The following is a 144,179-nucleotide window of genomic DNA, read 5'->3' on the forward strand; positions in this document are numbered from 1 at the left end:
CAGTTTCTAACTCCCAAGTAAGATATATATCAGGAACATATCTAACCTCAAATGGTGGAATATTCAACTTAAGTTTAGGAAAAAGGTAATGATCTCGTACCTCGGGTGGTGGTGCAGCCCTACCGTTGCGATGATATACCTGAGGACGACATGGTGGTGGTGGTGCTGGTGGTTGCACGTAGTTCTAATTTTGATCAACCTCATCCTCGTAATGGTCCTCCACCTCTGCAGTAGAAACAGGAGCTACAGAAGCATCAACAGCGGCACCAGAATTTTGCCCAGGGTCAATGGGAACGCGTTGTGCTCATCCCACTTGATTTGGAAGGCGACGTTGTTGTTGTTGTAGTAGAGGTGCGATAGGTGCAGCCGGCGGTGGTGGTGGAAGACGTGCTAGCAATTCATTAAACTTGTTATCGAGCTTTGTTTCGAACGTCTTCTCAATGCCATCTATCTTCTCCATGGCCTCTTCAAATCTGTTTAGCACATCTTCTACCCGTCCACTCATCGTTTGCTGAAACTTATCATGTAACTCTTTGTTCATCATATTCTCCCAATTAGTCTCATCGGCTTGTGATCCTGCCATGGTTAGCAATAATAGAAACACACAAGAATATGGTCCTATAGACTACTAGGAAGTGGTGGTGTGGTGGACAGTCACAAATCCGTCAAGCGAATCTCAAATTCTTACCAGTTCTTACCAAGCAGCAGGTGGTGATCGGCAACCATTGTAGTCAAAACTCTCAAAGCTTGGATAGAGCGATTACCAGGGAGAGTCAAACATACGACGTAGATGTATGTGGAGCTGGGAAAGCTTATAAGATGGTAGCAAAAAGATTAGCAATAATCAATTCAGAGATGCAAAGTTGAATAAACGCTCAATGATGGTACGGTGCTGGTCCTAGGCCAGACCGTGCTAGAGACATGAGCCTAGAACACTAACAAAATCACGGCGCTGCACGTAAACAAGGGAAAAACACACTCTGGAACTTTTTTCGCTTTGTTTTTTTGCGCTCCTCTTTTTTTTGCGCTCATTTTTTTGCGAAAAATCACTATAATGGCGAGTGTCTCAAAACTCCTCCCTCGTCAAACTGACAGGATGGGCATGAAAAAAAAATTGACTTGTTTTTTTGGAAATCAGGGCAGCGACAACGAAAAAGTGCAACAAAAAATCACTATGATGGCACGTGGCTCAAAAGACTCAGAAAAGCCTAAAAGTAGGATAGGGAAAAAATATTTTTGCCTGCGAAAATTTTGGCCTAAAACCTGCCTGGGGGTCTCCAGACTCTTTTTTTTCGAAACCTACTCAAGCAAGGAAACACGAATCTGAAATTAGAGGGATCTCAAAAACAAACCTAATATGAAAGGAACTCGGATTGGTGGTGGATATATGGTGGTAGGATATGGCAGCGGTGGTGGTATATGGATACAGATTGGTGGTGGTATATGGATACGGATTGGTGGTGGTAGATGGCAGGGGCGACGATGATGGTACGGCGGCGGCGTGACAACTTATGACCAGAACTCGAAACTCTAAAAGACTAGACTCTAAGACCAGCAACTAGACATGACGATGCAACCGCAAATTCAATAAAGCAAAATACAGAAAAGACTATGCAAAGGCTCAGACTGGTTCGGATATGATGAACTAACCCTTTTTTGGCTTTTTCGTGGAGTGTAGGTATAAAGAACATACTCAATCTAAACTACGAAAAACAGTAAAATCTCATCGAGCAACCCGGAAATCTGATACCACTTGATAGAGGCGAAGGTGTCCCGATGTTTCGATGAGATAGATATCGTTTTCTATGGGAGTCGACTTTGACGATCCGACTACGAACGTGCGAAGACATCGTGCCTTAGCAATCGCTAAACCAACTTTCAAGGGTTATTGACCACGCCGGAGCACGATCAACCTGACCACGAGGGTCTATTTCCTGCGAGCAAACGAAGAACAAGCAAGAAACTAAGATTGCAATATGGATATTGCGAATAAAAGAGGAAAGCTTTATTAATGAAGGTGGGGTTCTGTGACGTCTTGGTCTGGTTGTTGGACACAAACGAAGTACGCGAAGTTACAGCTATGGTGAACTTTTAATCTAAACAAAACCCAAAGTCTAAACGATGCCCTAAGGGCTGTATATATGGAGGAGAGAGGGGGGAATTTCGTGGCCCTTGGAGGAGGGGTCCGAAACCAACCCTAACTCTTGTTTCCCCACACATACGGACTCTAAAAACAGCCTATAATCAAGTATTTCGAAATTACATGGGCCTGGCCCAAAAATAAGGTGAAGCGGCACCTAGGATAGCCTATGGACGAAATTTATGAAGTGGCATCTTGTATATTTCGTCCAAGGCTTCATGCACTCATTATGGTGGCTTCAAAGTCCTGGAATCATCACTTGTAACTCCGTTCTTGTTCCCCTTGCGCACGCCATCATCTCTATGCTTGAACTTGCTCTAAGTTTCATCTTTCTTGTCCAAGCTAGGTCCTTCATTTGTAGGCAAAACAAATGTATCCAATTTAGGCAGCATCATATTCTCATGAACATTAGAATTGTTACCAAGAAACGAAAGTACCTGGTAATTCAATTGGCATGCGCGAGCTCTAGTAATTGGTCCAGTATGTATAGCAGCAGGGCTGTGGGTGTAACAATGGTATTGATGTCCTCATCAGAGTTGTGAGGATTCTTTCGACTACGTTGGTTCGTCTACTTCATGGATTCGTTCTTCTTCTTTGCAGGATCTCAGGCAAGATGACCATTACCCTCTATATCACTTCTATCTTTGCTTGCTAGTTGTTCGTTCTATCGCTATGTCGCGCTACCTACCACTTGTTTATCATGCCTCCCATATTGCCATGTCAAGCCTCTAACCCACCTTCCTAGCAAACCATTGTTTGGCTATGTTACCGCTTTGCTCAGCCCCTCTTATAGCATTGTTAGTTGTAGGTGAAGTTGAAGATTGATCCATGTTGGAACATGTTTATGTTGGGATATCACAATATCCCTTATTTTAACTAATGCATCTATATACTTGGTAAAGGGTGGAAGGCTCGGCCTTATGCCTAGTGTTTTGTTCCACTCTTGCCGCCTGTCATACCGATGTTATGTTCCTTGATTTTGCGTTCCTTACGCGGTTGGGGTTATGGGACCCCCTTGACAGTTCGCCTTGAATAAAACTCCTCCAGCAAGGCCCAACCTTGGTTTTAACATTTGCTTACCTACCACCTATACCTTTCCCTTGGGTTCTGCAGACTCAAGGGTCATCTTTATTTAACCCCCCCCACCCCCACCCCCACCCCCACCCCCCGCCCGGGCCAGTGCTCCTCTGAGTGTTGGTTCGAACCGAGTAGACTGCGGGGCCACCTCGGGGAAACTTGAGGGTTGGTTTTACTCGTAGGATGTCTCACCCGGTGTGCCCTGAGAATGAGATATGTGCAGCTCCTATCGGGATTTGTCCGCACAGTCGGGCGGTCTTACTAGTCTTGTTTTACCATTGTTGAAATGTCTTGTAACCGGGATTCCGAGACTGGTCGGGTCTTCCCGGGAGAAGGAATATCTCCTTCGTTGATCATGAGAGCTTGTGATGGGCTAAGTTGGGACACCCCTGCAGGATATAAACTTTCGAGAGTCGTGCCCGTGGTTATGTGGCAGATGGGAATTTGTTAATATCCGGTTGTAGAGAACTTGACACTTGACTTAATTAAAATGCATCAACCGTGTGTGTAGCCGTGATGGTCTCTTTTCGGTGGAGTCCGGGAAGTGAACACGGTTTGGGTTATGATTGAACGTAAGTAGTCCAGGATCACTTCTAGTGTAACACCCTGGATTTTGCCCTTTTCTTTTTCCTTTGATTTTTTTGGATTTCTTGATTTGATTTGCTTTTCTGTGGCTATATGGTTCCAAAACTTGGGAAGATCATGTCTTCCTTGGTTTTATAGTGGCTTGTCATTCTCATTATCATCCCTAGATCATGTCATTTCCATCCTTGACCTAACCCAATATTCTTTTTATTGGGAATATTCCTTTTTCTAATTAAAGGAATAACCTTTAAACCCTAGATTGTGAAGCAACCTATATTTTTGTCACTCCAAAAATTCCCAAATAATTCTCATAAATTTTTTGCATCCTATCTTGCTCAAATATGGAAGAACTTTTCATTGCCTTGTTCAAAAATAATCCTCCAATAATTATTTTCCCTTTATGCCCTAAATGGCACTTTGTGAAGCAAGTGATATTTATATTTTCCCAATTGACCCCAAACCTTTTGGACATCTTTTCCTGTCCATATCGTTACCCCGTGCCAAAATTCAACTCAACTTGCCTAGTAAATATTCCTGAGCAATTTTTTCAAAGTTCCTGTCTGAGGAAAGATAGTGTGAAGGAAGTACAAGCTAGGCATATCCAAATGAGTTGAAATTTTGCAAGGTCCTTAATATGGTCAAATAATGGCTCTAACCCAAATTTGATCTCATTTAACTCAACTATGTGAGCCCAACTCCAAATCTTAGTTTCTGGTTAGATTTTCAGTTTGTGAAGCAACTATATTTTATATTGCTTCAATTAAGTTGAAATTTTACCAGGACATTCTAATATTCCTATAAACTATCTCCACCAAGTTTTGGCTGAACCCATTTAGCCATTTTCCCTGTGGAATTTTTTCAAGTTTCTGGTCAGAATAAAGCTCTATGAAGCAAGTGCTTTTTTGGTTCATGAAAATGGCATGAGACTCCTTGGGCATCTTAATATCTTAAAATCATTGGGCCATAACCATTTTCAGCTCAATCTAATCAACTATGTGAGTGAATCATTCAAATCTTCATTTCTGGCCATTATGGCACTTCCTACAGCAAGTACCATGTATCTTCCTCCTATTGAGCTACAAATTGTCAGAGGTAATCATCTTAGTGTGTGATCACACCATGCCAAAGCCCAGCCTCTGCCTCCTTTGTTGCTTGTCTCCCCATAGCACAAACACCTTGTTGTTCATGTCTCTTGGCCCCTCCTGATAATCACTTCTTTGCCCTTGGACCGACCTGTTACCGCCTTTGGACTCGGGACACGTAGGTCATTCTACTAGACATGGTCGGCCCGGCCAAAACGCGACGCTTGATCTAGCTCACGCGGTGACCACGGGTCATGACCAGCCAAACGCGCGCTCTGGGATGTTCCTGCCCCTGTTCTCGTCCATTCCCTCATCGTCTCGACCTCAATTCGTGTCTAGTAGCTCACCTGTGCTCTGTATGCATCTTCCTGCATCAATGTCTCATCCGGGCTCACTGTGGTTTAGTCGCCATCGATGCGCCCATGCCATAAGCAGCCCATGTCCCTCCTTGGGCATGTCGGCCGGAGCTTCTCGAGCGCTCCCGAGCCCTCCCCTCGGCCTATATAAGGACCCCCGAGGTGTTCCGCACCTCCCAAACCTCTCCTCGTTCCTCCTAGTCCACCGGAGTGCCTTGTTTCGCCTCTGTTCGTCGCCGTCCACCATGGCCGCCTCGGTCTCTTCTTGATTCTGGCGAGCATAGTCCACCTCTTCTCCTCTAGCCACCTCCAACGTGTTCCCCTCATCTCCGCGAGTAGCCCCAACCCCTCGTTCGTCCATGCATAAGATCTTGCAACCAACTCATGGCTCTGGCACATGGATAGTAAGCTTCCACGCACCCCTGTCCATAGCTAGCTATTTGGTGATACTCCAATCCTTCAGGTCTCTCTTAACGGACTCCTCCCATGTCAAATTCGGTCTACCCCGCCCTCTCTTGACATTCTCCGCACGCTTTAGCCGTCCTCTATGCACTGGAGCTTCTGGAGGCCTACGCTGAATATGCCCAAACCATCTCAGACGATGTTGGACAAGCTTCTCCTCAATTGGTGCTACCCCAACTCTATCTCGCATATCATCATTCTAGACTCGATCCTTCCTCGTGTGGCCACACATCCATCTCAACATACGCATCTCCGCCACACCTAACTGTTGAACATGTCACCTTTTAGTCGGCCAACACTCCACGCCATACAACATTGCGGGTCGAACCGCCGTCCTGTAGAACTTGCCTTTTAGCTTTTGTGGCGCTCTCTTGTCACGGAGAATGCCAGAAGCTTGGTGCCACTTCATCCATCCAACTTTGATTCGATGGTTCACATCTTCATCAATACCCCCATCCTCCTGCAACATTGACCCCAGATACCGAAAGGTGTCCTTCCGAGGTACCACCTGGCCATCAAGGCTAACCTCCTCCTCCTCACACCTAGTAGTACTGAAACCGCACATCATGTACTCGGTTTTAGTTCTACTAAGTCTAAACCCTTTCGATTCCAAGGTTTGTCTCCATAACTCTAACTTCCTATTTACCCCCGTCCGACTATCGTCAACTAGCACCACATCATCCGCAAAGAGCATACACCATGGGATATCTCCTTGTATATCCCTTGTGACCTCATCCATCACCAATGCAAAAAAGATAAGGGCTCAAAGCTGACCCCTGATGCAGTCCTATCTTAATCGGGAAGCCATCGGTGTCGACATCACTTGTTCGAACACTTATCACAACATTATCGTACATGTCCTTGATGAGGGTAATGTACTTTGCTGGGACTTTGTGTTTCTCCAAGGCCCACCACATGACATTCTGCGGTATCTTATCATAGGCCTTCTTCAAGTCAATGAACACCATATGCAAGTCTTTCTTTTGCTCCCTATATCTCTCCATAAGTTGTCGTACTAAGAAAATGGCTTCCATGGTCGACCTCCCAGACATGAAACCAAACTGATTTTTGGTCACGCTTGTCATTCTTCTTAACCGGTGCTCAATGACTCTCTCCCATAGCTTCATTGTATGGCTCATTAGCTTAATTCCACAGTAATTAGTACAACTCTGAACATCCCCCTTGTTCTTGAAGATTGGTATTAATATACTCCGTCTCCATTCTTCTGGCATCTTGTTTGCCCGGAAAATGAGGTTGAAAAGTTTGGTTAGCCATACTATCGCTATGTCCCCGAGACCTTTCCACACCTCAATGGGGATACAATCAGGGCACATCGCCTTGCCTCCTTTCATCCTTTTTAAAGCCTCCTTCACCTCAGACTCTTGGATTCGCCGCACAAAACGCATGCTGGTCTCATCAAAGGAGTCGTCCAGTTCAATGGTAGAACTCTCATTCTCCCCATTGAACAGCTTGTCGAAGTACTCCCGCCATCTATGCTTAATCTCCTCGTCCTTTACCAAGAGTTGGACTGCTCCGTCCTTGATGCATTTGACTTGGCCAATATCCCTCGTCTTCCTCTCTCGGATCTTGGCCATCTTATAGATGTCCCTTTCACCTTCCTTCGTGCCTAACCGTTGGTAGAGGTCCTCATATGCCCGACCCCTTACTTCACCAACAGCTCGCTTTGCGGCCTTCTTCGCCATCTTGTAATTCTCTATATTGTCTGCACTCCTATCCAGGTATAGGCGTCTGAAACAATCTTTCTTCTCTTTAATCGCCTTCTGGACATCATCATTCCACCACCAGGCATCCTTATCTTCGCGTCTCCTTCCCCTGGACACTCCAAACTCCTCCGAGGCCACCTTACGAATGCAAGTCGCCATCTTCATCCACACATTGTCCGCATACCCTCCTTCCTCCTAAGGGCCCTCCTTAATGACCCTCTCCTTGAACACGTGAGCTACCTCCCCCTTGAGATTCCACCACTTCGTTCTAGCGACTTTGGCACGCTTATCCCGCTGGACATGAATCCGAAAGCGGAAGTCAGCAACCACCAGCTTATGTTGGGGTACAACACTCTCCAGGTATCACCTTACAGTCTAGGCACGCACGCCTATCTTCTCTTCTCGAGGGGATAAAATCAATCTGGCTAGAGTGTTGGCCACTACTAAAAATCACCAGATATGATCGTTAGAATTAAACACACATGTTTAATTGAAAGGGAATCTCCCCTAGTTAACTGCCATGCCGTTGCCAACAGGCAACCGCCGCGCCTCTCCTTCGCGTCTCTCTGTATCGTCGCGTCCCTATGAGATGTATATATTGTAACAAACCCAATCAACGAGAACAGCGATTCCACTACTTGTCAATTGTCTCTTGCATATACTTTACACATATACTTTACAACACGTTATCAGCAAGCTCCCGGCGGAGCGATTCTATCGGCGCCTGCTACGACCTCGCTCGCTCGTGAGTTCAACGACCGCAGCCCTCGATTCGGCGTGGTGGCGCCCGCTACCGCGGCGGCCATCAGCCCGGCGCAAGCGCTTCCAAGCGGCAGCCTCAAAACTTCGCGCCTCGCACCCTCGTCGCCAGCCGTGGCCGCGCCCGCCCACGCCGTGGCCGTTCCTGGCCGCGTCGGCGCTGCTCCCCGGCCTCCACAGCCGCGCCCCGCGCCAGGTCGTGGCCATACTTGCATGCTTGCTGTGCTGTCATGGAATAGTCAATCTAGCACTTTCTGTGTGGATTGCCGACCGGCGACGGATAGAGCGAGATGCATTAGATCTTGGTCTGACGGGGGGCCTGCGGTGCTGAGATGTGGACCTGCATGCCTGGCGCCATCGCCATCTGGCCGCGCGGGCCGCCCCGCGCCTCGGCCGCCCCCGCGCCCGCGCGCAAACGCGCCCGTCCGCTCGGCCGCCACACTGCCGCGCTGCCGGACTCGCACCCTCCACGCCATGCCCCAGACCACGGCCTCCGCGCTGCGACGCGCCCCCGTGCCCGACCGCCCGTCTGCGCGCCCTCCTGCCCGTGGCCGCTGCTCGGCCGCGCCGCGCTCCCGCGCTCAGCCGCGCCCTCGCGCGCGCCTGTCCTGCACCCGTGCCGCGGCCCCCTGGCTTCGTGCCCGTGGCGCTCGCAGAACACGCCGACGCCAACGCGGGCCGGAGCAGCCTCGCGGAGAGGTTTTACGGCCGCACCATGGCCGTCATCGACCGCCGCGCCAGGACTTGAGCACCGGCCAGCAGGACGAGGTCGTCATAATCAAGGACGACGATGAAGCCGCGGCGCTGCCGTCTCCAACCCCTGCGGTTGTTGAAGCCGAAGCCAGCGATGTGGTTGTCGACGCGGACACTGTCGGGCCGTCGCGCCTGCCGTCCCCGACGCCCGCCGCCTCGTGGTCCTCGCCGTCCCGCTGGAGAGTCCGCAGTCGAGCAGCCGCGAAGCAGCGAAGCAGCGGTGCTCACGCTCGCGGATGGCGCCTACAACGGCGTCGCACCCGGCACCCACCTCCGCGGTGGCTCCTCCTCCAGGACGAGCGCGACAGGAGATCTTCTCTCCATCGGTGATACGGCCGGTCAGCCAGCGCTGGGGGGTCTCCGCCGATCTCCGCTGTGGATTTGGGATTGAAGTGACTCGGGATTGCTAGACCTGTTTATTTCATCCAGTCGCTCTCCCTTATCTACTCAGTTTGACCAGGTCGGGGCTGCCTTACGTGGCCATATGCATGCGCTGGGAATTTTGGCATCCAGCATAGCATGCCGCGTTTTGCTTATTTGCACATTTGTTTTTGCAGATTAGCATCTAGTCTACTAACAGCACTTCTAGTCACTGTTTTAGACCTGTTTGTTTCAGTTTCAGTACTGTTTTTCTGTCTAGTACCTCATATTCCAGAACATATGTGTGATGTGATATATTTTCATGTCCTACATGTTGAAATTATACATCCATAATTTGCAATTGAGTTTTTTTTAATCTCTTGCAAGAATAAATTCAGTACTTCCACAGTATTGTTTCTCCGTTGAGTACAATGTATTCCGGAATATTTCTATAATGTATCTATTTCCATGTTAAGCACATGTCAAGATTAATACGCCAATTTGCAATTGAGATTTTCAATTTCTTGCAAATATAGTCCGTTTATCCGTTGAGTACAAGGTATTCCGGAATATTTCTATGATGTATCTATTTCCATGTTAAACACATGTCGAGATTAATACGTCTATTTGCAATTGAGATTTTTAATTTCTTGTAAAATACAGGTGCAAAATTTAAAGTGATTTCTTCAAGTTGATGCTTGGGATCACAAGATAGTCATATGGATCTACTGCCGACGCAGATTATCGATGACTACTGATAAAGTCTACATTTTGTCGTTTCGACATTATGATTGCTTTACAAAGTGCTCTCCCACACATTTTTCTAAGTCATGGCATAAGGCATTATGAGTGAGTATTTACTGATTTCATCAGATTATACTCCCTAGTGCTGCGAGATTTACTTCATTCTGGAGATTATCTTCAAGGTGTCATGCTTAGCAATTTGAGATTCGTATTAATGGTTTCAAGATAACTTCTTAAAATATCCATTAATTTTGCAACATTACCATGATGGTCTTTAATTTACTAATCGTAAATTAATTATCTCTGGTAACCGATGGCTAGAGAATTGAGGCATTCGCCCTCGATGGCCACCACTGCCCTACCTGGGCCATGGACATTATGATCGCTCTTGTGTATCGTGGGATAATGTGTGCCATCAAAGACCTGTCGGATTCTCCTACGGTTGGAGTCACACCACTAACAGAATAAACATGTTGCTTTACGCATCATAAGACATTATATCGATCCAGATTTCAGCATCTAGTTATTCTGTATTAGCAATCCCTGGGATACAAAGAACCTCAAGGGCAAAAGGTTTGAAGGTCACTCCTTCAATCTGACACCATCATGGCAGTCAGTTGTTTGCATGACGTTCTTCTAGAACCGAGCAATAAAATGACTATCCAACTGTCACAGGACCCTATGAGCACGGAGAACATGAAGGTTAAATATGCATCAACTGACATGTTTGGAGACTACATTTAGTCCCTCAATCTCCTTAGTGATCTATTTATTTATGTCCATTTCTGATGTTCTAATATGAACATGATTATTGTTGTCATCATATATTGTATCAGCACTTTGGTACAAATACATTTGTATGTATTCTATATATCTGACAGTGATTTTCATATTGAGAATCTTCATGTCTATATATAGATTTCTACGGGAGTCAATCCGATGAAAAATGATATGTGCCTTGTGGACATATGCACCACAAGCTTTATACTCAGGGAAGTCTAATGTTTCCACTCTCATTGAGAGAAAGGAGATATTTAAATCGCTAAACGCGATGAGGTATTTGTTGGCTCAACTCGAGTCATATTTACTATCCCTGTGGGTACTCGAATAACGTCGGGATGCTTTATTGCTTCCCGGGTTTAACTCGTACCCTACTAAACTATGGAGGTATCCGTCAAAATAGTTTCCATAGCGAAACTTATGATGACAGCAAAGAGAAGTAACTTCTCTTTACCATATGCAACGGATATGGCAAGCACATTCTATGTGTATCATCTGGATTGTACTACACATATGACACAACCCGTAGCACATGTTGTGTACGAGATAGTTTTCCAAAGTGTCTTGTACATGACAAACTTGGCATACTCGCCTTGGTCATCAAGACATTGGCTTGAAACAGAAACTATCAGCAATAGCAATAGTTTATGATTATTATGATGCTAAATTCTAATAACATTTGGATTGCACTACAAGTGACACAGGGAAGCTAATTTTAAGGCTTGCACACCTTAAATTCTACGATGAACCACTCATACTCCTTGAATGCATCTAGTCGAGGTAAGTGGACTCTTCCCAGCCATTGAGTAGACTATTCAGGTATTCCATGTGGTTCTAAAAGACATATCTACATGATGGTCTTAAGTGTGTGCTTTATTCACACGAAACCATTGGCTCATCATCCTGACATCGATTTCAAGCAAATCAAATGGATAACATTGCAGAATTCTCCTTGAGTGCCTTCTCTCTGGCCCTTGGATTGAAGTTTGGCAATTTGTCCTAATGTCTAGACTCAAGATGGTTTGGTAGAATCCTATCCAAAGAGTTAAGCTCATTGCATTATCTTTACTTTGGAATTGCAACTTACCAACTTTACGTTGGAGTCATGTAGTTTTACACGCTCATGACCAAACTGCATAATATTATTCCCCTCTGTCTTTAATACGTGGAAATCTATCAAGTATTTCCTATCTGCGGTAATTCGGTTTCATACCGATATCACCACCCGGCATACATCATTGGCCCCTCAACATATAGTTGGGATCTATGTGAGGAATAACTGTATTTCCGTCAATACCTCACGCCCCTCGCATGGGGAGTTATTCAAGGCCAGTATGCTGATTTAATGAGGAACACTTCCAGGCATTAGGGGGAGATTTCAAGTACCATAAAAATGCCAGGAAATTAGTGGAATGTTCAACGCATTTCTGCCTTAAATCCACGTACTCAAAGATCTGAACCATGCATTCAGAAGATTTGCAACACATTGCAAATAATCTGCCAGATTCATTTACTGACTATAAAGGTGTCACACAATCCTACAATCCTGCAAAAGTACGCCTGAAAGAATGGGGGTACCAGCAAAATCCACTTCACTCCTCATTCAAAGCAACAGGGGGAGATGTATGGCAGAAGTACATCAGGATTCAGCTTCTCGCAAGCAAGGATATCAAGGCCTGTGAATCAGTAAATGCAAGTCAACTTCACGTTGGCAGACACCTAATGGGTAGTATACACCCAGTGGACGGGAAACCTCCACCAACCCATGTCATAGTGCACACAATGACCGGGACATCGGAATACCCGACTCAATCGCATTGGGAAATCGCGAGAAGTCACTACGGGTAACGATATTTTCATCAACTATATATTGATATATAGATTCTGGAGAATCATATAACCGGAAGTCTACAATTGTCGACATACATTTCTCAACTAGATTGCAAAACCTTACAAATGATTCAGATCCAAAGACCATGGCCATGGCAAAGTGTGATCAACACCCGGACTGAACTCAAGCAAAGGGTATAATCTAGGTAGAAATGATCTTGCTCAATAATGGGAAGGTATTCATAGGCAATACCTACACCAGTTTTCTTCTGGAAACAGAATTGAGAACAATGAGGTGATGAAACAAAGAGCAAGTATTGTAGCACAAGGGTTCACGCAGATACCCAACTATTCTCCGGAGATGGAATCTCATTCCGATAAGTTATATCATTGGCAGTTCAAAATCATCTATCTCTGCAGTTGATAGATGTAGTGATCACATGTCCATGTGGATCACTAGATTCAGACATATATGATTGATTTCCGATGGAATCTCAATTCTGAATCGAAGTACAAAATGCAACATACATTGTGTAAAATCAATAAGTCACCATATGACTTATTATTATCGTCGGTACATTTGGTACAACCGACATAGTGAGTTCCTTATTCACAAGGATTACTCCTACAATGATGATTATCCATGTTTGCGTGTCTGCAATGACGACACATGTAATCATCTAAATGACGGAGTTTAAAATGAAGGATTTGGGTAAACCAAAATACTGCTCGTTACTACAACTTGAGCACCTTCATTCATACATTATGGTATACTATGTTGTCTATATCCAAAATATATTGGAGAAATTCATTATGGACAAATCTTATCCATCCATAACTCTCATGGTAGTTCATTCTCTAGACGTAGAGAAAGATCTATTTAGACCAAGAGATGATGAAAATGAAATATTGGGACTCAACGTTCCATAATGCCATTGGATCCACCAAATACAATTGGTTGGGACTCAAGAATATCTATCTATATCTCCAAAGGCATCAAACATCTTGTCCTGGTTTTTTAGTTTCACGGAAATGTGAACACCGATATCATTGGATACATCGATTAGATCCCCACTATGTCAGATCGTAGACAAGCTTAGTGTTCATACTAGGTGTGGTAGCCCTCTCATGAAGAGTCTTCCAAACATACCTCATGGCTACATCCACCAACCATTATCTCAAAGATAATGTTGCTTGTGTTGCCCGGATGCAAACAGGTTACGTAATTAGCAATATCGTTATATTGCATATCTTGCAAGTCAAATCATGTGAATGATTTGTTCACCAAGTCTCTACCAGTTTCTACATTCCAGAAATACGTTCATGGAGTTGGTATGTGATGGCTTCGGAATTTGCAAGAATCAGGGGGAGTACCTTCCTGAATTGTTCCTGTTCAAAGCATCATATTATACTCTTTTTTCTTAATGAGTTTACTTTAAAGGTTCTCATGAAGGTTTTTAATGAGGTAATATCAACATGAGATCATATGTCATACTTTTTGTTTTTCCCACCGGGGGTTTTAAGAAAGTGTATATGACATATTTATTGTCCTCTAAACTCTATGAGTTTTCTCGTATTGAGTTAAAAGAGACAATAATCATTATATGTTGCATCATTTCTCCTTATTTTTCCCACTGGGTTTGAAGGAGTTTTAGCAACATATTCTACACTACTCCTCATATTTTTCCCACAGGGTTTTTGGAGGAGACTCTTTCGAGTTGATGATACTACATGGACAAGCGAAGATTAGGGGGAGTGTTAGAATTAAACACACATGTTTAATTGGAAGGGAATCTCCCCTTGTTAACTGCCATGCCGTTGCCAACAGGCAACCGACACGCCTCTCCCTTCGCGTCCCTCTGTATCGTCGCGTCCCTACGGGATGTATATATTGTAACAAACCCAATCAATGAGAACAGCGATTCCACTACTTGTCAATTGTCTCTCGCATATACTTTACAACAGTGATTCTCTCTTTCTAAAGAGGGTGTTAGCTACAATCATGTTGTAGGCTAGAGAAAAGCTTAAGACATCTTCTCCTTCTTGATTCCTGATGCCATAGCCAAAGCCCCCATGTGCGCCCCGTCAAAACCTGTGTTAGATGTACCCACGTGGCCATTGAGGTCTCCTCCTATGAAGAGCTTCTCACCAATCGGTACACTCCTAACCATGTCTTCCAGGCCTTCCCAGAACTACCTCTTGGTGTTCTCATTGTGGCCTACTTGCGGGGCATACGCGCTGATAATATTGAGAACCAAGTCCTCAACTACCAGCTTGACCAGGATAATCCGGTCTCCACGTCTCTTGACGTCTACCACTCCATACTTGAGGCTCTTGTTGATCAAGATGCCTACGCCATTTCTGTTTACAGCCGTCCCCGTGTACCACAGCTTGAAGCCGGTATCCTCCACCTCCTTCGCCTTCTGTCCTCTCCATTTGGTTTCTTGGACGCAAAGGATATCAACACCTCTCCTCACCGCTGCATCAACTAGCTCCCGAAGCTTCCTTGTCAGAGACCCTACGTTCCAGCTACCTAAGCGAATCCTCCTAGGCTCGGCTAGCTTCCTTACCCTTCGCACTCGTCGAGTCAAATGCGAAGACCCTTGCTCATTTTCCACTACATCCGGGCGCCGATGTAGCGCGCCACTAAGGATGCGACGACCCGATCCTCGCTCACTTGCCACCGTATCCGAATCAAGATACGGCGCGCCACTTGGGGGGTAACGGCCCGGCCCTTGCCCATTTTCCACCACACCCGGGTTCCGATGTGGCGCGTCGCTGAGAGGGTTACGCCCCAACGAAAATCTTTTGGGTTTCATCTCCATAAGAGTGGTTGAGTTTTTACGTTGGCTCGCCAAGCCTATCACAACCCTCCTCCTTTACCCGGGCTTGGGACCGGCTATGTTGAGACAACATAGGCGGAGTTAAAAACAGAGGATGTTGCAATAAAAAGAAATGACATATGTTTTTTCTCGGAAGCCATCTCAACGAGACAAAGTGGTTTAATCCTTATATTTTAGTTTTTCTGTCCATTATAAATCCATAATGCAGTGTAGCGATAATAACATACAAATGTCATTTCTGTGAGCCCACGACGGCGAGACAGACACGACCTCTGCTCGTCCTTGGCCGCCTCTCTGAACTGAATGTTATACCTCTACTACTTGAGGAGGTAATAGCTGTGAGATGTACCTGACCGTGACGTCACCTCGGCCATATCCTCCTCTCTGAAATGAATATTATGTCTGAATTATCCAAAAAAAGCTTATTGATACTATTGATATTGCTTTTTTACTGCTCGAGTAAGGTAATAAATGGTGAGACGAGCGCGACCCACATCATTGCCTCAGCTATGTCCGCCTCTCTGAATTGAATATCATGTCTGAAATATCCAAAAAGCTTATTGAGATATTGATAGTGCTTCTCTTCTCTACTAATCGAAGAAGGTAATAGTTTTTTTATGTGATTCTTTTTTCCATTGCAATGCACTTGAGTTTCTTCTGGATTAGTTATTATCAAACCTGCAGTTCTGTACTCGTGTCTTATTTTTTCAGTTGAACACAATGAACTTTCTATAGGATTTCATGGTTTTTGCAAAGTACTTAACTAGCTGGGTTGTTTTATTCCTGCATATTCAGAAATTTTGTTGTGAAGCTAAGGCTGGTGTTACCAAAGTCCACTCTGTCTAGATTGGAAACAATTGGAGACATGCTTCACGTAATATTCAGGGGTGGTCAAAACCATGTGAAGTATTACAGTGCAAGTTTCTCTGCCTTACATGAGTGTTAAAACCGTCAATCGATATATCGATCTACTTGGAAATTTTCTGGGGTTGCGTTGGGTTGGGTTGGTCTGGTAGTGGGTAGTAAAATGATCTGTTTGTTGGGATCCATCTTTTTTTCAGGGATTTTTGTTAGGATCCATAGTCGAAGGGGTGAAGAGATGAGATTGATTGTCTGATCCCCACGTCCGTAATTCGAGCCCGTGGGCGCCGCTGCACTGGCCTGGCCTGAGTCACTGGTAACCAGTCATGCATGCTGCTTCAGTGACTCGCACGTACCTCCTCGGCCTACTCGCCGGCGTCGAGCGGCCAAAGTCCTCACTGCTAGCTCAAATAGCCATGGTGCCCATGTACGATGACTGGATCGATTGGCCTAACCGATCACCTACATGCATATAGGAGGAGCGTATCATTGATATCAATATATTTGGCTTAAAAGTTTGTAGATGGACAAGCTCACACGAACGATGCCATCTCTATCGCTTAGTAATTTAACAAGATAGTGTGCATTTATCAATGCAAATTAACCACTAGATTTGATTTCTGGATTATCACTCAAGGATTATTGCTTGAATGTTCATACATGGATGCCATCTTTGTCGCTTACCAACTTATAAAGAAAATGTGCATATATCAAGGGCAAACCACTAGATTAAATTTCAGGATTATCACTCTCGGATGAGCTTGGTCACCTTGAGGTTACAATCAGGGACTCCATTGTAGATACAAGAGTGACTTTTGTAGGAGAAACAAAATTCTTAGCCATATTAGCTTTGGGAATAGTCATCCTGCAAAGCCTTCTTTAATTCCTCTTGTGGTCATGAATCAGTTGGTTATAAAGTTTGCAATAATAAATCAACATTGTGTTTCTTGTATACTGGAACATTTTTTTCCATTTAAGGTAGCTCTTTATTCAATGAGATTGTCTAACTTTGTGTCCTACTATATTATTTGGTGTCTTGGGGCTTATCTCTCTAGATTATGGTGAAGCAAGGGGGAGTTGCTTATATCCTAGTTGTTGCCACAGCCCACAAGTGACTTTCATCGTCTATTGTAGCTTTAGCGAATATAGTTGATGCATGATTGCAGATGCCAATAGGTGTAAATGTGTGAGAAGTGTATGTGCGTACATTGGTGTATAGTTGATGCATAATTACTTTATTTCCAAATTGCTCATGTGTGTCTGTGTGTGTCTGTGTGTCATGTCTGCATATTGAGCTTATAGATTTTTCTGACGAATGTTTCCTATTTTGATTCTTGTCAAATGACAATTGCACTTTTATCTTTCTCGTGATTTGATTGTTCTCTCTCTGTGGTATGTATCTCTATGGGTGTTATGTTTCTTAAATTTTGACAGTGGAACCCCCCAGTTTCCATTTCTCTTGAAGGCTACATTTGCATGTAACTTTTTTTGACAACCAAATTGCTACATTGACTACTTTGTTTTAGTAGTGCAGTATTTTATGTTCTTCCATCAGAGGTACTTCATTCCTTTTTTTACACCTTTGGATATGTAACCTCATCTTTCTTTTATTTTTAAAATAAATGCGTGCATAACTACTTCCATGATGAGCCGGTATCTGTCGAGCAGGGCATGGCACGTCTTCCCACCATTTGCCACCATTAGGTATGTTAGTACAACTACATGGCGTTGTTGATGGTGCAGACAAACGAAGATAGGAGGCTCATGCTGCTTTTTAATCTCTATATCTGGACCAGATTACTGCTTCGTTTCCTCAGTCTCTGTCAGATGAGTAGACCATCTACTTTTCTCCTCTGGCTGCATTGCCATTTTGGTCATGTTGTTCATCAGTGGGGATTCCTGCTCCCTTGCTGTCTTCAAGGACTTCTATTCAGCTCTAGCTCCTCACATTCTGCTGCTCTTTCTTTCCTATTTCTTGGCAAATCTTGTAACTCTTCATGTAGTATGACTTTGAGCTGAATGAATTGGCACCTGTTGGTGCCTTCCTTTGTTCAAAAAAAAAAGTGTACCTGTGATGTAGCATTTTGGACTGCTCTGAAATATAATTTTAGGCTGCTTCAAAATATGGGTAATGTAAATGGAAAGTTCAATATCGAGTCAGATGTAATGAGCTGCAGTAGCTAATTGGCAGACTGCAATGGGCTATAAATTGGGTCGAATTTAATACAATGCAAGTGACACGGGGGGAGTGGCGATAGCGATATTGGATAAGGAGGCGCTTCAATAGGAGAAAATAAACCGAGAGAGCATGAACGCAGGAGAGGACGAAACCACACATCTCTACTCCTAATGGACGAGTTGGTTGAATAGTCCCACCACTTTCGTCTGGGTTTTTTTCGTCCGGTTTATTTTCGTCTCAACTCCCACCACCCCTCTCACGTTAATTTTTTGTTCTTCGGACTTAAAACCGAATCGCGTCTGATACTCCTTCCATTTATTCGTGCTTGCTTTGGCAGGTGCCGATTCAACTCAATCATGTAAATATTTGGTTTTTAAAAATTCAGAAATAATACCATATACATGATGAAGGAGCCCACAACATATTTTTTTTCATGGAATTCTTCCTGCCATACCACACATCGTCTGATTTGTTTCCTTCCCAATCGATCTCCTTCACGATTTCCCCCAAAAAGCAAATCCTCCCCTTCCTTTCAATTTTTTCCAAACCCGATCGCCAACCCATCATGTCCGTAGCCATGGAAGAGAGAGGAGGGAGAGGGGAGAGGGAAGCTCGGCGGCCTCTGGTCCATCATACGGGAAAAGGACATGCCTATGCACTACCGCCCGCCACGCCGCTGCCGCCGCTCGCGTGGTCATTCTCCTCCGTCCATCCCCAACTCCAACTCGATCTCCAGCTACCGCGACACCGCAGATGGCCAGTCTGGGACTCTGGGTACACGCACGCCGCTCATCAGATAAGATACCGCTGCGCCTGTCCTCCGGCCAAGATCGACGAGACCACTCGATCGCGTGGAGCTGGACATAGGGCACTGCATCCGCAATGACGAGAAGCAGGTCGTACGCCACTGAAGTATAGGAGCACCGCCGCCAGGTAAGCCTGCAAGCAGGATGTCGTGCTCCAGGCCCTCCCTTCCACCTTCGGTCCAGAAGATCCTGCACGGCTGCACCAAGCCTGCTTCTCATGTTGATGATGCGCTCTTCAAGGATGTAGTGCTGCATGGGTTCCGGCGCATGGGGATGGCAAGATCTGCATCGTCCACATCATCGACGCGCAGGTACACACATTGATGCTTGCAATTACAGTTTCATGTCCTGATCCAAAATGCCACAGGGATCTGATTTTTATATTCTTTTCGTGATTGTTTTTGAACAGTTGTGCTTTAGTTTGTTAGCTTGGATGGGTTTGTGGCCTCGCCTCATTAGGTCCGAGGACAAAAGTGCATGGCGAATAGATACATGCAGCACGGGACCAAAAAAAAATTAGGTACATTTTGCTGATCCAAAAATTATGTTATACACTAGATCAATTATCTCGTCGAGCCGCCGGCACTGTCCCTGGACTCCAATTCCATGCGTGATGGATTTCGCTATTGTACCAAGTATTTGCTGAATTTATTGGCATTCATTCATATTATTGGCCGGCGGTTATGGTTTTCTGTTTTATAGACTGAACCTTCAAGGGTCGCCAAGTTCAGTTTTAGAACAAAAGTTGCGGGATAAGCTGGACAGCTGAATGCGCAAGATAGATGATGTTCGGAATTTGGATCATGAGCTTCCAACAATGACCGTGCGAGATGCTGGACATGGCGTGCAAGGCCGATGTTGATGGCGACACATATACTCATCAGCTGCACTACTACACGTCAGGGAGGAGGAAGCTAGGGAACCCATATTTGAAACAGGAGAGCAAGGAAAGGTTTAATGGTTACTGATGAAACCATTAATCAATAATAATGGTGATTAGTTGTTCTTGAATCACAATTAATCCTTGCATAACTCCATGTGTTGCTCTCTTGAGTGGGTGACCTGTGACCTGTTCTATACAAAAGAATAATGGTGTGCAGTTTCAGTGGTGAGTGGACGCGATATGGCCGCAGACTATATTTATCCTATCAAACCATCGGTAACTGAAAACTAATCATGTTGGTTGCAACGGGGGCAGCCTTATATTCCCCAATGATGTTTGTGTAAATGCTATATCTATTTATTGTTCAAAAAACTTGCCTGTGTGCAGTTTTTCATGCATGACACTACAGAACCAAGTATTGGTAGATTTGGTAATGCTTTATTTAAAGTTCTTGTGTACATCAGACTGACTATTACCACAAACATGCCATTTATAGCATTTGATGGGAGCCAATGCCAAGGACTTTTTGTGTCCCCATTTCTTTAGCATCATCATGTTTAGTCATTCCAATTTTAGAATCTCATAATGTGATGCCTAATTACTTTGACCGAATATGAATACAGTGATTTGTTGTAATTTACAGAACATTTTTTTGATATGATGAGTTGTTTGCAATGTCTGCTTACTGTGTTTACAGGACACCAGATTTCAATACCCCTTTGTAATAATTTCTTAGGTGATTTGTTGGACAAGCACACACCCAGATTTTGGGGATTAATAACATCAGTATGCAACTACATCAGGGTTGTCATTCGTCGCGCTCCGTTCCTGCCCCACTGCCACTGCCGCCGACATGGTCTCTGCCCAAGTGCTGCCTCTGGGTTGCTATTCTCCATGCTCACGCACTGCCTCTAGATCGCCATTCATTACGCCTCCACTCGTTGTTGCCGGCATGCTGAGAAGCTTCAATGGAGCCTACTGGTTAAGGACGCAAGGCAACTCAGTTTCCCAGGTGTGCATTCTTAAGGTCTGGCACACCCAATTCTTTTCCTCGCCAGCACATCGACATGGCTTGTAATAGTATGATTTATCATTTTAGCTGCACGGAATTGGTTGTTCCACTGGTTTGCTCAGCGCATTTAGTCGAGTGCACTATATTATTCATGTGTGCAGTTCTCATATACTATATTGTGCAACCAATCATCAGTACATCATTTTTTTAGAAACTAAAGGCACAAAAATGATGCTTCTAATTATGTTTTCTTCTTGTAATTTGTCAACTCAGCTCACAAAAATGTCGTCAACTTCATGGGTGAAACTTGATGCCTGACAGTCAATTCCATTGATTATTTTGCAGTGAGATCAATCAACACATGCTTCAGTCACTTGGCGTCGCCAGCTTTCATACAATTGCCCAATGACCCTTTGATTTAATTTTGCCTCTGATTCTCAGCTACTCAAGTGGTTACCAAAATAAAGGTTAGACATTTTTACTGTTCTTGATGTGAGGTTACTAATGGAGCACCAATTATAGCCATTGTGGACTTGGTATCCAAATTTTTAGCCGGTTTGAACAGAATGAGAATTTATTATATTTGTTCATAAGTTATTCGGATAACCAGAGTGACCTTTTCTGTTCATGATATCATCATAAAAGTTGTGGCACTTGCCTTAAGTAATTCCCCTGAAGCAAATGGAATGCAACAAGTTTTTTTGCCAATTAAGTTTCTCTGTTTTATAAGACAACTAGCTTTTGCTGTAAATCCGATGTATTAGATGCAAGCCTTCTTGGTTTACATATTTATTGGCTAAAAAATATTTTGTGTTTCAATGTACACGAGGGACTGATGAGAGGTATTATATGGAGAATATCACCAAGCTGATAGTAGTGTAACCTTGAACATACACATGATGATTAGTCAATAGATATTGCATTGGAGTTTCTCTTTTTCAAAGTCTGCTCCGACCAAGCACTTACATGTTCAGGTACATATGTTGGGTTATGCCAAGTACTTTTTTAGTCTCTGCTTTTGTAAATCTCTTGTGAATTTTCAATTGCCAAATGTCTGGGACAAATCTGAAGGAAGAAGTTCAGAAGTGTGATTCAGTGATATATTGATCTTGCTGCAGAAGAAGGTATGCATAATTGTACACAAAAGTTTATATCAACATGTTTTGATGTATGCAATGACAGTCCTTGCTATTCTAGGGCCTGAGAGGTCTCTATGATAGGAACTGTAGATTGTTAAACCATAACAACAATATCTTTCATAGGTATGACAAAGGGTCAGAAGTTTAAGCAGAATTTCTTCAGCGGCATGCTTGTATTGCATCGTCAAAGTTGTTTGCATGCAAATCTTAGTTTGAACCAGAATCAAGGTTGAATTCGGAAGCACCAAAAAATACACATCCCAAAGGTCTGGTTTTGCTACAGTTGTACTATCTATGCTCCAATAATTTTTTCTGCATTTTTCCTTGGTACCAAACTTTCAGGGTGTCTATTTGATTCATATTTTAGTAAAGTAATCAGCATGTTGGTCTGACCACTTGACATACCTTTGTTTTGTAGGAGGGTTAGAAGATTGTGAGCTAGATGTACCATCAACACGGTGGTGAGCATATTGGGGAGACCGCGAAGTGATTGGTGTGTATGAAGATCCTAGCTGCATTTTTTAACTAAAATGTTTGTATTTTTTGGTCCTTGCCTGTATGTATGGAAAAAGCACTTGTGGGTCCATCTGATTACAACTATGAATTTCTTGTTTGAAATGTTGAGTTTTAAAACCCAAGTCTTATGGTCTATACTTTGTTATGGAGAGAAACCAAACCAGATGATGGTTGCAACTAATTGTACATTCCTACTATGTTTGCGACAAGAGCATGTTGGTGCTATGTACTCTCTGTTTCTCTTGTTGCATCAATGTTTTGAGCACCGGTCCCTTCTGTCTGGTTTGCGTAAGTGTTTTGAGCACTGGTCCTTTTTTCTGGTTAGAGGCAGAGGGATGGGAGGGAGAGATGTTAGATGTGATTATCATTGTGCGACTAAAATATGTTGTTGCTGCTGTTGCGTAGATGAGAGAGAGAGAGAGAGAGAGAGATCGATCTTGTGTTGTATTGTTTGCTCATGTATTTATTTGATACAATGTGAATAGCCGCATGGATTTGTGGAGTGAGGGGAACACCGATTCATTTGGGACTATCTGTGTATTTTGGTTCACCTGAAGAAGCACCGATGATGTAATGTGGTACTCTCACATATTGATATTCGTGAAGATAAGGCATGCACCAACGCTGTTTTTAGTTCACATGTTGATGTTCGTAAAGATAAGGTATGCACCAATGCTATTTTTAATTCAGATCAGTCTTTTGATTTCTAATTGTCATGTGAAGTATTGTCAGGTTGTCAAAATGATGCATAATGCTAAGGAGGTTACTAGAAAGGGTGAAGGTTGAGTCATCAGTTGTCTTGAAGCCTTAACTTTTGATGCTACCGGCGACAAAGTTATAGTCATTGTGTTTTGCAAAAAAGTTGAAGCTAATAATGGATGTTCATATATTATATTTTATGCTGATGGCTTAACTGATTCATGTGCAGTTGATGTTAACCAAGTTGGAATAGAAATATGATATTTCTCTTATTTAGTTAATTGGCTTCTATACATTCCATCTTGCATGCATCTAGAGAAAGAAAGTATTTTTTCGTATTTCCAGTTTCTCAAGTTCACTGTTCTAGATGTTTGTGTGTATTTTTTCCGTGAAGCAATCAAAAACTGCAAGCATCCTTTACTGACACAAATATAATTGTGTGGTTACATGTTTTAAATGCAAGTGTGTGTGGGTGAGGGTGGAAGGAGGAATTGCGATTTGGATGCACCATTGATAAAGGTGATGAGCTTGGACTTGGGAAGTGGATTAGAGAAATAATAAAAAAAATTGACAATACAACGTGAAGTGCATATAAGGTTCATAAAGATGTATGTCATGTGTCCAGACGGATCATACTTTTTCTTTTTCAATGCATTCACCATCTCCAAATTGACAAAGTCACTGACGTAATTATGACAAAATGAACTGAAAACTCATCGAGTTTTACACAATCAGAAGAGATGCATACAAATAACTGTCCTTCTTTATACACAATAATAATTGTCCGCTGGTTGCAACTGGATATAAATATTTTAATATGATTTTGTAAATAAATGTTTACCAAATTCTGCCCATGATATACCTATTTGAATATATTTTAGGATTTTATTTTGCAATCATTTATTGACTTCCAAAGAAAAAAGATAAGTTTATTTGGTAAGTCAATTAAATGTGGGACAACTACGACCATTTTCATGGAATGATGCTCAGTCCAAGGATGGAATTTTCGACGAACCACTCCGCCTGGCAGGAAAAGGAACATTATTCTTTTTTAAGTAGTATATATAGATAATACAAAACATGCATTTCTCTACCTACTAATAAACCACGCATCGCTTCTGGTCGTACGTCGCTGGTGTTTTTGCGAAAAAAACCCGCTGTTTCTTTGAAATCAAACCGCGGTCCTTGTTTAAGTGGTACTCAGGAAAAACGATTCATTTTTTCGTAAAACCCCCTGTCGTTTGGACTATTCAACGCGCGGTCCAAGCAGTTCTGTAAAGAAAAAAGGAAACACAACCACACACAGAGCACACGGGCTCGCCTCCTCTCCCTCTCGCCTATGAAGTCATCGCCGCCGCCGCCGCCCATGCCGGCTGCTTCCGGCGCCTCCGGCGCAGCGCGGCACGCCCCAAGCTGCCGACGGTCCGCGCCTCCCTCCCCTCCACCCAGACTCTCTGCTCCCGGCCTCTACAGCCCGCTCGCAACCACACACCCATGGCTAGGGTTTCGGGCATGGCTTCGCCGGCGTGTCTCCGGTGGTCCCAGGTTCGTCCTTCCTTCCTTCTTGGCCGAGATTCGCTGCCCATACACCTCACCTTCTCTTCATATTCTCTGCTGGAGATGCAGTTGGGGCACGCCATGGGAGTTCCCCATCCATCACGGTCGCCGTTGTCAAGGGATTCTTCAAGGAGATGTCAAGGACGCCATGGACATGCAGCTCCTCAAGGTTTTATCCCTCCTTTCCTCTGACATCAAGTTGTAACAGTACATTAATCCAAGCAACTGTTTTCAGATCAATTAAGGAATCAATCTCATGATGGTTGATGCTTGATGCAGCGGAGGATTGGGCCTCGCATTATTTTTTCCAGAATTGGGTGTGGGTACTCTCTAAACTGGATTGAGTGAGCTAAATCTGTGCATCAAAATTGTAGTCTGTAGCTTTATGTGTTACGTCTTAAGATTGAACTTGAAGATTGCTTTTGGGAGTAGTTTTAGTTGGTAGATGTTTCAGGCTCCAAATACGCACACATTATGTGCTTAATGTGTGGCATAAACATGATCAGTTTTATGCTTAGAAACCAAACCACTGTCCACCCATTTTATTTCTTCATGAGTATTTTGTGTTGAAATCAGATCACCGTTCACCTGTTCTCGTACTGTTGTCTTTAACTTATTTTGCCGATTCTCAATAAAATGCTCAGTTCAGGATGTGATTTTCAGTTTTAGGCATTTGATACTTTTGGCACTGAGCAAAAAAAATTCCTCTGAGCGTGTACCTTCAAATGCAAAGTTCTGACTATGATTTCGCATGCGATCACACCGCCGTCGGTCGCTCTGCCTACCGAGTGCCACCCCACCGCCTCCCCCACTCCCCCCACCTGGGACCTCACCGCCCGCTCTATCTAATATATTTTCCAGTTTTCTTATAGTCGCCAATACAAATGTCCGCTTGAGTGTCAAAAGGCAGCAGGGATAATGAAAAAAGTGTATGGGTTCGTTGCTACATTGTAGTAGTTATGTACATCTCAAATTTTCAGCCCAGGATTTTTATTTTGACTGATGTGAGTATTTCTTAGTCAGTCTTCATCTTCCAGCTTTGACTGAAACTAACTCTCCTGAAAACTGTTGGCAATACTCACAATGTGATCTACAAAGAAACATTTGATGATCTTGCTTGATAACTTACCGGCGGGCAGAAAATATATCATGTTAGTACCATTCGTAAGCAAACATGTACCTTATTTCTGCTTAGATGTTCTCTGTTTCTTATTTCATAAGTGTTTTGCATTCCCTATAGAAGCTGACCGGCCAAATTTATGTTTACTACACTAGCATAGTCTCTCAAGTACTGCACTCCAGCAGGCCACCCAACCCATATTTAAAATCGGGTACTTTTAGTTCTGACTGCAGTCATATAGATATTCATGTATAAAATTGTTTGCCTTTTGTTCTGGTTAAATCCAGTGATGGCGCTCTAGGTGATCATGCTTCTTAGCCGCTATTAGCGGGCGAAGGCGCAGCGTGTACAAGTATATCTTTCCACATAGAAAATAATTCATCTACACAAGCCTTCAGAACAGGGTAGATTTCCTAGAAGGCGACACCAAATAGATCATTTTTGTACCCAGGTTTCCTTTCAAGCTTAGAATTATCAAATTCTACTACAGTTTATATTTGATGCATGAAATTGACCTCTTAGCAATCACCGGTTCAACAATCTTTGTATTATATGCAACCATCAGGCTTATGCATATAATCGTTCAGGTCCTGATTTTTTAAATTAAATATTCTTAATGTTGAGCGTAAATCGTCGCCTGCAAATCCAACCCCATAGTAAGTCACCGCCTCGCTGTTATTTTCATCTGGTACAAGACTAGGTAAGGCAAGCAGATTCTTATAGGTTGATCTAGCCTAGTGTCTATTTTGAGCGTAAAATTTTCATTTTTGTCATAGATGAAACTGTTTGGGTAAGCTAAGGATTTTATGGCTCAATTTGGGGAAAGATCAAATGTTGTGTGCGCTGTTCGTATGTACCCGTGTTATGAAAATTTTGCTATAATATCAGTTTAGCAACTCAAATATTACACAGTAAGCATACATTGGATTTGAGGAGGCCCCATATGTCTTCCAAGCTAAAGTTGGCACTTGGCAGGTGGCTGCCTTGCTTAGTCGGTATGGGGTCTGAGACGATCCTTGGCAACACAACAGAGGGGAAGCCAAGACTATCCTTTGGATTATGTGTTCCCCTGTCTTATTTTGTTTGTTTGAGCACCCTCAACGATATACTTGGGTGGTATTGCAATCTTCTATAAGTATCTACCTGTAATCATGTATTATGTATTGCAGATGGACCAGCTGATTCAACGGTTGACAGAAAGGACTCTACCTGCAAACAAGACCATTGTTCCCAAGGTGGTGAAACACAATACCTTGGGCCACATCTTCCAGAGGTACGCCATGAAACGCTGATGATGGGCTATGAATGCTCCAACTATACTAATTGGTTGAGCTGTGCTTGGTAAATAGGAGTATTTAGTACGAACTTATCCTTAGTGCTGCAACCTGCTACAATCCTACTGCAGTGTGCCTTTCAGCAGTTAGCACAATTGCACGGTGAACCAACTACTATTCTTTTAGAACCAAGACAGTGAGGAAAAGTAACCTCCCTTTACTCAGCAGTCAGCACAATTGCACGGTGTGCCTTTGTATTGCGTTGCAATCATGTGCAAGCACTTGGGTTAAAATGTTACTCAACATGGTTTTCTTTATTTCTTTTGTCCATTTGAAATAATTTCTCACATGCTTGTGTATACAGGATATCTGGTGTCATATATATTCCCTACTGCCAATGTGAGATGCTGCTCGAGCTGCTTGCGTGTCTCATGCATTTAAACGTTCTTGGAGATGCTATCCGAACCTTGCTTTCAATATGACAACATTGGGCATAGATATAGAATCATGTGGAGAGGACGAAATAGCAAGAAATTTTACTAGCAAAGTTGACCACATTTTGAAAAACCGTCCATGCACTGCCACCAAGACACTTGAGATTGTTTTCCGTTTCTACAATGCCAAAAGTTTGTAATATTGTCAGTTGGTTTCAGAATGCCGTTACACCGGGAATTGAAGAACTCACCGTGGAACTATCTTCAAAGTCAGGAATATATTACAACTTTCCGTGGTCACTTTTAGCTAATGAGAGCGGAAACACGATTCGGTATCTAAATATTTCTCGTTGTGCTTTCTCTCCCACCAGCGGGTTATGCTTTAAAAGCCTGTCAAGACTCGACCTGAGTGATGTTGATATCACAGGGGACCAATTGGGGTCCCTTCTTCACAATTCTTTTGCTTTGCAACGGATGCAACTCAAGTTTTGCAATAAGATAATTTGCTTGAAAATACCATTTCATCTACAACAACTCAGATATCTGGATGTGTTTGACGGCGGCAGGATGCTGCGGGTTATAGAGGTAGAAGCTCCAAACCTCTCTAATTTCCAGTTTAGGGGACATCGTCAAGTACAACTATCATTTGGAGTAGGATTACAATTCAAGAATTTCGACTTGTCCTTTCCTGGTGTTCTCAGCTATGTTTGTGCTGATTTTCCGTCTAGCTTGCGCTATGTTGAAGCTCTTTCTCTAGGTTCATGTCATGAGGTATATGCTAAATCCTTGATATGCATGGTATGATTGTCTTTCGACTGCTGATATTATGATTGATCTGAAATGTCTTTGTGCAGATGATTGATACACCAGTTTTACCTAGCAAATTCTTACATCTCAAGCACTTGAATGTTGATCTTAGTACACTGACATTTCCCTCGACCTATGACTACTGTTCTTTGATATCCCTTTTTGATGCTTCTCCTTCTTTGGAGACCCTTGTCATGAATGTAAGTTACTGTACATATTGCAATGATATTAGTTACAATGATGGCATTATTATTAATCTAACCATATGGCCTGTCGTCTCTAGGTTTTGCAGAAAAAGATGTTGCATGAATCAATCGTGGGAGATACATCACATTTGAGGCAGATGCCAGGGCACCGCCATGATAGCCTCAAGACAGTGAAGATTATTGGTTTCTCCTCTGCAAAGAGCTTAGTAGAGCTAACATGCCATATCATTGAGAATACAACGTCACTTGAGGGCCTTACATTGGACACCACAACAGGACATCCTTCGTATAGTTGTTTAACCAACAATATTGGAAAGTGCATGCTGTTGCACGGGGATTTTATGGTGGAAGTTCGTAAAGGGCTCTTGGCTATCAGGACATATGTTGAGCCAAAAGTTCCTTCCAGAGTCAAGCTAAATGTTGTGGAGCCTTGCCGCCGATGCCATGATCAACCACTGATCATATGTTGAACTTCATATGCAAGTTATCATAAGTACCCCATGATTCCTGTGTAAGTTAAACTAGAACGTTGAACCTTGCTGCTGCTGCTACCCGGGTTATACACCCCAAACCCAATGTTTAACATGAGGCTCGTGTGTTGCCATGTAAGTAGACCTCCTGCCGCTGCAATGTTTCTAGGTGTAGGTGCAAGCAAAGTATAACTGGAATGGACCGAAAATTGTTGATCCATAAAAGATGTACTCCCAGCATACAGTAGAGCCACTGCTCTTTTTCCATTGAGATAGATGACCACAGTGGGTGTGGAAGGGGAGAGCACCACTGATGGCTTGGGCAGAAATGAACATCACATTTTCTGTGTTGTTCCCTGTATTTCAGGTTCTTCAGTGTCAGTTTGCTGTCGGCCAGTATGATCTTCCTGCATGATATGAATATTTGGTACTAATTTGCTCTTGTGTCTTTGAACCCATTTATCACAACATCTCCAACATTCTCCCACTTTTCTAGTTTTATGAAACTTAACATTTGGCAGCTCTAATTGTTTCAAAGGTTGTTGTTGTTGGACAGGCATATGAACATGAACATATCTCTGAGGCACAACATTGTTTGGTTTCTTATAGAAGTTTGTGCAAGGGACACGGGTCTTTTTGTGTGTGTGTGGGGGGGGGGGGGGGGGGGGGGGGGCTCAGTATATAAGCACCAGTCAGGTCTAATTTGGGTGCTTTATGCCCTCTCTGAGTCCATTGACATAGCACCTAACAAACGAAGCTTCAGATAGTTCAGGATTTTCATCCTGGACATCAGCCATCAGTCCTTCAATTTTTAGGTCAATAGCCATGGGAGGAAAACCTTTTTGTCAGCTCAGAACAGAATTCAGTCCATGACAACAGTTTCTCTAACAGTCCTGACCTTCTTAAACACACGTCAGCCTCTCCTGCAATATAAAGTTGAGCTAGAGACAGCTTATATTCTTCAGGTGCAGCAGCCATCTGCAAATATTTGTCACATTGTCGAATCCATCCCACTGGATCCGTCCCCTCAAACCTGGGAAAATCCACCTTAGGCCCTTTTGTGATGGGTTTCATGAACCGGGCTTTCAATTCCTGTTCATATGTTTTCAAATATCTCTGTGTTGATTGAACTGGCTACATGCTGGAGTATAAGCTTGTGCTGGGACTGGTTCTGGGGAGTGTGTTCATTTCCACTTTCTGGTGCCTGCTGTGTACGCATGCCAGGAGGTACATATGGTCTGGTGATCCTGATAGGTGGTAAATTATCACACTGCCTGTTGTATGCCTTCTCCATTTCCAGTTGTTTTCAAAGAAGATCAGTTCTAGCATTTTGATGTTCTACTTGAGCCTGCTGTAGTATAGGTGACTTGATGTGCTCTGTTTCACCTACTACTGGTTGTTCTTCAGGTGCATCACGAGAACATTGGGGTTGCATAGATTTAAGCACTGTACTCATAGCGGCGGGGCGCCATCGATTTTGTAGGGGATTTGTATGTGTATTGTTCTAACATAATGGCAGAAATGGGGAATCAAATCATCAACACAACCTGGCTTACATAGGGAGGGTTTAACCTTCAGATAAGTGGTGGTAAACATGATTTTCTTTTTGACGGGTGCGGTAAACAGGATTAACAACAACTGGATGGTAAACGGTAAAAAGGAGGATATCGGCCGCCGAGCGACTGTAACTCGGGCAAGGAGCGATGGCAGTCGTCTGAAGATATGTGACACTTGGTCAGTTACACACGGTCGAGGTCGTAGGCAGGTGTGTCATGTGACTGGTCAGGAACGCCGCCTCATGTGTCATGCTGATCTGCACCAGGCTCTCCTGGATGGCGCGCATGGTCGCCTCCGTCGTCGTCACAGCCGCCCCATCACCTCCTACCAAATCAAGCAGGGGAAATAAAAATGGTGGGTGTAACAACCCGTTGCCACAACAATCGCCAGACGTGATTAGAGAAGGATAGAGGGTCGTGATTAGAGAAATAGGGGATCAAGAGGGGGAATAAAAATGGCGGGTGTAACAACCCGTTGCCACAACGATGGCCAGACGTGTGAAGGATAAGAGAAATAGGGGATCGAGACGAAAGGTAGAGGGCAGGAGCAGGACAGAGGAAGAAGATGGCTTCAGTTTTCGTTTCTGTGCGAGGCACTAGCAAAACGGGCCCGTGATGAGCGAGGACGAGTTTCGGGAATCCTGGCCCATATCAAAGTACCTTCCGTTTCCGTGAGAGGTCAGTAATCCTACTTTACCCTTCCGCCGGCGCCGACGCAATTTGCTCCCGCGCCGTGTTCGATTCGAATCGGGAATCCATACTCGCTCTCGCGAGATCCAAACCCATATTTCTCGACCCTAGGTCTCGTCGAACCATTGCTCAATCGGGTGATGTCGATGCAGCGGGAAAGTCGTCGCCTGCAAATCCAACCCCATGGTAAGTCACCGCCTCGCTGTTGTTTTCATCTGTACCCCAGTTTTTTCTGAACAAGATCATGTAAGGTAATCAGATTCTTTTAGGTTGGTTTAATCTAGTGTCTTTTTTTCAATAAATAGAAGAAACTGTTTGGGTAAGCTAGGTTTCTATGGTAGTGTAAAAGGATTTTGTTTTGCTATAACACCAGTGTAGCCACTCAAATACACAGTAAACATACACTGGATTTGAGGGGCCCCATGTGTTTTCCTCCATGCTAAAGTTAGCAGGTGGATGCCGATCCTTGGCAACACAACAGAGGGGAAACCGAGTCAGACTCTCTATGCACCCTCTGAATTATGTGTTCCCCTGTCTTGTTTTGTTTGTTTGAGCACCGTCGACGATGTACGGGGTACTTGGGTGGTATCACAATGTTTTACACCAATGTATGTATATGGTCATTCAAAAGTCTTTTTCTTCAATTGAAACTTGGGTGTCTAGCTCGAAAAGCGTTATTTCTGTTGACTAAAGTTGGACGAGAAGAACTATTTCTCTGTCAGCATGTGCATATACATGCTTCACTTTTTCTTTTCTTGTAACTTTCCACCTGATCATGCATTATGTATTGCAGATGGACCAGCTGATTCAACGCTTCACAGAAAGGACTCAACCTGCACACAAGACCATTGTTCCCAAGGTGGTGAACCGCAATGCCCTGGGCCACATCTTCCAGAGGTACGCCATGAAACGGTGATGATGGGCTATGAATGCTCTAATCCTACTGCATTAGTAGCTTTGTTTGTTTTCTTTGAACTGCCTGCAGAAAAATGCCTGTCATGAGTGTTAGAACTTAATCTTCACGAGAGGCCCCGTCCTTTCCTTGATACATTTTTTTAATTCAGATGACTAGCCATTTTTGTGCCCATGTTTGCTACAGTATATAAATATCCAGAGTGTACATACCTACTAATAATCTGACTTATGATGTTATTTTATACAACTCCTTCCCGTTAAAAGCTCAATATTTTGACCGCATTATTTTTACTAGTCTGATTGACATTGGGCTCTTAAACCAGTAAATAATCTTGATCCACATTAGTTCGAGCAACCCTTCTGATATAAGGGCAGCTGCTCATTTCCTGCAGTGAAATGATATTTTTTTTGTACAGAAAATTTCTTCTGCGGTGACACAGTTATCTCCATCCTTATTTGTTTTGCACTTCTATATAACAGAGATTGATGGTAAGACTGTTCCAGTTAACATGACCGCATCTGGATTATGAGCGAGTTTAGGACCATGTAAAGTGTACGCCTTCATAGTACCAGAACTGGGAAGTGGTCAATTTGGACGGATTTTTTTGGATACGTCGCTATTGTTGGAAGTGCTAGACTGCTAAGGCTACTGCACGCAACCTTTTATCGCGGTGTTAGTGGATGGTGCTCTGTATAAGTAGTCATTTAATTTGCCATCATGACGAAATTAGGTTGTGTCAATGAAGTTGCCTCGCCATACGACATAAATGTGCGTACATGTGAGTTCGACGAAATGCAATGGTTTCACTCGTAGTAACTAGCCGATACTAAGACTATCTTTCAGAACCAGTAATAAGACATTTAGGAAAGTAACCACCCTTTACTCAGCGGTCAGCACAATTGCATAGTGTGCCTCTGTATCGCGTTGCAATTATGTGCAAGCACTTGGGCTAAAATGTTACTCTGTGGTTTTTTTCATTCTTTTGTCCATTTGAAATAATTATTCGTGGCCATGTTCAGCTTTTCTCACATGTTTGTGCATGCAGGATATCTGGTGTCATATATTCTCCCTACTGCCAATGCAAGATGCTGCTCGAGCTGCCTGCGTGTCTCATGCATTTAAACGTTCTTGGAGATGCTATCCAAACCTTGCTTTCAACGCGAAAGCACTGGGCATGGATGAAAGATCATGTGGAGAGGATGGAAATAGTAAGCAATTTCACCAGCAGAGTTGACAACATTTTGAAAAATCACTCATGCATTGCCATCAAACACTCGAGATTGTTTTCCGTTATTATGATGACAAGGTATGTAACCTTGATGGCTGGCTTCAGACTGCTATTACACCAGGGATTGAAGAACTCACTGTTCAGCTATCTACAAAGTCACGAAAGCATTATAACTTTCCGTGGTCACTTTTGGCTAATGAGAATGGAAAATTGATTCAGTATCTAAAGCTTTCTTGTTGTGCTTTCTCTCCCACTGTCGGGCTGTGCTTGAAAAGTTTGTCAAGACTTGAGCTATTTGATGTTAATATTACGAGGGATCAGATGGGGTCCCTTCTTCACAATTTTTTTGCTTTGCAACGGATGCAACTCAAGAATTGCAATAACATAACTTGCTTAAAGATACCATTTAATCTGCAACAGCTCAAATACCTGGAAGTGTTTCACTGCAGCAGCCTGCAGGTTATAGAGATAGAAGCTCCAATCTTATCTAATTTTGGATTTATGGGTCTCCGCCAAGTACAACTATCACTTGGAGTAGCATTGCAATTCAAGAAGTTTGACATGTCCTTCCCCGGTGTTGTCAGTTATGCATGCACTAATCTTTTGTCCAACTTGCAATATGTTGAAGCTCTTTCTCTATGTTCACGTCGTGAGGTATACACTAAATCCTTTGGTATCTTTACACTTTTGATTTGCATAGTATGATTGATTTGAGATATTTTTGTGTAGATAATTGATACACCAGTGTTACCTAGCAAATTCTTACATCTCAAGCACTTGAGTGTTGATCTTAATGCAATGACATTTTCCCCGACCTACGACTATTATTCTCTAATATCCCTTTTTGATGCTTCTCCTTCCTTGGAGACCCTTGTCCTGAATGTAAGTCACTCTCCATCTTGCAAGGATATTTAGTGTAGCGACCAGACCTCAAATGGTCCAATCTCTGTGCTCCGGTGTCATCCCTGGATCAGTAATGCTGACACCACACAGTACTTGAAGGATTTATAACAGAGTAGCAATCACACACTTATTACATCGAGTGTCTCAAAAGAGAACAATAAATGTGGCTTAAGGCCATCTAATAACGATAACAGCGGAAGGCTTGGAAGATAAGTGAGTCCATCAACTCCAACGGCATCACTGAGTATAGAACCACGACCTAAAAACTCCTTAATCGTCGTCTAAAAAGTCTGCAACATAAATGTTGCAGTCCGAAACGGGTCAGCACATGGAATATGTTGGGAAAGTAACACATAGAGAGTAATGGAATGAAACAGCTATTCTATATGCATGTTTGGCTGGTGGAAAGCTAGATGGTTATAGTTTTTTTTGCGTAAAGCCAATTTTTCCCTACTACAAAGGAATAAATTTTATTTAACTATCATGGTAGTTGTTAAACATTAAGGATGGTTGACAGCATTCTCAATCCCAATTAAGAATCATCATTAAACAAAACCCAGCAAAATTAATTTTAGAGTAACATGTTAAGATGCACATGATAATCCAGGTACTAGATACTCAAGATGTCCATAACTGGGGACACGGCTAATCATGATTAGTTTATACACTTTGCAGAGGTTTGCGCACTTTTTCCCACAAGACTCGATCGCCTCCGTTTGGTTTCTCGCACTACATGGTGTTTGAGAAGACGGATGACCGAGACATAATCTTTCAGAAGCGCTAGCACCTTACGATTGAGTAGACCGTTACACCTACTTTTCCCTACATCTGCTAGTCTACCACTGTAAGAGTTCGCACAACTTAATCAACTATGCTAGAGCCCATAATAGCTTGTGGCTGCACACGGAAGTTTCTAGCATGAATAATCTCATGATCCCTTTGAGACTGGGTGGCGGTCCATAAAGAAAACAGGCAATCCTGGAATACCCAGGTACCTCAATCCACCCAGATGTGTGTTTAAGTTGCCACCTTAAGTAAACCATTAATTAACAATCTCACATCTGTCATGGATTTCACTCACCCAATCCACGTCTACTAGCATAGCATGGCATAGTAAGCAAACGTAGAAGTAACTCCTAAAGGTTTGAAAATAACAGGTAATAGGTACTACCTCAACTACTTTCCAATCCATACTTTAATTAGATCCTAATCATGCAATGTGTGAGGATTGATCTAATGTAATAAAACTGGGTAGAGGGAAAACATGATCCAAGTGTTACTTGCCTTGTTGATGATCCGGGAAACCTAGCGATTCGAAGTAGCAAGCGGCGCACTCCAGGTACTCTATCGTAAACAAACAAGCATACAATAAGTACTCAACTAATGCACAGGTAAAACTCAAATAAGAGATCTAACCAGAAAGTTTAACTTAAGAACTCCGGTTGGCAAAAAAATCAAATCGAACGAAGCAACGAAAGACAAACGGCAAAAGAAACAAGCTTCGTTTACTATTTTGGATATAAGGCAATTTTTACAGTGGCAAAAACTTATTTGAGTTGGTTAAACGGAAAGAGGGTTTCGAGACGGAACTCCAGGCGCTTGAATCGCCTGATTTCGATAAACGAGCGAAGAGTTACTAAAACAAAAATCGGATCAGAAATCGCGATGAGAAAAAATCGCGGATTTAATCCGAGAAAAAGAAAAACGACGAACGTTTGTTAAAACAAACGAAAGGACGAACGCTCACTATTTAAATAAACCGGAAAACCTGATCTATTTTAAAAAAACGAACAAAACGAACAAAACCATCGGAAAAACCAAACGTTTTTTTTCGAGAAAAACCGGAGGCGAAAAATACCTCCGGCAACTCCGGACGGCGGCGGTCTGGCGGCGAGGCGGAGGCGGAGGCTAGGGTTAGGGTTGGGCGGGGCGGCGACTTGGGCCTCGGCTAGGGCGGCTGGGCGGCTTATAAGAGGCCCGGCCAGGAGAGTCCCGGCCGAAAACGGCCCGAGGTCGGTTCGGACGTTTGGGGGGGGGGGGGTCCGGCTAGGCCTCCCCGGCTTATAAAGCCGGACGGGCCTAGTGTCCGGGTCGGACACGGCCCGTAGGTCGGTTGCGTTTTTTTAAATAGTTACGCTCAGAAAAAAACAAAAGTAATACTAAACGGACTCCAAAAATTCCGAAATAAATTTTCCCCGGCTTCTAAAATCAAGCCGCACAAGATGAACATTTATTTGGGGTTTAAATGCAATTTTGACAAACGCGGATTTTTCCTAAATTCAAATAAAATAGCAAATAAAACCAAAATAAAATCTTATCTGATTTTTTTATTAAATCCTCAATATTTCTTTATTTTGGGAAAATCATTTTATTCTCTCTCTCATATTTTTGTAATAGAAATAATTGAAGATAAAATAAATAAAATCAAATGATCCTATTTTCAAAATTTGAGACAACTCAAATATGAAAATAACGAAATCCCCAACTCTTTCCGAGGGTCCTTGAGTTGCGTGAAATTTCTAGGATCAACCAAAATGCAATAAATATGATATGCAATGATGATCTAGTGTATAACATTCCAAATTGAAAATTTGGGATGTTACATTTAGTTACAATGATGGAACTATTAATCCAACCATATTGGCATGTCATCTTTAGGTGTTGCAGAGAAAGATGTTGCACGAATCAATCGTCAGAGATACATCAAATTTGAGGCAGATACCAGGACACCGCCATGATAGGCTTAAGACAGTGAAGATCATTGGTTTCTCCTCTGCGAAGAGCGTAGTAGAGCTAACATGCCATGTCATTGAGAATACAACGTCACTTAAGTGCCTTACATTGGACACCACAACAAGACATCCTTGGCATAGCTGTTTGACCAACTATAGTGGAAAGTGCTTGCAGTTGCGCGCTGATTTTCTGGTGGAAGTTGGTAAAGGGCTCTTGGCTATCAGGACATATGTTGAGCCAAAAGTTCCCTTCGGAGTCGAGCTAAATGTTGTGGAGCCTTGCCGCCGATGCCATGATCTTGAACCGCTGTCATGATCTCGAACTTCATATGCAAGTTATCATAAGTACCCTATGGTTCCTGTGTAAGTAGGCCGTGTGTTACCCTTGAATACTTTCTCTGTATATACAGTATACTAGTAGTACGCCCGTCCGTTGCTACGGGCTATATTGCATATACTTTTGGAAGCATCTCTTCTTGTGAATGTCTTTTCCAATAGGCCCTACAACGTAGATAGTTGCCGCCTGTCAACCTTGCTTATGAAGAACCTAAAAAAGATGGAATTAATGAACGAAAGCATCATGCAATTGAAGCTTGATAATCACAAAATGCATGACTACTTTGTACAAGAGGTTAGGTAACTACAGATTAAAACATATCAAGCTTGACCTACGCTTTTTCACTAATAATCACCTTACCGTCCTCCGTAACCTATACTAACATGGTATGATTGGACAATAACAACTTAATTTCTAAATTACATAACTAAAAAGAAATCATGAACTATAGCCAAAAGAATGACCGACCAACTATTACAGATTAGGCACAACATGTGATCTTCATTGACATGCCTGCTAGTCCTAATCAAAAATTGTGTGTGCCTTAGGACCTACTATAGGAACACTCATGTGCGCTCTGGCTTGTGACCAATATCTTACATAGAATTCTTCTATTGAGTTTTTCATTTAGCGTTTCCATTTTCTTTCTTTTCCTTGTACAATTGGTGTGCTCTTGCCCTTCCTCTATCAATGAGAACACAACTCTCCTATATGATGCATTTCTATGAACGCGACTCTCCTACGCAACTCTCACATGGCAATATACCTATTGCACAAAACAAAATATGCAAAAATGGCAACAACAAAAAGTAATGATGATACATGTATTGACCAGACAAGAATGAATGCACTTTATTGTGAATGTTTTTATTTTATTGCTGCCATGTCATGCCCATGTTATTTTTATTGATTCCGGTTTTTTTCCGGTAGGGACCAGGAAAACCAGTTTCCCAAAATTCTCAGAATTTTCAAACGAAATTTGAATTCAAAAATTGTGTGTATCAACATAATATGTTTAAGCCTCTTTTTGGAAGCTACTCAAGTGCATTAACACCACACTAAGTGTTACTCCCTCCTTTCCGGTTTATAGGGCTTATCTCAAAATCTTAGTTTTTTTCCATTTTATAAGGCTCAATTTGGTTGTTTCCCGTCACAATTTCAGTTTCCAAGGTGCATTAAACAATTGCATGCAAATATTAAGAGAAAATTGTCCAATGCATGTACTTTATGCATGCATGCATTGTAATTAATAGACTGGTAAACATAAATTTTTGACAAAAACAAGAGCATTAATTGGGTGCTTTTTGCAAATTACAAAAAGTATTCCACCGCTCACCATCTACTTTAGTTGGTGAGATTTTTGAATTAGTCTGGTCATAGTGGGGAGCATCATATACTAGTATCATGCATATGATACTAGTGTATGATACTACATCTATAATGCATAGTATCATAGATTAGTATTATAGGTGGTCTTATTTATTGACATACATGGCACATAGTAGCATCACATTTATTATGTTACGGTATCTACCTATGTTAGTATAATCATCTCTCTTCTTTAATTCCTTGCCACATAAGCATGCTTGCGAGTCCCAAACGCATGATACTACTTATGTTACCCCCATTATGGTCATAGTAGGGAGTAACTTATACTACTACCTCCGTCTCGGTGAATAAGTCATTCGCGTAGTTTTAGGTCGACGATTTAATTATTTAAATATATATTATATGTGATAAAATATATATTTAGAAACTACATCCGTGTAGAAATCTAGTGATATACTTTTTATGACATATAACACATATTTAATTCCTCAAATCGATGACCTAGAACTACACGAATGACTTATTCACCTAGACGGAGGTAGTAGTGTCATGCATATGACATTAGTCTAAGCTACTATCTTCATGGTGCAAAGTAACATAGTAGTAGTGTCATATGTGACTTTATTTAATAGCTTGTAAACTCATGTTGTCTTGGGAAGCGTTATGTTACAGTAACATATTATGTTACCACTTCTCATTAACTACTTGCCACATAAGCAAAAATTTCTCGAATGTACTTCCAACTTTCTTGGAGGGTCAAACTATCTCAAAGTTTGACCAAGTTTGTGCAAAAATATATCAATGTTTGTGAAATCAAATAGGTATATGATGAAAGTATATTTTATCACGAATCTAATGCTACTAATTTGATGGCATAAATGTTGATGTATTATTATATAAACATGGTCAAATATATAAAAAAAATTGACTCTCCAAAAAAATTGGAAGTATACTCTTTAAAGGATGGATGGAGTATGTTACTATCTAAGTTACTCCCACTATGACTAGCCTAAACGGGAAAGGAGGGAGTATCTTGTGTTCACAAGGGTATACGAACTGTATTTGACATATGTTAGCCGTATAAATTCAAAATTTTCCGCGATATTTGAAATTTTCGCTGGGTAACAGAAGGGCCGGTTTTTGACTGGTTTTCTGAAAATCTTGGCCAAGAAAAAAAAAACCTGGCCATGCCACCATTATCTAGACAACTTCTTGCAAGAACAAGATGGCTGGTAAAAAATGATGCCGCACAGCCTGAAAACGCAAAGCATGTAGTATTGGCATTCTGTACCATTTGATGACGTCATATTATAGTTGGGTGAAATTTTATCCACAAACTTAAAAGATTAGAGCAAAGAAAAGCAAGCATTTTGTGTCCCATTAGCTCCTTGCAACTTGGCTCCTCCGAAATCACACATATTCCTTGCAATTTTTTTAATATCTTTTCACTGATCAATAAGTGGCCCAATAATATATCGGAATAGGAAAACCACTCCAACATCTACGTTAGGACTTTGTATGTGGACCGCACCTGCCACGGTAATTGAAGCTCTCTGAAAAAAAATTAAAATGTCATTTCTAAAACAACCAGCCATTATAGGGGTATCAAGACTTCAAGGTGGGTTTCAATATACTCACTCCTCCGTTTCTAAATATAAGTCGTTTTAGAGATTGCAACAGATACTATATATACAAAGTAAAATGAGTGAATCTACACTCTAAAATATGTCTATATACATCTATATGTCGATCAGCAGCTCGTCCAGGCAATAGCATCACGCCTGAGCGCTGCCAGCAACACAGGCGTAGCTAGCTGGTCTCGGTTGCAGTACTTCCCGTCTTGATTGTGTATGTAGTACCGAAGCTAGTTTGGTTTTTTACCCCGCAAAAAAAAAGAAAAAAAAAGAAGCAAGAATTGGGGATCGGATGCAGGCGAAATTCCCGCCAATGGCTGAAATGTTCAGTCGACTCCCTCCCCCTTTGTGGGGGTCTGACCCTACAAGTGAGCAGAAAAGGGAGGAGGAAAGAGGCCCTGGTGAACCGTCATAATAAGTGAACAAGTGTAAGCTTTGCTGCCCGACAGTATGGAGTACTGACCACACCGAGGGACAGGCCGCTTGGTTTAGGCGGAAAGACAACACATGTGTACAGTAGAGGTGCTTGGTCGATTCACAAGTATGCTAGCTAGTACTCTCTCCGTTTCAAAATAGATGACCCAATTTTGTACTAACTTTATACAAAATTGGGTCATCTATTTTGAAATGGAGGGAGTAGTAGCTCCGTGCTAGATAATTTTTCGCCGGATTGAAACACGCTCACAAGCAACACACGTAAACAACCCGCCAGCATAGCGAAGACAGTCGTCGATGATGGAATTGTCGTCCTGCACGCCCAGACTCTTGTCGGGAGAGGAACCCGTGCCTCAGCCGCGTATGCTAGAGCTCGAGAAGCATGTCCTTGAGCACCACGACAGTGCGGAGAGCGAAGGCGGACTGCCGAAGTCGAGCCTAGACGTGGATTCGCCCAGTAGCAGCCGATAGTAGTGTCATTCATGAGGTCGCCCATGGACACCCTGGTGACCCTCGAGTTCGCGACGGGTCGATCGCAACCCGCGTGTTGTACGCAGCTACTCCTCCCAGCGTGGCGTGGTGGGGTGTAACCGAGCGTGGTGGTGCTGTCCTGCTCACCTGTTGGACAACGACTAGGCGGCGACACCGTACGACCAATCGTGTGAGCGGTCAGGCCAGGAGGCGACGGACAGCGACCGGCGACCGCACAGGTAGGACAGGGAGCAGCGCTTGGAAGAGAAGGGCAGGAGCGGCCGCCATGGAGGTCTCCGCCATGCCCAGCTCTTCCTTCTCGGCCTGCTGGGCAAAGCCACTCATCGGACGCACCATGACGCCGGGCAGGGTGCTGGGCGTGGCCTCGGCATCATCAAAGGGCACATCGTAGACCTGCTGTGCCCTGTGCGACCCTTGACGCCACGGTTCGAAAATATGGCAGGCGCACAACAGGTGTTTGATAAAATGCCAACTAAAACCATGCCACGAAACCACCCAACCGACATGAGGGACTAAAGTTATCCGGTTTGACAAGTTCAGGGACTAAGATTTGCTGGTTTCGGAGTTGGGGGACCATTTCCATACTTTCAAGAGAATTGAGGGACGAAAAATATATTTTTCCCTATCTTCTAAAAGGACTTGTATTTAGAAACGGAGGGAGTATTATCAAACGCCAGAAGAGCATCTAGATATTAAGCTGAATTGATGTTAGCCCATATATTGTCATAAAGTTGTGTTCGAGGTAGCCTGGTGTTATTTTACGTCAAAGCTGGAACTGAAAGCTAAACCAGATTTCCCCAGGAAGCTTGTATTACACCAAATCATTTTGCGGATTGAAAAATCTGAATAAAAAAACATAATTCACAGGTTAGGCTGCTCCTTCAGGAAAAGTTATGAATTAAAATGAAAACGGATGTATGTCTGAATGAATGACTTATATAATCATTCATCAATGAAACACGATCTGAATCTGGCAGGTCTGTCCACAAGGTACAGAGCAATGTAGACATAAATGAAATATCAAGGAGAGATGAACAACTCAATATAAAGTGTGTGTTTGCATTACGTTGTTCCACTCTCGTAAGCTACTGTTGTTATCCTTCAAGATGTACTGCAAATGTGCCATGATGCTTGACTATCCTGACCACTGATGATGCATTAGCTCTGCCGCTCTAGGAGTATATATATATGGTTGTTCATGCAACAAGAAGAGATGCAATCAGTTGTTCGCAAGCAAGAAATGTCTAATTCGTATTATAAAACCCATGCAAGAAAGGACTTCCTCAAGGACACAAATCAGTGGGAGATTTGCACAAAGTAATTCGTCACCCTCTCCTAGATTTATCATCATTCAGAAAAGAGCCTTCAGCTTCAGTTATTTGCCTCCTGAACAGGTAGACATGTTCTTCAGAAAATCACAACAAGGAGAGCATAAGATTCATATCCAGGAGAATGAAGGAATGAAGAAACAAGAAAAACACATGAACATGTTCAACTACTCTGTACAGGGCGATCTAACATACTTCGGGAATGTTTCAACAGCGCCATAATCAGACCCGTTTCCTTTGAACCAGATGAGCAACGTGCTACGGTGAAATTTGAGTACGAGACAGCGGTAAGAACAATGGACACCAAGATACATGATATGGCCGTTTTCCGTGCGTACCTTGCTGCGTGCTCCACCGCCGCCTGCTGCCGCTCCTGCCCTTGTCTCCCTGTGTCCTGTGCGTGGCACATCTGACCCGTCGTGGTGATGCCGGTCGAAGAGGATAACGTTGAGGGGCTCTTCGTGCCATAGTGAGTACCCGGGGACATCAACTGGGCATACGATGGAGTGGACTCCTCGCCCCTTCTCGAGGTGATGGCATCCCTGCAGCGTCCCGATATGCCGGCCCAGATGGAGAGATGTCCCAGGCTGGCGCTGGAGCCGCAAAGTGGGCGGTGGTACAGCAAGCACGCAGACACGAGCGTCAAGAAAACGGAGGGCATGTTTGGTTCCAATAAGTCACCTGACTTATAAATTAGATGACTTAAAACTAGTGACTTGCATGTTTGGTTGTCATCTGACTTATAAGTCACCTGACCACACCTTTCCACATTGTTTTTTTATATAAAGATGATGGGACCCATGCAAAAGGAGGTGACTTATAAATTTTAAGTTGGGGTGAAGTAACTTATGACTTATAAGTTGGGGTGACTTATAAGTTGGGTCTGTTTGGCAAAATAAGCCATTTTTTTCACTTTTCAACTTATAAGTTGATGACTTATTTGGAATCAAATAGGGTCTGATCACTTGTTGATGGAGGGGCATGAAGGCAGCGCGATAGATGGAATCCCAGATTCTGAGTTAGTCCATATATGGAATGAAGTGATTTGGAAGATTGATCTCTCTCCCTCTTCTCTCTCACTTCTTTTGCGATGTGGAAGATTGATCGCTTGTTGATGGAGGGGCATGGAAAGGCAGTGCGCTTGATGGAAAAATTTCAGATTCTCAGTTAGTCCATACTAGTAAAAGAGCCCGTGCGTTGCAACGGGAGAAAAAAATAACACACACTCTTAACCCAATAATCATAATATGTTCATACCCTTTATTTTAGCGAGGCATCATTTTTGTGTTGCCGTTTATCCTCCTTCTCACCCTCAGTGGCCTCAGTGTTCACACAAACCAAAGTGTGTTTGAATGCTGTTTTTCCCCTACCAGTTTTTTCAGAGGTGCTCATGTGTGGTTATTGATATTTTGTTTCGTCTCTTTATGATTTTAGTGGTTGTTTATTTGCAATCCAGATCGTCGCGATACGAAAGAAAAACGGACGTGCCCTATTGGTTACAAGTTTGCTTTTAAAATAATATTTTAAAATATTTAATAGGTAAAAATAACATCATATTCAAATTCTACATATTTTTCTATTCAAATTTCATATATAACATGTTAAAATCGGAGTTACGGTTTAATAGATATGGATAATTAAGGAAAAAAATTTGTTTGACTTAAATATCTTCTAAAATAATATTTAAAAAATATTTAACAAACAAAAATAACATCATATTCGGATTCTACACATTTTTCTAATCAATTTTCATATATAACATGTCAAAATCGGAGTTACGGTTTAAAAGATGAATAATTTAGAAAAACATTTGTTTGACTTATATATGATCGGCGGGTGAATTATCTAATACGTCAGGGGGTTTCTGTAAAATGTAAAATAATGGTTCGGTTATGACTTAAGTGTGTACTGCAGGTTAATTATAAAAAATGCAGGAAGTTTTCTGCAAAAGTGCATGACGGGCGACCGAAACCTAATCTACTTTATTATTAGGTAGAGATATGGAACCATGTGATTTGGGATATGCTTGCAGGAGTCATGAAAAGAGAGAAAATCTACAGCCACAGATGTTCTATATATCTAGAGAAATAAATGGGATTGCACACAGTGTAGCTCATCAGGTTCTTAGTCGCTCTTTAGAACCTGTCTATAGTTGTTTCGGGTCAGCTCACAAGAACAGAATATGCCCTATCATTTCTACTCTTTCTCCCTTAAATTTACAGGGTTTTGTACTCCATGTTGTACACTATTTTTGAGTTGAATGAAATTGGAGTTGAGGATGCCTTTCCCTGTTCAAAAAAAAAAACGCATTTATGTTAGCCATGTATAGGGAATTTGGCTCTCAGATACATTAGGTAGTACTATTTCACATCGCGTGTTCACGCATTGGAACAAGTCTGGTAGTATTGGATATGTCCATTGTCTCGACGGAAGCGGATCCTCTAACATCCTTAAGAGAAGTTACGAAGCTACAATGAAATGCGTGTGTAAAGTGAAGAAGAAATGTCAATGATATTGTAGCAACTACCGTGTGGATTTACTGTAGCATGTACAAAAATAAATCAAAAAATAATTTTATTGCATCATAATTTTGTTTGTGTGCAATTTTTGTAAATGTATACAGTAGATTTGTAATTTGCAAATTAATTATAATTATTTTAGGCTTAACCATATGGATGTGAAGAAGGGATGTCACGATTATTGTAGTTTACGTCACATCCCTCGAGAAAGTTAGGAGGTCCGGTTTCTGTCTCGACGAGCCAGTGTCCGAACAAGTGACGGAATGACAGCCAAACTGGTCCTGTTTGCATGCAGTACTATTTTTTCTTTTACATGCAGTATTAGTTTTGGCACAATGAAAGAGGGTAACTCTGACCGGTCGATGTAAAATGATAGAGATTTTGTCCGTTTGAGTCGGCCGGACGAATGAGTGTTCAGTTTTGGCAATAAGGCTATTGGTGCGCTCAACACGGTCGATGGATTAGCCCGTGTAGTCTTAAATAACAAAAAACTAAATAGGCATATAAAATATTTAGACTAAAAGCATGTATATTAAGAAACCATAATTAAATATATGCAAAGTCATATGGTTGAGCTGATCCTGATCCAGGTGACGGTGATACTACGGTAACTCCATTACCGTAGTGATCAGGGGCGGATCCTTTTGCGGACGGGCCATGTTCCATTCTTTTTTCTGGGCTTTTCTTTGAGAATTTGATATGGATTTGTCCCAATAACAAAGATGGCCCACCGAGTAAGCTATTGGCCCATTCTTGGTTTTGTTTCATGCTCTGCCACTGGTAGTAATCGACTACTGGTTTGTTTGACAGGTTAGACAAAAAAAATCTAGTATGGTATTGGTAATAGTACAGTTTGTACCTGATACTAATCAAGTCTATTGAATACATGAACATATAAGATTATTGTTATATTTATGACAATCATGGATTACTTATTAAATTAATTGTTGATTCATATAGATAGTCTCCTTCAATCCATGGTCGTATACTCATAGGTTCTAATATAATTGCACACAAGTACATGAAATTAAAAATCTATAACATTGATTAAGCTGGCTTTTGCTTTTGGGAGAATGGTAGATTTTGTTATGGCATCATCGCCAGGGTAGAGGTACCAATGGTAGGAGTTTGTTGTTGGAAAAATGATAGATTCTGTCCGGGCATCATCATAGAGGTAGAAGTACCACTCATAGGAGTCTGCTGTTAAAAGAATGATAGAATTGTCCTGGTATCATCGTAGGGCTAGAGGTCATTGTTCTTGGAAGAATGGCAGATTCAGTCCTGCCATTATCATAGGGGTAGAAATACCATTGGTAGGAGTTTGTTGTTGGGAATAACTTACTTTGTCTTGGCATCATAGTTGGGGTTCAAGGTACCAATGGATTGTTGCATACTTGAGTTATAATGTGCTAATAGGGGAATACATGATTCGGTGGAGCTCCCAGATGACCCTATGCGGATAAATAGAAAAGCTTAGGCCATAGAAGATTGAAAATGAGAAAAAGTTGAGAAAGTATACTACTTATACCATTTGGATTGGGTTGTACTGTGGTAGATACCCAGGCATTTGGTTTGTCGGGCATTTCAGAACGTAGTTATAAAGAATCAATTGTCTTGTTTTTTCTTCTTTGCTTTTTGCTTTCTCGGAGCCACCAACGGGTCTTGCTGATCCTGGTACAATATTTTCTCTAAAATGCTCCTATGAAGATTAATAGCAAAGCTTAGCGTCACTGAAGTTTGAAAAAGAGAGAAATTTATAAATGTTAGACTTCTTATATGATTAAGATTGGGTTATACATAGGCATTTGATTTGTGAAAGGCATTTCAGGTTGTAATTGTAAAGGATCATCTATCTTCTTTTTCTTCGTTGTTTTTGCTTTCTTCAAGCCACCAACGGGTCCTGGGCGATAGGGTCGAGAAGGTGATCGTCTCTGACCGTGTTGTTGACTCTCTATGCTGCCTAGTCACCAATGAGTATGGCTGGATTGCCAACATGGAGAGTGAGGGAATCCTGGATTAGGGGGTCTCCGGACAGCTGGACTATATCTTCTGGCCGGACTATGAAGATACAAGATTAAAGACTTCGTCTCGTGTCCGGATGAGACTCTACTTGGCGTGGAAGGCAAGCTAGGCAATACGGATATGTATATCTCCTCCTTTGTAACCGACCTTGTGTAACCCTAGCCCTCTCCGGTGTCTATATAAACCAGAGGGTTTTAGTCTGTAGGACAACATATAATCATACCATAGGCTAGCTTCTAGGGTTTAGCCTCTCTGATCTCGTGGTAGATCTACTCTTGTACTACCCATATCATCAATATTAATCAAGCAGGACGTAGGGTTTTACCTCCATCAAGAGGGCCCGAACCTGGGTAAAACTTCGTGTCCCCTGCCTCTTGTTACCATCCGCCTAGACGCACAGTTCGCGACCCCCTACCCGAGATCCGCCGGTTTTGACACCGACATTGGTGCTTTCATTGAGAGTTCCTCTGTATCGTCGCCGTTAGGCTTGATGGCTCCTTCTATCATCGTTAGCGATGCAGTCCAGGGTAAGACTTTTCTCCCCGGACAGATTTTTGTATTCGGCGGCTTTGCACTGCGGGCCAATTCGCTTGGCCATCTGGAGCAGATTGAAAGCTACGCCCCTGGCCATCAGGTCAAGTTTGGAAGCTTAAGCCACACGGCCGATATCTGTGGAGACTTGATCTTCGATGGATTCAAGCCTCTGCCTTGTGCGTCACGCGGTCATGATGGGTACGATTTAGCTCTACCATCCGACAGTGTTCAGGAGATCGCACCGGCAGCCGCTCCGACCCTCAATTCGGAGCCAGTTGCGCCGTCCATGAACGGGTGGATGGACCTCGCCACAGAGGCCTTACCCCCATCGGCGATCAAGCCGAACATCGACCTTACTCTGCACGAGAGCCGTGTTGACAAACTGTCGGATCTCTCTCCGGCCGCGGACTCCGAACCGCCTGCGCCCGTTCCTAGCGAATCCAATTGGGCGCCGATCATGGAGTTTACCTCCATGGATATTTTTCAGCACGCGCCCCTTGGCGACATACTGAACTCATTAAGGTCTCTCTCCTAGTCAGGAGAAGCCTGGCCGAACTATGTCCGGCAGGATTGGGATGCGTATGGCGTCAAAATTCACCGCCCACCCACCACCCACTCAGTAGCCACTGTCGATGACCTAACTGACATGCTCGACTTCGACTCCGAAGACATCGACGGTATGGACAACGATGCAGGAGACGAACAGGAACCACTGCCCACAGGGCACTGGACGCCCACTTCATCACATGACGTATACATGGTGGACACACCAGAAGAAAACGACCACGAGGAACAGAAGGACGCAATGAAAGGTTGTCCCCTTGAGAAGCAGTCAAAGCGGCGGCATAAGCGCCGCTCCAAATCCCGCCTCGGCAGAAACAACGATCATACAGACCCGGTGTTAGAGCAGGGTGAACCATCGCCGGACCACGGCAACACGGAGAATCAAACCGAACAACCCGATTCTGTCAAAGATAACAGTCCGGATGACATCACACCGGACAGACACCCGGAGCAACAGAATACCCGTCAAAGGCTCGTTGCCACCGCAAGGAGTCTAAAAAGCAGAAGCAAAGGCTCAAGGCTGCGCAAGACACACTTAAAATCAGATGGAGTAAAGTACTCAATACAGCAGCGAAGTACGGCGGTAATTGCCCCACCAAGAGCTACCCGAAGCGGAAGTTGCTACCTGAATTCGATGAGGAGGCCTTAGATCCCCCGCAACCAAAAATTAGAACGGCCACCTGGCCGGATAGATGATCTCACGGCCAACATAGAGCGGCAAACAACGCCGCACATAAGCCAATACGCGATCCACGCGAGGGCTTGCATCAAAAGGATGGCGCAACCAGATCCATCTATGGACCACGCAAGAGCGCTCCAGCATACGATGCAACACAACATCCGAACAACACGGTAAACCCAGATACAAGGGTGCCGCACACCCCCTATGTTTCACTAATGAGGTGCTGGACCATGAATTTCCAGAGGGATTCAAACCCATAAACATAGAGGCATACGACAGAACAATAGACCCTGGGGTCTGGATTGAGGACTATATCCTCCATATCCATATGGCTCGAGGAGATGATCTCCACGCCATCAAGTACTTACCCCTCAAGCTCAAAGGGCCAGCTCGGCACTGGCTTAAAAGCCTCCCCGAAAACTCCATTGGAAGCTAGGAAGAGCTCGAAGATGCTTTTCGGGCAAATTTTCAAGGGACTTATGTCCGACCTTCGGATGCGGATGATTTGAGTCATATAACTCAACAGCCCGGAGAGCCAACCCGAAAGCTTTGGAACAGGTTTCTTACTAAAAAGAACTAAATAGTCGACTGTCCGGACGCCGAAGCCTTGGCAGCTTTTTAGCATAGCGTCTGCGACGAATGGCTTGCCAGACACCTCGGCCAAGAAAAGCCGAGAACAATGGCAGCATTAACAAGCCTCATGACCCGCTTTTGCGCGGGTGAGGACAGCTGGCTAGCCAGATGTAGCACCAGCGACCCAAGTACATCCGAAGTTAGAGATGAAAACAGGAAATCACGACGCAGCAAAAATAATAAGCGCCGGAATAAAGAAGACAGCCCGAAGAGCACGACAGTAAACGCCAGATTCAAAAGCTCTCGTCCAGGTCAGCAAAAGCCGCCCCCTAAAGGCGCCAGAGATGAACTGTCCAGCCTGAACAAAATTCTGGACCAAATATGTCAGATCCATAGCACCCCTGGTAAACCTGCTAATCATACCCACAGAGAATGTTGGGTCTTCAAGCAATCCGGCAAGCTGAACGCCGTACACAAGGGGGAGGATACACCAAGCGAAGACGAGGATGAGCCTCTCAAGCAAGACACTGGGGAACAAAAGAAATTTCCACCAGAAGTCAAAACAGTAAACGTGTTACACGTGATCAAGGGGAGAAATAAAGCGGCACTCCCAAAGAAATATGCCCAAGGGCCTATCACCGCGGAGTCCTGCCACTGGTCGGCTCAACCGATCACTTTCGACCATCGGGATTACTCATCAAATATCCGGCATGTAGGATGGGCTGCCTTGGTATTAGACTCAATAATTGACGGATACCATTTCACACGAGTCCTGATGGACGGTGGCAGCAGTCTAAACCTGATATATCAGGACACAATCCGCAAAATGGGGATAGACCCAACGAAAATTTTCCACAACAATACCACCTTTAAAGGAGTAACGCCAGGCCCAGGGGCTCACTGCACGGGCTCCCTGCTACTAGAAGTTATATTCGGCTTCCCCGATAACTTCCGTAGCGAAAATTTAACCTTCCACATTACTCCGTTCCAAAGTGGCTATCAAGCACTACTTGGACGCGAAGCTTTCGCTCGCTTTAACGCAATACCGCACTACGCTTCCCTCACGCTTAAGATGTCCGGTCCACGTGGCATCATTACAGTAAATGGAAATATGGAGCGATCCATGCGCGCCGAAGAGAATGCGGCTGCCTGGGCAGCCGCACACTAAAACGGCCTCACCAACTAAAGTATTTGATAGGTCGTTAAGACCACGGACACGGTTAGACGAGTCCAGCGCAGCTGTGTGTAATTCGTACAGGTTTGATGGCCACACCCCTATCACAAATACAAGGGGCTCAACGCGCGCAGACAAGTGGCAATTTTTACTCATCTTGAATTATACATGGTTTTTTCAAAAAACCTACCTTTTTGCACGACAACTTTTCACCTAAGTTCCTCTCTTTTACAGATGACCACCGTGCTACACCCGTCCAGGATACGGCACAATGGAGACACAGGCGCAGACGTGCAGCAGGGACCCGTTCCAAGGATTCTTTTTAGATTAAGACCCTGCGTCAACCTTTTTTACTGTCTCTTATTGATAGACATCCCTCGGATTCTCAGTACAGTTGAGAAGGATGCTGGCGTCTTGGCATGTGGCCACGTCAGAATAACGCACGTACCTGAACACCAGGGGCTTCTTACAAAGGGCACTGATTAGGCCCGGTTCATACCATAAAGACCGAATACCTTAGGGAGTGTTCGGCGTCGCGAATTTGGCCCTATATGCATCAGCTCCGAATCATGTCTTTGGTCAAATGTTGGGTTTGCCCGGCTCCTATGTTTTGGTACATTACATTGAGCCGATAGAGCGGAACGTAATATCATGACAATCAGTTTCAGGCAAAAGTATAAACACAGCCTTAATAAATTTCATAAAAACATTGTGTTTACAATGGGAATACATGTTACTCAAACATAATATTCTTCGAGCACTGGGCCTCTATCAAACGAGCACCCTCGAGAACCTCTTCGAAATAGTGCTCGGCAGGCACTCGGCCTATGGCCGAACCCTGCGCCGCAACAGTGATAGCATCCATCTCCGCCCAGTATGCTTTAACACGGGCAAGGGCCATCCGCGAGCCTTCTATGCACGTGACCTCTTCATCGCATTGATGCACGGCACCGCACCAAGGAACTGCTGCACTAAGCTGAAATAGCTGTTCGGCTTCGGCTTTTCCGGCCACAGTTGATCCACGACAGACCTCATGGCGAGTCCAGACAACCTATTGAGTTTGTCCCATTCGGCTAGCTGATCAGTCAACGGAAGCGGACGCTCTGGAACGTTAAATTGCGACCAGAACAGCTTGTCCACTTCACGATCTGTTTGATCTCGGAAGAATTTGCCCGCATCAACAGTGCTCGCCGCCAAGTCCATATATGCGTCTGCCGAACTCCACAGCCGATCCAGAGGGGCATACCGCGGATCTCCGAACTTCCTCCGCAGCATAAAGGGCTTCCCAGCCGCAATATCCCCGGCTTCACGCAACTCCTCCTTTGCTCTCATAGCAGAGTGGGTGTCTTTGTTCGCCATCGCGGCCTTTTCAAGGTCCGTTGCCTTCACTCGGTTTTCTTTTTCAAGGAACTGGCAACGGTCGATAGTGTCTTTTAACTTTACGACCATCTTGGGCATCTTCTCTTTGCTCTTGCAATGCACGGCCTTCTCGTCTTTCAACTCTTCGGCCGCCTTCAAAGCAGCCGCATTACTAATCCTTGCTTGTTCTTTGGCTCGGGCAAGTTCCACCCGCAGGGTTTCCACGGTGGCAGCTCCATCTGCAGTCACAACATATTAAAGATACTGGCATCATGCTGCTCTTACTATGTGGCATTCACCAGAAGATACCACTTACCCTGTGCCTCGTCAAGCCTCTTGTTAACAAGCTCGATGTCGGCATCCGCCGCATCTAGTTGCCGCTTCAGTTCGGCAAACTCATGAGTCCGGCTAGCCACCGGAGCTCCCACTACCTACACATTAAAGCGGTATGGTTATTGCCTGGGACTACGATCCTCTGTTTGCCGCCGTTCTCGGCGACAACCAGAGTCTCAAGGGCTACTATCTACATAGGGCACACCTAAGAATGTGTGGTACCATCAGAAATGTACATCATTTTACGTACCTCAAAGCCCTTCAGTAGACTCATAAAGGCATCATGCAACCCGCTTTCGGCAGATGAAATCCTTTCCATCACCGTACCCATCAATGTATGGTGTTCTTCTGAGATGGCCGCTCACTCCAACAGCTCTCTCAGTACGTCCAACCGCATACCAGACGGTGCCGGACTCTTCTGTTTGCTCTCTTCAAGAGCCAGACGCTGGGGACTCCGGGGGACTATAGGATTATCTTCTGGCCTCACCGAATCCGGAGAGGCCCTCCATGATGACACTTCAAGGTCGCCCGCTTCTTGCGCGGAGGAGTCCGGGGGAGGCGTTTCGCTCTCCATCATCTCCGGAAGAAGATCCCCCGAAGACGAGCTCTGCTGAGAAGGGCTAAGATCCGAACTGCAAGATAAATACTTCGGTTATTTTCCTCAGAGGTAAGGTAATATATCTTCACTATTAAAGTACTTTTTAATTATTTACGGCTCGTTAGAGGGCTGATCCCCGCGCGGACTTTGTGCGGCAAGAGCACCCTCCAAGGCAGGACCCTCTGGTGGAGATTTCTTCTCCCGCTTGGAAACCTTGGTTTCCGGATCTTCAGAGGTAGCCCTCTTCCTTCCCCGGGGTGAGAGAATGAAAGATTCCTCCCCTCGGTTATCCTCCCTCACGGAGGCGCTTGTTCCCTCGGTCGGAATAGGTAGCGGTGGAGGCCCGCTTTCGCCCTCATTATTCCCCCCTCTGTCTTCCTTTGAGGGCTCCGGGCAAGGTGCTAGCTCGAGCATCTTTTCCAGTACCGAATTTTCCAAACCCTCAGGAAGGGGGGGCGAACACCGAATCATCTTCGCCTTTGTTATCCAGTCCTGGTCAAAGAGCGATTTCTCAGAATAACGTCATGATAAATGAAAGACGGTGTGTTCGGCTAGAGGATAACTTACTTGGTCGGCGGTGCGGTTGCTGCTTAGGCCCACGTCCTCGGTAGTATCCGGACACTCTATCTGGGGTTTGAAGAATGATCTATACATCTCCTCGTGCGTCAGGCCGAGGAAATTCTGAATAGCGCGCGGTCCATCTGGGTTGAACTCCCACATGCAAAGAGGCCGGCGTTTGCATGGCTGGATTCGTCGAACCAGCATGATTTGCATTACCATAATCAAACTAAAATCTCCTTCGAAGAGATTTTGAATGCGGCTTTGCAGTACAGGCACGTCCTTGGTGGGACCTGCTACCTCTTGAGCTTGCGTTGGATTTCCCCGAAGAGGAAAGGATGATGCAGCAGAGTAGCATAAGTATTTCTCCCAGTTTTTGAGAACCAAGGTATCAATCCAGTAGGAGGCCATGCTCAAGTCCCTCGTACCTGCACAAAATGATAGCTACTCGCAACCAACGCGATTAGGGGTTGTCAATCCCTTCACAGTCACTTACGAGAGTGAGATCTGATAGATATAATATTTTTGGTATTTTTGGTATAGAGATGCAAAGTGAAAAGTAAAAGGCAAAGCAAGATTAAAGTGATGGAGATTGATACGATGAGAATAGACCCGGGGGCCATAGTTTTCACTAGTGGCTTCTCTCAAGAGCATAAGTATTCTACGGTGGGTGAAAATTACTGTTGAGCAATTGACAGAATTGAGCATAGTTATGAGAATATCTAGGCATGATCATGTATATAGGCATCACGTCCGTGACAAGTAGACCGAAACGATTCTGCATCTACTACTATTACTCCACTCATCGACCTCTATCCAGCATGCATATAGAGTATTAAGTTAAAGATAGAGTAACGCTTTAAGCAAGATGACATGATGTAGAGAGATAAATTCATGCAATGTGAAATAAACCCCATCTTGTTATCCTCGATGGCAACGATGCAATACGTGCCTTGCTGCCCCTTCTGTCACTGGGAAAGGACACCGCAAGATCGAACCAAAAGCTAAGCACTTCTCCCATGGCAAGAACTACCAATCTAGTTGGCCAAACCAAACGGATAATTCGAAGAGACTTGCAAAGATAACCAATCATACATAAAAGAATTCAGAGAAGATTCAAATATTATTCATAGATAGACTTGATCATAAACCCACAATTCATCGGTCTCAACAAACACACCGCAAAAAGAAGAAGATCACATCGAATAGATCTCCACGAGAGAGGGGGAGAACTTTGTATTGAGGTCCAAAAAGAGAGAAGAAGTCATCTAGCTAATAACTATGGACCCGAAGGTCTGAGGTAAACTACTCACACTTCATCAGAGAGGCTATGATGATGTAGAAGTCCTCCGTGATGACAGCCCTCTCCAGTGGAGCTCCGGAACAGGCCCCAAGATGGGATCTCGTGGATACACAAAGTTGCGGTGGTGGAATTAGGATTTTGGCTCTGTATCTGTTCATTTGGGGGTACGTAGGTATATATAGGAGGAAGAAGTACGTCGGTGGAGCTTCGGTGGGCCCACGAGGGTGGGGGGCGCGCCTGGGGGTATAGGGCGTGCCCCCTACCTCGTGCCCACCTTGAAGCTTCCTTGGCGTAGGGTCCAAGTCTCCTGGGTCATATTCGGGAAGAAAATCACGTTCCAGAAAGGTTTATTCCGTTTGGACTCCGTTTGATATTCTGTTTCTTCGAAACACTGAAATAGGCAAAAAAACAGCAATTCTGGGCTGGGCCTCCAGTTAATAGGTTAGTCCCAAAAATAATATAAAAGTGGAAAATAAAACCCAATATAGTCCAAAACAGTAGATAATATAGCATGGAGCAATCAAAAATTATAGATACGTTGGAGACGTATCAGGCATCCCCAAGCTTGATTCCTGCTCGTCCTCGAGTAGGTAAATGATAAAAAGAGAATTTTTGATGCGGAGTGCTACTTGGCATAATTTCAATGCAAATCTTCTTAATTGTGATATGACTATTCAAATTCAAAAGATTCAAGACAAAAGTTTATATTGACATAAAAATAATAATACTTCAAGCATACTAACAAATCAATTATGTATTCTCAAGATAACATGGACAAAGAAAGTTATCCCTACAAAATCATATAGTCTGGCTATGCTCTATCTTCACCACACAAAGTATTTAAATCATGCACAACCCCGATGACAAGCCAAGCAATTGTTTCATACTCTAACTTTTTCAAAACTTTTCAATCTTCACGCAATACATGAGCGTGAGCCATGGATATAGCACTATAGGTGGAATAGAATGGTGGTTGTGGAGAAGACAAAAAGAGGGCAAAATAGTCTCACATCAACTAGGCGTGTCAATGGGCTATGGAGATGCCCATCAATAGATATCAATGTGAGTGAGTAGGGATTGCCATGCAACGGATGCACTAGAGCTATAAGTATATGAAAGCTCATCAAAAGAAACTAAGTGGGTGTGCATCCAACTTGCTTGCTCACGAAGACCTAGGGCATTTTGAGGAAGCCCATCATTGGAATAAACAAGCCAAGTTCTATAATGTAAAATTTCCACTAGTATATGAAAGTGACATAACGAGAGACTCTCTATCATGAAGATCATGGTGCTACTTTGAAGCACAAGTGTGGTAAAAGGATAGTAACATTGTCCCTTCTCTCTTTTTCTCTCATTTTTTATTTTTTTTATTTGGGTCTTTTCTCTTTTTTATGGCCTCTTTTTTCCCTTTTTTGGCTTCTTTGGCCTCTTTTATTTATTTTTCGTCCGGAGTCTCATCCCGACTTGTGGGGGAATCATAGTCTCCATCATCCTTTCCTCACTGGGACAATGCTCTAAAAATGATGATCATCACACTTTTATTTTTCTTACAACTCAACAATTACAACTCGATACTTAGAACAAAATATGACTCTATATGAATGCCTCCGGCGGTGTACCGGGATATGCAATATGACAATGATGGAGTGTGTCATAATAAACGGAACGGTGGAGAGTTGCATGGCAATATATCTCGGAATGGCTATTCGAAATGCCATGATAGGTAGGTATGGTGGCTGTTTTGAGGAAGGTATATGGTGGGTGTATGATACCGGCGAAAAGTGTGCGGTATTAGAGAGGCTAGCAAAGGTGGAAGGGTGAGAGTGCGTATAATCCATGGACTCAATATTAGTCATAAAGAACTCATATACTTATTGCAAAAATCTAGAAGTTATCAAAGCAAAGTATTACGCGCATGCTCCTATGGGGATAGATTGGTAGGAAAAGACCATCGCTCGTCCCCGACCGCCACTCATAAGGAAGACAATCAATAAATAAATCATGCTCCGACTTCATCACATAACGGTTCACCATACGTGCATGCTACGGGAATCACAAACTTAAACACAAGTATTCTTTAAATTCACAACTACTCAGCTAGCATGACTCTAATATTATCACCTCCATATCTCAAAACAATTATCATGCTTCAATCTTTTCTTAGTATTCAATGCACTCAAAATAAAGTTTCACAAATCTTGAATACCAAGCATGTTATTATTAAGCAAATTACCATGCTATTAAGAGACTCTCAAAATAATTGAAGTGAAGCATGAGAGATCAATAGTTTATTTAAAACAAATCCACCACCGTGCTCTAAAAGATCTAAGTGAAGCACATAGAGCAAAATTACATAGCTCAAAAGGATATAAGTGAAGCACATAGATCAAAATTATAACGCTCAAAAAGATATAAGTGAAGCACATAGAGCAAAACTACTTAGCTCAAAAAGATATAAGTGAAGCACATAGAGTATTCTATCAAATTCTAATTCATGTATGGCTCTCTCAAAAGGTGTGTACAGCAAGGATGATTGTGGCACACTAAAACACAAAGACACAAATAATACAAGACGCTCCAAGCAAAACACATATCATGTTGGTGAATAAAAATGTAGCTCCAAGTAAATTACCGATGGAAGTGGACGAAAGAGGGGATGCCTTCCGGGGCATACCCAAGCTTCGACTTTTTGTGTCCTTGGATTATCTTGGGGGTTCCATGGGCATCCCCAAGCTTAGGCTCTTGCCACTCCTTGTTCCATAATCCATCAAAAGAATTCACCCAACACTTGAAAACTTCACAACACAAAACTCAAATAGAAATCTCGTGAGCTCCGTTAGAGAAAGAAAACAAAAGACCACTTCAAGGTACTGTAATGAACTCATTCTTTATTTATATTGGTGTTAAACCTACTTTATTCCAACTTCTCTATGGATTATAAACTTTTTTACTAGCCATAGATTCATCAAAATAAGCAAACAACACACGAAAAACAGAATCTGTCAAAAACAGAACAGTCTGTAGTAATCTGTAACTAATGCAAACTTATGGAAACCCAAAAATTCTAAAATAAATTTCTGGACGTGAGGAATTTATCTATTAATCATCTGCAAAAAGAATTAACTAAATATCACTTTCCAAATAAAAATGACAGCAGTTCTCGTGAGCGCTAAAGTTTCTGTTTTTTACAGCATGTTCAACAAGACTTTCCCTAAGTCTTCCCAACGGTTCTACTTGGCACAAACACTAATTAAACACAAGAAACACAACCAAAACAGAGGATAAATAAATTATTTATTACTAAACAGGATCAAAAAGCAAGGAATAAAAATAAAATTGGGTTGCCTCCCAAGCGCTATCGTTTAACGCCCCTAGCTAGGCATAATAGTGAGGATAGATCTAGGTATTGCCATCTTTGGTAGGCAATCCATAAGTGGCTCTCATGATAGTTTCATATGGAAATTTTATTTTCTTTCTTGGAATGTGTTTCATGCCCTTTTTTAATGGAAATTGAAATCTAATATTCCCTTCCTTCATATCAATAATCGCACCAACCGTTCTAAGGAAAGGTCTACCAAGAATAATAGGGCAAGAAGGATTGCAATCTATATCAAGAACAATGAAATCTACAGGCACATAATTTCTATTTGCAACAATAAGAACATCATTAATCCTTCCCATAGGTTTCTTAATAGTAGAATCCGCAAGATGCAAGTTTAGAGAGCAATCATCAAAATTGCGGAAATCTAGCAAATCACACAAAGTTTTGGGGATAGTGGAGACACTAGCACCCAAATCACACAAGGCATAAAACTCATGATCTTTAATTTTAATTTTAGTAGTTGGTTCCCACTCATCATAGAGTTTTCTAGGGATAGAAACTTTCAACTCAAGTTTTTCTTCATAAGATTGCATCAAGGCATCAACAATATGTTCGGTGAAGGCTTTCTTTTGACTATAAGCATGTGGAGAATTTAGCACGGATTGCAACAAGGAAATACAATAAATTAAAGAGCAACTTTCATAATTAAATTCCTTGAAATCCAATATAGTGGGTTTAGCAACATCTAGATTTTTATTTCTTTCAATCCCACTTTCATCAATTTCATCATAAAGATCTAAATACTCCGAATTTTTAGAACGCCTTCTAGGTAAAGAAGATCATATTCAGTTTCATCAAGATTCATATTGCAAAAAAAGATTTAATAGGAGACACATCAATAACTTTTAGATCTTCATCTTGATTTTCATAGGAATTGGAAGAACACACTTTAATAAAGGCATCTTTGGAAGCACGCATCCTAGCGGTTCTTTCCTTGCACTCATCAATGGAAATTCTCATGGCTTTGAGAGACTCATTGATATCATGCTTAGGAGGAATAGATCTAAGTTTTAAAGAATCAACCTCAAGAGAAATTCTATCAATGTTCCTAGCCAAATCATCAACTTTAAGCAATTTCTCTTCAAGCAAAGCATTAAAATTCTTTTGTGAATTTATAAACTCTTTAACACTATTCTCAAATTCAGAGGGAATCTTATTATAATTTCCATAAGAGTTGTTGTAGGAATTCTCATAATTATTAGAAGGATTACTAGGATATGGCCTAGGATTAAAATTCCCTCTATAAGCGTTGTTACCAAAATTATTCCTACCAAAAAAATTCACATCCATAGATTCATTGTTATTCTCAATCAAAGTAGACAAAGGCATATCATTAGGATCAGAAGAAACACTCTTAGTAGCAAATAATTTCATAAGTTCATCCATCTTTCCACTCAAAACATTGATTTCTTCTATCGCATGCACTTTTTTATTAGAAGATCTTTTAGTATGCCATTGAGAATAATTAACCATAATATTATCTAGGAGTTTAGTAGCATCTCCTAAAGTGATTTCCATAAAAGTGCCTCCTGCGGCCGAATCTAAAAGATTTCTAGAAGCAAAATTCAATCCGGCATAAAAGTTTTGTATAATCATCCACAAATTCAAACCATGAGTAGGGCAATCACGTATCATTAATTTCATTCTCTCCCAAGCTTGTGCAACATGTTCATGATCAAGTTGCTTAAAGTTCATAATATCGTTTCTAAGAGAGATGATCTTAGCGGGAGGGAAATACTTAGAGATAAAAACATCTTTGCACTTGTTCCAGGAATCAATACTATTTTTAGGCAAAGACGAAAACCAAGCTTTAGCACGATCTCTAAGCGAAAAAGGAAATAGCTTCAATTTAACGACATCATTATCAACATATTTTTTCTTTTGCATATCACATAAATCAATGAAGCTATTCAGATGAGTAGCGGCATCTTCACTAGGAAGGCCGGTGAATTGATCTTTCATAACAAGATTCAACAAAGCAGTATTGATTTCACAAGATTCGGTATTGTCAAGAGGAGCAATCGGAGTGCTAAGGAAATCATTATTATTGGTATTGGTGAAGTCACACAATTTTGTAGTATCTTGAGCCATCGCGACAAACAAGCAATCCAACACACGAGCAAACAAAAAGGCAAGCGGAAAAGAGAGGGGGAGAAGGAGAAGGAGATTGGGAAAGAGAGGGCGAATAAAACGGTAAGGGTGAAATGGGGTAGAGGAAAACGAGAGGCAAATGGCAACTAATGTAATGCGAGAGACAGGGATTGTGATGGGTACTTGGTATGTAGACTTTTTGCGTAGACTCCCCGGCAACGGCGCCAGAAATTCTTCTTGCTACCTCTTGAGCTTGCGTTGGATTTCCCCGAAGAGGAAAGGATGATGCAGCAGAGTAGCGTAAGTATTTCCCTCAGTTTTTGAGAACCAAGGTATCAATCCAGTAGGAGGCCACACTCAAGTCCCTCGTACCTGCACAAAACGATAGCTACTCGCAACCAACGCGATTAGGGGTTGTCAATCCCTTCACGGTCACTTACGAGAGTGAGATCTGATAGATATAATATTTTTGGTATAGAGATGCAAAGTGAAATGTAAAAGGCAAAGTAAAAAAGCAAAGCAAGATTAAAGTGATGGAGATTGATATGATGAGAATAGACCCGGGGGCCATAGGTTTCACTAGTGGCTTCTCTCAAGAGCATAAGTATTCTACGGTGGGTGAACAAATTACTATTGAGCAATTGACAGAATTGAGCATAGTTATGAGAATATCTAGGCATGATCATGTATATAGGCATCACGTCCATGACAAGTAGACCGAAACGATTCTGCATCTACTACTATTACTCCACTCATCGACCGCTATCCAGCATGCATCTAGAGTATTAAGTTAAAAACAGAGTAACGCTTTAAGCAAGATGACATGATGTAGAGACATAAATTCATGCAATATGAAATAAACCCCATCTTGTTATCCTCGATGGCAACGATGCAATACGTGCCTTGCTGCCCCTTCTGTCACTGGGAAAGGACACCGCAAGATCGAACCCAAAGCTAAGTGAGGGAGTCCTAGATTAGGGGGTGTTCGGATAGCCGGACTATACCTTCAGCCGGACTCCTGGACTATGAAGATACAAGATTAAAGACTTCGTCCCGTGTCCGGAAGGGACTTTCCTTGGCGTGGAAGGCAAGCTTGGCGATACGGATATGTAGATCTCCTACCATTGTAACCGACTTTGTGTAACCCTAACCCTCTCCGGTGTCTATATAAACTGGAGAGTTTTAGTCTGTAGGACAACATTCACAACAATAATCATACTATAGGCTAGCTTCTAGGGTTTAGCCTCTCTGATCTCGTGGTAGATCTACTCTTGTACTATCCATATCATCAATATTAATCAAGCCGGACGTAGGGTTTTACCTCCATCAAGAGGGCCTGAACCTGGGTAAAACTTCGTGTCCCTTGCCTACTGTTACCATCCGGCCTAAACGCACAGTTCGGGACCCCCTACCCGAGATCCGCCGGTTTTGACACCTACATTGGTGCTTTCATTGAGAGTTCCTTTGTGTCGTCACCGTCAGGCTTGATGGCTCCTACGATCATCAATAGCGATGCAGTCCAGGGTGAGACCTTCCTCCTCGGACAGATCTTCATCTTCGGCGGCTTCGCACTGCGGGCCAATTCACCTGGCCATCTGGAGCAGATCGAAAGCTATGCCCCGGGCCGTCAGGTCAGATTTGGAAGTTTAAACTACACGGCTGACATCCGCGGGGACTCGATCTTTGACGGATTCGAGCTAGCACCGAGCGCGCCGCATTGTCGCGACGAGCATGATCTAGCTCTGCCACCGAACAGTGCCCTGGAGGCCGCACCCGCATCGGCTTTGACCCTTAATTCGGAGCCAATTGCGCCGATCGAGTATGGGTGGTTGGACGCCGCCTCGGGGGCTGCGATCCCAACGGCGATCGAGCCGAAAATCAGCCCCCCACTCCGCGAGACTCGTGACTCCAAGGAGCCGGACTCCTCTCCGGACTTCGAACCATTCGCGCCCCTGCCAATCGAATTCGATTGGGCGCCGATCATGGAGTTTACTGCCGCGGACATCTTTCAGCACTCGCCCTTCGGCGATATTATAAAATCACTAAAGTCTCTCTCTTTATCAGGAGAGCCCTGGCCGGACTGCGGTCAGCAAGGTTGGGATACGGACGATGAAGAAATTCAAAGCCCACCCACCACCCACTTCGTAGCCACTGTCGACGATTTAACCGACGTGCTTGACTTCGACTCCGAAGACATCGACGGTATGGACGCCGATGAAGGAGACGATGAAGAACTAGCGCCTATTGGGCCCTGGAACGCCACCTCGTCATATGACGTATACATGGGGGACGCACCAAAAAATGACGACGAGGAGCGGAAGGATGCACCGAAGGCTTGTTCCCTCGAAAAGGAGTCAAAGCGGCGACGCAAGCACCGCCCCAAATCCCGCCTCGACAGAAATAGTGATCACACAGACCCAGCGCTGGAGCAGGGCGAACCGCTGCCGGACAACGGCAATCCGGATAATCAAACCGAACAAACAAATTCTATCAAGGATAATGGTCCGGACGACATAACGCCGGACAGGCACCCGGAGCAGCAGAATGCCCGTAAAAGGCTTGTTGCCACCGCGAGGAGTCTTAAAAAGCAGAAGCAAAGTCTCAAGGCCGCGCAAGACACACTCCAAATCAGATGGAGTAAAATACTCAACACAGCAGCAAGGTACGGCGACAATTGCCCCTCCAAGAGCTACCCAAAGCGGAAGCTGCTACCCGAATTCGATGAGGAGGCCTCAGACCCCCCACAACCAAATATCGAAGCAGCCACCTGGTCGGATAGACGACCCCTCTACCAACATAGAGCGGCATACAACGCCGCTCACAATACAACACGCGACCCATGCGAGGGCTCGCACCCAAAGGACGGTGCAACAAGATCCATCTATGGACCACGCAAGCGCGCCCCAGCATACAATGCAACACAACAAACATCCGAACAACGCGGCACACCCAGCTACAGGGGTGCCGCACACCCCCTATGTTTCACCGATGAGGTGCTGGACCATGAATTTCCAGAGGGATTCAAGCCCGTAAACATAGAGGCATACGACGGAACAACAGACCCTAGGGTCTGGATTGAGGACTACATCCTTCATATCCATATGGCTCGAGGAGATGATCTCCACGCCATCAAGTACTTACCCCTCAAGCTCAAAGGGCCAGCTCATCACTGGCTCAAAGGCCTCCCCGAAAGCTCCATTGGAAGTTGGGAAGAGCTCGAAGATGCCTTTCGGGCAAATTTTCAAGGGACTTATGTCCGACCTCCGGATGCGGACGATTTGAGTCATATAACTCAACAGCCCGAAGAGTCAGCCCGAAAGCTTTGGAACATGTTTCTTACTAAAAAGAACCAGATTGTCGACTGTCCGGACGCCGAAGCCTTGGCAGCTTTCAAGCATAGCGTCCGTGACGAATGGCTCGCCAGACACCTCGGCCAAAATAAGCCGAGAACGATGGCCGCATTAACAAACCTCATGACCCGCTTTTGCGCGGGTGAGGACAGCTGGCTAGCCAAATGCAGCACCAGCGACCCCAGTACATCTGAAGTTAGAGATGGAAACGGGAAATCACGACGCAACAACAATAACAAACGTCGGAATAAAGAAGACAACACGAAGGGCACGACAGTAAATGCCGGATTCAAAAGCTCTCGGCCAGGTCAAAAGCCGCCCCCTAAGGGCACCAGGGATGAACTGTCCAGCCTCAACAAAATTCTGGACCAAGTATGTCAGATCTATAGTACCCCTGGTAAACCTGCTAATCATACCCACAGAGGATGTTGGGTCTTCAAGCAGTCCGGCAGGCTCAATGCCGTACACAAGGGGGAGGATACACCAAGTGAAGACAAGGACGAGCTTCTCAGGCAAGACATGGGGGAACAAAAGAAATTTCCACCAGAAGTCAAAACAGTAAACGTGTTACACATGATCAAGGGAAAAAACAACACGGCACTCCCAGGAAAATATACCCAAGTGCCTGTCACCGCGAAGTCCTGCCACTGGTTGTCTCAACCGATCACTTTCGACCATCGCAATTACTCGGCAAGTATCCGACACGCAGGATGGGCTGCCCTGGTATTAGACCCAGTAATTGGTAGATATCACTTCACACGAGTCTTGATGGACGGCGGCAGCAGCCTAAACCTAATATATCAGGATACAATCCGCGGGATGGGGTTAGACCCAACACAAATTCGCCATAGCAATACTACCTTTAAAGGAGTAACGCCAGGTCCAGGGGCTCGTTGTACGGGCTCCCTCCTACTACAGGTTATATTCGGCTCCCCCAATAACTTCCGTCGTGAGCATTTAACCTTCCACATCGCTCCGTTTCAAAGTGGCTATCAAGCATTGCTCGGACGCGAAGCTTTCGCTCGCTTTAATGGAATACCACACTACGCCTCCCTCACACTCAAGATGCCCGGTCCACGTGGCATCATTTCAGTGCACGGAAATATCAAGCGATCTCTGCGCGCCGAAGAGAGTGAGGCTGCCTTGGCAGCCGCACACTAAAGGCGCCCGGACCAGCGAAAGCATCCAATAGGTCGTCAAGACCTCAGACACAACTAATCGAGTCCGGCGCCGCTACTTATACCGAATAAATGGTCACACCCCTATTTGTCAATACAAGGGGCTCAACGCGCGCAGACAAGTGGCAATTTCTTCTCATCTTGAATTATACATGGTTTCTTTTTGCACGACAACTTTTTCACTTAACTTCCTCTCTTTTACAGACAATCATCGTGCCACACCCGTCCAGGATACGGCACAACGGAGATACAGGCGCAGACGTGCAGCAGGGACCCGCTCCAAGGATTCTTTTTAGATTAAGACCCTGCGTAAACCTTTTTTACTGTCTCTTGTTGATACATATCCACTGTTGAGAAGGATGCCGACGTCTTGGCATGTGGCCACGCCAGAACAATGCACGTACCTGGACACAAGGGGCTTCTTACAAAGGCCATTATTTAGGCCCGGTTTATACCACAAAGACCGAATACCTTAGGGAGTGTTCGGCGTCGCGAGTTTGGCCCTATATGCATCAGCTCCGAATCATTGTCTTTGGTCAAATGTTGGGTTTGCCCGGCTCCTGTGTTTTGGTGCCTTATGTTCCGCTTTACCAGCTAAGGTAGCACTGAAGGAAATATGCCCTAGAGGCAATAATAAAGTTATTATTTATTTCCTTATATCATGATAAAAGTTTATTATTCATGCTAAAATTGTATTAACCGGAAACATAATACATGTGTGAATACATAGACAAACAGAGTGTCACTAGTATGCCTCTACTTGACTAGCTCGTTAATCAAAGATGGTTATGTTTTCTAACCATGGACAAAGAGTTGTTATTTGATTAACGGGATCACATCATTAGTTGAATGATCTGATTGACATGACCCATTCCATTAGCTTAGCACCCGATCGTTTAGTATGTTGCTATTGCTTTCTTCATGACTTATACATGTTCCTATGACTATGAGATTATGCAACTCCCGTTTGCCAGAGGAACACTTTGTGTGCTACCAAACATCACAACATAACTGGGTGATTATAAAGGAGCTCTACAGGTGTCTCCAAAGGTACATGTTGGGTTGGCGTATTTTGAGATTAGGATTTGTCACTCCGATTGTCGGATAGGTATCTCTGGGCCCTCTCGGTAATGCACATCACTTAAGCCTTGCAAGCATTGCAACTAATGAGTTAGTTGCGGGATGATGTATTACAGAACGAGTAAAGAGACTTGCCGGTAACGAGATTGAACTAGGTATAGGATACCGATGATCGAATCTCGGGCAAGTAACATACCGATGACAAAGGGAACAACGTATGTTGTTATGCGGTCTGACCGATAAAAGATCTTCGTAGAATATGTAGGAGCCAATATGAGCATCCAGGTTCCGCTATTGGTTATTGACCGGAGACGTGTCTCAGTCATGTCTACATTGTTCTCGAACCCGTAGGGTCCGCACGCTGAAGGTTACGATGACAGTTATATTATGAGTTTATGCATTTTGATGTACCGAAGGTTGTTCGGAGTCCCAGATGTGATCACGGACATGACGAGGAGTCTCGAAATGGTCGAGACATAAAGATTGATATATTGGAAGCCTATGTTTGGATATCGGAAGTGTTCCGGGTGAAATCGGGATTTTACCGGAGTACCGGGAGGTTACCGGAACCCCCCGGGAGCTATATGGGCCTTAGTGGGCCTTAGTGGAAGAAGAGGAGAGGAGGCCAGAGCTGGGCCGCGCGCCCCTCCCCCCTAGTCCGAATAGGACAAGGAGAGAGGGGGCCGGCGCCCCCCTCCTTCTCTCTCTCTCTTTTCCCCCTCCTTGAATCCTATTCCAATTAGGAAAGGGGGGAGTCCTACTCCCAGAAGGAGTAGGACTCCTCCTGGCGCGCCTCACCTGGCCGGCTGGCCCCCCTCCCTTGAACCTTTATATACGGAGGCAGGGGCACCCCCTAGAGACACAAGTTGATCCACGTGATCATATTCTTAGCCGTGTGCGGTGCCCCCTTCCACCATAGTCCTCGATAATATTGTAGCGGTGCTTAGGCGAAGCCCTGCGACAGTAGTACATCAAGATCGTCACCACGCCATTGTGCTGACGGAACTCTTCCCCGACACTTTGCTGGATCGGAGTCCGGGGATCGTCATCGAGCTGAACGTGTGCTAGAACTCGGAGGTGCCGTAGTTTCGATGCTTGATCGGTCGGGCCGTGGAGACGTACGACTACATCAACCAAGTTAACGCTTCCGTTGTCGATCTACAAGGGTACGTAGATCACACTCTCCCCCTCTCGTTGCTATGCATCATCATGATCTTGCGTGTGCGTAGGAAATTTTTTGAAATTACTACGAAACCCAACAGTGGTATCAGAGCCTAGGTTTTATATGTTGATGTTATATGCACGAGTAGAACACAAGTGAGTTGTGGGCGATATAAGTCATACTGCTTACCAACATGTCATACTTTGATTCGGCGGTATTGTTGGACGAAGCGGCCCGGACCAACATTACGCGTACGCTTACGCGAGACCGGTTCTCCCGATGTGCTTTGCATATAGGTGGCTTGCGGGTGACAGTTTCTCCAACTTTAGTTGAACCGAGTGTGGCTATGCCCGGTCCTTGCGAAGGTTAAAACAGCACCAACTTGACAAACTATCGTTGTGGTTTTGATGCGTAGGTAAGATTGGTTCTTGCTTAAGCCCGTAGCAGCCACGTAAAACTTGCAACAACAAAGTAGAGGACGTCTAACTTGTTTTTGCAGGGCATGTTGTGATGTGATATGGTCAAGACATGATGCTAAATTTTATTGTATGAGATGATCATGTTTTGTAACCGAGTTATCGGCAACTGGCAGGAGCCATATGGTTGTCGCTTTATTGTATGCAATGCAATCGCGCTGTAATGCTTTACTTTATCACTAAGCGGTAGCGATAGTCGTGGAAGCATAAGATTGGCGAGACGACAACGATGCTACGATGGAGATCAAGGTGTCGCACCGGTGACGATGGCGATCATGACGGTGCTTCGGAGATGGAGATCACAAGCACAAGATGATGATGGCCATATCATATCACTTATATTGATTGCATGTGATGTTTATCTTTTATGCATCTTATCTTGCTTTGATTGACGGTAACATTATAAGATGATCTCTCACTAAATTATCAAGAAGTGTTCTCCCTGAGTATGCACCGTTGCGAAAGTTCTTCGTGCTGAGACACCACGTGATGATCGGGTGTGATAGGCTCTATGTTCAAATACAACGGGTGCAAAACAGTTGCACACGCGGAATACTCAGGTTATACTTGACGAGCCAAGCATATACAGATATGGCCTCGGAACACGGAGACCGAAAGGTCGAGCGTGAATCATATAGTAGATATGATCAACATAGTGATGTTCACCATTGAAACTACTCCATCTCACGTGATGATCGGACATGGTTTAGTTGATTTGGATCACGTAATCACTTAGAGGATTAGAGGGATGTCTATCTAAGTGGGAGTTCTTTAAGTAATATGATTAATTGAACCTAAATTTATCATGAACTTAGTACCTGATAGTATCTTGCTTGTTTATGCATGATTGTAGATAAATGGCCCGTGCTGTTGTTCCGTTGAATTTTAATGCGTTCCTTGAGAAAGCAAAGTTGAAAGATGATGGTAGAAATTACACGGACTGGGTCCGTAACTTGAGGATTATCCTCATTGCTGCACAGAAGAATTACGTCCTGGAAGCACGGCTGGGTGCCAGGCCTGCTGCTGGAGCAACACCAGATGTTGTGAACGTCTGGCAGAGCAAAGCTGATGACTACTCGATAGTTCAGTGTGCCATGCTTTACGGCTTAGAACCGGGACTTCAACGACGTTTTGAACGTCATGGAGCATATGAGATGTTCCAGGAGTTGAAGTTAATATTTCAAGCAAATGCCCGGATTGAGAGATATGAAGTCTCCAATAAGTTCTATAGCTGCAAGATGGAGGAGAACAGTTCTGTCAGTGAGCATATACTCAAAATGTCTGGGTATAATAATCACTTGATTCAAATGGGAGTTAATCTTCCAGATGATTGCGTTATTGACAGAATTCTCCAATCACTGCCACCAAGCTGTTGGAAATATGCCCTAGAGGCAATAATAAAAGCATTATTATTATATTTCCTTGTTCATGATAATTGTCTTTATTCATGCTATAATTGTGTTATCCGGAAATCGTAATACATGTGTGAATAACAGACACCAACATGTCCCTAGTAAGCCTCTAGTTAACTAGCTCGTTGATCAACAGATAGTCATGGTTTCCTAACTATGGACATTGGATGTCATTGATAACGAGATCACATCATTAGGAGAATGATGTGATGGACGAGACCCAATCTTAAACATAGCACAAGATCGTATAGTTCGTTTGCTAGAGTTTTCCAATGTCAAGTATCCTTTCCTTAGACCATGAGATCGTGTAACTCCCGGATACCGTAGGAGTGCTTTGGGTGTACCAAACGTCACAACGTAACTGGGTGACTATAAAGGTATGCTACGGGTATCTCCGAAAGTGTCTGTTGGGTTGACACGGATCAAGACTGGGAATTTGTCACTTCGTATGACGGAGAGGTATCACTGGGCCCACTTGGTAATGCATCATCATTATGAGCTCAAAGTGACCAAGTGTCTGGTCACGGGATCATGCATTACGGTACGAGTAAAGTGACTTGCCGGTAACGAGATTGAACGAGGTATTGGGATACCGACGATCGAATCTCGGGAAAGTAACATACCGACTGGCAAAGGGAATTGAATACGGGGTTGCTTGAATCCTCGACATCATGGTTCATCCGATGAGATCATCGTGGAGCATGTGGAAGACAACATGGGTATCCAGATCCCGCTGTTGGTTATTGACCGGAGAGTCGTCTCGGTCATGTCTACATGTCTCCCGAACCCGTAGGGTCTACACACTTAAGGTTCGGTGACGCTAGGGTTGTGAAGATATGTATATGCAGTAACCCGAATGTTGTTCAGAGTCCCGGATGAGATACCGGACGTCACGAGGAGTTCCGGAATGGTCCGGAGGTAAAGAATTATATATAGGAAGTGCTGTTTCGGCCATCGGGACAAGTTTCGGGGTCACCGGTATTGTACCGGGACCACCGGAAGGGTCCCGGGGGTCCACCGGGTGGGGCCACCCATCCTGGAGGGCCCTATGGGCCAAAGTGGGGAGGGGAACCAGCCCATAGTGGGCTGGTGCACCCCCCTAGGCCCACCCCATGCGCCTAGGGTTGAAACCCTAGGGGTGGGGGGCGCCCCACCTTGGCTTGGGGGCCACTCCAGCCCTGGCCGCCGCCCCCCTAGGAGATCTCCATCTCCTAGGGCCGGCACCCCCCTAGGGGAGGCTATATATATGAGGGGGAGGGAGGGGGCAGCCACACCCCAGAGCCTTTGGCGCCTCCCTCTCCCCTGCTGCACCTCTCTCTTGCGTAGTATACGGCGAAGCCCTGCTACTGTGACGCCCTGCATCCACCACCACGCTGTCGTGCTACTGGATCTTAATCAACCTCTCCTTCCCCCTTGCTGGATCAAGAAGGAGGAGACGTCATGCTGACCGTACGTGTGTTGAACGCGGAGGTGCCGTCCGTTCGGCGCTAGGATCTCCGGTGATTTGGATCACGTTGTGTACGACTACCTCATCCCCGTTCTTTGAACGCTTCCGCTCGCGATCTACAAAGGTATGTAGATGCATCTGATCACTCGTTGCTAGATGAACTCATAGATGGATCTTGGTGAAACCGTAGGAAAATTTTTGTTTTCTGCAACGTTCCCCAACAGTGGCATCATGAGCTAGGTCTATGCGTAGTTCTTTATGCATGACTAGAACACAATTTGTTGTGGGCGTAGATGTTGTCAACTTTCTTGCCGCTACTAGTCTTATCTTGCTTCAGTGGTATTGTGGGATGAAGCGGCCCGGACCAACCTTACACGTACGCTTACGTGAGACCGGTTCCACCGTCTGACATGCACTAGTTGCATAAGGTGGCTGGCGGGTGTCTGTCTCTCCCACTTTAGTTGGAGCGGATTTGATGAAAAGGGTCCTTATGAAGGGTAAATAGAAGTTGACAAATCACGTTGTGGCTTTCACGTAGGTAAGAAAACGTTCTTGCTAGAACCCTATTTCAGCCACGTAAAACTTGCAACAAACAATTAGAGGACGTCTAACTTGTTTTTGCAGCAAGTGCTTTGTGATATGATATGGCCAAAGTTGTGATGAATGATGAATGATATATATGTGATGTATGAGATGTTCATGCTATTGTAATAGGAATCACAACTTGCATGTCGATGAGTATGACAACCGGCAGGAGCCATAGGAGTTGTCTTTATTTTTTGTATGACCTGCGTGTCATTGAGAAACGCCATGTAAATTACTTTACTTTATTGCTAAACGCGTTAGCCATAGTAGTAGAAGTAATAGTTGGCGAGAAACTTCATGGAGACACGATGATGGAGATCATGATGATGGAGATCATGGTGTCAAGCCGGTGACAAGATGATCATGGAGCCCCAAGATGGAGATCAAAGGAGCTATGTGATATTGGCCATATCATGTCACTATTATTATTTGATTGCATGTGATGTTTATCATGTTTTGCATCTTGTTTACTTAGAATGACGGTAGTAAATAAGATGATCCCTCATAATAATTTCAAGAAAGTGTTCCCCCTAACTGTGCACCGTTGCGATAGTTCGTTGTTTCAATGCACCACGTGATGATCGGGTGTTTTATTCAAACGTTCACATACAACGGGTGTAAGACAGATTTACACATGCAAACACTTAGGTTGACTTGACGAACCTAGCATGTACAGACATGGCCTCGGAGCACAGAAGACTGAAAGGTCGAGCATGAGTCGTATAGAAGATACGATCAACATGAAGATGTTCACCGATGTTGACTAGTCCGTCTCACGTGATGATCGGACACGGCCTAGTTAACTCGGATCATGTTATACTTAGATGACTGGAGGGATGTCTATCTAAGTGGGAGTTCATTAAATAATTTGATTAGATGAACTTAATTATCATGAACTTAGTCTAAAATATTTACAATATGTCTTGTAGATCAAATGGCCAACGTAGTCCTCAACTTCAACGCGTTCCTAGAGAAAACCAAGCTGAAAGATGATGGCAGCAACTACACGGACTGGGTCCGGAACCTGAGGATCATCCTCATAGCTGCCAAGAAAGATTATGTCCTACAAGCACCGCTGGGTGACGCACCTGTTCTCCCTGCAGAACAAGACGTTATGAACGCTTGGCAGGCACGTACCGATGACTACTCCCTCGTTCAGTGCGGCATGCTTTACAGCTTAGAGCCGGGGCTCCAAAAGCGTTTTGAGAGACACGGAGCATATGAGATGTTCGAAGAGCTGAAAATGGTTTTCCAAGCTCATGCCCGGGTCGAGAGATATGAAGTCTCCGACAAATTCTTCAGCTGTAAGATGGAGGAAAATAGTTCTGTCAGTGAGCACATACTCACTATGTCTGGGTTACATAACCACTTGACTCAGCTAGGAGTTAATCTCCCGGATGACGCGGTCATTGACAGAATCCTCCAGTCGCTTCCACCAAGCTACAAGAGCTTTGTGATGAACTTCAATATGCAGGGGATGGAACAGACCATTCCTGAGTTATTTTCAATGCTGAAATCAGCAGGTGTAGAAGTCAAGAAGGAACATCAAGTGTTGATGGTGAATAAAACTACTAAGTTCAAAAAGGGCAAGGGTAAGAAGAACTTCAAGAAGGACGGCAAGGAAGTTGCCATGCCCGGCAAGCAAGCTGCCGGGAAGAAGCCAAAGAATGGACCCAAGCCTGAGACTGAGTGCTTTTATTGCAAGGGAAGTGGTCACTGGAAGCGGAATTGCCCCAAATACTTAGCGGACAAGAAGGCCGGCAAAAACAAAGGTATATATGATATACATGTAATTGATGTGTACCTTACCAGTACCCGTAGTAGCTCCTGGGTATTTGATACCGGTGCAGTTGCTCACATTTGTAACTCAAAGCAGGGGCTGCGGAATAAGCGGAGACTGGCAAAGGACGAGGTGACGATGCGCGTCGGGAATGGTTCCAAGGTCAATGTGATCGCCGTCGGCACGCTACCTCTACATTTACCTTCGGGATTAATTTTAAACCTTAATAATTGTTATTTAGTGCCAGCTTTGAGCATGAACATTGTATCGGGATCTCGTTTAATTCGAGATGGCTACTCATTTAAATCCGAGAATAATGGTTGTTCTATTTATATGAGAGATATGTTTTATGGTCATGCTCCGATGGTGAATGGTTTATTCTTAATGAATCTCGAGCGTAATGCTACACATGTTCATAGTGTGAATGCCAAAAGATGTAAGGTTGATAATGATAGTCCCACATACTTGTGGCACTGCCGCCTTGGTCACATAGGTGTCAAACGCATGAAGAAGCTCCATGCAGATGGACTTTTAGAGTCTCTTGATTATGAATCATTTGACACGTGCGAACCATGCCTCATGGGTAAAATGACCAAGACTCCGTTCTCAGGAACAATGGAGCGAGCAACCGACTTATTGGAAATCATACATACTGATGTGTGCGGTCCAATGAGTGTTGAGGCTCGCGGTGGCTATCGTTATGTTCTCACCCTCACTGATGACTTGAGTAGATATGGGTATGTCTACTTAATGAAACACAAGTCTGAAACCTTTGAAAAGTTCAAGGAATTTCAGAGTGAGGTTGAGAATCAACGTGACAGAAAAATCAAGTTTCTACGATCAGATCGTGGAGGAGAATACTTGAGTCACGAATTTGGCACACACTTAAGAAAATGTGGAATAGTTTCACAACTCACGCCGCCTGGAACACCTCAGTGTAATGGTGTGTCCGAACGTCGTAATCGCACTCTATTAGATATGGTGCGATCTATGATGTCTCTTACCGATTTACCGCTATCTTTTTGGGGCTATGCTTTAGAGACTGCCGCATTCACTTTAAATAGGGCTCCGTCGAAATCCGTTGAGACGACACCGTATGAATTATGGTTTGGAAAGAAACCTAAGCTGTCGTTTCTAAAAGTTTGGGGATGCGATGTTTTTGTCAAGAAACTTCAACCTGAAAAGCTCGAACCCAAGTCGGAAAAATGCGTCTTCATAGGATACCCTAAAGAAACTATTGGGTATACCTTCTACCTCAGATCCGAAGGCAAGATCTTTGTTGCCAAGAATGGATCCTTTCTAGAGAAAGAGTTCTCTAGAAAGAAGTAAGTGGGAGGAAAGTAGAACTTGATGAAGTATTACCTCTTGAACCGGAAAAGGGCGCAACTCAAGAAAATGTTCCTGAGGTGCCTGTACCGACTAGAGAGGAAGTTAATGATGATAATCAAGATACTTCTGATCAAGCTCCTACTGAAATTCGTAGGTCCACAAGGACACGTTCCGCACCAGAGTGGTACGACAACCCTGTCTTGGAAATCGTGTTGTTAGACAACGGTGAACCTTCGAACTATGAAGAAGCGATGGCGGGCCCGGATTCCGACAAATGGCTAGAAGCCATGAAATCCGAGATAGGATCCATGTATGAAAACGAAGTATGGACTTTGACTGACTTGCCCATTGAGCGGCGAGCCATAGAAAATAAATGGATCTTTAAGAAGAAGACAGACGCGGATGGTAATGTGACCATCTATAAAGCTCGGCTTGTCGCTAAGGGTTATCGACAAGTTCAAGCGGTTGACTACGATGAGACTTTCTCACCGGTAGCGAAGCTAAAGTCTGTCCGAATCATGTTAGCAATTGCCGCATTCTACGATTATGAGATATGGCAAATGGACGTCAAAACGGCATTCCTTAATGGTTTCCTTAAGGAAGAATTGTATATGATGCAGCCGGAAGGTTTTGTCGATCCTAAGAATGCTGACAAGGTGTGCAAGCTCCAACGCTCGATTTATGGGCTGGTGCAAGCATCTCGGAGTTGGAACATTCTCTTTGATGAGATGGTCAAAGCGTTTGGGTTTACGCAGACTTATGGAGAAGCCTGCGTTTACAAGAAAGTGAGTGGGAGCTCTGTAGCATTTCTCATATTATATGTAGATGACATACTTTTGATGGGAAATGATGTAGAACTCTTGGACAGCATTAAGGCCTACTTGAATAAGAGTTTTTCAATGAAGGACCTTGGAGAAGCTGCTTATATATTAGGCATCAAGATCTATAGAGATAGATCGAGACGCCTCATAGGTCTTTCACAAAGCACATACCTTGATAAGATATTGAAGAAGTTTAATATGGATCAGTCTAAGAAGGGGTTCTTACCTGTGTTACATGGTGTGAAATTGAGCTCAGCTCAATGTCCGACCACGGCAGAAGATATAGAAGAGATGAGTGTCATCCCCTATGCCTCAGCCATAGGTTCTATTATGTATGCCATGCTGTGTACCAGACCTGATGTAAACCTTGCCGTAAGTTTGGTAGGAAGGTACCAAAGTAATCCCGGCAAGGAACACTGGATAGCGGTCAAGAATATCCTGAAGTACCTGAAAAGGACTAAGGAAATGTTTCTCGTTTATGGAGGTGACGAAGAGCTCGTCGTAAAGGGTTACGTCGACGCTAGCTTCGACACAGATCTGGATGACTCAAAGTCACAAACCGGATACGTGTATATTTTGAATGGTGGGGCAGTAAGCTGGTGCAGTTGCAAGCAGAGCGTCGTGGCAGGATCTACATGTGAAGCGGAGTACATGGCAGCCTCGGAGGCAGCGCATGAAGCAATTTGGGTGAAGGAGTTCATCACCGACCTAGGAGTCATACCCAATGCGTCGGGGCCGATCAAGCTCTTCTGTTATAACACTGGAGCTATTGCACTTGCCAAGGAGCCCAGGTTTCAGAAGAAGACAAGGCACATCAAGCGTCGCTTCAACTCCATTCGTGAAAATGTTCAAGATGGAGACATAGATATTTGTAAAGTACATACGGACCTGAATGTAGCAGATCCGTTGACTAAACCTCTCCCTAGAGCAAAACATGATCAACACCAGAATTCCATGGGTGTTCGATTCATCACAATGTAACTAGATTATTGACTCTAGTGCAAGTGGGAGACTGTTGGAAATATGCCCTAGAGGCAATAATAAAAGCATTATTATTATATTTCCTTGTCATGATAATTGTCTATTATTTATGCTATAATTGTGTTATTCGGAAATCATAATACATGTGTGAATACATACACCAAACATGTCCCTAGTAGCCTCTAGTTAACTAGCTCGTTGATCAACAGATAGTCATGGTTTCCTGACTATGGACATTGGATGTCATTGATAACGAGATCACATCATTAGGAGAATGATGTGATGGACAAGACCCAATCCTAAACATAGCACAAGATCGTATAGTTCGTTTGCTAGAGTTTGAGTTTTCCAAAGTATCCTTTCCTTAGACCATGAGATCGTGTAACTCCCGGATACCGTAGGAGTGCTTTGGGTGTACCAAACGTCACAACATAACTGGGTGACTATAAAGGTATACTACGGGTATCTCCGAAAGTGTCTGTTGGGTTGACACGGATCAAGACTGGGATTTGTCACTCCGTATGACGGAGAGGTATCACTGGGCCCACTCGGTAATGCATCATCATTATGAGCTCAAAGTGACCAAGTGTCTGGTCACGGGATCATGCATTACGGTACGAGTAAAGTGACTTGCCGGTAACGAGATTGAACGAGGTATTGGGATACCGACGATCGAATCTCGGGCAAGTAACATACCGACTGGCAAAGGGAATTGAATACGGGGTTGCTTGAATCCTCGACATCGTGGTTCATCCGATGAGATCATCGTGGAGGATGTGGGAGCCAACATGGGTATCCAGATCCCGCTGTTGGTTATTGACCGGAGAGTCGTCTCGGTCATGTCTGCATGTCTCCCGAACCCGTAGGGTCTACACACTTAAGGTTCGGTGACGCTAGGGTTGTGAAGATATGTATATGCAGTAACCCGAATGTTGTTCGGAGTCCCGGATGAGATCCCGGACGTCACGAGGAGTTCCGGAATGGTCCGGAGGTAAAGAATTATATATAGGAAGTGCTGTTTCGGCCATCGGGACAAGTTTCAGGGTCACCGGTATTGTACCGGGACCACCGGAAGGGTCCCGGGGGTCCACCGGGTGGGGCCACCCATCCCGGAGGGCCCCATGGGCCAAAGTGGGGAGGGGAACCAGCCCATAGTGGGCTGGTGCGCCCCCCTAGGCCCACCCCATGCGCCTAGGGTTGAAACCCTAGGGGTGGGGGGCGCCCCACCTTGGCTTGGGGGCCACTCCAGCCCTGGCCGGCGCCCCCCCTAGGAGATCTCATCTCCTAGGGCCGGCGCCCCCCTAGGGGAGGCTATATATATGAGGGGGGGAGGGGGCAGCTGCACCCCAGAGCCTTTGGCGCCTCCCTCTCCCCTGCTGCACCTCTCTCTTGCGTAGTATACGGCGAAGCCCTGCTACTGTGACGCCCTGCATCCACCACCACGCCGTCGTGCTGCTGGATCTTCATCAACCTCTCCTTCCCCCTTGCTGGATCAAGAAGGAGGAGACGTCACGCTGACCGTATGTGTGTTGAACGCGGAGGTGCCGTCCGTTCGGCGCTAGGATCTCCGGTGATTTGGATCACGTTGTGTACGACTACCTCATCCCCATTCTTTGAACGCTTCCACTCGTGATCTACAAAGGTATGTAGATGCATCTGATCACTCGTTGCTAGATGAACTCATAGATGGATCTTGGTGAAACCGTAGGAAAATTTTTGTTTTCTGCAACGTTCCCCAACACAAGTTACAAGAGCTTCGTGATGAACTATAATATGCAAGGGATGAATAAGACTATTCCCGAGCTCTTCGCAATGCTGAAAGCTGCGGAGGTAGAAATCAAAAAGGAGCATCAAGTGTTGATGGTCAACAAGACCACTAGTTTCAAGAAAAAGGGCAAAGGGAAGAAGAAGGGGAACTTCAAGAAGAACAGCAAGCAAGTTGCTACTCAAGAGAAGAAACCCAAGTCTGGACCTAAGCCTGAAACTGAGTGCTTCTACTGCAAGCAGACTGGTCACTGGAAGCGGAACTGCCCCAAGTATTTGGCGGATAAGAAGGATGGCAAGGTGAACAAAGGTATATGCGATATACATGTTATTGATGTGTACCTTACTAATGCTCGCAGTAGCACCTGGGTATTTGATACTGGTTCTGTTGCTAATATTTGCAACTCGAAACAGGGACTACGAATTAAGCGAAGATTGGCTAAGGATGAGGTGACGATGCGCGTGGGAAACGGTTCCAAAGTTGATGTGATCGCGGTCGGCACGCTACCTCTACATCTACCTTCGGGATTAATATTAGACCTAAATAATTGTTATTTGGTGCCAGCGTTAAGCATGAACATTATATCTGAATCTTGTTTGATGCGAGACGGTTATTCATTTAAATCAGAGAATAATGGTTGTTCTATTTATATGAGTAATATCTTTTATGGTCATGCACCCTTGAAGAGTGGTCTATTCTTATTGAATCTCGATAGTAGTAACACACATATTCATAATGTTGAAACCAAAAGATGCAGTGTTGATAATGATAGTGCAACTTATTTGTGGCACTGCCGTTTAGGTCATATCGGTGTAAAGCGCATGAAGAAACTCCATACTGATGGACTTTTGGAACCACTTGATTATGAATCACTTGGTACTTGCGAACCATGCCTCATGGGCAAGATGACTAAAACGCCGTTCTCCGGTACTATGGAGAGAGCAACAGATTTGTTGTAAATCATACATACAGATGTATATGGTCCGATGAATATTGAGGCTCGTGGCGGATATCGTTATTTTCTCACCTTCACAGATGACTTGAGCAGATATGGGTATATCTACTTAATGAAACATAAGTCTGAAACGTTTGAAAAGTTCAAAGAATTTCAGAGTGAAGTTGAAAATCATCGTAACAAGAAAATAAAGTTTCTACGATCTGATCGTGGAGGAGAATATTTGAGTTACGAGTTTGGTGTACATTTGAAACAATGCGGAATAGTTTCACAACTCACGCCACCCGGAACACCACAGCGTAATGGTGTGTCCGAACGTCGTAATCGTACTTTACTAGATATGGTGCGATCTATGATGTCTCTTACTGATTTACCGCTGTCGTTTTGGGGTTATGCTTTGGAGACGGCCGCATTCACGTTAAATAGGGCACCATCAAAATCCGTTGAGACGACGCCTTATGAACTATGGTTTGGCAAGAAACCAAAGTTGTCGTTTCTGAAAGTTTGGGGCTGCGATGCTTATGTGAAAAAGCTTCAACCTGATAAGCTCGAACCCAAATCGGAGAAATGTGTCTTCATAGGATATCCAAAGGAGACTATTGGATACACCTTCTATCACAGATCCGAAGGCAAGACTTTTGTTGCTAAGTTCGAAAACTTTCTAGAGAAGGAGTTTCTATTGAAAGAAGTGAGTGGGAGGAAAGTAGAACTTGACGAGGTAACTATACCTGCTCCCTTATTGGAAAGTAGTGCATCACAGAAAACTGTTTCTGTGACACCTACACCAATTAGTGAGGAAGCTAATGATAATGATCATGAAACTTCGGAACAAGATACTACTGAACCTCGTAGATCAACCAGAGTGAGATCCGCGCCAGAGTGGTACGGTAATCCAGTTCTGGAAGTCATGCTACTAGATCATGATGAACCTACGAACTACGAAGAAGCGATGGTGAGCCCAGATTCCGCAAAATGGCTTGAAGCCATGAAATCTGAGATGGGATCCATGTATGAGAACAAAGTGTGGACTTTGGTTGACTTGCCCAATGATCGGCAAGCAATTGAGAATAAATGGATCTTCAAGAAGAAGACTGACGCCGACGGTAATATTACTGTCTACAAAGCTCGACTTGTCGCAAAAGGGTTTCGGCAAGTTCAAGAGGTTGACTACGATGAGACCTTCTCACCCGTAGCGATGCTTAAGTCTGTCCGAATCATGTTAGAAATTGCCGCATTTTATGATTATGAAATTTGGCAGATGGATGTCAAAACTGCATTCCTGAATGGATTTCTGGAAGAAGAGTTGTATATGATGCAACCGGAAGGTTTTGTCGATCCAAAGGGAGCTAACAAAGTGTGCAAGCTCCAGCGATCCATTTATGGACTGGCGCAAGCCTCTCGGAGTTGGAATAAACGCTTTGATAGTGTGATCAAAGCATTTGGTTTTATACATACTTTTGGAGAAGCCTGTATTTACAAGAAAGTGAGTGGGAGCTCTGTAGCATTTCTGATATTATATGTGGATGACATATTACTGATCGGAAATGATATAGAATTTCTGGATAGCATAAAGGGATACTTGAATAAGAGTTTTTTAATGAAAGACCTCGGTGAAGCTGCCTACATATTAGGCATAAAGATCTATAGGGATAGATCAAGACGTTTAATTGGACTTTCACAAAGCACATACCATGACAAGATTTTGAAGAAGTTCAAAATGGATCAAGCAAAGAAAGGGTTCTTGCCTGTGTTACAAGGTGTGAAGTTGAGTCAGACTCAATGCCCGACCACTGCAGAAGATAGAGAGAAAATGAAAGATGTTCCCTATGCTTCAGCCATATGCTCTATCATGTATGCAATGCTGTGCACCAGACTTGATGTGTGCCTTGCTATAAGTCTAGCAGGGAGGTACCAAAGTAATCCAGGAGTGGATCACTGGACAGCGGTCAAGAACATCCTGAAGTACCTGAAAAGGACTAAGGATATGTTTCTCGTATATGCAGGTGACAAAGAGCTCATCGTAAACAGTTACGTTGATGCAAGCTTTGACACTGATCCGGACGATTCCAAATCGCAAACCGGATACGTGTTTACATTAAACGGTGGAGCTGTCAGTTGGTGCAGTTCTAAACAAAGCGTCGTGGCGGGATCTACGTGTGAAGCGGAATACATAGCTGCTTCGGAAGCAGCAAATGAAGGAGTCTGGATGAAGGAGTTCATATCCGATCTAGGTGTCATACCTAGTGCATCGGGTCCAATGAAAATCTTTTGCGACAATACTGGTGCAATTGCCTTGGTGAAGGAATCCAGATTTCACAAGAGAACCAAGCACATCAAGAGACGCTTCAATTTCATCTGGGATCTAGTACAGGTGGGAGACATAGAGATTTGCAAGATACATACGGATCTGAATATTGCAGACCCGTTGACTAAGCCTCTTCCACGAGCAAAACATGATCAGCACCAAGGCTCCATGGGTGTTAGAATCATTACTGTGTAATCTAGATTATTGACTCTAGTGCAAGTGGGAGACTGAGGGAAATATGCCCTAGAGGCAATAATAAAGTTATTATTTATTTCCTTATATCATGATAAAAGTTTATTATTCACGCTAAAATTGTATTAAACGGAAACATAATACATGTGTGAATACATAGACAAACAGAGTGTCACTAGTATGCCTCTACTTGACTAGCTCGTTAATCAAAGATGGTTATGTTTCCTAACCATGTACAAAGAGTTGTTATTTGATTAACGGGATCACATCATTAGTTGAATGATCTGATTGACATGACCCATTCCATTAGCTTAGCACCCGATCGTTTAGTATGTTGCTATTGCTTTCTTCATGACTTATACATGTTCCTATGACTATGAGATTATGCAACTCCCGTTTGCCAGAGGAACACTTTGTGTGCTACCAAACGTCACAACGTAACTTGGTGATTATAAAGGAGCTCTACGGGTGTCTCCAAAGGTACATGTTGGGTTGGCGTATTTCGAGATTAGGATTCGTCACTCCGATTGTCGGAGAGGTATCTTTGGGCCCTCTCGGTAATGCACATCACTTAAGGCTTGCAAGCATTGCAACTAATGAGTTAGTTGCGGGATGATGTATTACAGAACGAGTAAAGAGACTTGCCGGTAACGAGATTGAACTAGGTATAGGATACCGACGATCGAATCTCGGGCAAGTAACATACCGATGACAAAGGGAACAACGTATGTTGTTATGCGGTCTGACCGATAAAAGATCTTCGTAGAATATGTAGGAGCCAATATGAGCATCCAGGTTCCGCTATTGGTTATTGACCGGAGACGTGTCTCGGTCATGTCTACATTGTTCTCGAACCCATAGGGTCCGCACGCTTAAGGTTACGATGATAGTTATATTATGAGTTTATGCATTTTGATGTACCGAAGGTTGTTCGGAGTCCCGGATGTGATCACGTACATGAAGAGGAGTCTCGAAATGGTCAAGACATAAAGATTGATATATTGGAATCCTATGTTTGGATATCGGAAGTGTTCCGGGTGAAATCGGGATTTTACCGGAGTACCGGGAGGTTACCGGAACCCCCCGGGAGCTATATGGGCCTTAGTGGGCCTTAGTGGAAGAAGAGGAGAGGAGGCCAGAGCTGGGTCGCGCGCCCCTCCCCCCTAGTCCGAATAGGACAAGGAGAGAGGGGGCCGGCGCCCCCCTCCTCTCTCTCTTTTCGCCCTCCTTGAATCCTATTCCAATTAGGAAAGGGGAGGAGTCCTACTCCCAGAAGGAGTAGGACTCCTCCTGGCGTGCCTCACCTGGCCGGCCGGCCCCCCTCCCTTGAACCTTTATATACGGAGGCAGGGGCACCCCCTAGAGACACAAGTTGATCCACGTGATCATATTCTTAGCCGTGTGCGGTGCCCCCTTCCACCATAGTCCTCGATAATATTGTAGCGGTGCTTAGGCGAAGCCCTGCGACCGTAGTACATCAAGATCGTCACCACGCCGTCGTGCTGACGGAACTCTTCCCCGACACTTTGCTGGATCGGAGTCCGGGGATCGTCATCGAGCTGAACGTGTGCTAGAACTCAGAGGTGCCGTAGTTTCGGTGCTTGATCGGTCGGGCCGTGGAGATGTACGACTACATCAACCAAGTTAACGCTTCCGTTGTTGATCTACAAGGGTACGTAGATCACACTCTCCCCCTCTCGTTGCTATGCATCATCATGATCTTGCGTGTGCGTAGAATTTTTTTTGAAATTACTGCGAAACCCAACAAGCACTAGGAGAACTACTGCGATTGTGCCCTGGTTCATCCAGACGAGCACCTCAGTAGAGAAAGCCGAAAACTGACTGTCATGATATAGCGTGAGACTGGTCAACCACTCGATGACCTGTGGGAATGTTAGAATTCCTCCGCCTTAACAAAGGGCCATTTTCCGGCCAGGCATGTACGCACCCCGGGATCGGGAGAGTGCGGAGCCACCAGGGGCTATCTAGTAGCCCCACTGTCAAACTCCTATGGCTGAGTGAAAGTGCTAAAGCATTATAGTCCGATTGCCTCGCTCGCTCCGCTATCACCTCCTTAATAGGACCAAGACGTTGGGTTAAGTGTGAACGCGTGTTTTTGCGAGCACCTCCGCATTATATGCGTGGGGGTTGAAGCCGATGACCGCAATCTTTCAGGGTATACACATGTATACATAAACGGCCGCCCAGGAGGCATCATATTACTTTCCGGCAAAAGTATAAAAATAGCCTTATAAAATTTTATAAAAGCATTTCGCTCACAATGAGATTACATATCACTCAAACATAATATTTTTTGAGCACTGGGTCTCTATCAAACGAGCACCCTCAAGAACTTCTTCAAAGTAGTGCTCAGCAGCCCTTCGACCTATGGCCGAATCTCGCGCTGCAACAGTGGTAGCATCCATCTCCGCCCAGTATGCTTTAACACGGGCAAAGGCCATCCGTGCACCCTCTATGCACGCCGACCTCTTCGTCGCATTAATGCGTGGCACCACGTCAAGGAACTGTTGCACCAAGCTGAAATAGCTGTTCGGTTTTGACCTTTTCGGCCATAGCTGATCCACAACAGACCTCATGGAGAGTCCGGACAACCTATTTAGTTCGGCCCATTCGGCTAATTGGTCAGTCAATGAAAGCGGATGCTCGGGAGAATGGAATTGTCTCCAAAACAGCTGGTCTACTTCACGGTCCGTCTGACCCTGGAAGTACTTGGCCGCATCGGCAGCGCTCGTCGCCAAATCCATATACACATCCTCCGAACTCCACAGCCGATCCAGAGGGGCATACCGTGGATCTCCGAACTTCCTCCGCAACATAAAGGATTTCCCAGCTACAATATCCCCGGCTTCCTGCAGCTCCTCCTTCTTTGCCCTCATAGCAGAGCGGAGGTCTTTTCTCATCGCAGCAGCCTTCTCAAGGTCCGATGCCTTCGCTTGGTTTTCCTTTTCAAGAACCCGGCAACGGTTGGCGGCGGCTTTTAATTCTATGGCCATCTTGGCAATCTTGTCTCGGCTCTCGCCATGCACGGCCTTCTCGGCTCGCAACTCTTTGGTCGCCTTCAAAGCAGCCGCATTACCCAACCTCGCTTGTTCCTTGGCTCGGGCAAGTTCTGCCCGCAAGGCTTCAACAGTGGCAGCTCCATCTGCAGTCACAATATATTAAAGATACTGGCATCATGCTGCTCTTCCTATGTGGCGTTTACCAGATAATGACACTTACCCTGTGCCTCGTCAAGCCTTTTGTTAACAAGCTCGATGTCGTCGTCTGTCGCATCCAACTGCCGTTCTAAATGGGCAAACTCGCTAGTCCGGCTAGCCACCGAAGCTTCCATCACCTGCACATAGAGGCAGTATGGTTATTACCTGGGAATATGATCCTCTGTTCGTCGTCGTTTCCGACAACAACCAGAGTCTCAGGGGCTACTATCTACACAGGGCACACCTAGCATGTGCAGGACTATCATACATTCTTTTACGTACCTCAAAGCCTATCAGTAGACTCATAAAAGCTTCATGCAATCCGCTTTCGGCGGACGAGATTCTCTCCATCACCGTATTCATCAGCACACGGTGTTCATCTGAGATGGCCGCTCGCCCCACCAACTCCCTCAGAACATCCGATCGCACACTAGACAGTGCCGGACTCTTTTGTCTGCTCTCTTCGGGAGCCGGAAACTGGGAGCTTCGGGGGTCAATGGGATTATCTTCTAGCCTCACCGGACTCGGAGAGGCCCTCCGCGACGACACTTCAGGGTCGCCCGCTTCCAGAGCGGAGGAGTCTGGTGGAGTCTAGAGGAGGCGTTTCGCTCTCCATCATCTCTGGAAGAAGGTCCCCCAAAGACGAGCTCATTTGAGAGGGGCTAAGGCCCGAACTGCAAAGATATATGCGGTGGTTATTTTCTCAGAAGAAAAAGATGGCATATTTGTACTATTAAAGTATTTCGGGTCACTTACGACTCGCGGGAGAATTGATTCCCCCGCGGACTTTGTGCGGCAACAGCGCCCCCCAAGGTAGGACCCTCTGTGGGAGACTTCTTCTCCCGTTTGGAAGCTTCGGCTTCCGAATCCCCGGGCGCAGTCCTTTTCCTCTTCTGGTCGTCTTCCTTCATGGAGACGCTCGCTCCCTCAGTTAGAATGGGCAGTGTTGGGGGCCCGCGTCCACCCGTATTATCCTCCACAGCATCTTCCTTCAAGGGCTCCGGGCAAGGTGCGGTCTGGAGCATCTTTTCCAATACCGGATTTTCCAAACCCTCAGGGAGGGGGGCCGAACACCGAATCAACTTCGCCTTTGTTAGCCAGTCCTGGTCAAAAAGCAAAATCTCAGAAATAACTTCGTAACAAAGGAGAGATAGTATGTTTGGCCGGAAGATGCCTTACCTGTTCGGTGGCGCGGTTACTACTCAGGCCCACGTCCTCGGTGATTTCCGGACACTCCACCTGAGGTCCGAAGAATGAATTGTACATCTCCTCGTGCGTCAGGCCGAGAAAATTTTGAATGACACGCGGTCCCTCGGGATTGAACTCCCACAGGCGAAGATGCCGGCGTTTGCAAGGCTGGACTTGATGAACCATCATAACTTGTATTACCGCAACCAAACTGAAATCTCCATTGAAGAGATCTCGAATGCGGCTTTGCAGTATAGGCACGTCCTTGGCTGGACCCCAGCTCAGACCTCTGCTGATCCATGACATCAGCTATGGTGGAGGGCCCGAGCGGAAAACAGGGGCGGCCGCCCACTTGGCACTTCTAGGAGCCGTGATGTAGAACCACTCTTGTTGCCACAATTCAGACACCTCTGGGATGGAACCTTTGGGCCACGGAGCTCCCGTCATCTTGCGTATTGAGGCACCTCCACATGCTGCATGTTGCCCCTCGATCATCTTCGGCTTTACTTCAAAGGTCTTGAGCCATAGGCCAAAGTGAGGGGTAACCCGGAGGAAGGCCTCGCACACGACAATAAATGTCATGATATGAAGAAAGGAGTCCGGAGCTAGATCATGGAAGTCTAGCCCATAATAAAACATCAAACCCCTGATGAAAGGATCCAGAGCAAGGCCTAGACCTCGGAGGAAGTGGGAGACGAACACGATGTTCTCGTTGGGTTCGGGGGTGGGGACGGCCTGCCCTCGGGGAGGCAGCCGATGCAAAATCTCGGTGGTCAGATATCTGGCCTCCCTCAACTTTTTGATGTCTTCTTCCGTGACGGAGGAAGGCACCCATCGGCCTTGAAGGCTAGATCCGGACATGACTGAAGGTTCGGAGCACCTGACCTGAACTTTGGGCGTTTGAGCTTGAGGTGGGGGAAGGATTCGATTGAGCACGGGAGGGAAAAATAAAAGCCTTGTCCCTTTATAAAGAGGGTGAATATCAAGCGTCCTCTCCGTGTCCGTTTGGACTTGCCTATAATCTAGGAGTCCTAGAAGCGGTTGGGTTACCCACGCCCGTATTGATGAGAATCCCGGAATAAGGGGACACGATCTCTGCTTTAACAAGACGTGCCAAGGAAACCGCCTCGCATGACGCGCTGAGGTGGGATAATAAAACGACTCGGATAAAGGCTTGGCCGTGGTGTGTCACACTACGGAATATGTCAGCAGATTAGATTTGTGTAAATATTATTCTCTCTATGGCAATATGTGGAAACTTATTTTGCAGAGACGGACACTATCTTTGTGTTCAAAATCTTCTATGAAGTACTTGGAGGAGGAACCCGCCTTGCAATGCCGAAGACAATCTGCATGCCGGACTCGTCGTCATTGAAGCCTGGTTCAGGGGCTACTGAGGGAGTCCTGGATTAGGGGGTGTTCGGATAGCCGGACTATACCTTCAGCCGGACTCCTGGACTATGAAGATACAAGATTAAAGACTTCGTCCCGTGTCCGGAAGGGACTTTCCTTGGCGTGGAAGGCAAGCTTGGCGATACGGATATGTAGATCTCCTACCATTGTAACCGACTTTGTGTAACCCTAACCCTCTCCGGTGTCTATATAAACCGGAGAGTTTTAGTCCGTAGGACAACATTCACAACAACAATCATACCATAGGCTAGCTTCTAGGGTTTAGCCTCTCTGATCTCGTGGTAGATCTACTCTTGTACTGCCCATATCATCAATATTAATCAAGCAGGACGTAGGGTTTTACCTCCATCAAGAGGGCCCGAACCTGGGTAAAACTTCGTGTCCCTTGCCTCCTGTTACCATCCGGCCTAGACGCACAGTTCGGGACCCCCTGCCCGAGATCCGCCGGTTTTGACACCGACACTAAGCACTTCTCCCATGGCAAGAACTACCAATCTAGTTGGCCAAACCAAACGGATAATTCGAAGAGACTTGCAAAGATAACCAATCATACATAAAAGAATTCAGAGAAGATTCAAATATTATTCATAGATAGACTTGATCATAAACCCACAATTCATCGGTCTCAACAAACATTCCGCAAAAAGAAGAAGATTACATCGAATAGATCTCCACGAGAGAGGGGGATAACTTTGTATTGAGATCCAAAAAGAGAGAAGAAGCCATCTAGCTAATAACTATGGACCCGAAGGTCTGAGGTAAACTACTCACACTTCATCGGAGAGGCTATGATGATGTAGAAGCCCTCCGTGATGACGCCCCTCTCCGGCGGAGCTCCGGAACAGGCCCCAAGATGGGATCTCGTGGATACAGAAAGTTGCGGCGGTGGAATTAGGTTTTTGGCTGCATATCTGTTCGTTTGGGGGTACGTAGGTATATATAGGAGGAAGAAGTACGTCGGTGGAGCTTCGGTGGGCCCACGAGGGTGGGGGCGCGCCTGGGGGTATAGGGCGCGCCCCCCTACCTCGTGCCCACCTCGAAGCTTCCTTGGCGTAGGGTCCAAGTCTCCTGGGTCATATTCGGGAAGAAAATCACGTTCCAGAAAGGTTTATTCCGTTTGGACTCCGTTTGATATTCCGTTTCTTCGAAACACTGAAATAGGCAAAAAAACAGCAATTCTGGGCTGGGCGTCCGGTTAATAGGTTAGTCCCAAAAATAATATAAAAGTGGAAAATAAAGCCCAATATAATCCAAAACAGTAGATAATATAGCATGGAGCAATCAAAAATTATAGATACGTTGGAGACGTATCAGGACCCCAGCTCAGCCCTCTGCTAATCCATGACATCAGTTGTGGTGGAGGGCCTGAGCGGAAAGCAGGGGCAGCCGCCCACTTGGCACTTCTGGGAGCTGTGATGTAAAACCACTCCCGTTGCCATAATCCGGACACCTCTGGAATAGAACCCTTTGGCCATGGAGCTCCGACGATCCTGCTTATTAATGCGCCTCCGCACGCTACATGCTGCCCCTCGACCATCTTCGGCTTCATGTCAAAGGTCTTGAGCCATAGGCCGAAGTGAGTGGTAATGCGGAGGAAGGCCTCATATACAACAATAAATGATGAGATGTGGAGAAAGGAGTCCGGGGCTAGATCGTGGAAATCTAGCCCATAATAAAACATCAGCCTCCTAACGAAGGGATCCAGAGTGAGGCCTAGACCTCGGAGGAAGTGGGAGATGAACACGACGTCTTCGTTGGGTTCAGGAGTAGGGACGACCTGCCCTCGGGCAGGCAGCCGATGAGAAACCTCGGCGGTCAGGTATCTGGCCTCCCTCAACTTCTTGATATCTTCTTCTGTAATGGAGGAGGGCATCCACCGGCCTTGAAGGCTAGATCCGGACATGATTGAAGGGCCGGAGCACCTGACCTGGGCTTTGGGTGTTAGAACTCGAGGCGGGGGAAGGATTCGATTGAGCACGGGAGGGAAAGAGTAAAAGCCTTGTCCCTTTATAAAGAGGGTGAATATCAAGCGTCCTCTCCGTAGCCGTTTGGGACTTTCCTATGATCTAGGAGTCCTAGATATGGTTGGGTTACCCACGACCATATTGATGAGAATCCCGTAATTAGGGGAACACGATCTCTGCTTTGACAAGACGTGTCAAAAAACTGCCTCGCGTTATGTGTGGAGCTGGTTGAAGAAAAACGGTTCGAATAATTACCGGGCCATGGCATAATGTCGTGTTGCCAAAACGTGTTAGCAGATTAGATTTGTGGAAATGTTATTCTCTCTACGGTGGTATGTGGAAACTTATTTTGCAGGGTTGGACACTATCCTTGTATTCAAATTCTTCCGTGATGTATTCGGAGGAGGAACCCGCCTTGCAATGCCGAAGACAATACTGCGCGCCGGACTCATCGTCATTGAAGCCTGGTTCAGGGGCTACTGAGGGAGTCCTGGATTAGGGGGTCTCCAGATAGCCGGACTATATCTTTTGGCCGGACTATGAAGATACAAGATTAAAGACTTCGTCTCATGTCCGGATGGGACTCTACTTGGCGTGGAAGGCAAGCTAGGCAATACGGATATGTATATCTCCTCCTTTGTAACCGACCTTGTGTAACCCTAGCCCTCTTCGGTGTCTATATAAACCAGAGGGTTTTAGTCCGTAGGACAACATACAATCATACCATAGGTTAGCTTCTAGGGTTTAGCCTCTCTGATCTCGTGGTAGATCTACTCTTGTACTACCCATATCATCAATATTAATCAAGCAGGACGTAGGGTTTTACCTCCGTCAAGAGGGCCCGAACCTGGATAAAACTTCGTGTCCCCTGCCTCGTGTTACCATCCGCCTAGACGCATAGTTCGGGACCCCCTACCCGAGATCCGCCGGTTTTGACACCGACAGAGAGGATCATGAAGGCCCAGGCTCTGAGGAACACGAGCATGGGCGGCTACATGTCGAGCAAGAAGGCGATGGAGATCAACCCCGAGAACGCCATCACGGAGGAGTTGCGCAAGGGCGCTGACGCATACAATAACGACAAGTTGGTCAAGAACATGGTGATGCTGCTGCTCACCTCGGGCTTTAGCCTCGACGACCCCAACACCTTCAATACCAGGACCCACCGCATGTTGAAGCCAGGCCTAAGAGCATCTCCAGCCCCCCCCCCCCAGTGCCCCCAGGAGCCTATTTTTCGCCGGTGATGTAAAAAGGGCAAAAAAAAAGGGCCCAGGCATGCCCCCAAGACCTCAAAATGGCGTCGACGAACCCAGGCCAAACCCAGCGCGCTGGGGGCCTATTGGTGGCGCCGGCGAAACCAACATCCAATCCTATTCGCCCACGCGTCCTTTTTTCTGACCCGCCCAATCACTTTTTGCCCGACGACTGTCCTGGGGGCACCAACGGCTGGAAACACGTCCTCGCTTTTATCCGGCTGAAGCATTTTGCCCCCCAGGATGTGCTATTTTTGGTCCGGTGATTGTCATGCGGGGCTCCAACGGCTGGAGATGCTCAGCCCCCCCCCCCCCCCCCCCCCCCCCAGTGCCCCCCAGGAGCTTTTTATTCGCCGGTGATGTAAAAAGGGCAAAAAAAAGGCCCAACCATGCCCCCCAAGACCTCAAAATGGCACTGGCGAACACAAGCCAAACCCAGCGCGTTGGGGCCTGTTAGGGGCGCCGACGGAAGCAACAGCCAATCATATTCCCACACGCATCCTTTTTTCTGACCCACCCAATCACTTTTTGCCCGACAACTGTCCTGGGGGGCACCAACAGCTGGAAAAACATCCTCGCGTTTCATCCGGCGGAAGCATTTTGCCCCCATGGACATGTTACTTTTGGTCCGGTGATTGTCCTGGGGGGCTTCGACGGGGATGAGCCTGCTGAGGCTGACACGGACATGCCACGGGCGAGAGCAAGACGGAGGAGGTCGACGAACGTTTACTGATCTTTTGGGTTACTGTCTCGTGGTCGATCGGCTTGTCTTTTGTGGTTTCTTGTGCCTAGCCTCCTATAGTGGGGCTAGGGAATGGTGGTTATGGAGTCCCCAGAACTGTGTATCGTAATCATTGCTTGTATATATCATCTTTAGTAGTACGCCCTCCGTTTTTATTTACTCTGTATATTAGTTTTGGTCAAAATCAAACTTTGTAAACTTTGACAAAGTTTATAGAAAAAATATTAATAACATATACAATAACAAATCAATAGTATTAGACTCATTATTGAATATACTATAACATCATACGGATTTGTTATTGTAAATGTTCATATATTTTTTATAAACTTGGTCAAACTTTATTAAGTTTGGCTTCAGTCAAATCTAATATGCAGAGTAGATAAAAACAGAGGAACTATTATCTTTCAGTTAATGGTCTCTTTTGCTTGTTTTGGTTTCTTTTGGCCTTCTCGGTATTCCTCTATTCTTTTTTTTTGGCGAGCTGCTAAGGATCCGCGACTTGGTTCTTAATGATCTGAAATAACTTTCAGTTATGTGAGGACAAAACAAATTAATCACTGCCAGGTCACGTAAACAGTGTTGACGCCTACATCATGGATGATAGTCGAACATAAATCTGCGCACTAGAATGTTGAAAGTCAGCAGAAGTTGCACATGCAGGTATACTCTGCGCACTAGAATGTTGAAAGTCAAGTTGACTCCTGATCTCCCAATGCCTGAAGATCTGTAGAAGCTGCAGTCTAACCCAGAGATATTGCTGAAATATAAATGCCTCGTTGCCTTCAAGTCAAGTTCGTGTTGCTGTTGTTATTTCTGAGAGAATACGAGTTTTTTGTAAAAAAAAATCTTTCGCTGGAAAAGGGACGTGAGGGAGATAAACTGCGCAGCCGTCGGATATAACATAAGGAAGCCCCACTGGAACAAACTTGCTCTCATAATTAATAAACGAAATGGCAGAGTAAATTCAGCACTTGATTTCGTTCCAACAGATAACTCAACATGCATAATATTTATATTACTATTGTGTCTATGATATCTCATTCCCCATTACATAACTCAACACCATAATTTACAACCTCTATGATATCTATGATAACTATCAGCAGTTCAACGACATACATTAATATTTTTCAGATATCTCTAATGCTAGCAGTACTTCCACACTTCAGAGACGAATGTAGTCCACGCCGGCCCTGATGCCGACAATTGCGCTGGCATCCAGCACCGCATCGAAGAATTGAGGGCCAGTGAGTTTTTCGTTCCAGAAAAGCTCGATGGCCTGGTTGACGCGCCCGATGAAGATGTTCATGAAGTTCGCCACGGCGCCCACCTCCACGGGCTGGCCGATGCCGCTCCCAACACCGTTGCCGAGGTGGGTGAGGGCGTAGGCGTACGCGAGGAGGCGGCCTTGGCGGTCGTGGTCGAAGAGATCCACACCAACTGCTGGCACGAGGTGCTGCCTCGTGTCAGCAACTAGTGTGCGCGCGCGATCCAGGAGTCGGATGGAGTCCTTGTTGTTGACGACGGCGCCCAAGTCCTCGGCAACGCCCGCCAATCGAAGCATCTGGGGCGCGAAGTCGAGGCAGTCGATGCCCCGGACGGTGATGGAGACCTCGCCCGGGGCAGGTAGCTCGTCGAGCGCGGTGAGCTGGTCGACGACGGCCTCCATCTCGGCGAGGTTGTCGACGAGGTGTATCATTGCTTGAGGTTGGGGGTGGGGTGGGGTGGGGGGTGGGGGCGCGGTGGAGCTGGGCGAATTTGGGATGGGGTGGAGGCGCGGTGGAGCTGGGCGAATTTGGGGGTGGAGGGGCGGGACGGTGGAGCTGGGCGAATTGGGGGTGGGGTGGAGGGGCGGGCGGGACGGGGGAGCTCGGTTGGCGCCGGTTTTATACGTCAGACCATGACCAAAAGAGATGGGCGGGGCGATCCGCGGGACGACGCAATATTGCACAGCGGCCGTTCGATACGACCGAAAATGACCGTACGATTGAAAGACTAGGACCGCGGTCTGTGGCAGTATGCTGTCGTCCAATCAGAGAGCTTGCCAAGCTTTAGTAGTCCTGCGTTGAACGAGTAGGCACGGAGGTTATTCCGCGTTTAGATGCATCAAACTGGACCGTTTGATCACAGGAAAGACCATGGATGATCTGTGACAAAATATCTCTCCAATCATAATAGCCGCCTCCATTTGCTCTCCATGCTAGATGACGATTGAAATATATTTGAATCGAAAAATTTCATTTGAAATTTGTCTCTATCGTGAAAGTATTACAACCGGACTCCTCAAATGCTCATCGTATGTCTGGGCGAACGGCTGCGTCCAGAACCGGTCGGAAAATCATGACACAACAGAATTCCTTAAACTGGTCCATTCATGTGGAAAATCCTCACCACGCTTGATGCTAGTGGGATCGGCTTCTTGGTCAGGTGCCAATAGAGGTCTTGAGCAAGGAGGGTGTAAGGCGAATTTTTTCATGTACTCCTTCCGTTTCTTTTTAGTCCGCATATAAGGTTTGGTCAAAGTCAAGTTTTGTAGAGTTTGACTAACTTTATATTAAAAAATATAAACATTCACAATATGAAATTAATATTATCAAATGCGCCATGAAACGTATTTTCATATTATATAGTCTTTAGTATTGTAGATGTTCATATTTTTTTATATAAATTTGGTCAAACTTTGTGTAGTTTGACTTTGACCAAATCTTATATGTGGAGTAAAACAAAACTTTGTGTAGTTTGACTTTAACCAAATCTTACTTCAAAGTTACATATCGGTACTCCCTCCATTCTCGTGCCTATCTCCTCTCTATCCTCTGAATGCGCACCTTGCGTTGATTTTTGTTCTCCTTGTCATGTTTGGCTTCATCAGGAAAACAGTATTCCTCACAGATATCATCAGGGATCTCGAAGCAGTATTCACTTCTAGTCTCTTGCCTCCCTTCTGAGGTCTTTTGCCATCAGCCATTTTCTTCAGCTGAGGATTTTAAACAATAGAATTCTCTGACGAGGTATGCAATTTGCCTTCGAGGAACGTTGCAAATGAGTTAAGTTGATGAGAACCAAGAGATATAGGTGAGAAGAATTTGGAGAGGTCATATGCGTTCTCAGAAGATTTTCAAAAGAAACAAGTTTGAGGAATTTGACCAGGAGTGTCTCGAGGAATTTCACTAAACGGTCTCGACTTAGATTCCAGAGTTGTATAGATTGAAAATTCACACAATTGAGGAATCTTGAAGAAAAGTGTTGCTTAGAGAAACAAATCAAAATAGATGCAAGTGTTGTGTTTAAGAGTGTGGATGTTGAAGAATAAACATCTTTTGAAGATTTTGTGGAAATCATCAAAATTAACAAGGGCAGTAAAAATAGATTTTATTTACCCTTGACGAAGAACACGATGAACTGGGAATTGAAGATGGGAAGTTCGTCTGTTCAGATCTTTCACACCCTAACTTGGCGGCGGAAGACAGATACGGCGGCGGAGTGAAGATTTTCATGGCCGGCGCGAGTACAACGGCGGCGAGGTCGAGGCAGTGAAGCTCTTCCTCACCGGCGACGATGGAAGGTAGCGGCGGCGCTAGGTCAGAGAGCTCGAGCGGGGTAAATGAGGTAAGAGGAAGGTGAGGGGTATTTATAGCCGAGGTGAAAAACCGCTCGTCCGAGGAAAATGGACGAACGTGCCCCTGACCCTTCTCATCCTAGCGACATGTGTCACCCACATACTGAGAAGTGGAGATCGTGTTAGATCGTGGGTGAGTATTTTAATCTTATTGTGGGATGCGGAACGGTTTAAGCGGCAAAAGCCGAAAATTCAGATAAGAATATTTTAAAGTTCCACTCAGAAATTCTTCAGCTGACAAGGACACAATGATGATTTTGAACAGGTTTCAAATAGAACGCACATGAAGAATTTGTGGACAGACTGAGTTGAGTTTAGCATAGAGGGGGAAGGGTCCCATCACATTCACTTAGCAGAAAAGTCAACTTGAAGAATTAGTAATAAGTGAATGTTGTAGAGGACTGAAGACTCATATATATATATATAGTTAATAAAGAACACAGTCGGAAAGAGTGAAGACTTGCAAAGTTGAAGAATTTGAACAACTGAGGAATTTCAAAAAAAAAACTGAAGAAAAACTCAAATTAAAGATTTTCTACTTTTGTTGGTAGCGTGACCCACCGTATAAGAATGATGATTTCAGACGCCGCGTATAATTGTCGTGGGGCTCTGAGAATCAAATTCTGTATTGATTTCTTCACACTTAAAGGGTTAGCCTTCATTGATTGAAGAAAAACGTTACTTCGTGTGTTGCGCATCTAAGTCATTAATTTTACATAAGTGTTAGGATGTGTATTCTTTTCAAAGAACATTCGAAGATTCTAAGATATTTAGCTCACACCGCAACTTGCTAAATCTCTTCTCATCCAAGGGCTTTGTGAAGATATCGGCTAGCTGTTCTTCAGTCTTTACGTACTCGATAGAGATGTCGCCCTTCAACACATGATCTCGAAGAATATGATGACGAATCTGGATGTGCTTTGTCTTCGAGTGCTGAACTGAGTTATGAGCAATCTTGATGGCACTCTCATTGTCACAAAAGAGTGATACATTCTTCACATTGATGCCGTAGAGAGTTTGCTTCATCCATAGCAATTGAGCACAACACGAACCAGCGGCAATGTACTCACACTGGTACGCGTCGGTGCTATACAAACGGTTTTTAACCCCTTTCCGTGACGGCATTTGGAATTGTCGCCTAGTGAGTGACGGCGATAGGGGGTCCTTCCCACACGAATCAGAAACCGTCGAGGATAGGGAGCCTTGATGCATACAGTTGTCCCTATATAACCGTTTCCAATATCTCAAATATCCCAAATGCTTCATTCCTGCTACTCATTTGTGCTTGCATTGCCATCGCAGTCGGAGTTTTGTGGTTTTACCTAAAACTAGGCAGATTCCAAGCATGGGAGTTTTTCAGGCAGATTCCAGGCACGGGAGTTTTACGATGCCTGGCACATCACAAACAGTTCATGATTATAAACCGTGTACGACAGGTAGACAATCACACACATTTAGTTTTCCCACACTATATGTGATAGTGTCTCACATCACACATGCTTTGCAAACGGCAACTGTGTGTATTGTTACACAAGTTTCCTCTCGGTGAACCGTGTCGGATGAAGGAAATATGCCCTAGAGGCAATAATAAAGTTGTTATTTATATTTCCTTATATCATCATAAATGTTTATTATTCATGCTAGAATTGTATTAACCGGAAACTTAGTACATGTGTGAATACATAGACAAACAGAGTGTCACTAGTATGCCTCTACTTGACTAGCTCGTTGATCAAAGATTGTTAAGTTTCCTAGCCATGGACAAATAGTTGTCATTTGATGAACGGGATCACATCATTAGAGAATGATGTGATTGACTTGACCCATCTGTTAGCTTAGCACGATGATCATTTAGTTTACTGCTATTGCTTTCTCCATAACTTATACATGTTCCTATGACTATGGGATTATGCAATTCCCGAATACCAGAGGAACACTTAGTGTGCTATCAAACGTCACAACGTAACTGGGTGACTATAAAGATTCTCTACAGGTGTCTCCGATGGTGTTTGTTGAGTTGGCATAGATCAAGGTTAGGATTTGTCACTACGTGTATTGGAGAGGTATCTCTGGGCCCTCTCGGTAATGCACATCACTATAAGCCTTGCAAGCAATGTGACTAATGAGTTAGTTACGGGATGTTGCATTACGGAACGAGTAAAGGGACTTGTCGGTAACGAGATTGAACTAGGTATTGAGATATACCGAGGATCGAATCTCGAGCAAGTAACATACCGATGACAAAGGGAACAACGTATGTTGTTATGCAGTTTGACTGATAAAGATCTTCGTAGAATATGTAGGAACCAATATGATCATCCAGGTTCCGCTATTGGTTATTGACCGGAGATGAGTCTCGGTCATGTCCACATAGTTCTCGAACCCGTAGGGTCTGCACGCTTAACGTTCGGTGACGATTGGTATTATGAGTTTATGTGTTCTGATGTACCGAAGGTTGTTCGGAGTCCCGGATGTGATCACGGGCATGACGTGGAGGCTCGAAATGGTTGAGACGTAAAGATCGATATATTGGAAGCCTATGTTTGGACATCGGAATGGTTCCGGGCGAGTTCGGGCATTTACCGGAGTACCGGGGGGTTACCGGAACCCCCCGGGGAGTATATGGGCCTTATTGGGCCTTAGTGGAAAAGAGGAGAGGAAGGGAAAGGTGGAGGGGGCACCCCCCTAGCCCAATCCGAATTGGGTGCGGGCCGCCCCCCCTTCCTTCCTTCTCTCTCCCCCTTCCTTCTCTCCTACTCCAACTAGGGAAAGGGGGGAATCCTACTCCCGGTGGGAGTAGGACTCCCCCTAGGGCGCGCCATAGAGAGGGCCGGCCCTCCCCTCCTCCACTCCTTTATATATGGGGGAGGGGGCACCTATAGACACACAAGTTGATCTCTTAGCCGTGTGTGGTGCCCCCTCCACAGATTTCCACCTCGGTCATATCATTGTAGTGCTTAGGCGAAGCCCTGCGTCGGTAACTTCATCATCACCGTCATCACGCCGTCGTGCTGACGAAGCTCTCCCCTGACACTTAGCTGGATCTAGAGTTCGTGGGACGTCTCCGAGCTAAACGTGTGCATATCACGGAGGTGTCGTACCTTCGATGCTAGGATCGGTCGAATCGTGAAGACGTACGACTACATCAACCGCGTTGTCATAACGCTTCCGCTTACGGTCTACGAGGGTACGTAGACAACACTCTCCCCTATCGTTACTATGCATCACCATGATAGATATTGCGTGTGCGTAGGATTTTTTTTTGAAATTACTGCGTTTCCCCACATCGGATTATGATGTATATCATACACGTTGTGCTTTATCAAACCGTGTGCGCCGTAATGACTTACACACCGTAATTTGGCCCTAATTTAATTGCTGATATTTAAAATTGTACCTAATTTAAACTTGAAAGTAGGTTATAGCTTTATTCATATCCATCAGGTTCAAACAACCAATGCATTATTCGATCCATAGGTACATATGTTTAAGAATTACATAAGCATCAAATAAAGAATGATGAACCAGGGTTCTATACTTGTACTATTACAGATGGTAAAGAAAGAGGCGACAGACATTCCGGTTGCTGAGCATGGTGAAGCGGAATGGCCCTATTGTGCTCTCCTGGATGCAAGATGCATGCAAGACTCTAGTCCAACCCCTTGTGATGGTCGGCCGCCAATCATGTAGTTTGAGAGGTAATCTTGAGTAAACTGCTTGAGGATCCACTGCAAAAGAAAAAAAGATTCAGACATTGTCATCTGACACAACTCATTACGGGTAGTAAAAAGAAGGCTACAGGGTTCTTACTTACCATCCTGCAGATCACTGTTGTCTTGCATAAAGTGTAAACAAATAGTTTGATTGACGTCTTTGGACCCATTTTAATAACAATCTTTATCAGTTTCTCACTTGATGCTGGTTCATGAATATCTCATTGCCCCAGAAGGGTCGAAGTGTGGAACTTTGGCAATGATATATATACCTAAAAGCACCAAGTTAATATTAGAAGCTAAACAACAATTGAAAAATGATGTAGTACAACACTCCCTCCATCTCATTTTATAAGATTTTATTACATGTATATCTAGACATCATCAAAACATTAAGGTAACACTCTTCCTTGTTGCTATGTAGCCTGAGATTGCATATTTAGTCATTCAGTACAATGCATGTTGCTATGTAGCCTCAGATATATTAAATATGGCCCTAGTTAACCTACTGATAAATGGGTTACTGATATATTCAGTGAAATGTCTGATTCGACGATTAATCCCTTATCAGCCCCATGCTATATGGTACCAGCTACCGATATCCTGAACAGTGAGTACATATAAGCGACGCGATGAAACTAACATCGATGGAAAACAACAATATTCTCAATATTTTCCTGCATGAGTACATATAAAGGCATGTTAAGCGCAACGGGCTAAACATCAACCAAATATATCCATGGTAGACAACATAATCTATAAATGATAGCTTCAGTGTGCAGGCTTAAGCATGCTAGTTAAGCAAAACAAGAAGTGGAAAGGTGTGTTAACTGTATCAGGCATAACATTTTAGAACAAGCAAATAGTCATTCAAACTGGTATTGTGCAGGTCTAAAGTACACTAGTTATTGTTAAAAAAACGAAAATGCATGTTAACTGCAATATCCTTAACAGCAACCAAATATCATAATTCATAGTGGTATTGTTGAAACTATTATTGATGAAATTGAATTGCACGACAAATAGTTGCACATATAGAGTATCACATTGTGAAGAACTGAAATAAACAAGTCATAAGGCCATCTTTAGCCGATCCTTTAAAAGTTAAAGGACAAAAACCCTTAGTGGATATATATATATACTCCAAATTTTTTTGGCCTTTTCTAGTCGATCCCCTAAACTTAATGTTGTAAGCTTCAATTTGATCAAGTTCAAAGCAGGTTCAACCGAAAGTAGCATGCATTCAAACATAAACATAGATAGTTTTGCATAACCGAACATAAAACATAAATTTAAACTAAGCTAAACTACTTTCGGTCGAAGTAGAGGTCAAGCCAATCCTTCCTTGTCATGTACGGTGTGCCGCGAGCCGGGTCCGGGCCGGTGCCGTCGTCGGGGTCGTTGGGGAAGGCACTCCTCCACTCGTCGACATCGATCTCCTCATCCTTAGGGCCCACCTCGATGCCCTCCGTGCCGCCGTCGCCGCCGCCTTCGACCTCGTCATCAGAGGAGAGCGCGATAACCTCGCCGCCCTCCACGCCGCCATCCTCGCTGCCTTCAACCTCGTCATCAAAGGAGAGCGCGATAACCTCACTGCCCTCCACGTCGCCGTCCTTGCCGCCTTCGACCTCGTCATCGGAGGAGAGCGCGATAACCTCGCCGCCCTCAGCGCCGGCAAAGATCGCCCGCTCCGCCTCCAGGAGCTCTGGGTGCTGCTGGCGGAGCTCTTGCATGTAGGCCTCATCGGCGGCCTCTGCCTCGAGGCGCTCCCATGCCTCGCGGTCCTCCCGCGCCATAGCCGAGCTCACCACCCCTAGCTCCGGCGGAACGAGGTGGACGAGACGTGTGTCAAAGGGGAAATTGAGCCTAGCCGCCGCGCCGTGGTAGCAGACCTGCCAGCGGTCGTACTCCATGGCCGCAAGCTCGGCCGTGTGGAAGCTACCGAGCCACCGGCGGGTGTGGGTCTCCCGATCTGTAATCTCGGCGACCCACGTCCCCCACCGCCGCTGCCGTACCCCGAGGTAGGACCTCGTCACCTGCCGGGTCCGAGGGAGGATGGGGAAGTCCGCGAACTAGCATAGGGGCGTGTTGGGGAACACAGTAATTTCAAAAAAATTCCTACGCACACGCAAGATCTATCTAGGTAATGCATAGCAACGAGAAGGGAAGAGTGTTGTCTACGTACCCTCGTAGACCATTGATAACCCACAAGTATAGGGGATCACAACAGTTTTCGAGGGTAGAGTATTCAACCCAAATTTATTGATTCGACACAAGGGGAGCCAAAGAATATTCTCAAGTATTAGCAGCTGAGTTGTCAATTCAACCACACCTGGAAACTTAATATCTGCAGCAAAGTATTTAGTAGCAAAGTAATATGATAGTAGTGGTAACGATAGCAGAAGTAACAGTAGCAAAAGTAATGTTTTTGGTATTTTGTAGTGATTGTAACAATTGCAACGGAAAAGTAAATAATCGGAGAACAATATATGGAAAGCTCGTAGGCAATGGATCGGTGATAGAGAATTATGCCGGATGTGGTTCATCATGTAACAGTCATAACCTAGGGTGACACAGAACTAGCTCCAATTCATCAATGTAATGTAGGCATGTATTCCGAATATAGTCATACGTGCTTATGGAAAAGAACTTGCATGAAATCTTTTGTCCTACCCTCCCGTGGCAGTGGGGTCCTAGCGGAAACTAAGGGATATTAAGGCCTCCTTTTAATAGAGTACCGGACCAAAGCATTAACACGTAGTGAATACATGAACTCCTCAAACTACGGTCATCACCGGGAGTGGTCCCGATTATTGTCACTTCGGGGTTGCCGGATCATGACACATAGTAGGTGACTATAGACTTGCAAGATAGGATCAAGAACTCACATATATTCATGAAAACATAATAGGTTCAGATCTGAAATCATGGCACTCGGGCCCTAGTGACAAGCATTAAGCATAGAAAAGTCATAGCAACATCAACCTCAGAACATAGTGGATACTAGGGATCAAACCCTAACAAAACTAACTCGATTACATGATAAATCTCATCCAACCCATCACCGTCCAGCGAGCCTACGATGGAATTACTCACGCACGGTGGTGAGCATCATGAAATTGGTGATGGAGGATGGTTGATGATGATGACGGCGATGGATTCCCCTCGCCGGAGCCCCGAACGGACTCCAGATCAGCCCTCCCGAGAGGTTTTAGGGCTTGGCGGCGGCTCCGTATCGTAAAACATGATGAATCCTTCTCTCTGATTTTTCTCTCCCCGAAAGTGAATATATAGAGTTGGAGTTGAGGTGGGAGGAGCTCCAGGGGGCCCACAAGGTAGGGGGCACGCCCAGGGGGGCAGGCGCGCCCCCACCCTCGTGGCTAGGGTGTGGGCCCCCTGGTCTTGATCTTTTGCCAGGATTTTTTTATTATTTCCAAAAATAGTCTCCCTAAAGTTTCAGGTCACTCCAAGAACTTTTGTTTCTACACATAAATAACACCATGGCAATTCTGCTGAAAACAGCGTCAGTCCGGGTTAGTTCCATTCAAATCATGCAAGTTAGAGTCCAAAACAAGGGCAAAAGTGTTTGGAAAAGTAGATACGACAAAGACGTATCAAATCCCCCAAGCTTAAACCTTTGCTTGTCCTCAAGCAATTCAGTTGATAAACTGAAAGTGATAAAGAAAAACTTTTACAAACTCTATTTGCTCTTGTTGTTGTAAATATGTAAAGCCAGCATTCAAGTTTTCAGCAAATATTATAGACTAACAATATTCACAATAACGCATAGGTCTCATGTTTACTCATATCAATGGCATAATCAACTAGCGAGCAATAATAATAAATCTCGGATGACAACACTTTCTCGACACAATCATAATATGATATAACAAGATGGTATCTCGCTAGCTCTTTTTGAGACCGCAAAACATAAATGCAGAGCACCTTTAAAGATCAAGGACTGACTAAACATTGTAATTCATGGTAAAAGAGATCCAGTCAAGTCATACTCAATGTAAATTAATCAATAATGAATGCAAATGACAGAGGTGCTCTCCAGCGGGTGCTTTTTAATAAGAGGAGGATGACTCAACATAAAAGTAAATAGATAGGCCCTTCGCAGAGGGAAGTAGGGATTTGTAGAGGTGCCAGAGCTTGGTTTTAAAATAGAGATGAATAATATTTTGAGCGGTATACTTTCATTGTCAACATAACAACCAAGTGATGGCGATATTTTCCATGCTACACACATTATATGCGGTTCCCAAACAGAATGGTAAAGTTTATACTCCCCCTCCACCAACAAGCATCAATCCATGGCTTGCTCGAAACAACGAGTGCCTCCAACTAACAAGAGTCCTAGGGGGAGTTCTGTTTGCAATTATTTTGATTTGATTTGCATAAAGCATGGAACTGGGCATCCCGATGACCAGCCATTTTCTCGTGAGTGAGGAGCGGAGTCCACTCCTCTTGAGAATAACCCGCCTAACATGGAAGATACAGACAAGCCTAGCTGATACATGAGCTATTCGAGCATACAAAACAGAATGTTTATTTGAAGGTTTAGAGTTTGGCACATACAAATTTACTTGGAACGGCAGGTAGATATCGTATATAGGTAGGTATGGTGGACTCATATGGAATAACTTTGGGGTTTATGGAGTTGGATGCACAAGCAGTATTCCCGCTTAGTACAGGTGAAGGCTAGAAAAAGACTGGGAAGCGACCAGCTAGAGAGCGACAACAGTCATGAACATGCATTAAAATTAATCAACACCGAATGCAAGCATGAGTAGGATATAATGCACCATGAACATAAATATCGTAGAGGCTATGTTGATTTTGTTTCAACTACATGCGTGAGCATGTGGCAAGTCAAGCCACTCGAATCGTTCAAAAGAGGATACCACCCTATCATACCACATCAGAACCATTTTAATAGCATGTTGGCACGCAAGGTAAACCATTATAAGCTCCTAGCTAATTAAGCATGGCACAAGAAACTAAGATCTCTAGTTGTCATTGCAAACATGTTTATTCATAATAGGCTGAATCAGGAACGATGAACTAATCATATTTACAAAAACAAGAGAGGTCGAGTTCATACCAGCTTTTCTCATCTCAGTCAGTCCATCATATATCGTCATAATTGCCTTTCACTTGCACGACCGAACGATGTGGATAATAATAATAGTGCACGTGCATTGGACTAAGCTGGGATTTGCAAGCATTCAATAAACAGGAGAAGACAAGGCAATATGGGCTCTTTTGTCAGATCAACAATAATGCATATAAGAGCCACTTCAACAATTTAATTATGGTCTTCTCCTATCGACCCCCAAAGAAAAGAAAAGAAATAAAACTATTTACACGGGAAAGCTCCCAACAAGCAAAATAAGAACAGGAAATCTTTTTGGGTTTTCTTTTTAATTACTACTACAAGCATGGAAATTAAAACTAGCTAAAAGCTACAACTAATTTTTTTTGTTTTTCTTAAGGTTTATTAAAAACACAAGAAGAAAGCAGAAAAATTAAAATAAACTAGCATGGATATTACAATGAAAAAGTATGAGCACCGACATCTAGCAATAGTGTGTGAACATGAATGTAATGTCGGTGAGAAATACATACTCCCCCAAGCTTAGGCTTTTGGCCTAAGTTGGTCTAATGCCAGGATGGCCTGGCGGATTGATGACCCACAAGTATAGGGGATCTATCGTAGTCCTTTCGATAAGTAAGAGTGTCGAACCCAACGAGGAGCAGAAGGAAATGACAAGCGGTTTTCAGCAAGGTATTCTCTGCAAGCACTGAAATTATAGGTAATAGATAGTTTTGTGATAAGATAATTTATAACGAGCAACAAGTAACAAAAGTAAATAAAGTGCAGCAAGGTGGCCCAATCCTTTTTGTAGCAAAGGACAAGCCTGGACAAACTCTTATATAGAGAAAAGCGCTCCCGAGGACACATGTGAATTATCGTCAAGCTAGGTTTCATCACGATCATATGATTCACGTTCGGTACTTTGATAATTTGGTATGTGGGTGGACCGGTGCTTGGGTGCTACCCTTACTTGAAAAAGCATCCCACTTATGATTAACCTCTATTGCAAGCATCCGCAACTACAACAAAAGTACTAAGGTAAACCTAACCATAGCATGAAACATGTGGATCCAAATCAGCCCCTTACGAAGCAACGCATAAACTAGGGTTTAAGCTTCTGTCACTCTAGCAACCCATCATCTACTTATTACTTCCCAATGCCTTCCTCTAGGCCCAAATAATGGTGAAGTCTCATGTAGTCGACGTTCACATAACACCACTAGAGGAGAGACAACATACATCTCATCAAAATATCGAACGAATACCAAATTCACATGACTACTAATAGCAAGACTTCTCCCATGTCCTCAGGAACAAACGTAACTACTCACAAAGCATATTCATGTTCATAATCAGAGGGGTATTAATATGCATATAGGATCTGAACATATGATCTTCCACCAAATAAACCAACTAGCATCAACTACAAGGAGTAATTAACACTACTAGCAACCCACAGGTACCAATCCCAGACTTGGAGACAAGAACTGGATACAAGAGATGAACTAGGGTTTGAGAGGAGATGGTGCTGGTGAAGATGTTGATGGAGATTGACCCCCTCCTGATGAGAGGATCGTTGATGATGACGATGGCGATGATTTCCCCCTCCCGGAGGGAAGTTTCCCCGGCAGAACAGCTCCGCCAGAGCCCTAGATTGGTTCCGCCTCGTGGCGGCGGAGTCTCGTCCTGAGAGCTTGCTTATGATTTTTTCCTCATCGAAAGACTCCATATAGCAGAAGATGGGCATCGGAGGGCCACCAGGGGGCCCACGAGGCAGGGGGCGCGCCCAGGGGGTAGGGCGCCCCCCCACCCTCGTGGGCAGGGTGTGGCCCCCCTCCGGAACTTCTTGCACTTAGTATTTTTTATATATTCTGAAAATGACTTCCGTGAAGTTTTAGGACTTTTGGAGCTGTGCAGAATAGGTCTCTAATATTTGCTCCTTTTCCAGCCCAGAATCCCAGCTGCCGACATTCTGCCTCTTTATGTAAACCTTGTAAAATAAGAGAGAATAGGCATAAGTATTGTGACATAATGTGTAATAACAGCCCATAATGCAATAAATATCGATATAAAAGCATGATGCAAAATGGACGTATCAACTCCCCCAAGCTTAGACCTCACTTGTCCTCAAGCGAAAGCCGAAATCAAAAAATATGTCCACATGTTTAGAGATAGAGGTGTCTATAAAAATAAAATATTAACATGAGGGCATCATGATCATTCTTAGAATAGCAACTTATATAATTCTTGTCATATGATCTCTTATGCTTAGACTAACAATTCAATCACAATTTCAAGTATGAATCATAAACTTCATTGAAAACTAACAAACTATAATCTCAGTCATTGGAGAAATTGCAATTTATCATAACATAGGAAAGAGTCAATATAAGAGCTTTTCAGCAAGTCCACATACTCAACTATCATATAGCCTTTCACAATTGCTAACACTCACGCAATACTTATGGGTATGGAATTTTAATCGGACACAGAGAAAGATAGGGGCTTATAGTTTTGCCTCCAAACGTTTTACCTCAAGGGTACTATCAAAAATAATAGTTCATGAAAACTCACATCCAATTAGCCATATATACCAGGATCTTTCCAACATGTTGTGCTTGCCAAAAGATAAAATTTAAAAAGGAAGGGTGAAGATCACCATGACTCTTATGCAAGGTAGGAGATAAAAGTAAAAGATAGGCCCTTCGTAGAGGGAAGCAGAGGTTGCCATGCGCTTTTATGGGTGGGTGCACAAAATCTTAATGCGAAAGAACATCACTTTATATTGCCACTTGTGATATGGACCTTTATTATGCAGTCCGTCGCTTTTATTTCTTCCATATCAGACGATCGTATAAAGATTATTTTCTCCCACACTAATAAGTCATACATATTTAGAGAGCAATTTTTATTGCTTGCACCAATGACAACTTACTTGGAGGATCTTACTCAATCCATAGGTAGGTATGGTGGACTCTCATGGCAAAACTGGTTTAAGGGTGTTTGGAAGCACACGTAGTATCTCTACTTGGTGCAAAGAATTTGGTTAGCATGAGGGGGAAAGGCAAGCTCAATCATGTTGGATGATCCATGACAATATAATTTATCTCAGATGTAAGAAAACATAACCCATTACGTTGTCTTCCTTGTCCAACATCAACTCTTTAGCATGCCATATTTTAATGAGTGCTCATAATCATAAAAGATGTCCAAGATAGTGTATTTATATGTGAAGACCTCTCTTTCTTTGTTACTTCTTATTAATTGCAACGATGACCAAAACTATGTTTGTCAACTCTCAACAACTTTTAATCATCATACTCTTTATATGTAAGCTCATTACTCTCCATAAGATCCATATGATCTCTTTTATTTCTTTTTATTCTTTCTCTTTTATTTTATTCACTCAAGATCATGGCAAAATAATCAAGCCATTGACTCAACACTAATCTTTATTATATATAGCTCACGGACTCAATTACATAGAAGGATCATAAAGCAAAACTCACAACTAGATCATACTAAAACTTTATGCTACTAGATCAAGATATTATCAAAAGGATCAAACTAAGAAAAACAGTAAAGGATAGAAGTGATGGTGATACGATACCGGGGCACTCCCCCAAGCTTGGCAGTTGCCAAGGGGAGTGCCCATACCCATGTGATTATGTCTCCTTTGTTGGTGAAGAAGATGGTGGTGATGATGGGTAGTCGCACATCGAGCGTAGGAGGTCTTCCAACTTGCGGATAATGCCCTTGAGTGCGATGATATGCTCCTTCAACAAAATATTTTCACGTGTGAGATACTTGTTTTGTATACGAGCTAGCTCAATCATCTTGAAAGCTTGAATCTCAGTTGGGGTAAGAAGATTGTGATCAAGTTGAAGGATGTCTTCTGTTGCCGGAACTTGGTCCTCCGTGCCTTCTTGATCCCTTCATCCTTGTTGATCTCCATGGGTTCTTCTCTCTTCAGCTCTATCTTCATTAGCCAAGCATCGTTGCCCTCATTGTTGGAGGAGGAGGGAGACGACATGATGCTTGGCTTTGACAACCCTGGCAGAAAACAACTCGAAACAAGAACAGGAGATTTTTGCGTGATACGGTGGTCAAAACCTTCGGGAGATTATATAATGAATTTTTACTGACCAAAATACGTACGTGTAAGAAAACGGAGTCCGGAGAGCACACGAGGTGCCCACGAGGTAGGGGGGCGCGCCCTCCACCCTCGTGGAGCCTCGTGTCCTTCCCGGACTTGCTTCTATTTTTTCTATTTTCTAAATATTCCAAAACGGAAGAAAATTGCCATTAGAACTGTTTTGGAGTCGGTTTACTTACCTGTACCACATACCTATTCCTTTTCGGAGTCTGAAACGTTCCGGAAAGTGTCCCTTATGTATTCCTCCAGGGGTTACGGTTTCAATAACATTGGTTTCAACATTTATAGGATTACCTGAGATATAATGTTTAATTCTTTGACCGTTCACCACCTTCGGATTTGTGCCTTCGAAGTTGTTGATTTTTATGGCACCAGAACAATAGACCTCCTCGATAACGTAAGGACCTTCCCATTTAGAGAGAAGTTTTCCTGCAAAAAATCTTAAACGAAGAGTTGTATAGCAATACATAATCACCTACATTAAACTCATGCTTTTGTATTCTTTTTTCATGCCATCTTTTAACTTTTTCTTTAAATAATTTGGCATTCTCATAGGCTTGGGTTCTCCATTCATCAAGTGAGCTAATGTCAAATAACCACTTCTCACCGGCAAGTTTGAAATCATAATTGAGCTCTTTGATGGCCCAATATGCCTTATGTTCTAGCTCAAGAGGTAAATGACATGCTTTACCATAAACCATTTTATATGGAGACATACCCATAGGATTTTTATATGCAGTTCTATAGGCCCATAATGCATCATCAAGTTTCTTGGACCAATTCTTTCTAGATCTATTAACGGTCTTTTGCAAAATTAATTTGAGTTCTCTATTACTCAATTCTACTTGACCACTAGATTGTGGGTGATAAGGAGATGCAATTCTATGATTAACATCATATTTAGCAAGCATTTTACGGAAAGCACCATGAATAAAATGTGAACCACCATTAGTCATTAAATATCTAGGGACTCCAAACCTTGGAAAAATAACTTCTTTAAGCATCTTAATAGAGGTGTTATGATCAACATTACTAGTTGGAATAGCTTCTACCCACTTAGTAACATAAACAACAGCAACTAAAATATGTGTATGTCCATTAGAGGCAGGAAAAGGTCCCATATAATCAAAGCCCCATACATCAAATGGTTCAATAACAAGTGAATATATCATAGGCACTTCTTGACGTCTACTAATATTACCAATTCTTTGAAATTCATCACAATATAAGACAAACTTACGGGCATCCTTGAAGAGAGTAGGCCAATAAAAACTGGATTGCAATACCTTATGTGCAGTTCTATCTCCAGCATGGTGTCCTCCATAAGCCTCGGAGTGACACTTGCGTAGGATCTGTTCCTGTTCATGCTCAGGTACACAACATCTAATAACACCATCTACTCCTTCTTTATAGAGATGTGGGTCATCCCAGAAGTAATGTCTTAAATCATAGAATTTTTTTTCTTCTGCTGGTATGTGAAACTAGGTGGTTCATACGTCTCCAACGTATCTATAATTTTTGATTGTTCCATGCTATTATATTATCAACCTTGGATGTTTTATATGCTATTTTATATGAATTTTGGGACTAACCTATTAACCTAGAGCCCAGTGCCAGTTTTTGTTTTTTCCTTGTTTTAGGGTTTCGAAGAAAAGGAATATCAGACGGAGTCCAAACGGAATGAAACCTTCAGAAAAGTTATTTTTGGAAAGGAAGCAATACAGGAGACTTGGAGTGCACGTCAGGGGATCAACGAGGAAGCCATGAGGCAGGGGGGCGCGCCCACCCCCCTGGGCGCGCCCTCCACCCTCGTGGGCCCCTCGTGGCTCCCCTGATGTATTTCTTCCGCCTATATATATCCATATACCCTAAAACCATCGGGGAACACAATAGATCGTGAGTTCCGCCGCCAGAAGCCTCCGTAGCCACCGAAAACCAATCTAGACCCGTTCTGGCACCCTGCCGGAGGGGGCAATCCTTCTACGGTGGCCATCTTCATCATCCCGGTGCTCTCCATGACGAGGAGGGAGTAGTTCTCCCTCGGGGCTGAGGGTATGTACCAGTAGCTATGTGTTTGATCTCTCTCTCTCTCGTGTTCTTGATTTGGCACAATCTTGATGTATCGCGAGCTTTGCTATTATAGTTGGATCTTATGTTTCTTCTCCCACACTACTCTCTTGTAATGGATTGAGTTTCCCCTTCGAAGTTATCTTATCGGATTGAGTCTTTAAAGATTTGAGAACACTTGATGTATGTCTTGCCGTGCGTATCTGTGGTGATAATGGGATATCACGTGATTCACTTGATGTATGTTTTGGTGATCAACTTGCGAGTTCCGCCCATGAACCTATGCATACGGGTTGGCACACGTTTTCGTCATGATTCTCCGGTAGAAACTTTGGGGCACTCTTTGAGGTCCTATGTGTTGGTTGAATAGATGAATCTGAGATTGTGTGATGCATATCGTATAATCATACCCACGGATACTTGAGGTGACATTGGAGTATCTAGGTGACATTAGGGTTTTGGTTGATTTGTGTCTTAAGGTGTTATTCTAGTACGAACTCTAGGGCTGTTTGTGACACTTATAGGAATAGCCCAACGGATTGATTGGAAAGAATAACTTTGAGGTGGTTTCGTACCCTACCATAATCTCTTTGTTTGTTCTCCGCTATTAGTGACTTTGGAGTGACTCTTTGTTGCATGTTGAGGGATAGTTATATGATCCAATTATGTTATTATTGTTGAGAGGACTTGCACTAGTGAAAGTATGAACCCTAGGCCTTGTTTCAACACATTGCAATACCATTTACGCTCACTTTTATCATTCGTTACCTTGCTGTTTTTATATTTTCAGATTACAAAAACTATTATCTACTATCCATATACCACTTTTATCACCATCTCTTCGCCGAACTAGTGCACCTATACAATTTACCATTGTATTGGGTGTGTTGGGGACACAAGAGACTCTTTGTTATTTGGTTGCAGGGTTGCTTGAGAGAGACCACCTTCATCCTACGCCTCCTACGGATTGATAAACCTTAGGTCATCCACTTGAGGGAAATTTGCTACTGTCCTACAAACCTCTGCACTTGGAGGCCCAACAACGTCTAAAAGAAGAAGGTTGTGTAGTAGACATCAAGCTCTTTTTTTGCATTGTTGCCGGGGAGGTTAGCGCTTGAAGGTATATCTTTAGATCTTGCAATCGAACCTTTTTGTTTCTTGTTTCAGCACTAGTTTAGTTTAAAAAAGAAAACTACAAAAAATATGGAATTGAGTCTACCTCATACGCTTCATCTTTTTAATATCTTTTGTGAGTATGATGGAAAGGAAAATTGTGCTAAAGTGTTAGAAGAAGAATGCATTAAAATGTTTGACACTAAATCTTTGAATGATGATCATGATTGCAATGTTGTTAGTATGAACTCCTTGAATATCCATGGTACTAATGATGATTGCACTAGTTATGATTAAAATGTCTCCTATAAACATGTCAATTTTTGTGGAGTGCATTGGGTTTGTAAGTACACACCAAATAGGGAAGATAGATATTGCAAGAGGCATAAGTACTTAGAAACTAAATAGTTGCAAGAAATGCTAGATGATTGTGCTGAAAATTTGAATTTTCTTGGCCGTACTTGTGGACTTTGCAATGAACAAGGTCATTTAGCTATTCGATGAAATTTTTTTCATGATCTAATCGTGTCCAAAAATTGTGATGACTTGATTTCCCTTGCACATTATAATGAACTCAGTTTGCTTATGGGTTACGAAGAAATGAAACGTATAACTAAGCATCTTCCAGAATTTGCCCGTTATAAACTTTTGGTTTTGATCTAGAGGAAATTTATATGTATTGTGCGGTGAATTGCATTGAAAATCCTTATATTGCCAATTACATAGAGAAAACAAAACAAATAGAGGATGAAGAGAATACTAACGAAAGGGAAGAGACTTCCCAATACCCTTCTATTATTTCTTATGATGAATCAGGTAACGAGGAGGAGCCTCGTATTCAACCAATCTCATTAATAAGGAGCTCCAAAAAGAGGATTGAACCCACACATGATGCGGTGAAGAAGAAGAAAAGAAAAAGGAAGAGAGGTAAAAAGATATCTCTCCCAAATAATGCTGCTCATATTACTATTGTGCCTCATGAAAATATAATTGTGGAAGATAATGATACTTCTTATGATCTTGAAAATATTTTTGGCACTTGCTTGGAAGAATATGATAATTGCTATACTATTGGTGCTATCCATACTATTAATGATGAGAGTGATTATGCTTATGATATGAAAAGGCCCAAGCTTGGGGATGCTATGTTTGATGAAGATGATGTTTTTGAGAATATATTTGCTGCAATTAATGTTTGTCCCAAGCTTGGGGATGCTATGTTTAATGAAGATGATATTTTTAGTCTCCCAAGTTTTGATATGCAAATTTATAATGATGATAGCATGCCTCCTACTTATGATGATTATTGTGATGATACTTATGCTATAAAAAGTAGTGATTATATTTATAAAACTTGTCATGATTATGGTTACCACCTTTCTGAACATTACTCTTTTAATGTGGAAACAATTTATAGTATTCGAGTTTCTTATGATACTCCCACTATTCCGAATGAGAAGAATTTTTCTTATGTGGAGAGTAATAAAAATTCTATGCTTGTAGATCATGAAAAGAATGCTTTATGTGATGGTTATATTGTTGAATTAATTCATGATTCTACTGAAAATTATTATGAGGGAGGAATATATGCTTGTAGGAATTGCAATAATATCAAGTTTCCTTTCTATGTGCTTAAAGTTTTGAAGTTATGCTTGTTTTGCCTTCCTATGCTAGTTGATTATTATTCCCATAAGTTGTCTCCTCACAAAATCCCTATGCATAGGAAGAGGGTTAGACTTAAATGTGCTAGTCATATTCTTCATGATGCTCTCTTTTTGTTTCAATTCTAATCTTTTATGTGAGCATCATTGAAATCATCATGCCTAGCTAGGGGCGTTAAATGATAGCGCTTGTTGGGAGGCAACCCAGCTTTATTTTTGTTCCTTGCTTTTTGTTCCTGTTTAGTAATAAATAATTCATCTAGCCTCTGTTTAGATGTGGTTTTATGTTTTAATTAGTGTTTGTGCCAAGTAGAACCTTTGGGAAGACTTGGGTGAAGTCTTTATGTTCATGCTGTAAAAAATAGAAACTTTAGCGCTCACGAGACTTGCTACCATTTTTTTATTGGAGAGTGCTATTGTAGCGACCCGACCTCAGACGGTCAAGTCTCTATGCTTAAGTGTCATCCCTGGATCGGTATGCTGACACGCACAGTACTCGAGGATTTATAACAGAGGTAAATCACATGTATAAAATAACGTAAATACTATTACCTCAATCCAAATAGGGGAAGTAACAACAAGGTTGTGGATTCCCATCAACACCAACGACAAAGTTGAGCGTAGAAATCGTAACCCTAACGTATCACTTACCCGTCGTAAGATTCCTGCAACATGAGACATTGCAGCCACAAAAGGGCAGTACATTGAATGTACTGGCAAATTCACACCACAGGATAATGATGAATAATAGCTATCACTACATGCATATTTGGCTGGTGGAAAGGCTTTATGGTTATAATGTTTTTGCGAAAAGCCATTTTTCCCCTACAACAAAGGAATATATTTTTATTTAACTACAAAGTTGGTTGAAATTATTGAGAAGGTTCCTCCAACTCAATCCCAAATTAACATCAATAACCCAACAAATTATTTAAGTAACGTGATGAGATCAATATGATAATCCAAGAACCAGATACTCAAGATGTCCATAACCGGGGACACGGCTAACCATGATTAGTTTATACACTCTGCAGAGGTTTGTGCACTTTTCCCCACAAGACTCGATCGCCTCCGTTGGATTTCTCGCACCACATGGTGTTTGAGAAACGGATGACCGAGACATAGTCTTTCAGAAACATTAACTCTCTACTCTGGGCAGACCATACCAAACCTACAATCCACTACCTGTTGATCCACCTCTTTAAGAGCTTCATGTAACTTACTCAACTATGCTAGAGCCCATAATAGCTTGTGGCTGCACACGGAAGTTTCTAGCGTGAATAATCTTATGATCCCTTTGAGCCTGGGTGGCGGTCCATAGGAAATCACACGGAACCCCGGGATTTCCAAAAAATACAGGCAAACACTGGGTACTCCAGGTGCCTCAATCCACCCAGATGTGTATTCAAGTTGCCACCTTAAGTTAAACCATTATTTAACAATCTCACATCTGTCATGGATTTCACTCACCCAAACCACGTCTACGAGCGTAGCATAGCAGTATAAGCAATTCGTATAAGTAACTCCCAAGGTTTGAATATAACAGGGCAATAGGTTCTACCTCATCAACTACTTCCCAACCCACAAGTTATCAATCCTACTCATGCAATGTTTGAGGGTGAAACTAATGCATAAAAAATGGGTATGAAAGGGATATGATCAAAGTGTGAACTTGCGTGCAATGTTGATGAAGATGATTCGCACTCATAACTCTTGATAGTTCTACTCGTCACACTCCGTTCAATCTATCGTAGGCAAGCAACAATAACCACACATAAGCAATCACCCAAAAGGTCGGAAAGAACGAAGAACAATTCGGAAAGCATCAAAACCAAGCAAATAACTCTTGTAATATAAAAAAATTTCTAACAGTACCAAAATTATTTGTACTTGGCCTTATCAGAAAGTTTAGGTCAAGAGCTTCGATTAGCAAAAAGAATCAACTAAAACGGAGTTATAAAACTCAAGTTATGACCAAACGAAGTTTGAATTCAAATATGGTCTAATTCAAATTTTAAACTTTCAAAACATGTTTGAGTTGGATTACTGGATAGAGGGGATCATAACGAAGAAGTGAGCGTTGGTTTCGTTGGATTTGGACTAACGAGTAAAAAGTAGTGATCGATTGAAGAACTGGGACTAATCTGTAAAGAAATCATCACAGATAGGTCCCTGGCCGAAATAAAAATAAAACAAAAGGCTATTTAACGAACGTTTGCCACCAAGGGCTTATCAAACGAACAGTGCGCCAGATAGGAAAGAAAACGAACGGAGTCGGATCCGTTGGATCGAGATCCGACGGTCGAGATTAGGGCGGGGTGGTTACCACGGCGGCGGCGAGATCTGGATATGTCGGCGGCGGTTCCGGCGACGGGGCGAGACGCGGGCGGCGACGCAGGCGAGCAGCGAGGGAGGCGGCGAGCGGCGGCTGCGGCAGAGGACGGCGCGGGCAGCGGTGAGGCGAGGCGCGGGGCAGCATCGGCGGCAGCAAAGTCGTCGGCGGCGACGAGATGTGCGGCGGCGGCGTGATGTGAAAAGGAGAGGAACGAGGCCGGGCGGCGTCCTTTATAGGAGGGGAGGGGAGGCGAGGCGTGGGCGAGGGGGCAGGCAGAGGCGGCGGCGGCGGGAGTCCGTGCGGAGCACGGCGGCGCTGGCGTGCGGCAGCCGGTCTCCGACCGGAGGTCGGGGACGACGCAATTGGGCGAGGCCGTGGCCTGGCCCGGTTGGCTGGGCTGGCCCAGTCGGGGAAGAAGCTCTTTTTTTTTAAATACGATGAAAAAATAAAATAAAGGAAAAATAAAATAAAATATAACCTAGGCATATAATATATCAAAATTTTTAGAAAAACAGTTTCTACAACATGGACATTTTAGTAAAGTCAAATAAAATCCACACAAAATCAAATAATTCAAACAGTGCTCCTGCTCTAATAAAATCCACCAAAAATCATTTTAAAAATGCCAAAATGATTTCAAATTTATTTCTCTCCAAATTTTTATTGCAGGGAATCATGTTACCCTATTTTCCATATATTTTATTTTTGGAGAAAAATAATTTGAATAAAACCCAAATAACTCCGAATTGAAAATAATTTCCAAAAGGACTTTAAATTTGATCCTTTTAAACTTGCAACTCGTATTTCATATATTTTGAAGAAGTCATTTTATCTTCTCTCGTGAAAATCATTGAGTTGCTTAAAGTTCTGAATTCGAAATATTTTCAAATGAAATTCAAATCTTTTCAAAACCCTTTTCATTTAAATAAATGGAAGAAGTCATGTCATCTTCTCTCTAGGGTTTTGTATTTGAAAAGTATTTGAATTAACGGAGATCATAAAATCAAAATGAAAGTTTGGGAAAGTCCTTTTATTCCCTCTCATTTAACTTTCAAAAGTTTCAAAATTCACTCAATCAATCACACAACAATCAAACAAACAATCAATCTATCTATTTATTATAACATTCCAAAATTTAGAATTTTGGGATGTTACAAACCTACCACCCTTAAAATGAATCTCGTCCTCGAGATTCGGAGAGGCTAGCAAGAAAAAGGTTAGGGTTTGGGGGTCTCCTCAAAATCCATCAATTATCGCAGGAGGGGGTCTGGGGTGCTACCACCCTTAGAAGCATGGTAACGGTTCCATGTAAACTCATATACTCCATCCTTGTTCTTGACAATGTCAGTCTTCTCAGATCGTAAGGATAATTCCTTCTCTGGCTCTTCCGGCAGCGGCATAACCTTTTCCTCAATTCTTCTGTACTTTCATCCTGATAAGGTTATTCCGAGACTGGGTCTTCTTAGCTGACGGGTCTGGCGCCAATACTAAACAACTATCAATATCTCATGGTGGTCAACAATTTATGGTTTCTCTTGCAGGAAATGGGTCTGGGTTGATCCTCACCGTATAACCTACGATTGGCAGCAGCTGCCTTGTACAAGGGGAAAATACTTATACCATTCTAAGGTTTAAACAAGGCTTAATATCATCGTCTCTCTACTATAGGTAAGTCACTCAGATTTACCATCCCATATAGCAAGGCGAATAATAAGAGTAAGTCGGTATGGTGATCAATCCATCCCGCACCCAAATCATTACCCTGTATACGGTTTAGTGAATCTCGCATTCTAACACTCGGTCATCCTCACAAGCATTGCAGAATTTCTCTTGTCGACGAACCAAGTTTGGTTAAATCCATTAATTCTGCAAGCCAAACAAACATCTATCGTTGCTTCACAACCCTCAGGTTTTGTGTAACTCCTATAAGATCGTCTGTCGATAAAATCGTAACTTCTTCCAGGTTTTTTTCCTTCAGCAAGAGTGTGCTTGATCCTTGGCAGGTCCTGGGGCCTGTGGGTTATGGCCCATCTCATTACTTGTAATCCTTGAGCTCATCCTAGGGGCAACTGATTATTTTCCAAACATCCAGCTTCCTGGCATTCTTAAATCCTTCCAATTGTACTGTCTCTCTTCCTTTTATTGGCACCAAACCAAGACATGATTACTTAGACTTATCATGGAGTTACAATTGCTCTATATTTCCAACATCATACCTCCTTTATAGCCAATAATAATTCATCTCTTCATATTCTTGGGGTATCCCGCATATCGAGATAAGAACTTATACTTATGAAGTCCATATTCCACTTCGTGGAACATCATTATCCTTTCCAGGGTCAAGCGTCCTTACAGGGGAATATTGGCCATCTCTGCATGGCACTTTTTCAAATGGGAAACGTGAAACACATCATGAACTCCTGACAGTCCTTCGGGTGACTCCAACTTGTTGGCCACTTCTCCCATACGCTCCAAAACTCGGTATGGTCCTACAAATCTCGGGGCTAACTTTCCCTTAACTCCAAATCGTTTAACTCCTCGCAGAGGGGGCACTCGAAGACATGCTCTGTCTCCAATTTCATAGACTACCTCCTTGTGTTTTTGAGTCTGCATAACTCTTCTGCCCAGACTGAGCTACCTTCAGTCTTTCTTGAATCAACTTAACATTCTGTTCCGACTCCTTGATCACATTTGATCCAAACAACTGACGGTCTCCAACTTCATCCCACATCAACGGTGTTTGGCTCCTTCTCCCATAAAAAACTTCAAAAGGGCCATCTTCAAGCTGACTTGATAACTGTTGTTTGTATGAGAACTCCGCGTAAGGTAGATTATCATCCCTACTAGATCCATAATCTAGCGGCGCACACTCTCAACATGTCCTTTAGAATCTGGTTGACTCTCTCGGTCTATCCATCTGTCTGTGGATGAAAGGCTGTACTGAACTCTAGCCTAGTACCCAAAGTCTGGTGCAGCTGATTCCAAAACTTTGAGGTAAACTGTGTCCCTCTATCTGATAAGATGGTCCTCGGAACTCCATGCAGACATACGATCCTGGTCATATACATCTTGGCTAACTTCGCACTTGTATAGGTGGTTTTCACTAGGATAAAGTGAGCCACTTTGGTAAGCGAATCAACTACTACCCAGATAGAATCATATCCCGATCGGGATCTGGGAAATCTGGCAATGAAATCCATGCCAAGCTTATCCCACTTCCATTCAGGTATCGGCATAGGTTGTAGTAATCCTGCTGGCTTCTGATGCTCTGCCTTTACTCCCTGGCATACATCACCTACGACTACATACTCCGCAATATCCTTCTTCATACTAGTCCACCAGAAACGCTCCTTCAAATCCAAATACATCTTGATGTTTCCAGGGCGAATCGGGTATGGTGAGTCATGAGCCCCCTGAAGTATTAACTTCCTGATCTATGCATTATTGGGCACATATACACAGTCCTCGAACCATAAGGTGTCGTGCTCATCCTTACAAAAACCTTTGGCCTTTACTTTACCCATCCTATCTTTTACCTCAGCAATCTCTTTGTCATCCTTCTGAGCTTCACGGATCTTTCCCAACAATGTAGACTGAACTTCCATTGCTGCAACAAAACCTTTGGGAACAATCTCCAACCGAAGTTCCCTGAGATCCTCGGCTAACTCCTTTGGTAATCCTCCGAGTATGAGGGTATTCGTCCTTGTTTTCTTTATGGTTGTGTCCTATTTCTCCACAAAGCTTGTATGCACAAGGTTTCTTCATATCCTTTCCATAAGGCCTCAACTTCTGAAACACAAGCCGAGACTTTAGCAAAGTCAGCTTAAATTCCTTCCAAGTGGTTACTCCTTGCCATCCATTGATGGTTTGGTACATCCTCCACCAAGTAGCAGCACCTCTTTCAAAGAACAGAAGAGCATGCTGGGCCATATCCTTTTTGACTATAGGGTTATTCTCCATGTGATCCTCCATGTTCTGAATCCATCGGTCTGTCTCCAATTGACTCATCGGTCCAGAAAATACAAGCTCATCTTCATTCATCCTATATTGGGTCCAAGAGTTTTGGGGTGAGATGAGAGAGAGGGAGAGGTATGCACACAATACAAACAATGGTTTTGAAAAGACATATTTTTATCTGTGGCTGTCGGGAAAAAACATCAAACAAATGAGAACTCACAATCGTCGCATCTAACGTAGGTATATAATAGGGATTTGGTCTTCTAAAGGTCAAATAAATCTTCAACGTCATCAAACTCTTCAAGTCTTGTTCATGCCTCCAATGGCTTCTTCCGATCATGCTTGTTCTTCCCAAGTTCTTTAGTCAGATCATCTCTGTTGACACGAAGTCTCTCGTGTCATCCTTTAATATTTCTGGAGTTGCGTTCCAAACTTTTGGGTTTCGACATCCTTGGCATGAGCCATGGTCCTACTGTCCTTCAGTTCCTGACAAATCTTCGGTATCCCGAGGTTGTAGCTCCTCCAGCTTGGCTACTTTCAGCTTCTGGTTCCTGAGTTCTTCACGAAATGCTTCCTTGTCTAATACGGCTTCCTAGAGCTCCATCTTAAAATCCTTGATGTACTACTCCAGATCCTGGTGATACACCGGCTAAGGTTAAAACTTCATCTTTTGCTGATAGATGCTCCATCAGCCTTCTATACCATCCAATCCTTCTGAAGAAATGCATGCTTAGCTCAGCTCGGTGACCATAGTATCAGTGGCGATGACATCGTGGATAACCGTGTTTCTGCCCTTGTCATTGCCATGAGCTATCTTCCATAGTTGATATCTCCCGCCTTAGGGTTTTCTTGTCAAAACTTTGAGTTCTCATGCTCCATGTTCCGGTCTTTCTCCGATACACCTTGATCTCGGGTATTGAAGGCTTCCATAGTCTGAAAAATTTCAATAGGGTAGCCTTCCTAGGTCATACTAAATCTGGGAATTCTTCATAGCCTCCAAATTTTCCCAGTCTTCAGAGTCTTGAACCGTTGCAGTTTCCATTATTATAATGCACAATAAAATCCTCTTCATTGTGAAGTGGTCTTAATTGTCCGATATCTTGTACTTCTTGGAGTGGTCTCATCAGTCGAATCTTTGTGGTCAAAAGGGGAAGTGGGTATAGTCTAATTTAAAAGGGAATATTTGAATAAGCTCAGAAGAGAGGTAAAAGATCTTTTTGAAAAGGAAGTTGTAGAGAAAAATATTTTCCTATGGGCTTTCCAATTTCTAGGGTCACGTCCTACAGTCAACATGTGCTCTGATACCATCTTGTAGCGACCCGACCTCTGATGTCTACTACACAACCTTTTTCTTGTAGACGTTGTTGGGCCTCCAAGTGTAGAGGTTTGTAGGACAGTAGCAAATTTTCCTCAAGTGGATGACCTAAGGTTTATTGACGGTGTCCTGGACTAGGGGGTACTCATCACATTGTCTCCCGATCAGTTGGATTGGGCCGAGGACCCCCATGGCTGTATACTCATGGGCCAGTTTGGACAGCTGCCGCATACAAGGAAGATTCCACAAAGACTTGGCGATCAAGACAAGGACTTCTCCCCACCGGCGTATTCAACTAGGACTCTTGTTATCCTAGGCCTCTGGTGCATCATATAAACCGAGGCCAGGCTAGTTGATAGACAATATACAACAATCATACCATAGGCTAGCTTCTAGGGTTTAGCCTCCTTAATCTCGTGGTAGATCTACTCTTGTACTACCCATATCATCAATATTAATCAAGCATGACGTAGGGTTTTACCTCCATCAAGAGGGCCCGAACCTGGGTAAAACATTGTGTCCCCTGCCTCCTGTTACCATCGATCCTAGACGCACAGTTCGGGACCCCCTACCCGAGATCTGCCGGTTTTGACACCGACATTGGTGCTTTCATTGAGAGTTCCGCTGTGTGATCGACAAAAGGATCGATGGCTCGCCTGCAGATCAACTGTGACTTCGGCATCTTCGTCACCAGCTCGACTGGTCACCTTGGTTCAACCAAGAACTGCGCCCCGTGTTCGGGTCGTCATGATCGGACGGGGGACTTCTTCAACATCAACTCTGATCTCTATCATGATCATAGAGGAATCATCCATGTAGCTCGAGGGCTCAACGTCAACATTGCCCTCGGGCGGCCGTGCTGTTTTTATGGACAGCGAACTTGTATTCGCCGTCACCATCTCCTCGAGCGTTGCTTTGACGATTGCTTCGCTGGAGTAGTGCGGAATTACATCTACAACATCCATGCAAAATTTCGTCAAGTTCCGATGGAGGAATTTCCGACAATCTACGATATACCGGAGCCCTGTCAAATCTGGACGAAAATCTGGACGAGTGTAGGGTGTGGTCTCCACAGCCCAGCTCGGAGGTCCTTTGGAAGATCCAACCGTTCATCTACTGCGGAAATCCCATATCTACCACGCCTCCAAATTTCAGCTCGATCCAACGGTTCAAACTCCGGGAAACTTCCAATGAGTGGACCAATTTTCGGATCTGTTTTCTGCGCGAATACGGATCCGACCCGAATTCATGTTTCTTTATGAACGTGATATTGGACAACCTTTTTTAAGGAATTTTCTTCTATGGTATTGTGCGTTGTTTTCAAACACGTACCCATAAAATTTTAAGCCTCCTTCAAGGTAATCTTCACAATCACGCTGGTGTCAAACCAGTCCGGCGGTATTGCTCCACGGATGCCGACCTGCGCTACACACGTCGCCGCTTTATTGAGCCAAGCTCAATTCCTTCGATCATCATCTCGGCAAGCCGAAAAAGAGTTCGGCATCGCGAAGGATAAATCATCACCAACATCGCCGCCCCACGGATTACACAGAGCGGGCATACCGGCATCGCCGCACGGTCACTTCATCAAGCCGGCATCGACCACGTCACGACCTGCATCGGCAGGGCCGCACTATTGCTTTTTCAAGCTGGTGTCCATCATGCCGACCTACTTCGACATCTTGGCTGGACCGGGGGCTTCGCCATCTCTTCATCAACCTACTCTGGACGCTTCGGCGTCACTAGCCGACCAGCTCCGTCACGTTAGCTAGACCGAGGGCTTTGCCTCGGCGAGCCAACCTTTACCAGCATTGCCATGCCGTCATTTTATCGCCCATCAGGCAATGGGTGTGCGGAGCGAGTCCCAATTTTTGGAATCGCCTTCCTTCGGATTGCTACAACAAATAAACCAGGTGCTATTAATCCTAGTATTTTTTGCTTGTTTGGGTTCATTTTTCCCAAGGAATTATTACTCTGATTTGTTCATGATATGTGCACAGGTCTATCAAATGGTGACTGCATTAACGACGGTCGCGTGGTGGTTCGATCAGTTTCCATACATAGTCCGGCGAATGCCGCATCCGGAGCTTGGACCGACCTGTGAATTCAGGCTTTGCCACACCTTTACCGCATCACGCCGACGCCCTGCATCGACATCCACCTCGGCGCCAGGCCATATTTCTTTTATTACTCACTTTGCATAAATTATTTATTATGCAATGATTTTTTTAATTATCATTATTACTATTATCTCTGGTTTGCACTATTTTTTGTGCACATGAAAATGATCCGGGGACTTTGCGTCACTCGGCCGGTCTGCATTGACCGTGCTATGTCACCACTTCGGCGTGTCGAGCTCTCCGCTCCGCCACCTCGGGACCGGCTTGGGGGATGGAACCTTGCCCCGCATCAAGCTCGGACCGCGTCATCAATACCGAACACATTAACCAGCTAAGTCGCTTTCATGCTCAAAGCTTTAATTTCTAACTTGTGTTCGGTTCGACCAAACATTATACTTTTTTGAAAAAAAATTTGCTTGTAAAAAATTTCCTTGTCCAAACTTTGTTTGTGACGCATAAATTCAAATACCCCGTTTACTTGGGGGCTTCCTTTATGAAGCTTTTCCTATTGCATATGATTATACTTGTACGGATTCGTTCCTTGTTCGTGTATTACGCCACAATATGCACCATATTGACTTAAGTGATTTGCAAGCTGGGTTGCCTCGCTCCTGTGTTTACCCTTACGTTCCCGATTGTTCGGCTAGGGAGTAAAGGGAGCACCTCTGCGATTGTCACGATCGGGTCACCCGAGCCGGACCTCAGACTGGGTGAAGCCGAAAGCTAGCGCTCTTATAGTTTTCAATGATGGTCGGCACACAACGGAACTCATGAGTACAAAAAATCTATTGCACAAGTCTCATAATAACAATGAGCACCGAAGAAAGGTATCGGTGGGGGTACTATTTTCTTCGAAGATGCTTCTTACACTTCACGGTAATATAGCATAAGTTTCCTGAGCGCGCTTTGTCTGTTACAGCCTTATGGCCTGATTGCCTGGTTATTGGAAACACCGTCGATATTCTCGACCAATGGAGTACATAACACTTTTTAGTCCTTGACTGAAGAGGGAGAAGCTGACGGTCGGTTAAGACGCGTTTAAAGTTGGGTTGAACATAGATATGATATAAGTACTTCGGTACATGCAATCATTCTTCTACCCAAGTCACATGGGGGCTCTTAAGTTTATTTGAGCCGTTTTATAACAAGTGTTCTTCTTCTTAGTCGTTGCAAAGTTTTATTATTATTATTATTATTATTTATCACTCCTTTTTTCAACACGAGTGTGCGGTCACTAGCCGGGGAGCCTAATTTCTCTCTCAAAGCCGCTAGAGTTTAGTTTGCTAAACTGGCCTGATGAGAAGTACTCCACCCTCGGGATAGGAGGTTGAAGCCATAGGCTGACCCACTCGAAGTCTTGAGATAGGATGTATCATGTTAAAGCACGACAGAAGCACTTCTTTTTTCTAAGACCAACTTTCGGATTGGCACCGAACACTTGATATTGTTCGGACGTCATGTTTTTATTGATGTTTCTTGGTTTTCCAAGCCTTTTTGGCAATTTTAAACTATTTGTGCTTTTCCAGCATTAGTCTCACAGTGCAACGCCGGACACCTTTAGGGATTCGGCAAAAACATTCTCAGATATTGCTATATATGCATCGGTTTCGAATTGTGTCTTCGGTCAATAGTTGGGTTGCCCGGCTCCTGCACTTGCTTCCTACGTTCCGTTTTGTTCGGCTAGGCGTGCAAAGGGAGAACCACTGCGATTGTGCTTCCAGCTCACATGGTTAAGCACCTCAGTGGAGAAAGTCGAAAACTGACTTTCACAATAAGCGTAAACTGGTCAGTGATCCGATGACTATGTTAAATGATGGGCCGTTCATAACATTGGCCGAAGTGTTTATGGCTTGACCCCGACCGTCGCCGAACACTACCGGGGGCTATTAACTGGCCTCCCAAACTAAATCCTCGATATTATGCTCTTACATTAGAGCTGAGGCTGCACGATCATGCTTAGCATGACAACCCAAAGAAAGGAACCGATAGCGGGACTATTTTCTCTGGAAGACATTTCTTATGTTAAACAATAATATAACATATCTCTCTGCGTACCTTTGTTCATAAAACCGTATGGCCAGATTGCCTTGTTTGTCGTAAATCTTTGCCCTCATAAAGGCTTCATAAAGTACGACAAACACTCCTCGGCTACTAGCCGAGGAGGTGGAGGCCGATGGTCGGTCAACAAAGTTTTGTACAATGCGGATCCAAGCATTAATGATGTAAAGTACTTGGATACATGAAGTCATTACACATAATTTGTGATTTTACTATGGATATCGATCCTTAATTCGGCCACCCGTGCTCGCATTAAGGCTCGGGGGCTACTGGGCTTCGGCCTTATTATTTACAAATATTAAAGGGGCACATTGATCCCCTGATCTGGTGTTGCCACCCGACCAGTGTCTCGGGGGCTACTGCATTGCTTGTCCAATGCAGAAAATTTTATGTGCAATATAGTTTCCGAGGAGATTTTGATCCTCAGGTTGGTCGGCCGCACCCAACCTGAGTCTTGAGGACTGAGCACGCCGCTTTTTGTGTCCAGAAGTATTCTGCCGAGCTAGGACTTGATCCTCAGGCCGATTTTGCAAATCAACCTGAGTCTCAGCGGCTACTGGGATCAGCGGTCTTACGTCATCCGTCAGGTGCATCTCGGGTTTTAGACCGATACACACCTTGAGGGCTACTGGATATATCTCGACAGAGAATAAATTGCACCAATAAAAAATATTGACAAAAAATCGGCCCACAGTCGGGGTGGTGCACCACCTCGGAAGCAGTCCGGCATAAAGCTCGGGCGCTAGTGGCTGGCTCCATAGACGGCATTTCCGGCATTAAGCTCGGCTAAACTCCTTCAACTTTTTTGAACTAAGGTGATATGACACCTCGAATATAGTCCGGCGTTGGAGCTGGGATACAATCTGGCATTGGAGCTTGGACATAGTCCGGCGTTGGAGCTCGGATACATTCCGGCGTTGGAGCTCGGAAGCGGTCCGGCATTGGTGCTCGGCCGCAAAAGATACCTCGAATGCAGTCCGGCGTTAGAGCTCAGACGCAAGAGGACACTGCCTCCCGGGAACAACTTCAAACCCGAGGTGTGGCATAAAAATAACAAGGCATTGATAAAGGCCGGAAACTTAAAGGGGCTCCTCGGATACCCGACGTGTAAACTCGCCGAATGCATTTCGGCGATCCTCAAGATCGAAGATGAGAAGATTTGTTGAACCAGTTTTCAAGACCGTCAACCGAAGATGAAGAACAGTTTGGAAGAATCGAGGAGCGTCCCTAACTTGAAGACCGGTTCAGGGGGCTACTGACGGTGTCCTGGACTAGGGGGTACTCATCACATCGTCTCCCGATCAGTTGGATTGGGCCGAGGACCCCCATGGCCGTATACTCATGGGCCAGTTTGGACAGCTGCCGCATACAAGGAAGATTCCACAAATACTTGGCGATCAAGACAAGGACTTCTCCCCACCGGCATATTCAGCTAGGACTCTTGTTATCCTAGGCCTCTGGTGCATTATATAAACCGAGGCCAGGCTAGTTGATAGACAATATACAACAATCATACCATAGGCTAGCTTCTAGGGTTTAGCCTCCTTGATCTCGTGGTAGATCTACTCTTGTACTACCCATATCATCAATATTAATCAAGCAGGACGTAGGGGTTTACCTCCATCAAGAGGGCCCGAACCTGGGTAAAACATTGTGTCCCCTGCCTCCTGTTACCATCGATCCTAGACGCACAGTTCGGGACCCCCTACCCGAGATCCGCCGGTTTTGACACCAACATTTATCAATCCGTAGGAGGCGTAGGATGAAGATGGTCTCTCTCAAGCAACCCTGCAACCATATAACAAAGAGTCTCTTGTGTCCCCAACACACCCAATACAATGGTAAATTGTATAGGTGCACTAGTTCGGCGAAGAGATGGTGATAGAAGTGGTATATGGATAGTAGATAATAGTATTTGTAATCTGAAAATATAAAAACAGCAAGGTAACTAATGATAAAAGTGAGCGTAAACGGTATTGCAATGCTAGGAAACAAGGCCTAGGGTTCATACTTTCACTAGTGCAAGTCCTCTCAACAATAATAACATAATTGGATCACATAACTATCCCTCAACATGCAACAAAGAGTCACTCCAAAGTCACTAATAGCGGAGAACGAACGAAGAGATTATGGTAGGGTATGAAACCACCTCAAAGTTATTCTTTCCAATCAATCCGTTGGGCTATTCCTATAAGTGTCACAAACAGCCCTAGAGTTCGTACTAGAATAACACCTTAAGACACAAATCAACCAAAACCCTAATGTCACCTAGATACTCCAATGTCACCTCAAGTATCTGTGGGTATGATTATACGATATGCGTCACACAATCTCAGATTCATCTATTCAACCAACACAAAGGACCTCAAAGAGTGCCCCAAAGTTCTACCGGAGAATCACGACGAAAACGTGTGCCAACCCCTATGCATAGGTTCATGGGCGGAACCCGCAAGTTGATCACGAAAACATACATCAAGTGAATCACGTGGTATCCCATTGTCACCACAGATACGCACGGCAAGACATACATCAAGTGTTCTCAAATCTTTAAAGACTCAATTCGATAAGATAACTTCAAAGGGGAAACTCAATTCATTACAAGAGAGTAGAGGGGGGAGAAAACATCATAGGATCCAACTATAATAGCAAAGCTCGCGATACATCAAGATCGTATCACCTCAAGAACATGAGAGAGAGAGAGATCAAACACATAGCTACTGGTACATACCCTCAGCCCCGAGGGAGAACTACTCCCTCCTCGTCATGGAGAGCACCAGGATGATGAAGATGGCCACTGGAGAAGGATTGCCCCCCTCCGGCAGGGTGCCGGAACGGGTCTAGATTGGTTTTCGGTGGCTACAGAGGCTTCTGGCGGCGGAACTCCCGATCTATTTTCTGTTCTGCAAGTTTTAGGGTACGTGAGTATATATGGGTGCAGGAAGTACGTCGGTGGAGCTTCGGGGGCCCCACGAGGCAGGGGGCGTGCCCTAGGGGGGGCGCGCCCACACCCTCGTGAGCACCTCCCTTGGCTCCTGACGTGGGGTCCAAGTCCATCCGGTAGCTTTCCTTCCAAAAATAACTTCTCCAGTTGATTTCATTCCGTTTCGACTCTGTTTGATATTCCTTTTCTTTGAAACACTGAAATAGGCAAAAAACAGCAAATCTGGGCTGGGCCTCCGGTTAATAAGTTAGTCCCAAAAATAATATAAAAGTGGATCATAAAGCCCAATATTGCCCAAAATAATAGATAGCATAGCATGGAGCAATCAAAAATTATAGATACGTTGGAGACGTATCAGCATCCCCAAGCTTAATTCATGCTCGTCCTCGAGTAGGTAAATGATAAAATAGAATTTTTGATGCGGAGTGCTACTTGGCATAATTTTTATGTAATTCTTCTTAATTGTGGCATGAATATTCAGATCCGAAAGATTCAAGGCAAAAGTTCATATTGACATAAAAATGATAATACTTCAAGCATACTAACTAAGCAATTATGTCTTCTCAAAATAACATGGCCAAAGAAAGTTCATCCCTACAAAATCATATAGTTTAGTCATGCTCCATTTTCGTCACACAAGAATGCTCTCATCATGCACAACCCCGATGACAAGCCAAGCAATTGTTTCATACTTTAGTAATCTCAAACCTATAAACTTTCACGCAATATATGAGAGTGAACCATGGACATAGCACTATGGGTGGAATAGAATAATGAGGGGGTTATGTGGAGAAGACAAAAAGGAGAAAGTCTCACATCAACGAGGCTAATCAATGGGCTATGGAGATGCCCACCGATTGATGTTAATGCAAGGAGTAGGGATTGCCATGCAACGGATGCACTAGAGCTATAAATGTATGAAAGCTCAACAAAAGAAACTAGTGGGTGTGCATCCAACTTGCTTGCTCACAAAGACCTAGGGCACTTGAGGAGACCCATTGTTGGAATATACAAGACAAATTCTATAATGAAAAATTCCCACTAGTATATGAAAGTGATAACATGAGAGACTCTCTACTAGGAAGACCATGGTGCTACTTTGAAGCACAACTGTGGTAAAAGGAGCACCTCTGCGATTGTCATGACTGGGTCCTCCGAGCCCTGACCTAAGACTGGGTGAAGCCGAAAGCTAGCACTCTTATTGTTTTCAATCATGGTCGGCACACAACGGAACTCATGAGTACAAAAAATCTATTGCACAAGTCTCATAGTAATAATGAGCACTGAAGAAAGGTATCGGTGGGGGTACTATTTTCTTCGAAGATGCTTCTTACACTTCGTCTGTAATATAGCATAAGTTCCCTGAGCACACTTTGTCTGTTACAGCCTTATGGCCCGGTTGCCTGGTTATCAGAAACACTGTCGATATTCTCGATAGGTGGAGTACATAACACTTTTCGGTCCTTGACCGAAGAGGGAGAAGTCGACGGCCGGTTAAGACGCGTTTAAAGTTCGGGTGAACAAAGATATGATATTAGTACTTCGGCATACAATCATTATACATAAAATTCTTTTACCCAAGTCACTTGGGGGCTCTTAAATTTATATGAGCCATTTTTATAATAAGTGTTCTTCTTCTTAGTCATTGCAAAGTTTTAATTACTATTATTATTTATCACTCCTTTTTTCGACACGAGCGTGTGGTCACTAGCCGGGGAGCCTAATTTCTCTCTCAAAGCCGCTAGAGTTTAGTTTGCTAAACTTGCCTAATGAGAAGTACTCTACCCTCGGGATAGGAGGTTGAAGCCGTAGGCTGACCCGCTTGAAGTCTTGAGATAGGATGTGTCATGTTAAAGCACAACAGAAGCACTTTTTTTCTAAGGCCAATTTTTGGATTGGCACCGAACACTTGATCTTGTTCGGACGTCAAGTTTTTACTGACATTTTTTGGTTTTCCAAGCTTTTGGCACTTTTAAACTATTTGTGTGTTTTCAGCACAAGTCTCACAGTGCAATGCTGGACACCTTTATAGATTCGGCAAAAACATTCTCGGATCTCACTATATATGCATTGGTTTCGAATTGTGTCTTCAGTCAATAGTTGGGTTGCCCGGCTCCTGCGCTTGCCTCCTACGTTCCGCTTTTTCGGCTAGGTGTGCAAAGGGAGAACCACTGCGATTGTGCTTCCAGCTCACATGGTTAAGCACCTCAGTGGAGAAAGCCGAAAACTGACTGTCACAATAAGCGTAAACTGGTCAGCGATCCGATGCCAGTGTTAAATGACGGGCCATTCATAACAATGGCTGAAATGTTTACGGCTTGACCTCGATTGTCGCCGAACACTACCGAGGGCTATTAACTGGCCTCCCAAACCAAATCCTCGATATTTTGCTCTTACATTAGAGCTGAGGTTTCATGATCATGCTTAGCATGACAACCCAAAGAAAGGAACCGATAGCGGGACTATTTTCTTTGGAAGACATTTCTTATGTTAAACAGTAATATAACATATCTCTCTGCGTACCTTTGTTTATAAAACCGTATGGCCAGATTGCCTTGTTTGTCGTAAATCTTTGCCCTCATAAAGGCTTTATAAAGTAGGACAAACACTCCTCGGCTACTGGCTGACGAGGTGGAAGCCGATGGTCAGTCAACAAAGTTTTGTACAATGCAGATCCGAGCATTAATGACGTAAAGTACTTGAATACATAGAGTGATTACACATAATTTGTGATTTTACTATGGATATCGATCCTTAATTCGGCCACCCGTGCCCGCATTAAGGCTCAGGGGCTACTGGGCTTTGGGCTTATTATTTACAAATATTAAAGGGGCACATCGATCCCCTGATCTGGTGTTGCCACCCGATCAGTGTCTCGGGGGCTACTGCATTGCCTGTTCAATGCAGAAAGTTTTAAGTGCAATACGGTTTCCGAGGAGATTTTGATCCTCAGGTTGGTCGGCCGCACCCAACCTGAGTCCCGGGACTAAGCACGCCGCTTTTTGTCTCCCGAAGTATTCTGCCGAGCTAGGACTTGATCCTCAGGCCGATTTTGCAAATCAACATGAGTCTCAGCGGCTACTGGGATCAGCGGTCTTACGTCATCCTTCAGGTGCATCTCGGGTTTTAGACCGATACACACCTTGAGGGCTACTGGCTATATATCTCGGCAGAGAATAAATTGCAACAATAAAAAATATATTGATAAAAAATCGGCCCACAGTCGGGGTGGTGCACCACCTCGGAAGCAGTCCGGCATAAAGCTCGGGCGCTAGCGGCTGGCTCCATAGAGGGCATTTCCTGCATTAAGCTCGGCTAAACTCCTTCAACTTTTTTGGACCTAGATGATCTATGACATCTTGGATATAGTCCGGCGTTGGAGCTTGCACACAGTCCGAGTTGGAGCTCGGATACATTTCGGCGTTGGAGCTCGGAAGCAGTCCGACATTGGTGCTCGGCTGCAAAAGATACCTCGAATGCTGTCCGGCGTTAGAGCTCGGACGCAAGAGGACACTGCCTCCCGGGAACAACTTCAAACCCAAGGTGTGGCATAAAAATAACAAGGCATTGATAAAGGCCGAAAACTTAAAGGGGCTCCTCGGATACCCGATGTGTAAACTCTTCGAATGCATTTCGGCGATCCTCAAGATCGAAGATGAGAAGATATGTTGAACCAGTTTTCAAGACCGACGACCGAAGATGAAGAACAGTTCGGAAGAATCGAGGAGCGTCCCTAAACTTGAAGACCGGTTCAGGGGGCTACTGGCGGTGTCCTGGACTAGGGGGTACTCACCATGTCATCCCCCGATCTGTTAGATTTGGCCGAGGACCCCCATGGTCGTATACTCATGGGCCAGTCCGGACAGCTGCCGCATACAAGAAGATTCCACAAGACTTGGTGATCAAGACAAGGACTCCTCCCCCACCGGCGTATTCGGCTAGGACTCTTGTTATCCTAGGCCTCTGGTGCATTATATAAACCGAGGCCAGGCTAGTCAATAGAGATATACAACAATCATACCATAGGCTAGCTTCTAGGGTTTTAGCCTCTACGATCTCGTGGTAGATCAACTCTTGTAATACTCATATCATCAATATCAATCAAGCAGGACGTAGGGTTTTACCTCCATCAAGAGGGCCCGAACCTGGGTAAAACATCGTGTCCCCTGCCTCCTGTTACCATCCGCCCTAGACGCACAGTTCGGGACCCCCTACCCGAGATCCGCCGGTTTTGACACAGATAGATAGTAACATTGTCCCTTCTCTCTTTTTCTCTCATTTTTTGGGCCTTTTTTATGGCCTTTCTATTTTGGGCCTTCTCTTTTTTTAATGGCCTTTTTTTATATTCCTCACCTGGGACAATGCTCTAATAATGATGATCATCACACTTCTATTTATTTACAACTCAATGATTACAACTCGATACTAGAACAAAGGTGACTCTATATGAATGCCTCCGGTGGTGTACCGGGATGTGCAATGATTCATGAGTGACATGTGTGAAAGAATTATGAACGGTGGCTTTGCCACAAATACTATGTCAACTACATGATCATGTTAAGCAATATGACAATGATGAATGTGTCATAATGAACGGAATGATGGAAAGTTGCATGGCAATATATCTTGGAATGGCTATGGAAATGCCATAATAGGTAGGTATGGTGGCTGTTTTGAGGAAGATATAAGGAGGTTTATGTGTGAAAGAGCGTATCATATCACGGGGTTTGGATGCACCGGCGAAGTTTGCACCAACTCTCAATGTGAGAAAGGGCAATGCACGGTACCGAAGAGGCTAGCAATGATGGAAAGGTGAGAATCCGTATAATCCATGGACTCAACATTAGTCATAAAGAACTCACATACTTATTGCAAAAATCTACAAGTCATGAAAAACCTCGGTACTACGCGCATGCTCCTAGGGGGATAGATTGGTAGGAAAAGACCATCACTCGTCCCCGACCGCCACTCATAAGGAAGACAATCAAATAACACCTCATGTTTCAAATTTGTTACACAATGTTTACCATACGTGCATGCCACAGGACTTGCAATCTTCAACACAAGCATTTCTCAAATTCACAACTACTCAACTAGCACGACTTTGATATTATTACCTCCATATCTCAAAACAATCATCAAGCATCAAACTTCTCTTAGTATTCAACACACTCATAAGAAAATTTTACTAATCTTGAATACCTAGCATATTAGGATTTTAATAAAATTACCATGCTATTTAAAACTCTCAAAATATTATAAGTGAAGCATGATAGTTCATCTATTTCTTCAAAATAAAACTACCACCATGCTCTAAAAGGTATACGTGAAGCACTAGAGCAAATGACAAACTACTCCGAAAGATATAAGTGAAGATCGATGAGTAGTCGAATAATTATGCAACTATGTCAAGACTCTCTAACATTTAAGAATTTCAGATCTTGGTATTTTATTCAGACAGCAAGCAAATCCTAAAAAAATAAATTGACGCTCCAAGCAAAACACATATCATGTGGCGAATAAAAATATAGCTCCAAGTAAAGTTACCGATGAATGAAGACGAAAGAGGGGATGCCTTCCGGGGCATCCCCAAGCTTAGGCTCTTGACTATCCTTGAATATTACCTTGGGGTGCCTTGGGAATCCCCAATCTTAGGCTCTTGCCACTCCTTATTCCATAGTCCATCGAATCCTTACCCAAAACTTGAAAACTTCACAACACAAAACTTAATAGAAAACTCGTAAGCTCCGTTAGCGAAAGAAAACAAAACATCACTTCAAGGTACTGTAATGAACTCATTCTTTATTTATATTGGTGTTAAACCTACTGTATTCCAACTTCTCTATGGTTTATAAACTATTTTACTAGCCATAGATTCATCAAAATAAGTAAACAACACATGAAAAACAGAATCTATCAAAAACAGAACAGTATGTAGTAATCTGGATCAAACGTATACTTCTGGAACTCATAAAATTCTCAAATAAATTCCTGGACCTGAGGAATTTATCTATTAATCATCTTCAAAAAGAATTAACTAAATAGCACTTTCGAAATAAAAAATGGCAGCAATTCTTGTGAGCGCTAAAGTTTCTGTTTTTTACAACATGATCGCAAAGACTTTCCCCAAGTCTTGCCAACGGTTCTACTTGGCACAAACACTAACTAAAACATAAAAACTCAATCATAACAGAGGCTAGATAAATTATTTATTACTAAACAGGAGCAAAAAGCAAGGAACAAAAATAAAGTTGGGTTGCCTCCCAACAAGCGCTATTGTTTAACGCCCCTAGCTAGGCATGATGATTTCAACGATGCTCACATAAAAGATAAGAATTGCAACATAAAGAGAGCATCTTGAAGAATATGACTAGCACATTTAAGTCAAACCCACTTCCTATGCATAGGGATTTTGTGAGCAAACAACTTGAGGGAACAATAATCAACTAGCATAGGAGAACAAAACGAGCATAACTTCAAAATTTTAAGCACATAGAGGGGAAACTTGATATTATTGCAATTCCTACAAGCATACGTTCCTCCCTCATAATAATTTTCAGTAGCATCATGAATGAATTCAACAATATAACCAGCACCTAAAGCATTCTTTTCATGATCTACCAACATAGAAATTTTATTACTCTCCACATAAGCAAAATTCTTCTCATTCGGGATAGTGGGAGTATCATAAGAGACTTGGATACTATAAATTGTTTCCACATTAAAAGAGTAATGTTCAGAAAAGGGATAACCATAATCATGACAAGTTTTATAAATATAATCCTCACTACTTTTTATAGCATATGTATCATCACAATAATTATCATAAGTAGGAGGCATGTTATTATCATTATAAATTTGCATATCAAAACTTGGGATACTAAAAATATCATCTTCATTAAACGTAGCATCCCCAAGCTTGGGACAAACATTAATTGCAGCAAATATATTCTCAAAAACATCATCTTCATCAAACATAGCATCACCAAGCTTGGGCCTTTTCATATTATAAGCATAATCACTCTCATCATTAATAGTATGGATAGCACCAATAGTATAGCAATTATCATATTCTGCCAAGCAAGTGCCAAAAAGATTTTCAAGATCATAAGAAGTATCATTATCTTCCACAATTATATTTTCATGAGGCACAATAGTAATAGGAGCAGCATTATTTGGGAGGGATATCTTTTTACCTCTCTTCCTTTTTCTTTTCTTCTTCTTCACCACATCATGTGTGGGTTCAATCCTATTTTTGGAGCTCCTTATTGATGAGATTGGTTGAATAGGAGGCTCCTCCTCATTACCTGATTCATCATCAGAAATAATAGGAGGATATTGGGAAGTATCTTCCCTTTCATTAGTATTCTCTTCATCTTATATTTGTTTTCTTTTCTTTATGTAGTTGGCAATATAAGGATTTTCAATGCAATTCACCGCACAATACATATAAACTTTTTCTAGATCAAAATGAAGAACTTTATCAAGGGCAAATTTTGGAATATCCTTAGTTATACGTTTAATTTCTTCATAACCCAAGAGCAAAATAAGTTCATTATGATGTGCAAGGGAAAGCAAGTCATCACAATTTTTGGACACGATACGATCATGAAACAATTTGCATTGGGTACTAAAATGATCACGTTCATTGCAAAGTTCACAAGTAGGGCTAAGAAAAATTAAATTTTCAGCACATTCACCTAGCTCTTCTTGCAACAATTTAGTTTCTACTTACTTATGCCTCTTGCAATATCTATCTTCCTTATTTGGTGTGTACTTGCAAACCCAATGCACTCCACAAAAATTGACATGTTTATAGGACACATTTTCATCATAACTAGTGCAATCATCATTAGTACTATGGATATTCAAGGAGTTCATACTAACAACATTGCAATCATGCTCATCATTCAAATATTTAGTGCCAAATATTTTAATGCATTCTTCTTCGAACACTTTGGCACAATTTTCCTTTCTATCATACTTACGAAAGGTATTAAAAAGATGAAGCGTATGAGACAAACTCAGTTACATTTTTTATAGTTTTCTTTTATAAACTAAACTAGTGATAAAACAAGAAACTAAAAGACTTGATTGAAAGATCTAAAGATATACCTTCAAGCGCTAGCCTCCCCGGCAACGGCGCCAGAAAAGAGCTTGATGTCTACTACACAACCTTCTTCTTATAGACGTTGTTGGGCCTCCAAGTGCAGAGGTTTGTAGGACAGTAGCAAATTTCCCTCAAGTGGATGACCTAAGGTTTATCAATTCGTAGGAGGCGTAGGATGAAGATGGTCTCTCTCAAGCAACCCTGCAACCAAATAACAAAGAGTCTCTTGTGTCCCCAACACACCCAATACAATGGTAAATTGTATAGGTGCACTAGTTCGGCGAAGAGATGGTGATACAAGTGGTATATGGATAGTAGATAATAGTATTTGTAATCTGAAAATATAAAAACAGCAAGGTAAATAATGATAAAAGTGAGCGTAAACGGTATTGCAATGCTAGGAAACAAGGCCTAGGGTTCATACTTTCACTAGTGCAAGTCCTCTGAACAATAATAACATAATTGGATCACATAACTATCCCTCAACATGCAACAAAGAGTCACTCCAAAGTCACTAATAGCGGAGAACGAATGAAGAGATTATGGTAGGGTATGAAACCACCTCAAAGTTATTCTTTCCAATCAATCCGTTGGGCTATTCCTATAAGTGTCACAAACAGCCCTAGAGTTCGTACTATAATAACACCTTAAGACACAAATCAACCAAAACCCTAATGTCACCTAGATACTCCAATTTCACCTCAAGTATCCGTGGGTATGATTATATGATATGCGTCACACAATCTCAGATTCATCTATTCAACCAACACAAAGGACCTCAAAGAGTGCCCCAAAGTTCTATCGGAGAATCACGATGAAAACGTGTGCCAACCCTTATGCATAGGTTCACGGGCGGAACCCGCAAGTTGATCACCAAAACATACATCAAGTGTCACGTGGTATCCCATTGTCACCACAGATACGCACGGCAAGCCATACATCAAGTGTTCTCAAATCTTTAAAGACTCAATCCGATAAGATAACTTCAAAGGGGAAACTCAATTCATTACAAGAGAGTAGAGGGGGAGAAAACATCATAGGATCCAACTATAATAGCAAAGCTCGCGATACATCAAGATCGTATCACCTCAAGAACACGAGAGAGAGAGAGATCAAACACGTACCTACTGGTACATACCCTCAGCCCCGAGGGAGAACTACTCCCTCCTCGTCATGGAGAGCACCGGGATGATGAAGATGGCCACCGGAGAAGGATTGCCCCCTCCGTCAGGGTGCCTAAACGGGTCTAGATTGGTTTTCGGTGGCTACAGAGGCTTCTGGCGGCAGAACTCCCGATCTATTTTATGTTCTGGAAGTTTCAGGGTACGTGAGTATATATGGGTGCAGGAAGTACGTCGATGGAGCTTCAGGGGCCCCACGAGGCAGGGGGCGCGCCCTAGGGGGGGCGCCCCCGCCCTCGTGAGCACCTCCATTGGCTCCTGACGTGGGGTCCAAGTCCATCCGGTAGCTTTCCTTCCAAAAATAACTTCTCCAGTTGATTTCGTTCCGTTTCGACTCTGTTTGATATTCCTTTTCTTTGAAACACTGAAATAGGCAAAAAAACAGCAAATCTAGGCTGGGCCTCCGGTTAATTGGTTAGTCCCAAAAATAATATAAAAGTGGATAATAAAGCCCAATATTGCCCAAAACAGTAGATAACATAGCATGGAGCAATAAAAAATTATGGATACATTAGAGACGTATCAACCTCAGACGGTCAAATCTCTGTGCTTAAGTGTCATCCCTGGATCGGTATGCTGACACACACAGTACTCGAGGATTTATAACAGAGGTAAATCACATGTATAAAATAACGTAAATACTATTACCTCAATCCAAATAGCGGAAGTAACAACAAGGTTGTGGATTCCCATCAACACCAACGGCAAAGTTGAGTGTAGAAATCGTAACCCTAACGTATCACTTACTCGTCGTAAGATTCCCGCAACATGAGACGTTGCAGCCACAAAGGGTCGGTACATTGAATGTACTGGCAAATTCACACCACAGGTTAATGATGAATAATAGCTATCACTACATGCATATTTGGCTGGTGGAAAGGCTCTATGGTTATAATGTTTTTGCAAAAAGCCAATTTTTCCCTACAGCAAAGGAATATATTTTTATTTAACTACAAAGTTGGTTGAAATTATTGAGAAGGTTCCTCCAACTCAATCCCAAATTAACATCAATAACCCAACAAATTATTTAAGTAACGTGATGAGATCAATATGATAATCCAAGAACCAGATACTCAAGATGTCCATAACCGGGGACATGGCTAACAATGATTAGTTTATACACTCTGTAGAGGTTTGTGCACTTTTCCCCACAAGACTCGATCGCCTCCATTGGATTTCTCGCACTAAATGGTGTTTGAGAAACGGATGAACGAGACACAGTCTTTCAGAAACATTAACTCTCTACTCCAGGCAGACCATACCAAACCTACAATCCACTACCTGCTGATCCACCTCTTCAAGAGCTTCACGTAACTTACTCAACTATGCTAGAGCCCGTAATAGCTTGTGGCTGCACACAGAAGTTTCTAGCATGAATAATCTTATGATCCCTTTGAGCCTGGGTGGCGGTCCGTAGGAAATCACACGGAACCCCAGGATATCCAAAAAATACAGGCAAACACTGGGTACTCCAGGTGCCTCAATCCACCCAGATGTGTATTCAAGTTGCCACCTTAAGTTAAACCATTATTTAACATCTCACATCTGTCATGGATTTCACTCACCCAAACCACGTCTACGAGTGTAGCATAGCAGTATAAGCAATTTGTATAAGTAACTCCCAAGGTTTGAATATAACAGGGCAATATGTTCTACCTCATCAACTACTTCCCAACCCACAAGTTATCAATCCTACTCATGCAATGTTTGAGGGTGAAACTAATGCATAAAAACTGGGTATGAAAGGGATATGATCAAAGTGTGAACTTCTCTACAATGTTGATGAAGATGATTCGCACTCATAACTCTTGATAGTTCTACTCGTCACACTTCGTTCAATCTATCATAGGCAAGCAACAGTAACTACACATAAGCAATCACCCAAAAGGTCGGAAAGAACGAAGAACAATTCGGAAAGCATCAAAACCAAGCAAATAACTCTTGTAACATAAAACAGTTTCTAACAGTACCAAAATTATGTGTACTTGGCCTTATCAGAAAGTTTAGGTCAAGAGCTTCGATTAGCAAAAAGAATCAACTAAAACGGAGTTATAAAACTCAAGTTATGATCAAACGAAGTTTGAAGTCAAATCTGGTCTAATTCAAATTTTAAACTTTCAAAACATGTTTGAGTTGGATTACTGGATAGAGGGGATCATAACGAAGAAGTGAGCGTTGGCTTCGTTGGATTTGGACTAACGAGTAAAAAGTAGTGATCGATTGAAGAACAGGGACTAATCTATAAAGAAATCATCACAGATAGGTCCCTGGCCGAAATAAAATAAAACCAAAAGTCTATTTAACGAACGTTCGCCACCAAGGGCTTATCGAACGAACAGTGCGCCGGATAGGGAAGAAAACGAACGGAGTCGGATCCGTTGGATCGAGATCCGACGACCGAGATTAGGGCGGGGTAGTTACCATAGCGGCGGCGAGATCCGGCGATGTCGGAGGCGGTTCCGGCGACGGGGCGAGACGCGGGCGGCGACGCAGGCGAGCGGTGAGGGAGGCGGTGAGCGGCAGAGGGCGGCGCGATGCGACGGCGGCGAGGCGAGGCGCGGGGCAGCGTCGGCGGCAGCAAAGTCAGCGGCGGCGACGAGATGTGCGGCGGCGGCGTGACGCGAAAAGGAGAGGAACAGGGCCGGGCGGCGCCCTTTATAGGAGGGGAGGGGAGGCGAGGCGTGGGCGAGGGGGCAGGCAGAGGCGGCGGCGGGAGTCCGTGCGGAGCACGACGGCGCTGGCGTGCGATAGCCGGTCTCTGACCGGAGGTCGGGGACGGCGCGGTTGGGCTGGGCCGTGGCCTGGCCCGGTTGGCTGGGCCGGCCCAGTCGGGGAAGAAGCTCTCTTTTTTTAAACACGACGAAAAAAATAAAATAAAGAAAAAATTAAATAAAATATAACCTAGGCATATAATACATCAGAATTTTCAGAAAAACATTTTCTACAACATGGACATTTTATTAAAGTCAAATAAAATCCACACAAAGTCAAATAATTCAAACAGTGCTCCTGCTCTAATAAAATCCACCAAAAATCATTTTAAAAATACCAAAATGATTTCAAATTTATTTCTCTACAAATTTTTACTGCAGGGAATCATGTTACTCTATTTTCCATATATTTTATTTTTGGAGAAAAATAATTTGAATAAAACCCAAATAACTCTGAATTGAAAATAATTTCCAAAAGGACTTTAAATTTGATCCTTTTAAACTTCCAACTCGTATTTCATATATTTTGAAGAAGTCATTTTATCTTCTCTCGTGAAAATCATTGAGTTGCTTAAAGTTCTAAATTCGAAATATTTTCAGATGAAATTCAAATCTTTTCAAAACCCTTTTCATTTAAATAAATGGAAGAAGTCATGTCATCTTCTCTCTAGGGTTTTGTATTTGAATTCATGGAGATCATAAAAGCAAAATGAAAGTTTGGGAAAGTCCTTTTATTCCCTCTCATTTAACTTTCAAAAGTTTCAAAATTCACTCAATCAATCACACAACAATCAAACAAACAAACAATCAATCTATTTATTATAATATTCCAAAATTTAGAATTTTGGGATGTTACAGCTATTTAGTTAATTCTTTTTGCAGATGATTAATAGATAAATTCCTCAGGTCCACCAATTTATTTGAGAATTTTATGAGTTCTAGAAGTATATGTTTGATCCAGATTACTACAGATTGTTCTGTTTTTTTGACAGATTCTGTTTTCGATGTGTTGTTTGCTTATTTTGATGAATCTATGAGTAGTATCGGAGGGTATGAACCATAGATAAGTTGGAATACAGTAGATATTACACCAATATGAATTTAGAATGAGTTCATAACAGTATCTAAGTGGTGATTTATTTTCTTATACTAACGGAGCTTACGAGTTTTCTGTTAAGTTTTGTGTTGTGAAGTTTTCAAGTTTTGGGTAAAGATTCGATGGAATATGGAATAAGGAGTGGCAAGAGCCTAAGCTTGGGGATGCCCAAGGCACCCCAAGGTGATATTCAAGGACAACCAAGAGCCTAAGCTGGGGATGCCCCGGAAGGCATCCCCTCTTTCGTCTTCATTCATCGGTAACTTTACTTGGAGCTATATTTTTATTTACCACATGATATGTGTTTTGCTTGGAGCGTCATTTTATTTTATTTAGTTTTGCTTGCTGTTTGAATAAAATACCAAGATCTGAAATTCTTAAATGTTAGAGAGTCTTCACATAGTTGCATAATTATTCAACTACTCATTGATCTTCACTTATATCTTTCGGAGTAGTTTGTTGTTGCTCTAGTGCTTCACTTATATCTTTTTAGAGCACGGTGGTGGTTTTATTTTGAAGAAATAGATGAACTCTCGTGCTTCACTTATATTATTTTGAGAGTCTTTAGAACAGCATGGTAATTTGCTTTGGTTATGAATTTAGTCCTAATATGATGGGCATCCAAGAGGGGTATAATAAAAACTTCCATATAAAGTGCATTGAATACCATGAGAAGTTTGATACTTGATGATTGTTTTGAGATATGAAGATGGTGATATTAGAGTCATGCTAGTTGAGTAGTTGTGATTTGAGAAATACTTGTGTTGATGTTTGTGATTCCCGTAGCATGCACGTATGGTGAACCATTATGTGATGAAGTCGGAGCATGATTTATTTATTGATTGTCTTCCTTATGAGTGGCGGTCGGGGACGAGCGATGGTCTTTTCCTACCAGTCTATCCCCCTAGGAGCATGCGCGTAGTACTTTGTTTCGATAACTAATAGATTTTTGCAATAAGTATGTGAGTTCTTTATGACTAATGTTGAGTCCATGGATTATACACACTCTCACCCTTCCACCATTGCTAGCCTCTCTAATACCACGCAACTTTCGCTGGTACCATAAACCCACCATATATCTTCCTCAAAACAGCCACCATACCTACCTATTATGGCATTTCCTTAGCCATTCTGAGATATATTGCCATGCAACTTTCCACCGTTCCGTTTATTATGACACGCTTCATCATTGTCATATTGCTTTGCATGATCATGTAGTTGACATCGTATTTGTGGCAAAGCCACCGTTCATAATTCTTTCATACATGTCACTCATGCATCATTGCACATCCCGGTACACCGCCGAAGGCATTCATATAGAGTCATATCTTGTTCTAAGTATCAAGTTGTAATTCTTGAGTTGTAAGTAAATAAAAGTGTGATGATCATCATTATCAGAGCATTGTCCCAGTGAGGAAAGGATGATGGAGACTATGATTCCCCCACAAGTCGATAGGAGACTCCGGACGAAAAAAAGAGGCCAAAGAAGCCCAAATAAAAAAATAAAGCCCAAATAAAAAAAATAAAAATGAGAGAAAAAGAGAGAAGGGACAATGCTACTATCCTTTTACCACACTTGTGCTTCAAAGTAGCACCATGATCTTCATGATAGAGAGTCTCCTATGTTGTCACTTACATATACTAGTGGGAATCTTTCATTATAGAACTTGGCTTGTATATTCCAATGATGGGCTTCCTCCAAATGCCCTAGGTCTTCGTGAGCAAGCGAGTTGGATGCACACCCACTTAGTTCCTTTTGTTGAGCTTTCATACACTTATAGCTCTAGTGCATCCGTTGCATGGCAATCCCTACTCACTCGCATTGATATCTATTGATGGGCATCTCCATAGCCCGTTGATATGCGTAGTTGATGTGAGACTATATTCTCCTTTTTGTCTTCTCCACAACCACCATTCTATTCCACCTATAGTGCTATGTCCATGGCTCGCGCTCATGTATTGGGTGAAGATTGAAAAAGTTTGAGAACATCAAAAGTATGAAACAATTGCTTGGCTTGTCATCGGGGTTGTGCATGATTTAAATATTTTGTGTGGTGAAGATGGAGCATAGCCAGACTATATGGTTTTGTAGGGATAGCTTTCTTTGGCCATGTTATTTTGAGAAGACATGATTGCTTAGTTAGTATGCTTGAAGTATTATTATTTTTATGTCAATATTAAACTTTTTTCTTGAATCTTATGGATCTGAATATTCTTTCCACAATAAAGAAGAATTACTTAGAGAAATATGTTAGGTAGCATTCCACATCAAAAATTCTGTTTTTATCATTTACCTACTCGAGGACGAGCAGGAATTAAGCTTGGGGATGCTGATACATCTCCAACGTATCTATAATTTTTGATTGTTCCATGCTATTATATTATCAACCTTGGATGTTTTATATGCATTTATATGCTATTTTATATGATTTTTGGGACTAACCTATTAACCTAGAGCCCAGTGCTAGTTTCTGTTTTTCCTTGTTTTAGGGTTTCAAAGAAAAGGAATATCAAACGGAGTCCAAACGGAATGAAACCTTCGGAAAAGTTATGTTTGGAAAGGAAGCAATACATGAGACTTGGAGTGCACGTCAGGGGATCAACGAGGAAGCCACGAGGCAGGGGGCGCGCCCAACCCCCTGGGCATGCCGTCCACCCTCGTGGGCCCCTCGTGGCTCCCCTGATGTATTTCTTCCTCCTATATATATCCATATACCCTAAAACCATTGGGGAGCACAATAGATCGGGAGTTCCGGCGCCAGAAGCCTCCGTAGCCACCGAAAACCAATCTAGACCCGTTCCGGCACCCTGCCGGAGCGGGAAATCCTTCTCCGGTGGCCATCTTCATCATCCCGGTGCTCTCCATGACGAGGAGGGAGTAGTTCTCCCTCGGGGCTAAGGGTATGTACTAGTAGATATGTGTTTGATCTCTCTCTCGTGTTCTTGATTTGGCACGATCTTGATGTATCATGAGCTTTGCTATTATAGTTGGATCTTATGTTTCTTCTCCCCCTCTACTCTCTTGTAATGGATTGAGTTTCCCCTTCGAAGTTATCTTATCGGATTGAGTCTTTAAAGATTTGGGAACACTTCATGTATGTCTTGCCGTGCGTATTTGTGGTGACAATGGGATATCACGTGATTCACTTGATGTATGTTTTCGTGATCAACTTGCGGGTTCCGCCCATGAACCTATGCATACGGGTTGGCACATGTTTTCGTCATGATTCTCCGGTAGAAACTTTGGGGCACTCTTTGAGGTCCTATGTGTTGGTTGGATAGATGAATCTGAGATTGTGTGATGCATATCGTATAATCATACCCATGAATACTTGAGGTGACATTGGAGTATCTAGGTGACATTAGGGTTTTGGTTGATTTGTGTCTTAAGGTGTTATTCTAGTACGAACTCTAGGGCTGTTTGTGACACTTATAGGAATAGCCCAATGGATTTATTGGAAAGAATAACTTTGAGGTGGTTTCGTACCCTACCATAATCTCTTCGTTTGTTCTCCTCTATTAGTGACTTTAGAGTGACTCTTTGTTGCATGTTGAGGGATAGTTATATGATCCAATTATGTTATTATTGTTGAGAG

At 43.7% G+C, this 144,179-nt stretch overlaps 3 protein-coding genes and 1 long non-coding RNA gene across 7 annotated transcripts; 3 read left to right on the top strand and 1 right to left on the bottom strand.

Moving 5' to 3' along the window:
• The first annotated feature begins 20,180 nt into the window (after nucleotides 1-20,180).
• LOC125507143 lies at nucleotides 20,181-29,923 on the top strand. Its single transcript, XM_048671821.1, has 8 exons — nucleotides 20,181-20,301; nucleotides 24,897-25,135; nucleotides 25,217-25,316; nucleotides 25,427-25,470; nucleotides 27,437-27,540; nucleotides 28,542-28,746; nucleotides 28,830-28,982; nucleotides 29,066-29,923. Exons 1-8 carry the CDS (start codon nucleotides 20,181-20,183, stop codon nucleotides 29,456-29,458), a joined length of 1,359 nt encoding a protein of 452 aa, XP_048527778.1. The 3' UTR covers nucleotides 29,459-29,923.
• A 209-nt stretch (nucleotides 29,924-30,132) lies between these two features.
• On the top strand, nucleotides 30,133-37,830 carry LOC125509842. 4 transcript variants are annotated; one of them, XM_048674867.1, is made up of 6 exons: nucleotides 30,133-31,890; nucleotides 32,498-32,601; nucleotides 33,036-33,108; nucleotides 33,666-34,502; nucleotides 34,578-34,730; nucleotides 37,410-37,830. In XM_048674867.1, the coding sequence occupies exons 4-6, from the start codon at nucleotides 33,876-33,878 to the stop codon at nucleotides 37,797-37,799; spliced, it is 1,170 nt and encodes a 389-aa protein (XP_048530824.1). In that variant the 5' UTR covers nucleotides 30,133-31,890; nucleotides 32,498-32,601; nucleotides 33,036-33,108; nucleotides 33,666-33,875; the 3' UTR covers nucleotides 37,800-37,830. The 4 variants fall into 4 exon arrangements, with proteins under 4 accessions (XP_048530824.1, XP_048530823.1, XP_048530826.1 ...); XM_048674866.1 differs by lacking the exon at nucleotides 33,036-33,108; XM_048674869.1 differs by lacking the exons at nucleotides 34,578-34,730; nucleotides 37,410-37,830 and having other exon boundaries at nucleotides 33,666-34,075.
• Nucleotides 37,831-42,753: 4,923 nt separating this feature from the next.
• Nucleotides 42,754-43,593, bottom strand: LOC125556286. The gene is made up of 2 exons (XR_007305049.1): nucleotides 43,377-43,593; nucleotides 42,754-43,096 (listed from the first exon to the last, which is right to left on the bottom strand). It is a non-coding gene; the product is annotated as an uncharacterized LOC125556286 (long non-coding RNA).
• Nucleotides 43,594-43,595: 2 nt separating this feature from the next.
• Nucleotides 43,596-91,317, top strand: LOC125507144 (heat shock protein 81-1-like). The gene is made up of 4 exons (XM_048671822.1): nucleotides 43,596-43,699; nucleotides 47,445-47,557; nucleotides 90,277-90,519; nucleotides 91,232-91,317. Exons 1-4 carry the CDS (start codon nucleotides 43,596-43,598, stop codon nucleotides 91,315-91,317), a joined length of 546 nt encoding a protein of 181 aa, XP_048527779.1.
• Nucleotides 91,318-144,179: the final 52,862 nt, after the last annotated feature.

Source organism: Triticum urartu, chromosome 5 (genome assembly GCF_003073215.2).
Source record: "Triticum urartu cultivar G1812 chromosome 5, Tu2.1, whole genome shotgun sequence".
NCBI classification, from domain to species: Eukaryota; Viridiplantae; Streptophyta; class Magnoliopsida; order Poales; family Poaceae; genus Triticum; species Triticum urartu.

Coding starts and splice junctions, on each gene's coding strand:
- LOC125507143 (XM_048671821.1), top strand. CDS start 20,181: ATGGCGTGCAAGGCCGATGTTGATGGCGACACATATACTCATCAGCTG. Junction 25,136..25,216: donor CGTGTCTCCGGTGGTCCCAG/GTTCGTCCTTCC, acceptor CTGGAGATGCAG/TTGGGGCACGCCATGGGAGT. Junction 25,317..25,426: donor TGGACATGCAGCTCCTCAAG/GTTTTATCCCTC, acceptor TGCTTGATGCAG/CGGAGGATTGGGCCTCGCAT.
- LOC125507144 (XM_048671822.1), top strand. CDS start 43,596: ATGCCGGCCCAGATGGAGAGATGTCCCAGGCTGGCGCTGGAGCCGCAA. Junction 43,700..47,444: donor GTCAAGAAAACGGAGGGCAT/GTTTGGTTCCAA, acceptor GCTTTCTTCAAG/CCACCAACGGGTCCTGGGCG. Junction 90,520..91,231: donor CATGTTGAAGCCAGGCCTAA/GAGCATCTCCAG, acceptor TTGTCCTGGGGG/GCTTCGACGGGGATGAGCCT.
- LOC125509842 (XM_048674867.1), top strand. CDS start 33,876: ATGCATTGCCATCAAACACTCGAGATTGTTTTCCGTTATTATGATGAC. Junction 34,503..34,577: donor CTCTATGTTCACGTCGTGAG/GTATACACTAAA, acceptor ATTTTTGTGTAG/ATAATTGATACACCAGTGTT. Junction 34,731..37,409: donor TGGAGACCCTTGTCCTGAAT/GTAAGTCACTCT, acceptor TGTCATCTTTAG/GTGTTGCAGAGAAAGATGTT.